Source organism: Natrix helvetica (genome assembly GCF_964273705.1).
Source record: "Natrix helvetica genome assembly, chromosome: 6".
Classification (NCBI taxonomy): Eukaryota; Metazoa; Chordata; class Lepidosauria; order Squamata; family Natricidae; genus Natrix; species Natrix helvetica.
The window spans coordinates 30,401,656-30,542,653 of record NC_138553.1 but is presented as its reverse complement, the minus strand read 5'-3'; the positions used below and the strand labels follow the sequence as shown (position 1 = coordinate 30,542,653).

At 39.4% G+C, this 140,998-nt stretch overlaps 3 protein-coding genes and 1 long non-coding RNA gene across 5 annotated transcripts; 2 read left to right on the top strand and 2 right to left on the bottom strand.

Annotated features, from left to right (window-relative positions):
- Nucleotides 1–38,374: 38,374 nt before the first annotated feature.
- Nucleotides 38,375–52,261, bottom strand: TAB1 (TGF-beta activated kinase 1 (MAP3K7) binding protein 1). The gene is made up of 11 exons (XM_081957902.1): nt 52,214–52,261; nt 50,151–50,287; nt 49,491–49,644; nt 47,756–47,842; nt 46,796–46,934; nt 46,432–46,545; nt 43,702–43,813; nt 43,446–43,590; nt 40,613–40,835; nt 39,703–39,859; nt 38,375–39,006 (listed from the first exon to the last, which is right to left on the bottom strand). The coding sequence occupies exons 1-11, from the start codon at nt 52,244–52,246 to the stop codon at nt 38,802–38,804; spliced, it is 1,506 nt and encodes a 501-aa protein (XP_081814028.1). The 5' UTR covers nt 52,247–52,261; the 3' UTR covers nt 38,375–38,801.
- An 8,516-nt stretch (nt 52,262–60,777) lies between these two features.
- SYNGR1 (synaptogyrin 1) lies at nt 60,778–84,668 on the bottom strand. 2 transcript variants are annotated; one of them, XM_081957075.1, is made up of 4 exons: nt 84,178–84,668; nt 71,453–71,690; nt 66,507–66,652; nt 60,778–61,442 (listed from the first exon to the last, which is right to left on the bottom strand). In XM_081957075.1, the coding sequence occupies exons 1-4, from the start codon at nt 84,274–84,276 to the stop codon at nt 61,227–61,229; spliced, it is 699 nt and encodes a 232-aa protein (XP_081813201.1). In that variant the 5' UTR covers nt 84,277–84,668; the 3' UTR covers nt 60,778–61,226. The 2 variants fall into 2 exon arrangements, with proteins under 2 accessions (XP_081813201.1, XP_081813202.1); XM_081957076.1 differs by having other exon boundaries at nt 61,300–62,713.
- A 10,663-nt stretch (nt 84,669–95,331) lies between these two features.
- RPL3 (ribosomal protein L3) lies at nt 95,332–102,671 on the top strand. Its single transcript, XM_081956663.1, has 10 exons — nt 95,332–95,477; nt 96,579–96,771; nt 97,227–97,395; nt 98,071–98,206; nt 98,826–99,012; nt 99,371–99,531; nt 100,504–100,605; nt 100,901–100,996; nt 101,500–101,619; nt 102,555–102,671. Exons 1-10 carry the CDS (start codon nt 95,475–95,477, stop codon nt 102,597–102,599), a joined length of 1,212 nt encoding a protein of 403 aa, XP_081812789.1. The 5' UTR covers nt 95,332–95,474; the 3' UTR covers nt 102,600–102,671.
- Nucleotides 102,672–121,672: 19,001 nt separating this feature from the next.
- Nucleotides 121,673–125,114, top strand: LOC309394885. Its single transcript, XR_014175813.1, has 3 exons — nt 121,673–121,701; nt 123,030–123,197; nt 123,837–125,114. It is a non-coding gene; the product is annotated as an uncharacterized lncRNA (long non-coding RNA).
- Nucleotides 125,115–140,998: the final 15,884 nt, after the last annotated feature.

The following is a 140,998-nucleotide window of genomic DNA, read 5'->3' as shown; positions in this document are numbered from 1 at the left end:
AAACCAGCCCTCTTCCCCTGCTCTACCTCCGCAATGGAAAGGAATACAAAGGAACGCCTTGTGGTCAGACGCCGGCGGGGGGCGGGGGGCGAGGTAGAAGGAGGAGACTGGTGGGCTCTGAAAGTGTCTGAAGTGGGCGACCACTTTGGAAGAATTTTTTTTAAAAAAAAATAGCCCCGAGGAAGCAAAAGGAAGGAGGTCAAGATTTTGCCTTCCCCAAACACCTGAAAGGTGCAATGCAGGAGAGGCTTCCGGGCACCAAAATCAGAAATGGGTAGATCTGCATTCCTGTTGATTTCAATACACACGTGTACTATACTCATCTGAATGCAAAGTCAGGCCATGGTTCCCCTCTGCAGTTGGGATTCCCGGCATTACCAACTGTGAAGGGTATTTGAGGGATTTTCCCAATAGGCCATTCCTATTTCTCAGGGTGATAAACCTGCATCTTTTGCCTTTCTAAGCTGGAAATCCAAACGTTTTCCCTACAAAATAGATTTTTAAAATTTTTTTTAGGAATGTAATGTAAACACTGCGCCCTCCATACGCACACACACACTGTTCTCAAACTGCATAACTTTACATCACTACGAAAATAACCCTCTGACCCAGTTATTGTGGGCGATCCCACAACCACATAAGAATGCTGTGTGGAAAGGCATGGGAAAGTCTTAGGGTAGGACCTTTAGGGCAATGCTTGTGACATCCCCCGAGAGCAAACAGCTACTTTCCCACAGTGCTTCTGTTTTCGATGCAGATTTCCTTTGAGAAGCATCTCTGCTCTATCTTCAACTGTCCTTTGAAACCCATGGACAGAGAGTCCCTGAACTACAGGTGGATCCTTCCTGCCATTTCCTCCTATCCCTAGGAATCAGGAAATGTCAGCGTTCAGTCAGCAGAAGTTAAGAAGTGCAAATAACAGGATGACTGCAGATGATGTTTATTTGTCACCCCGCTCGTTCTTTTAAAATCAATGACAATGACAAATGAGCTCTAACCTCAGCAACTGCTGCAAATGAGTGACAGTGCTGGCAATGAATCCAGTTTGATCCTCATGGTTGGCAGCACCCAGAAACAGCCAGAATGCAGTAGACAAAATGCTTCCCCCATCCACTGGCATGTAATAAAAACAGTGATAACTACAGCCACATACAACCACGTGTCAGCAAAAGCAGTGGAAAACTTTTGAAGCGCACAACAGTGACAGTACCAACAACACACAGCTGGCAGAGTGCAGTTCTCTTTCCAAGTTTAAATCAACCATCTGTGAAGCACAGAGTTGTTTTTTAAACACAAATCTCATGGTCTTCCAAAAGAAACTAAGCCTCAGCGATACAATGCTTTTTCAAAAAAAAAAGCTATACCTCTGTTGGTAAGGAACCTACGAAGATATACAGATTAGTGGCTCTACACTTATCAAATGCCCAGTTTTCAGATGTGGCTCAGTAAAATAAAGACAAAGTCCTGGTGTTTGCCTTGATAAGTTATCTAGGATCTTAAGCTAGCTAAGCTATTTTAAATGCCTTTATTCAGCTGAATAAAGGCATTTAAGCAAATGGGAACCCTGAACAGAATATGAGACATACTGTATAGTTATACATTTTCTTTGCTATCACTTTGTCACATAAGATAAGTGGGTACCCAGTAGGTAAGATAAAGAAGTGTAGAAATAGCCAAGTATGCCCTTCGTGGCTTTGGGCGTTTCCTCTGGGATTTTCCAGGGCCCCAAAGGACTCCTGAGGTAATGTAATTGCACCATCTGAATATATGTTCCCCCAAGGCAATTATTAGGTTCCTCATCAATGCAATCTTTCCAGCATCCCACACCACACTGGTCATAGAGGTAAAATCCTAGCAAAGAGAAGGGAGAGGTGTACCCACAATTGCCTAAAGTGGCCAATGGGAGCTGGCCACTTTATTCCCAAGCAATTAGGCCATCCATGAAGGATTCTAGCTTGTACCCATGGTAAAAAAAGAAGAAGAAGAAGAAGACGTATCTGACTGGGGAATCCTGGGAATTAAAGTCCAGATACCTTAAAGTTGCCAAGGTTTAGAATTACTGTTTTAGAGGTATTTGCTACAAGAAAGGATAGATGTCAAGGCAGAATGTTTTCTTAACAGGGCTGAATGCTGCCAGTGTGAAGAAATAGCTCAATCTCAGCTTCCTTTTGTATTCAGAAAGTGTAAAAAGTTGCAAAACATACCAACATAAATGAACATAGGGTGTGGGTAGGGAAATTAACTCTATGACTTGATAAGTCTGCCAAAATATGAAAAGCATTACATAACTTGATACAGAAGCTAATAAAATAATGATTTCAAAATCTGCCTACAGATTCTGCTTCCTCTCCGATGTATCCCTTGCAATAAATGCCAGTAAGGGGGAATATTTGTAGCTCAAGGTTGAAATGAAGGGTGCTCTCTGAGCTTGTTAGTTTTCTTGCAGAGGTTTCATTACCCAGCTAGATAACATAATCAGTGCTAGTATTAGTAAATCTTTACATTCTTTAGAGCCCTTTATAACTTGGAACAATAAAGAAGATTAAATACTTGCATACATGCATACATACATATACACACACTAATTGGTCAGGTAAATACACTCCTGGGCTAAGAAGCATATGCTACAATGCACCTAGCTCTCACAAAGAAATGGGAGTTTTAAAGAAAAAATCCTCCTGAACACTTTAAAGAAGGAAGCATTTCATATTCAGTGCTTCTGTTTCACCAGTAAATGCAAAGTTAAAGGAGATGATCCAGTGACTCCCACATAAAATATGTGCAATGTTTATTGTATTGTCTTTGTGAAAAACAACCCCACAATCCACAAGCCAACGAGGAAGAGGTACATCCATGCTGAGCTATATATGTTCTAGAGCAATTCCTATCCTTGCCAATAAATAACTTACAGTTTCAGCCTTGGAAACTTGTACTCTCACTGGACAGGTCTATGGAGATTCTCAGTCATCCAAGTCATGGTTTTCCCACAGGTGCTTTTCAAAAGGCAACTGAAAAGAAAGAAAGTCCAGTTGCCTTTTGAAAAGCACCTTTGGGTCTCACTGGCATGTTTTCAGGGAAATTTACCTTGATTGCAAAAGCAGCATATAAATTGCACTTTCATAATCATCATGGAGTCCTTGTCTTTCTAACATTGCATTGCGGTATATTATTTATATTAGGTGTTAAGAAACAATAGTCGGGACCAAGAATGGTGCAGAAGTATTAAATGTCCTGGTTTAAAATGATCAAAACCACAAGGGTTCAAGCAAAGAGAGCATAACATGCTTGTGGTGAGTTTCAGGAATTTCTTGGAAATCACAGTTCACAGGAACATCTAGCAACAGGGCCAAGTGAGATAAGCTTGCCAACAAACCAAAATTATGGGACTGAGGTACAACAAAAGGATAGCAGCATTTAGCCACTACTGTTCGGCTTGATGTTCAGAAAGCAGAATGATCTGAAAGCTTCCGCCTTAGTTTGTGTAAGTAGAAAAGGCAACGATTTGTTCAAGCAAAATAACCCCCAGGTCACAAAGAATAATTAATCACACCCCAACCCCACCCCAGATGCTCTGCGGGGAGCTTATTGTGTACTCGGTATTTCAAAAATAGAAAATTGACAATTCAATGTTTTCTTTGTATTCGGGGATTATGTGTAGTTTATGACATGAAGAGAAAAGCAGTGAAATGTAATCATAATAAATAGGAGACGGGGGCTCCATGCCTTTTATAGCAACAGAAAGAATAGAGGCAGATGGTAGTTGAGGAATAAGCTCTTCTGAAAAAAAGCATAAAGGATGCATACTTATATACTTATCATTCTAAATAAATCATTTTTGTTATTGTCTAACTGAAAGGCCATTTTATAAAAATCTGAGGACTGCACTCAGGATTTCCAGCAGCTACACACAGTCCTGAGACTTACAATTGTGATCTGTTCAACCCTTTGTTCAATGGACAATCTGCCATTCCAAACTGAATATACAACCTCCTCAACAAGAAATATTATCTTCTGGTTATTTATTTATGTATTACTGTAAGAAAAGAGAGCTAATCGTTTTCCACAGCATTCTATTCTACTGTACTCATACTTTGGCAAAACCTGAATTGTTTGACATTTCCCCCCAATGTTTTTAACAGCAATGATTTGAACGGATATCATTTGTTTTTGGTTTAGGGGGATTGGTACTTTTGGTTAACATTTTATAACATTTTTTTCAAATGAAGGGAATATTGCTTGTTTGTTGTTGATGTTTTGGTGTGCTGCTGAATTAAGGGTGCTCTAAGACAGCTCATGCTTAAAGATTTTTAAAATGATATTAAAAGAATCTTATTTAGAATTTGCTTCCTTGTACCAATAATGTAATTATTAGAGATTTGTAGATAATATAATAATGTTGTTACTAATTGCCAGGTTTCGATTACCCTTCCAATTCACCCATAATGACCAACTGACAGAGAAGTGTGTATACATGCACAGAATCTACCAAACAATGCAAAGTTCTTTTTATTATCATTTGCTCTCTAACAGTTCACATATGGCAAGAGTGACATCTTTTATATAGGATTGCTCGTAATAAGGACCTTGTCAAAAGGTCTCCCTCTTTGGCTTTTACTGACAGCACCAGTTCACCAACAGTATCAATGTGTTGTGCTAAATAGCCTTTGAAGTAGAAGTCAAGAAGGTTCTTTAATCAAAGATTGATACATGTATTACATGCTAGTTGAGCATGTGTCCTACCAGAGCTGATCAACACTTCAAACATTCCTTGACAGCCACAATCGATGAAATAGCAAAATCTTTTGTAGGATTTGTAGGATTTTTGTCAGAACAATATGACATTTACCTTGATTACATTAGAGCAGGGGTATCAAACTCAGGCTCGGGGGTGGCTCCAGCCCACAGGGTGCTTAGATCTGGCCCCAGGGCTACCCTGGAAACAGCGAAGGACCAGCCTGCAGCGCCTCTGCCAGCAAAAATGGAGCTCGGGAGGGCCATGTGCTCCATTTTTGTTGGCAGAGGGTTGCAGGAGGCTGCCCTAGCCGAAAACAGAACTCATGAGGGCTACACACAGATGGGGGGGGTGAGCTCTGTTTTCACTGGCAGGGGGTTGCAGGAGGCCATCACAGCCAAAAACAGAGCTCGGGAGCCCATTTTCACTGACAGAGTGCTCGAGCTACCATAGGCGCCCACCCTGACGAGTGACGTCAAGTTGGCCATGCCCACCCTGGCCATGCCCACCCTGGCCCCCAAGGTCAAACACAACCCTGATGCGGCCCTCAGTGAAATCGAGTTTGACACCCCTGCATTAGAGGAAAGGTAGAATAAACTTTCATATTGTTAGCGAAGATATGTTGTCAAACTGGCAGCTCCTTTACAGGAAAAATGAAATTATCAAAAAAGCTAAAGAGGGAGTATGTTATGCAGAACATACAAAAACCCTTTGCTGAACAGTTTAGTTTAAAGGACATCATAAGTACAATTCAATAAGGATTAGACATCTAAGTAGCTACAAAAGGCTGACAAAGTATTGGAAAAACAAGGTTGAATAGAGTTTCCTAGAAAAAATAAATTCCAAGGCCAGAGTAAGGTATTTGGGAGCACAATACAATTCACAAAATCTCAAATTAACATTGCAGATAAATTCCTGCAAAATGAGACAAAGTAATTATTCAAAATGGAATAGTTGCAGAACCAGTACTAAAGAACATAGCTCTACCTACAATAAATAAATAGGGTGTAAAATATACATACTTTCTTCCTTTATTTCAAAAACGTCAACTCTTTTTATTTAGAGAGAGGGAGAGGAAGATTGTCCTTGGCAGACAAAGAGAAACTGCTTTTGTTTCTGAAATGATACTTCCTTTTCTACCTGCTCTATGATGAGTTATCAGATCCAGTATTAGGTAATAAGACCTGTGGGCTAAGAGTGCAATGTCACAGCTATCATGCCCTTCCAGAGATACAATGCCTTTCTCAAAAATCAATGGAGAAGGCACTTCTTTTGCCTTTGCAAAAAGTATATTCAAAGCTCTGTGCTGTTTTCTTCGTGTTATGTTGTTTCTTCCTCTTTTACCTTTTCTGAATGAGCATCAAATAAATATTTCCTGCCTATAGTCTTACACAGTTCTACAAAAGAGATGTAGCAATTGCTTCCCTTTCAATCACACAAAGAAAAGGGAACAGCAAAATATCAAGGCCCCACTACAGAACTGTCTTACTTGTGTATTCCCTGTTTTAAACTGCAACCAATAAAAAGGTAAAGGTTCCCCTCGCACATATGTGCTCGTCGTTCCCGACTCTAGGGGACAGTGCTCATCTCCATTTCAAAGCCAAGGAGCCAGTGCTATCAGAAGACATCTCTGTGGTCATGTGGCTGGCATAATTAAATGCCGAAGGCACATGGAACACTGTTACCTTCCCACCAAAGGTGGTCCCTTTTTTCTACTTGCATTTTTACGTGCTTTTGAACTGCTAGGTTGGCAGAGGCTGGGACAAGTAATGGAAGCTCACTCCGTTACGCGGTGCTATGGATTTGAACCGCCGAACTGCCTGCCTTTCTGATTGACAAGCTCAACGTCTTAGCCACTGAGCCACTGTGTCCCTTTAAACCATTAAACTTACTCAAAAGCCTTTGGGGAGGAGCTTTGCTAAAAGCTTTTGAAAGTCCAAACATACCAATATTTGTGGATCTGGGTTGCGTCTTTAAATACCTGTTCCACTCTTCAAATAACACACCTTTCTCTTTCTCTATCTCCCTCCTCAGGCGTTTTAGGCACTAAATGGGATGAGAGGAGAGGAACATCTCAACTGCACCTGCTGGACTCATGAGAGTGCCATTCCTCAGTCCCAAGCAAGTGGGGGGGGGCAGCTGGGGGAGCAGAGTAGCATGTCTCTCTCAGTCCATTCTCCCAGGTCCCCTTCAATCTTGACAGTAAGAAGGGGTGCCTGGCCTGGACAGCGGGGTGGTATTGTACCGGTTTAGACCGGATTGCCCGAACTGGTAGCGGAAGTTGTGGGTGGCTCTGCCCACTCGCCCCCTGTTCTACGGCATCCCATTTAGGCCCTTTTTTCACCAAAGTGCATGCACAGAGAGCTGTGCGCATTCACAGAGGCTGTGTGCATGCACGCACGCTCACATTTGCGAACCGGTAGGGAAGGTAAGTGAATTCCACCCCTGGTGGCAGGCTTAATTATGGACATCCAGTCCATCCAGCAAGAAGACAGCATTCCTGCTCATTGTGCCTTGGTGATGGATGCCAGAGTAGGCTGTTTGTTTGTGTCATGTTTCAGACTACAGCGACCTTCACTAAAACTCACAACCTACTGCCTGACTGCTCTTCTGATGCCTACCTCATGCATTCAAATTGTACAGGAACAGAAGTAACATTGTGCGTAATTGCTGGTGGAACCTGGAATCAAGCAAGCACAACAGTTCAACATCAGCAACAGGCCGAGGGAGGGTCAAGTTTTTACAGGTTCAGTTCACCCATGAACCCTACCATGAACTTCCACTTTGGTACAGAGGGGAAACAATGAGGGGAAAAAGTTCAGTCATTAAACAGGAATCGTTGACCACTCTTCTGAAACTGCAGGTTAAAGGAGGCCGATTTAGGTATTAATGTCTTAGCAGTTGCCATTATTCAAACATGAGTTCCATTAGGCAATGAGCAAAGTCTACTAGTTGATTTCACACAGGCCAGTGAACAACCATCAGATGGCAGCTTCCATGTCACTCTCAAGTAGTTCGGCCCTATTTATTATTAACAGAGATTCTGAGTTTAAGAAGTGTAAAATGTGCATAACAAATTCATAATTTATTTTCTCCTAGTATGAAGATATAGAGACCACGGGAAAAAAATCAGAACTTTTAAAAATCTATGCATATTATATGTATATATAATATATATATATTCCATCCTGTGGTGGGATTCAATTTTTTTTACTACAGGTTCTGTGATTGTGGCTTGGTGGGTGTGGCATGGCTTGGTGGGCGTGGCTTGGTGGGCATGGCAGGGGAAGGATACTGTAAAATCTCCATTCCCTCCCCACACCAAGGGAAAGCTACTGCAAAATCCCCATTTCCTCCCGATCAGCTGGGACTCGGGAGGTAGAGAATAGATGGGGGCAGGGCCAGTCAGAGGTGGTATTTGCCAGTTCTCTGGACTACTCAAATTTTCCGCTACCGGTTCTCCAGAACTGGTCAGAACCTGCTGAATACCACCTCTGCTTCCATACCTCTATCAAAGTTGTCTTCTCTATAGACATAGAACATAATTATTTTCTATATTAGTGCAAGTGTGCATGCGTGTTATTTTTGCCAACTTCTTTAAATTGATTTTTGCCAGGCTATGTGAAAATTGATTAAAACAAATAGTGGCAATCTAGCAACCAATATGTTCTCAGTAAAAGATGTCAAACTTATTTGTTTGATTAAAACTTGCATCAAAACATAAATCTGATCTTCTCTAGCAATGTTTGCAAAGAAAGAAATGTCCCAGTTTCAATAAGACCTTTAAAATTCATGTAGTCACATCAATGAACAGATTTTATGAGAGTTCTTATTTGGATTTTAAAATGTTAAGGCTACATAAATTACTTTGATGATAAAATAACAATGTCCACACAGCCATGTATAGAAATGCAATGGAATTCTGTTTATGTAAAATTCGGTTGTGCCTCTTAGCTACATGGTTTTGGTTAAAAAAAATGGAATGAGCAATTGTATGGCTAAGATGTTAGAATATTGTATTTATTCATAATTATTAGACTGCACTCTTTGAAAAATAAATATTAATATGGATAATTTCTGTAGTGCTCCAATGTGTAACATGCCTTAAGATCACCAAGAGTAGTGATATAGTAGATTAAACTGTACAAATTAAGAATAATTCACAAGTGTCTGAATTCTAATTAGCCTTCTGAAGTAAGAAGGAAAATATTTTTAGCATTTGTCAACTTGATTTTAATGACATCTATATTCTAAACTGGATGAGAAGACTGCATTGTTTATACGTCTCTTTTTAAAGAAAAAAATTACCTTGTTACATTAAGAATAAAAATGTATTTCAAAAAATGAGGAAAAAGAGGAAATATCAACTGATGGTGGAAAAGAAAATAGCTCTGCAATTAGGACCCAAAGAATCTCAGAGATATTTGATGTCTGAATGTGTGAATCAGAACCATTGTCAGTTATTTATTTCAGTGGGTTCTGGAATGCTCTCAAGTTCCTTGCCAACAGCTGCCAATCTGCCAAAAGCTTCTATTGAAAACAAAATCCAGCATGGGATAAGGAGAATTTTATAGACACCCATCATACAGTAACAGTTCTGCGGACAAAGGGATGAGCAAATGAAACCCAAATGTTTTGCCTAAACCCCCCCCCCCCCAAAGATACTGAAAGAAAGTTCAACAAGAATTGAAGAAAGAAATATACCAAACTATTCATGATGGGCTGGATAAACAGATAATGGGAAAAACTTGCAGTGGCTGTTTATATAATTATCTCCTGAATCTTTATCCATCTGGGAACTAGCCATTATCCAGTTTCACTAAGCTCATAGAAACATCACAATGGAATAAATTTGAAGGTCTGTTTACCCTGGCATTTCTTTCTAAGAGAACACAACCAGATGTGTTGCAAGATAGGTATTAAATGTCCTATATATAATGTTTTATAGTTTTTAAATTTTAATTTTTTTAATTTTAATTTTGTTTTAAGCTGGCTTGAATGTCTATATAAGCAGAAAGGGTGGGGGTTTAAATTATATAACAAATTTCTAAATGTATACATTACTTTGCTCCAGTGGTGAAATTCAATTTTTTTTACTACCAGTTCTGTGGGCGTGGCTTGGTGGGCGTGGCAAGGAAAGGATATTGCAAAATCTCCATTCCCACCCAACTCTGGGGCCAAACAGAGGTGGTATTTGCCGGTTCTCCGAACCATTTAAAATGTCCGCTACCGGTTCTCCAGAACCTGTCAGAACCTGCTGAATTTCACCCCTGCTTTGCCCCCAAAGCAGTGCTTCATTTGGCCTGCATGGTGTTTTATTTTGTTTTTTCTCATTCCCTTGCTACCCCTTTCCTCTTTCTTTTATTATATACCTTGAGAAAACACTTGATAATAACTTCAGTTTCTTACCCCTGATATGAGAGATCAGCTGCTCAGACAAGAAACTTAGCAGTCAGAAATTTGCTGTTTCTAAGCCTTGAGACGCATTTTCCTCTCCTTGCAGATTAAGGACTGCCTAACTCAGTGCTGTGGAGAGCAAAGGTTATCATTCTCTCTCTCTAATGGAAATGCTCAGAAATGGATCCAGAGACTTCAGTTTCTGCTTCTGGAAAATTCACTATAGCCATGTTTTTCAACCTTGGCCATTTGAAGATGTGTGGACTTCAACTTCTAGAATTCCCCAGCCAGCAAAGAATTCTGGAAGCTGAAGTCTCCCTCCCACCCAATCTTCAAGCTGCCAAGGTTGAGAAACGCTACACTATATAGCATTGTAAGTATCATGATTGTACAACACACCATTCTACTCATTCTAACCTGGAAACTAGCAGCTCCATCTCCATTGGAAGATTTCCATCAGGATTGCTCTGGTCCAAGAAAGAAAAATCCCAGCAATGTTTTTTTTTTTCTCAATTATGAAAAGTTCAGAACAGATATCCCATATGGATTCAGGCATGTAGTTAAAAGAAGATTGCAAGCTACATATTAACCTCCTCCACCAACTGTTGCCCACTAGAACACAGTTCTCATCATTTTCAGCAAGCACTGACATCTTGGTTCGCAATAATAGCAGTCATAGCTTAAATGATTTTCATTTCTTAGCTGAAGCAAAAGCATATTTGAGCAATTTAGTCACGTGCCCATGGTTCAGTCTGAAAAGAAGTTCCCAGCTGTTTTAATTTGTTATACTTTTATGTTATCAAGAAGTGTCCGAAGGAAGAATCAATTTCTTAAGAGTTCCATCATTTCCTCTCTTATCCTGAACATTGAATTGCCCTATTTGTTTTAAAATTTATATTAAAAGCATATGTCAATGTGTGCAAACATGGACATCTGGAGACTGAGAATACTCCTTGTGTAGCAAGGGGTCTGTGGATGTATGTGATTCTGATGATTCTCCATTTTGTGGATGTAATTCTTCTATTTCTACAGAATATATCCAGTGCCTCTCCCAATTCTGGGATATTACTTTGATACACACAACATTCATAAGTGCCCAGTAGTCATCCCCCTCCATTACATTTTAGGCTTCTGTGGCATGATGTTTGACAGCAAGAAGCAGGGATGAAATTCAGCAGGTTCTGACCAGTTTTGGAGAACCGGTAGCGGAAATTTTGAGTAGTTTGGAGAACTGGCAAATACCACCTTTGGCTGGCCCCAGAGTGGGGAGGGAATGGAGACTTTGCAATATCCTTCCCCTGCCACGCCTACCAAGCCACAGCCAGAGAACCAGGAGTAAAAAAAAATGAATTTCACCATGGGCAAGAAGCCATTTTAGAGCCACTCATATATTTGCTTGGCTTTCTACCTTTTTTCTCCCTCACAAATTCCCTTTCCATTTCTTTCTTTTTATCTTTTACTCAGTGCACTTACTTTTCCCATTTTTTTGCTCTCCACCCTAACCCCTTAATGGGTAGCAGTACTGTATCTTGGTTATTTTCTGTTTATTTTTTATACACAACTATACACAATTTATATACAACCATTTCAACATCCTCATGGTTATGTGATCAAAAAATCAGACACTTGGCAACTGACTCATATTTACGATGTTTGCAGTGTCCCGGGATCACATAATCGCCTTTTGTGACCTCCTGACAAGCAAAGTCAATTGGAAAAACAGATTCACTTAACAACCGTGTTACTAATTCAACAACTACAGTAAGTCACTTAACAACTGTGGCGAGAAAGGTTGTAAAATGGGGCAAAATTCACTTAACAACTGTCTAGCTTACCAACAGAAATGTTGGGCTCAGTTGTAGTTGTAAGTTGAGGACTACTTGTACTACAAAATAAAGTTATGCTCCCCAAATTTGCTTTTCCAGAGAACATCTAGGGAAGGAGAATGAGAAAGGCATAGAATAGGATTTCGGATATTACTGTTTTAAAAAGTGTATTTCTGAATTTGATGACACTCCAGGTGTGCGATCTAGGATATTTGTTCATAGACCAGCTGTATCAGAACATAACTGTTTACTAACTTTAGTATTAGGACTTCTGTATCTGACTTTCATCTCCATAATCAAAACCTCAAGCTTCAAAAGAGATAGCCAGCTGACTCTGAAGTTCCTCTTCCATAGAAATTGAAATAAGTGCTCTTCTGCAAACCAAGGAATTGTCTTTTTTATTCAGATTCTTCAAGAAAGTGTGACTTGGAGAAGAAAGAGGGAATGGAGGCCCATATAGGGTCTGATCCAGCTATAGACAGAGCAAGTTGTTCATTTGGAGTTGTCCATGGTGCTGTCTGTTAGGCATGGATCAGAACACTTTGTTCCACTTTAATGTAACTATGAATGGGCTTCTTGTTTGATGTATAATTGGAGGGAGGGTGGCCAGAAAAAGAAAGAAGAAGAAATACTTTCCAGTGCGACATTGGAAAAAAGTATTTGGCTATTTAATCTTGACAGAACAAAACAAACTCCTTGGAAATTGGGACAGCCCACAGAGACTCTTGAATAGTGGCTTTATTGGCATGCTTGGAATTACTGCTGAAATTTCACAGAAAAAGCATGAATGTTATGCTAAGTAAAGCGGTGTATTTAAAGGTTATGAATGTGACATTATAGAAAAGGACATTCATATGGTAGAGCAGTATTACTGGAAATCCAAACCCCCAACATATTCAAGTTTATTAACATTTCCTAAAAGCCCATGTCCATAACATTATAGTAGAGAAGTGGCATGATTCCATGCATATTGATATTAAAATCAACCTCATTTCTTGTTTTATAGGTTATTTTATCCAGTATGCTTATTGCTGAAAATGTACAGATCTTAGACATCCTGTGGCTGATGATAGCTTTCATTAGTTCATCTGGGTGTGTATGATTTTTGACTTTCGAGTACAAGCAATCCAGTATAATTTTTGGAGACCTAAGCATTCATATTTTCCAAGCATCTTTTTAAAGAATCAAGCTATATAATTTCTCTCTTCTCAGAATGCATTAATTTTGTCTTTGAATTTAGATGATGCACTAAAAAAAAACATTTACGTAGCTCCAAAATGACTTTTTTTAATGCCATACTGGCTGCAATGTATTGATTTGCTAACTCACACGTATTTTGTAATTTCTTAGGAATAAAGTCTTGGATATTTCATGGCATTATTGCCTATATAATAACATTATTTCCTTATCTAATTTCTCATGAAAAGACTCCCACAGGTTCTAGAAATGATTTCTTTCAACAATGAACATTTGTGAACATTTTTTCAAGTTTGCATATCACAAATTTGGGACATATTGTTCTTGTTTACCTGTCTTCTGTATCACCAACTTGTTCTAACTTTTAATGATGGATGGGTTTTTAAAGACCTCTTTCTTCAGCCTGTGTCTATGATAAGGGTCAGTAGAATAAAAAGGACAGTCATCTTCATACATCCAAAAGTCTCACAATTCAATGAGTGAATGAAGTACTTGCATATTACACAGTTCAGTGGACTCAAGCAAGCATTGTTTATATTGTTATAATATAAACAATATATAAGTCACCAATCCCTGTATCATCCTAGAAATTTGCTAAGCTGTAGTTCCAGAATCTCGTATCATTGACCAAGATGGGTGAGTCTTCTGGAAGTGGTAATTGAATAACATCTGAAATGTTACAGATTGCCCATATCATGTGACTCACTTGTTTTAAACTTTACATGATGTATAAACATACTCATGATCATTTAGCAATATAAATGAAACATTTTATTGTGAGGTAAAATTATAGCATTATTTGTGAATCTCTGCTATTCTTTCAGCTTCTATTAACCTACTGCTGCATGTTGCCAAATAGATTATTTCTTCTTTTATGTCACTCCTTTTCTATATGTATCTATATTGACAACTTTATCCAAACACTTATGGAGTATTTCTTTTCTCTACTCTTGTTGATCATTCTTTTAGCATCTCTTTTTTATGGATTCAGGCAAAACATTAAGTTTCATTTGCTCATCCCTTTGTCCGTAGAACTGTTACTGTATGATGGGTGTCTCTAAATTCTCCTTATCCCATGCTCGATTTTGTTTTCATCAGAAGATTTTGGCAGATTGGCAGCTGTTGGCAAGGAACTTGAGAACATTCCAGAGCCCACTGAAATAAATAACTGACAATGGCTCTGATTCACACATTCACGCATCAAATATCTCTGAGATTCTTTGGGTCCTAATTGCAGAGCTATTTTCTTTTCCACCATCAGCTGATATTTCCTCTTTTTTAGAAATACCTTTTTTGTGTGCTTAATGTGGTATAGAAGCCTCTTTCAGGTGCAATAAGAAGAACTTAATAAGGCACATTTTGGAAGTAATAGTGCTTTTTTTCCCTTTAAAAAAGAAGTATACATGACGCAGTCTTACATTTCTTGTAGCACATCTGGCTGTTTTCTATCAGAGAAAAATGCTACTCTAAATAGACCTTGAATTTGATTTAACAGTGATGTTTCTCCAACCTTATGGAAACTGAGTAATGGTTAGTTCACCAACTGATAAAGATCCAGGAGACAATTATGTAAACAGCCATTGTTATTTTTTTTCCATTTTCAGTGGAAAAAAACCCTGCCTCCTCACCACATCCCAGGGAGACATATTGAAGAAAGAAATGTAAAGGTAAAGGTTCCCTTTGCACATATGTGCTAGCCATCCTGCCTTTTGGGAGCAGTGCTCATCTCCGTTTCAAAGCCCAAGAGCCAGTAATATCTGAAGACGTCTCCATAGTCATGTGACTGTCATGACTAAGCAATTAAAGCTCACAGAATGCTATTACCTTCCCATCAAAGGTGGTTCCTATTTTTCTAGTTGCATTTGTACATGCTTTCGAACTGCTAGAAGCTGGGACAAGTACGTAACAGAAGTGTCAGGGTTCCAAATAGCAACCAAAAGTATATCAGAGTCCAAGGCAAAATATTGCTCAAAGTTCCAATTTATTAAGAGAGCCATGTTGGCACATCTGGGAAAACCCGAATCTGAAAGCTTCCCGGTTTTCCCCAGCTAGTCGAAAGTTCAAGATCTTGCTGCCACACCCACAACTCCATCACATGGTCCAATCTCCCACTGCCATGCTGGCAGTTCCACCCATCCAGTTCCAGTCAGGTGCAGAGATGCAAAGGCAAAGGATGACCTTGGCTTTCTAGAAGAATTTTGTTATGGCTACATAGCATCTCATTCCTTACAATTGCCCCTCTCATTTTCCCACAATAGAAAATGCATAGTAGAATAATAGAAAGTGTGGCAAGCCAAAGATCCAAAAGAAAAGATGGCTGCAGGTCTGACAGGGAATTTACTCCGTTATGCAGCGCTAGGGATTCAAACTGCCGAACTGCCAACATTTCTGATCAACAAGCTCAGCATCTTCGCCATTGAGCCACTGTGTCCCTGTAGACAGATATATATTGGTTCTAAGTGGGGACAAATTCGAATGCTGAAATTTATCCTCATCTCTTTCATCATAAACACTATGAACATCTTTCTTGAAAATTATTACTTTTGGTTACTGATAGGATGCCAAGGACCCTGCCAGAATAGTTACAAAACTACATTTCTAAATATAAGATGCTAAGAATAAAATATTCTTGAGTTTTATCATGCATAAGGGATGACGGGAATCTTTCAGGGCAATTGAAACTGCTTGTTTTCTATTTACTTTTAACTAACGCAGTACACATTAAATGTATTAAAACATCCATAGGAACAAAAAATGCATTAAAACATATAAAGGAACAGAAACAACAGCTGCATAAAAGAAAAAAATAGGATTGAAAGTCATAAGGTGGATAAGACTAAAATAGAATCGCCTGACAGATCAGTAGCATATAAATTTAACAAATACAACAGGAGTAAGGAAACAATTACAATAAAATTTAAAATTCATTATTTCATTAATTGATTAATTAAAATAATTGATGCAAATGTATTTAAATATTAATTAAATCATTATGTCATCTTAAGAAATATCCAGAAATCTCTATACATGTAATTATTAATATTGATACACCATTGTTTGTCATTGTTCAAAAGATAAATGCACATGTAAAAGGGGGAAAGAGAAAAAGGGAAATAATTTTTAAAAATTATTGAAAAGAAAGAAGAAAAATAATTTTAAAAGCTTTTAGAAAACTATAGAATAAATTGTGCCCCAATGTATCAGACTGAGAGTTACATCAATTTATTTTAAAACACTAAGATTACTTCTAATTACACTTTTTATGTCAATTATTTTCCTCTTAAAAACCCCACAAGAGTCTGCCTTTACCTGGCTGTGGGATATTTGATATACGGGGACCTGTTCTTACTTTCATCAAACTGCTGTTCTAAATATATACTGTGAATTTTGTCATTGAACCATATGTCCTGAGTTTCTTTTTCCAATTTGATATTGGCAAAGTGACACTTGTTCAATGTTGAGCTAAATTTATCCTCACAGTCATCAGTATTAATTGGAATAAATTATAGTACTTTCATTTACTTATTTTGAAGAAATTCCTGGTAGCAAAAAAATGAAGTTTTTTTTTCATTTTTAAAAAAAACAATTCTCTGCATTTCTTTTGAATAATCTTGAAGTTTTTATGTCCACTATTTATGAACGTATTCCTTCTGCATCACATTTCTAGCATATGATTTTTCTGTTTTTGCAGAAAATAATTTCCAATTCGTTCTAAAGTTATATACCATTTACAAATACACTTTGTATCAATTTTCTCTTACATTATAAGAAAAAAATAATAGATAAATTTTATTCAGTCTCCTCCCTCCTCCCATTGTACTGAAATTGTACAGGAGAAGAGCAAGTAGAACTGGGGGGTAGAATTAAGCATGGCATCAGTTTAGAGTCATTTTATTCTGGAAAAACCCAACAGATGAATAGGGTCAGGGAGAGGAGCAAGGAAGTGTAGGGAGGACCGGGAGGGAAAATTAGACCCTAATTAGATCCTGCTGGATCATTTCCTTGCAACTCTCAGGCAATTCCAATTGAAGGATATGATTGAGATGGCATTTTGGCACACTGCAACTCTGGTGCTGTTTGCCACCTCGCAAGGCAAGTGATAGGGCAGAGATGGGAGGGGAAATAGGTGGAGGGGAAATTGGAAATAAACCCTTACCTTACTGAGCCACAGGGCTAGAAGGCACCAAGCCCAATATGACTTAGATTCAGATAAGTACTTGATTAATGACCTACAATTCTTGGTTAATGATAGCCAAGATTGCCATCACTACACAATACAGTCAAATGACATCTCACTTTATGACTGCATAAATTTGGGTTTTGTTTGCTTATTACATATTACTCATTTTCTATGCTTTATTTAATCTTACCCTGAAAAGTAATAGCATGATGACCAATATGTTCACATACATACCCCATTGATTCCCATTCCACCCCCCAAGCCCTCATACCTGGGTTCTATATAAATTGTTATCAAATCAATCACAGAGGGATGTGTGCAGATGCTAGGTTTGGCGGGGGGGGGGGGGATAAAATGGGAACCAATAGTTTCCAGGCCAAAGAAGGCTGTTGTATAAACATACAATTGTTCAGTTTCAATGCCATCAATAATTCTGCCAATTTATTTATTAATTGGAAGAACAAGAAGAAGAAATATTGAGTTTAAACCTTTGGACAGGAAAGACTTTTACATTTTTACAACAGCAATAAGCAATGAATGACTGTACTTTGTATGTCTTTGTCCTTTATTGTTTTCTGTTCTTTATTGCAATAAGGCCGTGATGGCAAATCTATGGCCCACGTGCCAGAGGTGGCACACAGAGCCCTCGCTGTGGGCACGCATTGCCAGCTGCTCTTCTGGCTTTCAGCGCGCATATGGCCAGCTGGTCTTTGTGGGCGCCGGAGAACCAGAAAGTGGCCTGAAAAACTGGCCCCCGTGAAGATCATTACAAAAATGGCCCCCCAAAACAGCTTGAAAATGGCCTGAAAAACAGCTCAAAAACAGCCCTCCAAAGAAGCCAAAAAACAGGCATATGTGTGGCGGGCAGCTGGTCTTCAGGTTTCCAGTTGCTCCAGCGCGCACACATGCGCACATGTTCTAGTGTGGGCCGAAAAGGTTTGTCATCACTGCAATAAGGGCTCTAATCTAACCATACCAAGTCTGAAAAATTTAAGGCAAGGCAACCAACAAAGTTTTGTTATTCTATGAAACGTCAGAAATTCTGTGATGTGAATCTGCACAATTGGAACATTATCCACTGATTTCTCATTTCCTTTTCTATTTTTTTAGCTAGTTACCAATGCATAAGAGCACTTGTATTTTTATGTTATGACTGATGAAATCATGAACACTGATTTGAAAATTTAAAAATGAACAGAAAACTGTGCCTCCTTCTAACTGAAGGATCAAAGATTCCTGATTTATCTCTTTTGATCACATGAAGACTGCAAGGATTTTTATCATGGCTTTGTGCAGATCATAGTTCTCTACAAATGATCTTTGAATAGCCAGCGAGTACAGAATGAAACACCCCCAAATCCCTTGTTTGTGTGCAGGAGAGTTATACTTCATTATAAATCAGATCTGAACCTTAGTTATATAAGCAAGTGTTTAATATTTGTGAACTTCGGTTGAAGAAATATACATATTACGTGTTTTGTTGTATTTTTAAACTTACATAATCTTTCTTGGTTTCTGGTTTCTACATCAAGGGAGGCAGGTGTTATTTCCATATAAACCCTATGGCAAAATTCCTGTGGTTTCCAGTAGGAGCAAAAACATGTCCTTTTTCTCCCCCCCCCCCCCCCAAAAAAAACACACAAAAAAAATATCCAACCCTCCATCAAATCAACAAAAAGAGCTGCTGGAATTAGCAGCTAAACAGTTCAAAGGCAAATATGAAAGAACTTTAGACTTGTGGGAAATATGCCCGCCACCCCACTCTCACAAGAATTACATGCTTGTGAACAGTTCAAACATCAAGAGAATGGAAAGAAAAAAGCAAACAGGGGATGGAGCCTCTGTAAAAAGTTTCATTCCCTTGCCCCGGGGAAATTATAATTCTGCTGGGAGTGGAATGTAGAAATGCAGAATGGTGTTTAGCTCTCCCACCCATCTGCCAAACTTAACATTTTCAGCTTTTTTGCAGCAGACATTTAAACATATATCAATCATACAATTAATAATATGAATGTGTCAATGCAAATGCTACGTATGTAAGCCCAATAGGCATAGCTAGCATATTACTATGATAATCTAAGTTTTGTACATCAGCCATTGTAGATCAATCATCTGCATAGGTGGGGGCTACAAAAATACCCAGACAGTCTCAACCCATCTGGAAGGCACCAAATACAGATGACTACTTAGATTGAACAAAATTTAGGAAGATGTTCTGACCTAGGCTTCCCAAGAGCATGAAGCAAGCTCCTTGTCCCGACAAAAAAAAACCTTTTATTAATTTACTGTGAATTCTTTTCAGTCACCATCCACCAAAGTCTTTCAAAGGAGGATTTACATTCACAGACCTTATCCGGCTTGGAGAACTGACAGGCCAATATCTACAAAACTCGGCAAGGAGTCTCAAAGAGTCACGAATCAATTAAGCAAACTAATTGTCTCCTGCAAACTCAACTCCCCTTCCACTCCTTTTTTATTTCCTCTGGGAGGGCCATTCTTTGTCCACCTGTGGCCTTACTCCCAAGTTGACCACTGTTCTTTATCTGTTCCCTTCATCTGGCAACTCTGCGCATGGACACACTGGGAACAAGCTCCACTGTTTGTCTACCTCACTGATGTCTGACTCTGCAGGCAGCTGATAACTGTCAGACAGCCCTGGCCCCCTCTCTGCCTCTGACCCAGAGCCCTCATCAGAGCCTTCCCCAGATTCCAGGACTGGCCCATGTTCCTCCCCAACCTCCTCACTGTCTGAATCTTCTGCCAGCTCTGCTGGCTACTGGCAGGCCACAACAGAAGAGAGAGATGCACATTTTTCTTTGATATTGGCTTTGAGAGAGATTTCACCAATAGGAACAGGTATGGCCTTTTCTTTTGATCCTCAAGAGATCTTAGGTCAATTTCAAATTGAAATGCCTCTTCTTTTTCATCTGAAAAATAGTCCTTTTTCTTTTCTTTTTGAAACTTTTAATACAGTGTTGTAAGGCAAAAAGGAATCCCCATGGAGTGATGACTTCCATTTCAAGAATATTCAACAATCTCTTCAACAAGCAGTGTTTGTATGCTATTAATTGATCATAATGTTTATGACCAGAGGGAGAAAAGATAGGGGTGATGTAGAAATGTAACAATTGTGGAATGTAGAAATGTGACAATTGTAATATTACCTCTATATAAATATTTTTTTTCTAAGGAGTATGAGAGAGAGCATGCCATATTGAGAGAGAGAAAGAGATCATTATCTCTAGGGAGATTATGATCCTTTCAATCCATCTATGCTACCTAAGCAGGAGGTTGGACCAGAGGACCTCCAAGGTCCCTTCCAACTCTGTTATTCTATTCTATCTGAATTTACCACACTGCTTAAATAATCTTTACCATGTTATTTGTATGTTGTTGTTCCATCTTGTTGTCCTTCTGCTACAAAGCTGATGAAAATAGCCCTGTGTTAAGTGTGTAAAGAATGATTCCAGATGAGATTATTTCTCCTTCTCTCTCATGTAGCGACATTCATTTTGTAAGTCTAGTTGCAGCTACAACTAGATTATGGTTTATTCAGAAGTAATGAAACATTTTGCAAGACATGCATTCCCTGGCATTACAACCAAAACCAAAAATGTAAGAACGTAAAGCTGCTGAAGGTCAAAGCAAAAGCAGCATCCAGTTTATAAGGAAATAAGAGAATATTGAATTGCAGGAACTGGGTATGTTTAGCTTAAGAGAAAGAAGGACTAGGGGAGACATGATAGCAGTGTTCCAATATCTCAGGGGTTGCCACAAAGAAGAGGGAGTCAAACTATTCTCCAAGGTACCTGAGGGAAGAACAAGAAGCAATGGGTGGAAACTAATCAAGGAGAGAAGCAACTGAGGAGAAATTTTCTGACAGTTAGAACAATTAATCAGTGGAACAGCTTGCCTCCAGAAGTTGTGAATGCCCCAACACTGGAAGTCTTTAAGAAGATGTTGGATAGCCATTTGTCTGAAACGGTATAGGGTTTCCTGCCTAGGCAGGGGGTTGGACTAGAAGACCTCCAAGGTCCCTTCCAACTCTGCTATTGTATTGCATTGCATTGCATTGCATTGCATTGCATTGCATTGCATTGCATTGCATTGCATTGCATTGCATTGCATTGCATTGCATTGCATTGTATTGTATTGTATTGTATTGTATTGCACCTTTTCAACTGACAGCACAGGAACTTTGAATACTGACAGAGAGATATGGTGAGGCATTCCTCCAGACAGAATGAAAAGACACTGTAGGAACTTTTTCGAAAGTTCAACCTGTCATCTGTAGAAATATGAAAAAGGGAATATTATTCATTTTTTTCAACAACTTATAAGGATTTTTTTTTCTTTCTTTACCAGCCTCTAACAAAACAGCCCTGGCCATTTTTTTTCTTGTTTTATTCCCCTGAGGTTTTTCTTGTTTCATCGCCAGGTAAATGGCTTAAGAGGAAATGTAATGGCAAAGATATGTTTTCCTTGGAGAATAAAGCCGATCTAATGTCAAGAAGCTTATAACTGTAACCTAATATTGTATAATACATAAGATTAGATTTTCATTAGAAGTTTCTTGACATTAAGAAAACTTGGAGTTATCTGCATCAGAGATAGATCATCCGAAACGGATCCCCATATCGAGCCCTTGTACCCCCACTTAGAGTTGGTGAGATTAAATATTTTGGACTGGAGGGAGGGGGATGAAGGTTTTAAAAAGCAAAATGGCAGCTTTAAGGCCCCATTTCAATCGTTAAACTGACAAAGTCCAAAACAATTGGAAGTGCAGGGGGAAGGAACAGGTCTCAAATTGTTGGGTGTACCTAATCCAGTGATATTATAACAGCATACTGCTGTTCCCTGACAAGCATGATAAAAAGGGCAGCTCCTCTAAAAACCAAAACAAATTGACCACTGCCTGAATTTTTCCATCAGAGAGGACTTCAGACAGAGGATCGACATTTATTTGAGGGCACTATTTCAGAATTCAGGTAACAAGAAAAGGATTGAGTTAGAAGGCTCTGTCTTGGAATAACCCCAATTTAGAAATGTGATGACATTTCTGTTTGTTGGGTCTATCGTGATAAAGACAAACACACACCCAGGGAAGGGGAAAAGGTGAAAACTCTCATTTTAACTCCTACTAGAAAGCCACTAGTTATCCACTCCAAAATCCCTGTAATGGGTCAAGTAGCAGAATCCGAAAACCAAACTAAGAGCAGCTAAGCCCACAGGCTGAACTCTTGAGAAGAAGGTTATTTTCATTTCTCCATTGTACAAATAGATAGATTCACCGTTGGTAGCTGTGAGTTATGAGAGCTACAAATGGAGCTTCTATTTTTGAAGGCACTATAACTCTGTCATTTACTGGGAGACAATGATCAGGGATAGTTGAACTGACAACAACTTCTCCTATTTCGGGGACTTCCTTTTATATTTTTCAGTGTATCGGGCAAACTGTTAGACTTTGCCTCTTCTTGAATATCCATGTACAATGTTCTTCTATTTTTATGTGGCAATTAACAATAGCTGTAATAATTGCTGGCCTATTTGTTGAAAATGATATGACCGCCAAGCCTTTATTTGCAATAATTGTGAACATCTCTGAAAGGAACATCTCTTCTACACATTGTTAATAAACGGTTTATAATTACTGTCATTTTGGCCCCTGAGCAAAACGTGCAGACCTTAGACCTTAGCCCATCCAAAGGGAAGCATTCCAATTTGTTGATTTCAGTAGAAGAGTATCCAGTGTGTTTGTAATTTACGCACTGATGTAAATGAAGCTTGAATGTTGTTCACTCTAATTCCGACTTCTCCAACAGATGTTCTTCATACACAGTGGAATATTAAGTTCCAAGCTGACATTTTCAAGAGCCATCACTTTGGCCATATTGGCTGGTATTCTGGCAGGCATCTCCAAACATAGTGGACTCTCATGATAAGGTTAAAGAGGGTGTTTGGTTGGTAACAGATTCTCTGGATGGTTTATGCCTGTACCTTTTATGGAACTAATCTTTATGAATTCATGGCCAACAAAATAGGGCAGCTAATATGTTCACAAAGTTTTCAGTGGCACTGCAATGTTGGTCACTTAAAACATTTAGCAGTGTTTTTCTTTCTTATTACCTTCTCAAGCTTGTATTTATTCTGGTTACTCGTTCCAGTAATCTGCTTCTTGCAGCAAATATTTTGGCAAGACGTCAAACCACAAAAATGTATTCTTAACAGGATGAAATGTACTGTCAGGATAGGTCAAATCCATCATAACTTTCTCTCTTGTATGGATGAATACATAGTCAGACTTGGCAAGGAATTATTAAAAAGAAATTGTTCAAAATATTGTTTTATCAAAATAACTATGAAGCTATTAATATTATTTATTTATAGCCTACCTTTTTTTAAAAAGGCAGATGGCAACTTATATTTGGAAAGCAATGTAATGCACAAAAATGAGAGAGAAAACACAAAACATCCAGTACAAAATGAAAAAATAAATAAATTAAAGCTGCAGTTGATAGCAACATTAACTCAATAATGAGTCCAACCAGTTTCCTCATTCTAAGAAGACAGAGAGCACATATCTTGCAGTGATCCCCAGCTTTGGCTTTAAGGCAAGACATACCTTGAAATATTGAAGATACAATATTGGTTCCTGTTCTTTGGAATATGAAGGTTGTGGGTAGAACTGAACGCTCCCATCTTTGCCAACAGAGCAGTAGGGATATCATATTAAGGCCATACATAACAGGAGGGCGTTACCTTGACACAACACATTCATTTCAGCACATGAAAATATCAGGATTGTCTAGAAATTACGAAATCCAGGATGGGCATGTTATTACAAGGTATCTGGCTGATCTTTGAAGATAAGCAAGGCTGGTCTAAGTCAGAAAAACACCCCAGAAGAAAGCAGTGGCAAATCTTTTTCAATAATATTTGCACCGCCCCCTAGAGTCGGAAATGACTAGCACATAGGTGCAAGGGGAACTTTGCCTTTGCTTTCCTAATTGCCAACTGCAAGAAATCCATATTTTGAAACTTACACTTCAAACTTTTACTTGATCTGGATGCAGGCAGGTGCTCCAGAGATGAAGTCCCTGCAGCAAGTGACATGCTCTCACAGACACTATCTGCAGCATCATTTTCCCCCAGGAACTTAGCATGGCTGCTGGTCTCATAAGTAATCCATCTTCATATCTTTTATTCCCATAATTGTTTTCCCCCTTTGGGCTCATTACTCTTTTGACCTCCTGTTCCAAAGTGGGGGCCAGAAACAATGGCTTTTCTTGATTTATACCATCATCCCCTCAAGGTGTTCAGAGCTTGCATTTATTGCTGTGTTGATGCTCTTTTCTCAGCATCTGGTTTAAATTACAGACATTTAGATCCTCCATCTCTGAACTTTATATCCATCTGTAATTTCCTCTCGTGGCCTTATTCTACTGAGCAGGATTATACTTGCCTTTCTCCCACCTCCTCTCTTCTCTCTCACCCTCACCATTCTGAGATTCCAGATAGGTCTGCCTTTGATTTGTCTGAAACAGAGAGGAAAGAATTCCATTGGTCTGTCTCTGTCAGCTTGGTTGCATTGTGTGCCTCCATTACTCTTGAAAGGAACTTTCTCCTGTCTGACCAGTTTGAATTCGACTCTTGAAGTCCACCACTTCCAGCCAGCAAGGGGATAGTGGGTGTTGAAGTCCAAAACATATTGATATCATCCAATTAGAGAAGAGTATCTTTAGGTTCAAGGTGTCGTCCTTCTTGAAGTTGTGCCTTGTTTCTTTTACTCCTATAGGCATGATTACCAATAAATCAGTAATTGGACTTTCATACGTGGATCTGATCTTTCACACCTAACAACTCTTTTTCCCATTCATGAACATCAATGAGCAATCAGAAGATATGATATTTTTTTTTAATTTTAACAGCATATAAACAGATTTAACCATAGTTTCAACTGGGAAACTGTGACAATCATAGACAAAGCCAAGTCTAAAAATGCTAGAGAATTTCTGGAAGCCTGGCACGCTGATAAACTGGCTATTAATAGACATATAGACATAAACAACATCTACATACAGTGCAAAAGAGATAATCAACAAGCCAAAAAGGGAACAAAAAGACCAAAACACCTCCATACCAGTAATCAACACCCAAATGAACAGAGATTAATACCAAGATTAACGTCAGAGCAACAATGAAGAAATAAACAAATACCCCAATCAAGGAACTACCAAACAAGCTAGTAGTAAACAGCCCAACCAAAGAATCTGCAAGGCCACTCCCACCAACACTGACAAGGCAAATCATTAGTATATAAATGAAGAGCAAATCCCAGTCCTTACTAGAACTGATGATGTTGGCTAGTTTGGGTAATGAAACATCTGCAAGAAAAGGACCAAGGTCATAGAGGACCAAGGATCACTCAACTCCCTTTCTACAGTATGCCATCTTTTAGTGGGATTTAACTCCATCCTCATGTATGTTGGGCCTATGGATTGCATGGGTCTTCAAATGATCATATTGTTAAGATCCCCTCTGTCATGTGCATAATGCTTATTAGAATTCTACTTGGAAATGCGATAACCTTTTAAATAAAAAGTATTACATCATACATCTCATCTGAAATTCCATTTACTGCAGTTCTTTCATCCCCCTTCTTTGGTACCATTATTTAGATTTCTGTATAGCTTTTAAGTGCTATTTTTCATATGGTGAAAATGAACAAATCTTCCCTTAAAGCCGTTCTGTGGTTATTGTAGCCATGTGAACCTCTATAGTTACCAAACAGGTAATCATGCCAAAAAAGCAAAGGTAGCTCTGCCTATATTTATTCTGTGCCTTAGCAGCTCTTATGCTTGTCTTGATTCACCAGGTGCAGTAAAATGAAAACATGTTTTAAAAAAGGTTTTAGTAAGACATCGAAAGGACCGGTAATGTGGGGTTAAACTGTACTTTGCATGAAAAGTGTATGCATTTTTCCTGTGTGAGCATCCCTCTGCATCTAAAGTAGAAAACTAAAGGGAATCATCCGGGACAAGATGTGTGTGTGTCTCTGTGTCTCTGTGTGTGTCTGTATATATATGTGTATGTATGTATATGTATATATGTATGTATGTGTGTGTGTCTGTGTGTGTGTCTGTGTGTGTGTGTGTGTATGTATATATATATATATATATATATATATATATATATATATATATATATATATATATATATATATACACACACACACATATACACACTGTGTGTATATATATATGTGTGTGTGTGTGTGTGTGTGTGTATGTATTTGTGTTACAACCCCTGGTATGCCCAAATATGGGAGGGAGCTCACTACTCTCCCTTTCTGTCCTTCGGCTCATTACAGAAGACCATCCAGGCAGAAAACCATATTTTTATTTTTAATGTTTCTTTTGCTATGTTTGTGTTGTATTTGTGCTGATAAATAAATAAATAAATAAAATAAATAAATATACATACATCAATACATCATACATACATACATACATACATACATACATACATACATACATACATACATACATATATATATATATATATATATATATATATATATATATATATATATATATAAAATCAAATCTGCACTCAAAACAAATTGTGCTAAGCTTTTGGTCTGAATAAAGTAGTTGCAAAATTTATGGTTCTCAAAAATTTCAAAGAATGTTTGGCAAATTTAGCATGTGTCAGATAAAGACACAGGAATGCTGAGAAATTAAGATGTATATTTTTGCCTGAATTCTTTTTTATTAGAATAGGAAGGGAAAGCTTGCCATTTCCTGTATGCCTTCCCACAAACTCTGCTTGGTCTCTGTTCTGTTGTGCTTTCTATCTTTGACAACATGCAGCTATTTTTGTACACTCATACTCCCTGTGTTAAATGCAATCATAGATTTTATGTTATAGCCTCTGGGAATTTCATGCTTGCTTTTGTATATGTGAGACCTATTACCTGGGAATGCATGGAGTCAACAAAAGTCATGCTGTCCTGTGATTTATCACTGTGAATTAAACATGCATCTGTAAAAACATCTGGAGCCTATATAACGCCAATGTTAAGAAGTTTCACAGTGAAAAATAATTTTCCAGAATTCAGCAAAAGCCACATGGATATCATTTTCCCCATGGTGAAAAGCTATCTTTTGATAGCGCAGCAGACACAATTCAACTAATCAGATTACAGTCACTTTGGACAAAGGTCTGTGGCACATTACCTAGGAAAGGAGAAATTACAATATTGCAGCTTTTGCCAAAGTAGTGCCTTCCAGAAGTGTCGGGACTACCAAAAAGAGAACGCATAAACACATATAGATTTTTTTAAAAGAAAAATTCATGCATTGATATTAGGCAGGTATCACGTTTTTTTAAAAACAATCACTTTGGCTACCCATACTCTTAGATTAATCAGTGACATTGTTATAATTAAAACCAAGAGTCTGTTTTTTAAAAAATGCTAAATTGTTCTTGGTATTCCCAGTCATGAATGTTTGTATTCAGTGGTGGAACATGAAACTTTCAATTGTCACCATTGAGAAATAACATTGGAAGCCCGGGTCCCCTTCGTTCAGCATGGTGTAGCATGTAATTGTGATGATTGGTAAGTTATCCGTCTACACAAGTGGTAGCTAGCTGGGCAATGAGTATTTAGTACCTGAAGGACATTGAGATTTCTCTTTCTCCACCACTTCAATTCTCCTCCTTTCATTGCCCCCTATTAAGAGCTCAGTGGTTTTATTAGAAAGCCACTGTATTGAGATGGGTATTTCCACAATTGCATACAACTAGTGATTGATTGAAAGCTCAACTACTTCAACAATATCTGTCTATGAAGAGTATTCGTGATCTCAAAATTGTTGAAATTAGCTTAGCACTAAACATTTAAGTGACATTGATAGCTAAAAAAGAATTTAATGATAGTACCTGCTTATCAAACTTCCAGCATACATTCATCAATAGATTACTTGTCTGCCAAAGTTCTTCAATGACCTAATAGCCACACCTAATCTCTCAAACTAGCAACTGCAAAAGTGGCAGCCTAGATACATTATTTGGTTTACTCATTAGTTAATCATTGACTCAATTACATTAGCTTTCAAATCATAGAACACCACCAATCAGGAAGCCCTGTGATTTCATTTAAGTTTCTGATGGTCTTGAACATGAGTGTCAAACTCCCTGCATGACGTTGCCATCACGTAATGTTTCGTGATGTTTTTTCCATTGACGGAACTGGGGGGGGGGTCATGGCCTGTGCATGAATGCATCCAGCCCACAGGACACCAGATTGACTACCCTGGTCTTGGAGGTGTTTTCAGTACACTGGTCAGAGGAAGAAGAGAGTTCACTAAGATGGCTCAGCTTGATGACAGATTAATCAGCCCTCTTTTTGGTTGTTCACATGTGCAAAGATGTCCTTACATCACTGCATTCCTCATTGTCCTTATCAGGATCCAAAGTATTAGTGAAGGCAGCCATGCTTGATTCCCCGTAGCTGCCCCAACTTATTCAGGAGAAGCCTTGGGTGAAGTTTGTTAGTAATAAAGGCAAAGGCAATCAGAGGCTACAAGTCATAGCACTGAAAGCAATCCAAGTTTAAATAACTGTAACCAATTGCATTTATGTTTGACACTCACAAGACCCATAATCTGCATAGCAGGAAGAACACAAGGGAAATGCAGTGTTACTTGTTATGCTAAATCCAGCCCACTTATCTGTGTTGTGGACTCTCAAACACACGTTATATATCTCTGTATTTCTGATCCTTGCACAAGAACACTCACTCACAAGTGTTTTAGGCAACTGTTCTTAAAGGAACATCTGACCTACTGCAATTAATATAAAAAACAAACCTAACACATTTTACTCATGTCATCTTCTAGCCCTTTAACTCAGGGGTTCCCAAACCCCAGTCTGTGGACCGGCACCAGGCCGCAGCATGTCAGAAACTGGACCGCACAGACAAGCGAAGCCCCATCCATGGTATGCAGGCAGCATCTGAAACTACGCCTCCTCTGATCCGTGGAAAAACCTCTCTCCCTGGAACCGGTCCCTGGTGCCCAAGTTTGAGGGCCTCTGCTTTAGCTTGTTATTCAAACCTTTCTAGGAGGTTTCCATTAAAAAAAATCAAACAAGTGAAATACTATTTAATAGTTTTAGTAAGCACATGTATCAATTTTTGTGAGTGCTACATGAAAGAAACAAGTATTATTAAAAACATTTGTTTAATTATTTCCTGTATTCTTTCTTGGTGATACAATTTATCTGCTGGTGCTTTACAAAGAATCATAGAATTAAGAGTTGGGAGGGACTTTGGAGGTCAAAGTTCCTCCGTATTTTTCCTATATTGTGGCAACCAGAACGGGACACAGTATTCTGGGGTTGTCTTCAGCAACAAGCAGGGTTACCATTTTCTGTGACCTTGACACTATACCTCTGTTAATGCAGCCCAAAAATGCATTGGCTCTTTTGGTGGCAGCTGCACATTGCTGGCTCATGATCAATCTCTGGTCCACCAGGGCACTCAAATCCTTCTCATAAGTACTATAGTACTGCTAAGCCAGGTTCTACCTATATGGTATCTATGCACCAATTTTTCCCTGCCTAAGTGCAGAACCTTACATCTCTCAGCATTGAACGACATTTTGTTGGATAGAGCCCAATGTATCAAGATCCTTTTGAATCTTAAGTCTGTCTTCCTGACATGCTCTCCCCGCTCCGGGTTTCAGACAGCTGTTACAAGAGATAAGCAGCAGTATTACAACAACACCTGTAAAGGCTTTGAAGATGGAAATAGAATGGAAAAACAAGGAAGTCTTACAAAAAAAACTTTGAACTCAGAAGATGTTCCAACCTTGAATTGTTATGCTAAAGGAGGTCAATAGATAATAATTTAAAGATAAAATAAAGATGGAAGGATCTCTATATTTAAAAATACTGTACAGTAGGATTCACTTATTACCTTGTTCAATGACCAAAGTTACAACAGTGCTGAAAAGAAAATGCTACCAATGAAGATATATATTACCTTTACAGTATCCCTCATCACACAATAACAACTACAATCAGTATGTGTTTCCCATCACCACCACCCATAGAGTGGAGAGATTGGAGAAGAAGGGACTACAGGAGGAACTTCCAGTGAATACGGCCAACTGTTCTTTCCAGACCAAAGCTGTTTCGATTTTACAAAATAAGGAATTGAGTTCCTTAAGCTTATATGAATCTCCTGGGTTAGGGAGAGTTCTACACTCATCCCATAAGATCCTCCATACAGTGGTAGTCTTCAATGAGACACTGGAGCAGCACTCCAAAGTAGCCGAGTCACCCGTCAACTATAGCTGGAGCTCAGAGATGCAATCATTTCATTATTGAAAAAGCAGCCATCCTGGAATTTATTTTTGAAATAGACAATAAGTCATGTCTTTCACTTCTTAAACATTTTATTTGATTATTACCTTTATTAAAGGAGGCCCCACGATAGCTCAGCAATTAAAGAAGCTGAGTTTGTCAGTGGAAAGCTGACAACCCAGGTTTGAGAACCAAGTGCTGGGCTACAGGGCATCCCCAGGTGCTGCCCATAGCAGTCCGAAAGCATGCAAATGCGAATAGATAAATAGGTACTACTTCAGTGGTAAGACAACAGCATTCAGTGCACCTTGGCATGTGCTGGCCAGATGACCATGGAAAGTGCTGGCTCCTTTGACTAAAAAACAGAGATGAGCACTGCCTGATAGAGGATAGGGTAAACCTTTACCTTTATTAAGCTAAGAGACTCTTTTCTTTAACAACCTGTTATTCCTTTTTAAAGATTTGTTCCATTTTAAGGACACTGTTATTGCTTAAGATATGGAGGGTTGCTAGAGATAAGCTAAAATAAGGAAGTGGGGAGTATTTTTCTTTCTTTCTAACTTTGATGGAGAAATACAAGGATTTTAAAAAGGTCTTTTGATTTTGCCTTTTTCAAGAATTTGCCACCTTTTTTTGACATTGGGGGTTATAATTTGAAGTTTTGATTGCTTGTTGTGGGATGCTGAAATCTTCTGATTTTAATGAATTATGATTAGCCAGGAGACTTTGCAGAAGTCTTTCTGTACTTTCTACACTACTTTACAGAACCCACTTTTTAAAAAGAGATTATTCTTCGACCACAATAGGAAGCTAAAGAAATATCGAAGGCATTTAAGCCAGTCAGAGATTGAAATGTTCCAAAGATGTGAAAGAGGAGCAAGAGGAACAAACTACTCAAGTACCATATTTTTCGGAGTATAAGACACACCGGAGTATAAGACGCACCAAGGTTTTGAAGAGGCAATTTTTTTTAAAAAAAGTAGGTAGGTAGGTTAGGGTTAGGTAGGGGGAGAGAGAGTGTGTGTATGTAGGTAGGTAGGTAGGTAGGTAGGTAGGTAGGTAGGTAGGTAGAGGGAGAGAGAGAGAGAAATAGAGAGAGAGAAATACAGTAGATAGGTAGGGAGAGAGGGAGAGTAGGTAGGTTGGTAGGTAGAGGGATAGAGAAAGAGAAAGAGAGAGAGAAAGAAATAAGGTAGATAGGTAGGGAAAGAGAGAGAGAGTAGGTAGGTTGGTAGGTAGAGGGATATTATATATATATATATATATATATATATATATATATATATATATATATATATGTGTGTGTGTGTGTGTGTGTGTGTGTGTGTGTGTGTGTGTGTGTGTGTGTGTGTGTGTGTGTGTGCGTACGTACGCATGCATGCATACATGCATACATACAGTAGGTAGATGGGAGAGAGAGAGAAATAGAGATAGAAATACAGTAGGTAGGAAGAGAGAGATAGTAGGTAGGTTGGTAGGTAGAGGGATATATATAGAGAGAGCGAAATACAGTAGATAGGTAGGGGGAGAGAGAGTAGGTACGTAGGTAGATAGAGGGAGGGAGAGAGAGAGAGAGAAAGAGAGAGAGAGAGAGAGAGAGAAATACAGTAGGTAGGTAGGGAGTGAGAGAGGGTAGGTGGGTAGGTAGATGTTTCCAGGTGTATTTATCCATGTGCTGGAGAAGGAAATTGCTGACAATCTGCAACACCTAAGACTTTGTTTCTGCTGGCACAGTACTTGATCAATATAATTCTCATCAATCAGTTAAAGAGCTTTCCAAAAGGAAAAAACAAGTTTTTGCAGTCTGCAAACCTCTCAAAATTTTCCATTTTTTTCCCCAAAAAGGCTTGAATAGCCTTGGGGGGCTTCAGAGTGCTTGGAGGGGGGGAAACAAGCAGAAAATGGCTCGTTTTTCGTGAAAATGGGGCCATTTTTTGGTCAAAAAATTAGCATGCATAGCCTTATGGAGGCTTATAGAGTGCTACTGGGGGCTGGGGGGGCAAAAAACGAGCCTTTTTTGCTCATTTCTGCCCTCCCCAGCCCCCATGAACTCTCTGAAAGCCTCCATAAAGGTATGCACGGCCATTTTGGTGAAGGGGGCAGGACTTCGGGAGGCAAAAAATGCTGTATTCAATGTATAAGACGCACCCAGATTTTCAGCCTCTTTTTTGAGGAAAAAAGGTGCATCTTATACTGCGAAAATTATGGTAATTGGAAGAAAGATGAGTAATCCAGAGTTGCAATTAAGTGCAGATAGTTATCAAACCACAGAGGCTACTGCACAGTATTTGACAATACAAAGGACATAACTATAATTATGGGATCTCAAATTGACACCAACAGTGCTTATTATGAAGATGATTTAATTACAAGTTCCCAGTGCAATTGAAAGAAGAGAATATGCAGTCCTCAAGAAAACAACCCAAAGATGCTTTTTCAAAAGGCAGGGGAACTTTGTTTCTTTGAAGACTGAGAATCTGACTAGACAGCCAAGAGAAAAAGTTTTGAATCTCTTCAAAATTAATTTGGAAATGGACAATATTGACATATTAGTTTTAAGTCATATTAGAGAATCTCGTGAGAAAAAAAAGTTTAGATTTGCTTAATAGACATTTTATTTTATTAAGACAAGCTGGAGGGAATGACTTAAATTTAGCAAATTAATTGGCATTATTAAATTAATGTAGTAAATTTAAGTTAGATTTTAAATTAGTAAATTAATTCAGTAAATTAATTGGCATATGTCAAACTATCTTCTATTGGTTTGAAATATGTAATTAAAATATGGTTCCAATGGATTGTTTTCTCATAAAAGTGGGTTTGAAAATGATTAGTGAAATTAAATTTGGGAAGTATTTATGTTCAAGAGGAAGAGGGAAAGAAAAAAAGTAGTCTTTTCTTTTTTATATACTGTATATAGCGCTTGAGTAATTCTTAAAATTTGCAAAATATTATTAAAAGTGAATTTGAAAGTATGAATGTTAAAAGGAAGTTTTAAAAGATGCATTAATTGATTTTAGTCATAAATATGAATTTTCTTAGGAAATATTTAGTCTCAAAATGAATGAGTTTTCCTTTTAAGGTTAAAGAATTTGAAAAGACCGAGTGATTTTCATTAATAAAAACGATAGTTTAGAAAAATTAATGTATACATAGAAATACATTATTATTTCCCACAATATGGAAAAATAGATTTGGTTAAGAAGATGGTGATGTTTTTAACTATTTTAAACAAAGATATTTTATTTCTTGTTTCTATTAGGATATTGCTTGAAATGGAAAAAGAATGGAATTTGGAATTTCGTTTGAAGATGTAATAATTGTGAACTTACAGAACTGGCTTGCTATAATTATAGGTAATGTAAAAATTTGAGGTTGTAGATATATTAGTATTTTACTGTGTTGGGAAGAGTCAGAAGTCAACACCTTTTTCTTTTCTTTTCTTATCCTGTATTTCCCCCTTCCTTTTTTTTAAACCTTTCATTGAAATTTATGCTATAATAAATTTAGTAAAACTAAAACTTTAATAAAAGTAAAAAAAGAAAGGGATTACAAAAGTGAGCATACATACACAGCAAAAGGAATGTAGTGGCACCAGCAACCCCTAGTGCCACAGGAGTGCTACGTAAATAGCCAGCATTCCTCATTGTATATCTATTCTCTTGTAATCCCTTTTTCTCTAACCTCTCCACTTTGTGAGGTGGGGTTACCACATTTCACTAATGTCCATATAACCTCTTAAGCAAGATGTGCCTCTGGTTATCATACGGAATGAAATGTTTGGCCTCATTAGTCTTGCTTTATTGACACAAGGATTGACTATTATTATTGCCACATACTATATATTATGATGCCCTTGAAGAAATGTCATCAGAAAATTTTTTGGTAGCTATTCCAATAATCCTGAATTATTTTTTTTATGGCAGTTGCTAATTTGGGAAAGTAAATTATGTAAAGCTAAGATGCTTAGCTTCCTATATCTCAACGAAACATTTAAATTGACTAGTGACTTTTGTTTAAAGGAACTAAAAAAATTTAAAAATGTAGATATTGTTTATTACCTCTGTAACATTATTGCAATGCCATTTAGAAGGCTCTGTTCCTTGTTAACAATGTTCTTACAGTATATTTTAGATATTAATTCCTTACGAGAAATGCAAAGGAATCTCCCAGATATGTATGGGGAGCTCAGTGATATCCAGATCTCTTCTTATTCTTCTACTCTGACTGCTCTAAATTTAAATGCAAAGAAATCATTTACATATTCCTTGGTTTATGATGGTAATTTGGACAGAAATTGCCATTGCATAGTGATGTGATTTTAAGTGTGACATCACATGACCACATTGCTGAGCTCTGGCAATTCCAGCAATCTGGGTTACTGTCATTAGCAAGGGCTCCATAAGTCATGAAGCAAGGACTTCATGTGACAACTAACTTCCTTCCAGCTTCCCCATGGACTTTGCTTATGGGAGCTGGCAGGGAATGTTGGAAATTGTGATCATGTGACTGTGGGAATGCTGCAACAGTCAGAATTATGATAACCCATCATTAAGTACCATTTGTCCAGCACTATCATAACTGAACAGTTACTGAATGCACGGTCATAACCCAAGGATTACTTATAAGATATAAGAAAATCTTGCCACTTTCCTGTGTACACAATGGCACACTTTAAAATGAAATCAGTGCTTAATTCTCCATCATTTGATTGAAAAATATGTATCAAATAGATCTGTATCATTATAGGCCACTTTTGTAGATTTCAAGGCAGCTTTTGATATGGTTACCAGGACTAAGCTGTGGGAGAAGCTGGAAGCCACTTCAATTGATATAGGCTTCTCTATTTGTTACATGCCTTACATACTAAAACATCCCTCAAGATTAGATGTTCCAAACAAGGGCCCCTCTTGAGGTCGGTCAAAACTCAAAAGGGGGTTAAACAGGGGTGTATTTCCCCCCCTTGCTTTTCAACTTTTATATAAATGACATGGTTAAATGGTAAATAAACCAAGTTACCATCTCCCCAAAATAGTTGATCAAAGTATCACCCTGCTGCTCAATGCAGATGCTGGACACCTTGTTGTTGTTAGTTGCAAAGTCGTGCCTGACCCATTGCGACCCCATGGACGTTCCTCCAGGCCTTCCTGTCCACTACCATCCTTTGGAGTCCATTTAAACTCACACCTACTGCTTCGGTGACTCCATCCAGCGACCTCATTCTCTGCCACCCTTCTTCTTTTGCCCTCAATCTTTCCCAGCATTAGTCTCGTCTCCAGTGAATCCTTCCTTCTCATTAGGTGGCCAAGGTATTTGAATTTCACCTTCAGGGCACCTATAGGCTTTAAAAAGCCTTGAGAGCCCTCGTCTAGTATTGTATTTGCAATAAACTGGACATAAATGATCAGAAAACTAAGATTATGGCCTTTGCAAAAAGGCTAAAACTCTGCTCATGTAATCTTAATGATTATAATATAGAGCAAATAACCACCTTTAAGTACCTAGAGATGTCATCCAAGCCACTGGCTCAAGAAAAGCACATAGAGAATATGCGGCTGCCTTTGACCAAAGATCAGCAAAGGCCATTTTCAAATGTTTCTGCACAAAGGGAAGATACTATGTTCCTGCTGCAATTAAGCTTTTTGGCCAAATCGCTAGCACAAGGTTCTTTACGGGATTGTCAGACTCTCAACCTCATGCTTCACACCATTGGAAAGAATTCAATCCAAATTCAGTAGAACAATCCTCCAGATGCCGCCTTGTGTCTCAAAAGCACTTCTGCGCCCGGAGACAGGATTGACAAAAGTCAAAGCAAGAATCTATATAGCTTCTTTAAACCTTTGGCTAAAGCTTAATTTCTTCCCACAAGGCTCCATTCATCCTCCAAGACAAATTCTCCTCTTCATGGATCAAGGCCGTCGAATCCAACCTTGCCAAACTAGGCTCCTCTCCAGCCCCAATACTCAAGTTGGACCACGACCAAGCAAAACAAACCTTGCGACAAAGGATGGAGGACATCGAGAGGCAAGCAGACTTAGGGAAAGCTCCGTTGTTTGTGGCTCCAGAGTTCTATTAGATATGTTGTTACTCCCGCCAGTTATCTCAACCTGTTGGAGATGACGAACCACTGCAAAGCATTGTCACTTGCACGGTGCCATGCGCTTCCACTGGCTGTCTCGTGCGGCAAGTATAAAAAGATACCATTGATTGAAAGACTCTGCTCCAGTGGCTCAGGAAAAGTGGGGACCATTGGACACATACTCCCTTGATGCTCTTTCTATAGAAATATTAGGGGAAAAAACATATCCTCCCAATAATCAATAGGTATCCTGGCCGTTCCAACATGGATTATCTCCAATGGCTGCTTAAGGACGAACAGACTGTGACTGCAGCGCAGATGGCTAGATTCTGCACAGCAGCACTCAGGATTCGGCGGAAACGTGATTAATCCACCATAGCTATTTTACACAACTAATGCAGCAACCTCTTTTGCATTACCGTTCTTTTGCATTTTAGTACTTAATGACTATTAAATTTAAGGGTTGATTTTATAGTAGAATTAAGCCATGTGTATCGGGCAGATTGGATGCCAAATTGTGATTTTAATATAGATTTTATCTGTTATTTATTATTTTATTCTAGCATTTTTAACTGGATATTCCTTGAGTGTTTTTATTTGTTTTTGTCTCTGGTCTTTGACTGCAATAAACTTGATTTGATTTGAACTGTGTCGTCCTTGGCACCAGGGTGCCAAAAGGTTAGTCTTTTCTGAACCATTGCCTGAACCAGACTATAATGATTCTTAGGCCAGCTACTGATGAGTCAGTGGCTTGGTTCATATATATCTTCACAATATCCTATGATTTGCTCATATTTAAATTGTCACAATGCGCAAAACCAAATCCGCTGCCCCATTTTTTTTTTTTTTTTACAATGGATCACAAATTGAAATGGCAGGTTCTTTCTTTTCCATTACACTTCAGCAAAATTAGTGGATCAGTATTTGAGATTATGTACGTGAATGTCGTCTATTCTTTTGAAAGGTATCTGTTTTTGAAGCTCTAAAATGATTAAAACCTAGATGGTATTCGTTCCTTAGGAGCTCTACAGCTGGAGCTGAGGATATATGCTTCATAGGAGCATCCATTAAAAGGCCTGGCCTTTCCCTGCCAGGCCCAGCCACCGGCCGGCACCTTCTTGTCCCAGATCTGCAGAGGCTTGCTCCTGATGCTGTAGAGGATGGACAGGAAGCTGCTCTGGAACATTCTTGGACATTCCATTCAGCGGGGCTGCTCCGCCAGGGCACCTCAGGACCAGCTGCCTGTCAGCTGCCTCGCGCACATGCGTCCCTCACACCAAGGCCCCGGCATGGAGGGAGACAAGCGTCGCCTGCAGCCAAACCGCTCCGCCGGTGCCTTCATGTAGTGCCACTTAGCCAGGAGATTGACTACTTTAAAACGGGACTTGTTTTTCCTCCCGCCCTGTGTTGTCGGAAACCTCGTCGCTGTGACAACCAGGGGTGGGGCAAGGGCTCAGAAGCCCTGCCCTCAAAATTCAGAAAGGGGAAGGGATCCCTGGAGCCAAAAGGTGAGGCTGCCAGGCCTCTAAAGTGATTCCCCAACCCAGAACCCTCCAGATGGGATTCACAGCAGGAGGAAACATAGTAGTAACTATAAATTAGCATTTATTTTGCAAATCAGAGGTATCTTTGATATCGTACATATTCCCAGATTTATGCCTTCAACAAGATGCGCACACATACATACATATATACATACACACACACTCTTGACAGATACTTGCTGTGGACCTATCCATAAGAGAAGTCTGGCTGCTGACTATACTTCTTCTTCTACAGCCATGCAGTAAAAGGGTTTGCAACCCTCTCTAATGCCACAAGATTTCCCAGTGGAAGAGACCATTAGAAAAGAATTCAATAGGAGTAAATATGCTCAACAGCTTGATGAGAATAATCACATTAGCAATTTGTCCCGAAGTCTCCAAAAGATCATGCTTTGTAGAAAAATGTTGTCAGCCAAGAGATGAATTGCAACCTACTGTCTGGTGGGACTTCACAGGGGTTACTCTCCATGCATTGTTACACAGTGAGTGTCCCCTGTTCACAGTGGTCCATATTCCAAAGGCGGTAAAACTCTGCAAAGTCTACATAGGATTCAACACGCCCATCTTCATCCGGCCTGAGAGAATGAGAAGGACGAGAACGGAAAAGGCCTCCATCTGAGCTTGAGCTGCTACTCTGGGTATGAGTGTTAGTAGACTGAAGAGTCACAGTAGGACTTTGACTGTAGGTAAAGCCATGGAGGGGGGGGGGGGGAGAAAGAAAAGCAATCATTCATTCAATCTTCACAAATGACATAGCAAAGGTAATTTACAGTGGGGCCTCTCAAAGTTTCCCCCATCCCCAAGACCCCTCTGCACAATCACTTAACAACCATAATAGGGAGAACTGGGATTGTGATAATTGAGCAAGATGTCCCACTTAATTTGTTTGGAGACCCTAGGAAAGAAGTTCTAGACTCTGAAAGGCTTTTTGGAATTAACATTGTCACTGTCCTTGCTGACACAAGGTTATGTATCAATTTTTATCAGTTTTTAGCTGATGAAACACTCTGGACTCTTTTCATGTGTGTCACAACAAGGCAGGTTTTCCCTAATCCCATGCCTGTGACCTTCATCCCTTCCCCCCAAGCAGGATTAATTTCACCCTTGTTCGTTTTGGCCACTTGTTCAAGCTTGTCTAAGCTTGTCTTTGGAATCTTCTCCTTTTTCTTTTGTGTTAGCCATTTCTAGTTTTGTGTCACTGGAAAATTATGTAGTATTCTCTCAATTCTTTGAGAGGTCAATTTGAGGTCATTAACAAAAATGTTGAACAGCACAGGGCTTGGAAGTTTACATTAAGCAGCATCTAGAAGAAAAAAAATGTAACATGTCCAATATTCCATGGATATCAGGAATAAAACTTAACAGGGAACATTTACTTGGTAAGTGTGGGTGTGACTTCATCCAGCGTAGAGCTACTATGGGCACCATTGACCATCTGACCTTGAGAAGGCATCACAAGTGATAAAGTCACGCTGGTCTTGCTTGTGCTCTGACTACTAGAGTATGGCACTGACACAGGATAGACACGACCACCTAGAGGTACAGAAATACATCATGAAAAGAATGGGTAAATTGGGAAATGCCAGTATCTTTTGTTCTAAAATCCCCCCACACACACACACATTAAAAGCATGGCCCTTTAATTCAATGATGAATAGCTTATATTGTTAATTTTAAAAATAGCATTATGGCTGCTTCCTAAGCCAAATCAAAATCTCACAAGTGTCAGGCCTGCAGCCATCTTTTCTTTTGGATCTTTGGCCTGCCACATTATTCTATTATTCTACTATGCATTTTCTATTGTGGGAAAATAGGAGGGGGGGGTTGTATGGGGTTAGATGATATGTAGCCATAACAAAATTCTTTCTCGAAAGCCAAGGTCATCCTTTGTCTTTGCACCTCTGCACCGGACCGAAACTGGATGGGTGGAGGCTGCCAACCTGGCAGTGGAAGATTGGACTATGTGATGGACTTGTGGATGTGGGGGCAAGATCTTGAACTTTCAACTGGATGGGAAAACTGGGAAGCCTTCAGATTTGGGTTTTCCCAGATATGCCAACATGGCTCTCTTAATAAATTGGAACTTTGAGGAAATCTTTGCCTCAGACTCTGATTTACTTCCGGATGCTATTTGGAACCCTGACAAGATGATGTTTATAATGTTGTATGTGCGCCTCTTTCCTTATATGCTTCTCTTTCACGTAACCAATGGGGTGGGAGTACAGGTTTAAATCTGCTGCTGTCTTTTTACAATTTCTGTCATAGAAATATTTAATTTTCCCATACCTTGTGTTGGAGTCAGTGTGGGCTGGCTCATCTCCCCTAGCGGGTATCCAAAATTTCTTACTAGGACTGTCATGTCTTCATGCCGAGAGCAGAATTTGGACCGTTCACCACCACTGGCATAGGTATCACAGTGAATACGCTTAACTCGATCTACAACTGCTTGAGCCACAGAATCCAATGAAGTTTGTTTGGCAAACTCTGTGGCAATCATGGCTGCAATTTCCTGGAAAAGGAAGTAGTAGTTTACAAAAAAAATAGGTTGGCATTAAATGTGATTCATGGAAAGCCCCGAGGATGTTGCTCCCATCACTTAGGAGTTACTAATTTGTGAGCAGCCCCAATGCAGCTGCAGCTTAGACAACTGCGGGGGATCCTGCCCCAAAATAGGCACCAACCAGAACAAGTATCCTATGATCAAAACTCTGAGAATCAGATCATGGCTGGGCTCTTAAAGCAACGTTGCAGGAAAGCTGTTCATGGCTAAACAGTTTCCAAAGATCTGGATAAACACTAGGAGGACATCTCAGTAATCCATCTGAAGTGGAAAGGTATAAAACCTAATAAGCTTTTTGTCAGATTACTTGAAAGGACTGCACATTCTTCCTGCAAGTACGTGCGTACATACAGGAAACCTTCCATCAGTGGTGATATGGACATGGTTTTCTTGTATCTTGTCCCATATATTTTCTCTTCCAATATAACCCTTTCATTTTTAAATATAATCTTATTGTAAATTTTAAAAACAAGGAATAAAAATTAATATAAACTAAAACATGATACATAAAACATAATCAGAAAGAAAAAAGAAATAAAAGAAAACGGAAGTGCAAAAAGAAAAAAATGGCAGAAGAAAAATATTAAAAGTGCTTCCAATCTTAGAGCAGAGCTGTAGGTTCGATTGTAAATTTACTTCTTAAGCTACATTAACAACTCTTTTCTTTCTATAATCTTTCCTATTTGATTGTCAAAACCATGCGTCATACTTTTTTGGTTTGTTTTACACAAAAGGGTCAGTAGGGAGTTTTCAGTCAACAATAAATGTAGATATTGTCTTCTCTAATCTCAATGTAGACCTTACAAGGTACCTACAAGGAGAGATTATTTTTTTACTCTTCCTTCCCAAGTACTGAAAATGGATGGAAGGAAGGAAAGGAAATTGCTATAGGTCTTTGGGACAGATCTGAATGTCAAGTTATCTAAGTGGTCAAAAATTACTGCTTGTGTCTCCCTGGTGGAGAGAATGTGACGCTTTTCTTGGGGATATAGGTCTGTATTCCTAAAAATACTCTTATTAATTATTTAACTGGGGCTCAATTACACCATCATTTATAAAAACATTTATTCAGGTTTGCATGATGTCATATGCTTTACATAAAAGCAAGCATTTTTAAAGGGAAAAAATAAATTATTGTTATTGTTCTACGTGCCTCAGACCAATATAAATATTTTATTTCTACAAAAGGGGAACTCAGTGAGATTTATACTTTTCAAATAGTTATTATTAAACTACAGAAGGCGGTGTAATATTGGAGAAGAAGATACACCTCTTGTAAGTTATTGACTTTTTAAAGAAATTAAGTAAAAACATATTACAATCTATTTAGGATATCAAAAAGAATATATACGTATATATGTATATATTTTTTCTTAATCAAGCATTTTTTAAAAACTGTGCAGCAATAATCCTTTAAACATGATTTAAACAAAACAGAGATGAAGAATTATCACATCTACCGTAAGATCAGTCCATTTTTCCTTTACATCTTTGACTTCGGGAAATTATCATTAAGTTATGTAATTCCTGGACATGATAGTTTCCCAGAAGAACATTAGAACAAATATTCATTGTATCTAATTTAAAGGGGCTTTCCATATTTATTCAACTACAGTAAGTGACTATATAGGATGTGGAATACTTTTCTCTGGCAAGGACATTCAGTGAAATGTTGACCATATAATTTATAACTATTTGATGAAATAGGAATTTTTAATTTCATACTTTCAGGGTTGTCATTGGCATTTTTCCTAATTTTATTTCCTATTTGGAATAAGGATCTTTAGCATTCAGCTCCTCTTTGGGCTATCTGACAAGTACTATTTGTGTAGTTTTGTTTTACTAATTATTTAAAGTTGCAGGACATATATGGAAAATAACGGGGCAATTTTGAGCTATTAATCAATGAAAAGCCTGTATGGTGAAATAACTTCAGTTTAAAACTAGCATCTAATCCTGTTTTCTGGGTGATCATGGTCTCTCATTACTGCTTCAAATCAATTCTGAAGAAATATTTTTAAAATGCAGATTCAAAAAAATGAATTTGATTTTTCTCAGAATGCTTACAAGCAATTTGATAAAATTAAAACTATTATTTAATTCTAATGCAAATCACAACTTCTGATATTCTATGATGGTTAAAAGGTTCTGGAATTACTATAGCATCTTAGCATGTAAGCCAGTAACCCTTCTTTCCCTGAAGAAATTTGATAGGGTTGTTAGGATTATTATGTTACCCCTGGAATAAGCAGCTTATCATGTCCCAAGATAAACCAATAAACCAATGGTGGTTGCACTTTAGAGTATGAAATCTGTTTCCTACATTCTAAATATAACATTAATAAAACACCGGATTTTGCTCTGTATATACTGCATATCTTAGAGAGAATGTTCAGTTCTCTCTAAATTATTGGCCACGCACCTACAAGAATGGCTCGTCTATAAAGCTGTACTGTTATCCATGTATTATAAGCACTCAGAATTGAAACTTTTCAGTTTAGATCTGAAGACAATAATGTGGTGCAAAAGAACAGTTTTTAATTGCTGTGGAGTCACTACCTGATTGGCTTGTCCAGGTCCATGAGCAGCTTCTAGAGCTTTGTAGAGTCCTTCTGACATGAGAACAAGAAAGCCTGTGACGCCATCTAATGGGTGCCCACCATGGATTTCAGGCTCTGCTATGATTGGCTTAGATTTCGCAGCACTTGAAAGAGAAACCCCAATTAGTACTATATAATGCAATGAAAAAGAATTTTTCAATACAACAAAATCAAATAGAGAAATAAGAGTAAGATACAAACAAGCTTTACCTTACCTAAGAAATTCAATATCACTGTAGCCATATTTGACCTTATAATCTCCAATACGGCGAGTACTTTCTTGCCCACCTATGGTTCCTACTTGCTTTATTTTTGCGGCATCTAAACCTACCGGGATATAAAATAAAAGCCTCATTGATTTAGGTACATGTGCTAAAAGTTTACATTTGCATTCCAAATCAGGGGACAGCAATGTCAGCTGGAAAACTGACTAACCAATGAGGGAAGAGATCATGAACTTAAGAAGGAGAGACAGCGAACTGACTTTCATCTTTAGTTATTTATTGGAAAGAAAGTGCAGACTCATATTCTAGACAGGGCTGTCAAAGTCCCGGCTTGCGGGCTGGATGTGTCCACTTGCTGGCCACGCCCACGCCCGGTTTAACGAAGGGGGGGAAAGGCCAGATACATCACATGATGCCGCCGTGATGACCTGAGTTAGACACCCCTGTTCTAGACGCTGCTTCTTATCCAGGATGTTCTTACACCATCTAGTATCACTGCATTTACAAACTGATTAGTCAACCATTTTTTTCTGAAAATGTAACATATAAATCAGCTTTCATTGCCTTCATAAATTAAAACAACTACAAATCAGAGAACTCAGGAAAAGTTTCATATACTCCAAAACACTTTAATCATATCTCAATTCATTTCATACAGCAATGTAACCTAAATCAAAATATTTATAGATTAATTTTCTTCAGATTTATCATTTTTCTACCCCATTGTAAGAACTGTGCACTGACTTGATTACTCCAAAGGAAAAATTGAGAGCTATCTAAGAAATCTTAGTTTGAGATGTAAATAAAATTTAGAATAATGTACAATCAAGTCAGTTTTGAGGGGAACAGAACATTGAAATTTCCCAATATAATTTATGAGATTTGTTTCCAACACCTAACTTTTCAGCCACCACACTGTTCTGTTAAATAATGCCAACAGCTTCTTTGTGAATTTTTAAAATCTGAATTACTAATTCTGAAATTAGACTAGCTGAACCTAAAATCTAGGTGTACCAGCAGGCTGCCAAGGTTGTGAATAGCAGAGCAATACAGCACAACATAAAAGCCCATATGCTTCCTAACAAGCAGAAGAAGATGGGATAATATTCTCTAATCTTGGTCTAATCATCATTCTGAATTAATTTTCTTACTTAGAAAGCAAACATAGATGAAAAAAAAACAACATTTGGGAGAGCTCAAAGCATGTTTTGTACATAGCAAGCCATAATAAACCCTCCTGAATACAATATAAAGCCATTTAATTAACCTGGGTTTGACTCCTAGTGGCTGCATAGATAACAGCTCACCTATTGAAGGCAACTAGATTCTTTGGTGAATGTTTTTCTGTGCCACGTATAACACATATTGGAACAAATTTAAATGTTTGGCTTATGTATTTGGTTTAACTATCCATTCTCTGTAACTGGGAATACTGCAGCGGAGACTAAATGAAATATTAGTTTTGCAACCTGATATTCAGATATTCAATTATGTATTTCCTATAGTGGGAAGGAGAGAGATTACTACCTTCACCTGTTCAATTGGGTATGCTTTAGCTTGACACTGCTAACCAGAGAACCCATCAATAAACAGTGGTACTCTGTAGGGAAACAAAACAAAAAAGAAAAACCTCAGCAAAAAAAATCTTATTTTGGAATCTCTTCCCCCTACTGCAGGGAAGTAATCTGGGATCTACCGTATTTTTCGGAGTATAAAATGCACCGGAGTATAAAATGCACCAAGGTTTTGAAGAGGCAAATAAAAAAAAGTTTTTGCACTCTGCAAATGTCCCCAAAACGACCCGTTTTTCACGAAAACGACCCCGTTTTTTTCTCAAAAAAGGCATGAATAGCCTTTAGGAGGCTTGAAGAGTGCTCCTGGGGAGGCGGGGGGTGGCCAAAAATGAGCAAAAACAGGCCTGTTTTTCGTTTTTAAAAAAGGGCATGGATAGCCTTTAGGAAGCTTAGCCAGTCCTCGGGGCGGGGTGGGGGTGGGGGTTAGAATTGAGTAAAAAACAGACCGTTTTTTGCTCATTTCTGCCCTCCCCATCCCCCCGGAGCTCTCTAAAAGCTTCCTAGAGGCTATGCACGGCCATTTTGGTGAAGGGGAGGGGTTTTGGGAGGCAAAAAATGCTGTATTCAGTGTATAAGACGCATCCAGATTTTCAGCCTCCTTTTTGAGGGAAAAAGGTGCATCTTACACTCCGAAAAATACGGTACTTACAAAATTCACAATACTTTTTTGATAGTATGAACACTGATATTAAACTACTCCATAAGAACCCTGATATATTTTGTTTTATCCAAGCTTGCTTCAAATTAAAATGCTAATTCTTGAGGGTGGTGGGGGCTTTTAAAGCATTCTAGATTTTTTTTTCCTCCATGGTTTTGCCTACTTCTGCATCATAGCTTCAGCTAACTGCTTGTGTGGTTATTTTTAATTAGTTAAGAATCAAAGACTTGCATATGACTCTGGGTTGCTAGGCATTTAAAGGCTCACCTACTAATGTTCCCAATGATAACTCATAGTTTTCAAAAGAGTTCCAGTAATCCAATGTACCATATCCATGGTTTATTTCTTCCCACTTTGTTAAGCATACTAATTTTAACTAGTTCATCATATATTCACCTCACATTGCCAAATTATATGAAGTCAGCCTTTATTTGATCCAAGACTGGTTGACTTGATTTTGTTGTGGTGTTCCAGGGAAACATTTCTTACCCAGTTGTGAAAAGCGGAATAATTCATCTTCATTCTCGGTAGTGTGATCCATATTGAGTTGTGTCACTTGCAATCCATCCATGGTAGATTTGCACAAAAGTGCACGATTTGTTCCTGTAGAGAGAGAATGTACAATGCAAAGCCAGAAAGTGTAACTGACCACTACTGCCCTATGACCAAAAATCTTTTTGTTTCGTGCTACAATTCCAAGCTGTTTCACAGAGCTATTTTTTTTGTGGTCATTTGAGAAGTCAGAGAAGCATTTTCCTTGGAGAAATATATTGTCATCCAACCAACCAACTCTCAGCACTTAATGCTGGACTCAGAAAGTGCCAAGTCGAAAGAGTGCAGAAGAGGAACACACCTACATTAGCAATATAAAGTTTGTTGTTAAGAATCACTGCCACAATGGCCATGGCTCCTCCAGAGATTTCCTTTTCTACAGACTTCAACCTCTCCAAAATTTTCTGGTACTGAGAAGGCAGCTGGTGATGAGGAACTCCCTAGAAGACAAAGCCATAACTAAGCTTATCAGCAATAAACTTTGGGAATCTTCTATGTAACAAAAGAATTGCTCTGTTTATATTTTACTTTACCTACGTACATATATATCTGTCAAGTAAGGAAAACACATCCTGCATTTGACAAAAATGACTCCAATCCACAAAGTTTATGTCATAACAAATGTGCTAGTCTTCTAAAATGAATAATCACATAACAGCATTTGACAGGATCAAAACAAGCTACCAAACAACAAAGGCATTCAATTGTATTTAGCCTAACCATCTCTATACTAGGTCAGGATTGTTAAAACATTTCCCTTTCCAAATACTTGCGCTATGCACGAAACAGAATTTCCAATTAATGTAGTAGTTATAAACATAGGACATTAAAAGACTTTGTGTGTGTATGTCTTTGAGTAAGTGTTGACTCCTGGTGACTCCCAGGCAAGTCCTTGCAGTTGTCTTAACAAGATTTTACAAGTAATTTGCCACTGCTTCCTTTTTAGGGTTGGGAGATAATTGATTCAAGATCACCCAGTTTGCTTCATGTCTAAGGCAGTATTAAAACTCACAATCTTCTAGCCTGGCGCTTTAATCACTACACCGAAGTACCTCTCAAAGGACTGCATTATTTCTTAATTATTTAACAGACTACACGGGCCCAGTTTTGTGCATACAGTATTTATATTCTATTATTGCAGCTTCTACTCATATAGCAATCATCTACCCACGTTCTAAAATAACACATAAGCAATTAGGGTTTCAAAAAATAAAATGTGAAGTCAACATTTCTGGAATTGCCTAGTAAGATATGGAGTTACCTCTGGTAACTGGGATTGGAGGCTGGCCTTTTCTGCCAATGCATCATCAATGGACTCCAAGAAACTTCGTTCTACCACATCAAAAGCCTGAGAAAGTACCAGGAATAGATAAATAGAAATAGCCTATTAGATCCCTAAATATTTATAGTCAGCTATATAGAAATGATCAGATGATTCTTTCTGCCAAATATTAATATCATTTTCTAGGAATTCCCTAAATGTGCCCATGCTGGTATGTTCATACCAATACCTGTGGGAATATATGTAACATCTTTGTTTGTGCCAAAACTCCCCACTACTTTTATCAGGACAGTTTCATACCACACTTATTTTCTCTTCCACTGGACAAACAGGCTGAAATGTCTAATTGACCGTATAAATGAATAAAATAAGCAGATAAAGAAAATAGGAGTAGGGAAAAATAACCACAAGGTTTGAGGGTTGGCTTCAGGGATTCAAAGCCAGTCACTTTCCTCCATAAATAAATGAACATGTGCAATGTTTTCCACTCATTTAATTTGTTTCTCTTTATCTGGTTTTAGGAGTTATATGAAAAACAGATTACATTTGAAGTTATATCTTTGCAGAGATATTGAAAATTCAAAAAGATTCGCAAACGTTTAAGCACCACTGTAGCATTTCGGTTAATTGTTCAAGCTGCAGTCTTTAGTTTAAACTTTTTAATTTAAAGATGCACTCTAGAAAAGAAGAGCATGATTTTTCTAGAGAGAGACAGCCACCAAAGGATTTCATTGGCTAATTTGAGATTATTTCCTGAAGGTTTTAATTTATCAGTATTTCCACAATTGGCATTTATTTGATCATTTATGAAATGAGAACCGAGTATAAACCCCTAACAATTGTGTTGGAAAGTGACTTATGTATCTCTGTTAAGAACCCAGCAATTACTTTTATATTCATTCATTCATTCATTCATTTATTCACTCACGCTCTCTCGCTCTCTCTCTCACACACACACATATAATATTATGTATCTTATATATTATATTCGTATAGCAAAAACATTCTTTTCTTTCCTGACTTACGTGAAACTGAAAACATTTGGGCTTCATTGAAGCTATATTGGACTTTGAAGCTAAGTCTCATGAATATATAAATTTGTGGAATAATTAAAAAACATTTGAGATGTTCTATTAGAAAACATGGAAAGATCCTGGAATAATTATTTAAATCAAGGATTTTTAATAATTACAGATAACATTTTTCTTTGCTAACACACATCAGTAGCAAGATATTCAACTTAACATGTTTTGATTTTTCAGTATGGATCAGACGGCTGCTTCAGAGAAATCTCAGTCTCATTTTTATACTGTCTGTTATTGGAATTAAACCAGGTCCACATCAGAAATTGAAAAACTGAAGTTGAATTTACTGATATTTCTAAGTTATATGGAATAAAGAGTTGCATACTTAGTAATGGATTATCAATGAGTCTAAAAGTTTAAATATTATTTCTTTAAATTTGAAATTGAAATCAAACCTTCAAAAAAACTTATTCCAAGCACACTGAAGTCCTCAGAGTACGTATCAAAAAGCATAGAAAATAGATTGATAGTATTACAGAAAAATTGAGTGTATATTGATTCAAATGATTTATATCTGGTTTTGGAAGAATACAATTTCATAATTTGTTGGATATTATTTTCTTCCTAGTCTTCTATTTTTCATTTACAAATTCTAATACAACTATACATAAAGAGGAAGGTTCTATTACCTGTAACAGGATTCTGCGCACCTCTGCCTCATCCTGCTCTGCATTCAGCTGGCCCAACAGGAGTTCTGCAGAAAGCCTCTCTCCCACAAAGTTTGTGATTCGGTTACCGTCATAACCATTAAAGACTCCATAGAGGTAGCAATTATTCTCACTTCTGTCAAAATGAGTGAGGATAGGTAAGCAGTGCTGTTTCTTATGTAATCAGAGTAACAGCCAGAGAAAACCAAATGAAAGGATGAGAAAATTGTACCCTTGTTCCAGGGGTGTCAAACTCAAGGCCCACGGGCCGGATCCAGCCCATGGGGTACTTGGATCTGGCCCATAGGGCCGCCCTGGAAACAGCAAATGACAGGCCTGCAGTGCCTCTGCCAGCAAAAACGGAGCTCGGGAGGGCCGCCTGCAGCCTTCCCAAGCTCCGTTTTTGCTGGCAGAGGGCTGCAGGAGGCCATTGCAGCCAAAAACGGAGCTCAGGAGCCCGTTTTCATTGGCAGAGTGGTCGGGCCATCTCAGGGGCCCTCGATACAAGTGATATTGAGCTGGCCATGCCCACCCCAGCCCCTGGGGGTCAAACACAACCCTGATGCAGCTCTCAATGAAATCAAGTTTGACACATCTGCCTTGCTCAATTGAACAGTTCCATTCAAATCTGTGGCTACTTACCTGAATTTCAACCAGTTATCCTCTAAGGGATGAATTTCAGTGCCCTTTCCATCAGTAGTGTAGGAACGATTAGAAGCTGAACCGACACCAGAGAGCTGACATACGGGCAAGTCATCTGTCCAGCTTGAAAGCTGCTCCTAAATATTTACAAGAAAAAAGCTCCATTTCTCAATAAAAGCAAATGGAATAAATGACATATTAATATTAGAATGCCTTATCAGAGTGCTAGCACTTAAAACACTTAAGATCCTTTTCGTACTTACATAGATCTTGCCACCTGAACCATATTTTCTCTGCTATTACATCACTCTTACTTACTGCCTGCTTCTTGAAACCTAACTCCAGATATTAAATGCCCATATATGCATACTCTATACTACCGTCTGAATATACATAACTTGTCCTGTAAAACTAGTAAGAGGCGTACATTTTAATTGCCATCATTTAATTATTTTTCCATGCATAGTTCAGACAATAATACTCCTCTTGCACTTCTAAAAGTTATCCTCCAGAAAGCCACAGCTCTTCTCCCTCAGAATATACATGGATTGCAGAAGTGATCTTTGTCTATCCACAACAGAACTGTAAGACGTTCATTTAGAATAATCTTCCCTAGAAACGCGGCCTAAGTATTTATAAAGTAGTTCCTTTTTTAAATATGGATCTAAGGGCAAGAGTGCAAATAGTGCAGGTTGGAAGCTGCAAGCTAACTGAAATCTGCAAAATAGATCCTGATAGGCGCTACTCATGATTAATGCTGAATTGAGCTTGACTATATTGTATACAGATGCCAGAGCCAGAAATATAATTATCTTGCTATATTACTATCATAAGAGTACCAGAGGCGGTTTTATTATCAGTGTTTTTCCTTTACTCTTTATACTGAGAAAATTATCTCAACAAAGCTGATACAAAATAGGATTGTAGGATAATATATTAATGCACAAAGTACATGACTAGTGCAAGTGGAGTATCTTACTGATATATTGCATCTTATAAGAGCAGCCATGTTTTGATTTCACTTAATTTCTTTCCCTGGTAAATGCAATATGTATATATTCCTGGGGATAGTTGGAGTGGAAAACAGTTTTTCATTTTCATGCGTATTTTGTGAAAATTATGAGCAGGAAGTTACTCCAATTTGGTTACTTTCAAATTTACAGTTTATTGTCAACTGTACCCGGAAGAAAAAAAAAAGGGCGGGGAGACACAGCACTTTCTCATCCAATAACTGCAAGTAATAAAGGATGTCTGCTTTCATTCAAAAGTTTGGGAGACAAGTTAGGATCTAGCCCCAAAGGTACTTTCCGATTTTTCTTTGAAGATGTTTCGCTTCTCATCCAAGAAGCTTCTTCAGTGGGAATGGAAGGAATTACAGTCCTACAGACAGCTGGCCATTTGCATTATTTTGGTCATTAAGGAGATTTATCTGTGGTGCAAATGGGTGTGGAACTGTTGAAAGGCCTCTGTTGTAGAGATGTGTATCCCCTTCCCCCTCTGTTGAGAGAAGGCTGTTCAATTTTGATTTTGTCCAGTTGTCTCTTGAAAAAAAAGCACCTTTGGGACAACCATGACCTGGATGACTGAGAATCTCCGCAGACCTTTAGGATAGACCCTATTTGCACGCCCCACATTTTGCAGCTTACGGGAATGGGGCGCACCCGCCTTTGGCAACTCTTCTGGCTGTGTTGGCTGCAACGCCTATACTTCCAAATCATCCCCAGCCAAGGAGGTTATCTTGGCGCATAGAAAACTACGCATCCCAAAATGCTGCTTGGACTACGGCGTCATTAAAGGGGAACCTCTCTATGCCTTTGTCTCCGATTACTTCCAGGGCTGGAAGGGAGCAGCCCGTGCACCTCTGCCTGCACGCCCACCCCTTCCGTTATCGTTGCAGGAAAGCATCCCTCCGTGCGGTGGGCAAGGCAGGGGGAGAAGATGCCCGCGAGCCACCCGACTCTTCCCTTAAATCCGGGAGTGGTACTTTCTTCCGTCCGTACTCTCCCCCACCCCCGCCCGCCGCGCCCCTCCCGTGACCCCACAGAAAAAGCGGAGCTGCTCACATTCTGCAAATGACTCCTCCTCACTGCCGCCATCTTTACGCAGAAGCAATACCCTCCTGGCCTCCTCCCACCCATCGGCGGGCAAGAGAGGTAGGATCGGGCTGCAGGATGGCCCTCGGATGTACTGGTTTCCCTCGGTCGACAGCGCCCTCGAGGGGACGGGAGGAAGTATTGAGGCTCGTTGCTTTGCTCTTCTGCAAAGGAGCGACGCGGACGTCAGCACCGACTGGCAGGTCATATATTTCTAAACCTCGTACTGAAGCGGAGTATTTGATCAGCAACGGCTGTCTATTGTACATTTTCACAGAATTGGGGGCTTTCAAGTCTGCGAATCCACACCTTAGATCATCTGAGAAATTTCAGTAGCCTGCAAAATATTTTCTTGCGATAATTGCATGTTCCCTTTGGTGCCGCCTTCTCTTACCGCAGTTTTGCTTAAGTTTTAAGTTTACCACTCATTCTCAAAGGGCCACCAATTTGTAACGTAGTGTTTTAAGGTCCTGGCTTTAGTATGGAGATTGATTCTACGAGCCTTTCACAGAGCCCCCTAGCTTGGTTTAAGGCAGGGGTGTCCAAACTTGGGAACTTTAAGACTTGTGGCTGGGGAATTCTGGGAGTTGAAGTCCACAAGTCTTAAAGTTCCCAAGTTTGGACACCCCTGGTTTAAGGGCAGTCACTTTCAGCCTGACCTACCTGCCAAAGTTGTTGTAAGGATAAAAGGATGAAATGAGGGGATTTCCCCATGAGCTCCTGGAGAAGTGGGGGATGAATGAATGAGTTTGCAACAGGCCTTAGAGCAGCCAAGCCAAGTTTTACATGCAAGATGGCCTCTCTTCTACGGTTGTTCCCAAAAGACCCCAATGTGAAACTTGCAGAACTGTAATTTAAATGGATTATTTCTTGAATGGCTTGGAAAGGGTTAGTACAGGGGTGTCCAAACTTGGGAACTTTAAGACTTGTGGACTTCAACTCCCAGAATTCCCCAGCCAGCTATGGGAGTTGAAGTCCACAAGTCTTAAAGTTCCCAAGTTTGGACACCCCTGGGTTAGTAGATCGGCTGGCTGGCTGTGAACCTGAGATTTTTATTGAAATGCTTTGGAAATTGGTAAGAGAAGGCTTCTTGCCATTACATTACTCTAGCTATTCAGTGTCATACAGTACAGGTAATCCTCAACTTACAACAGTTTGTTTAGTGACTATTCGAAATGACAAAGGCACTGAAAAAAGTGATTGTGACTGTTTTTCACCCTTAGGACCATTGCAGTATCCCCATGGTCACATGTTCAAAATCCAAATGCCTGGCAATTGACTCATAGTTATGATGGTTGTAGTGTCCCAGGGTCATGTGATCACTTTTTGCAACCCTTTTGACAAGTCCACGGGAAAGCTAGATTCACCTAACAACCACATTACTAACACTTACCAACTGTGTTACTAACACTTACCAACCGTGTTACTAACTTAACAATTTCAGTGATTCACTAAACTGTAGCAAGAAAGGTCATAAAATGGAGCAAAACTCACTTAACAAATGGTCTTATTTACCTACAGAAAAGTTGGGCTTAATTTTGGTTGTAGATCGAGAACTAGCCACTTCCTAATAGAAATCTATTAATGTCCCAGCAAGAATGTGTTTCAGAAATCTTAGCCATTGGAAAAACCATATGATGAAATGAATCCAGTGGTTTGTCTTCTTTTCCCCCTGGGTTGTGCCCAATGGGTGCCTGGCACCCAAATGCCTCTGTACACAATGGGCTGATGATAAGGTTTGATGGTTTAGGTATAAAGTATTAGCTCACCATGCTAATGACTGGAAGCCACTGCCTTGTGAAGACAAGCAGCCAGATCTTTGAATGGAGGAACCCCCATTTTAGGTTACCTTCAGAAGTCCTCAGCCACATAAAAAAACAGGACCTGCGGACCAGCTTTGGTTCTTTCCCCATTTTCTCAGAAAACAAAGGACATTTTAGTATTGTGTGAACTGCCCTGAAAAGCTTGCAGGTTGGAAAATGAGATTTTACAAATCACATACAGTAAGATTATGCATCTTTTCTCACAGGAAGAGCCGTACTTTCCTTGGGGCCTGCTTCAAAAATCAGACAAGGTTGGGGAAAACAGACAGTAGAGCCAGTTAGGTGAAGAGATGAAGGCGTTGAGCTGAGATATGGGAGATCTGGATTCAAGCCAACGGTGGACTGGAACTGGCTTGTACCAGCTTGCAAGAACCACTGGTTAAATTTTCAGAAACGGTGAGAGCAGAGCTGAGCTGTGACACCTAGTATGCTGATTTGGCACACTACTGATTCAAGCCCACTTTCCCACCAGATACTCACTGGGTGACTTTGACCAGCCATTACTTTCAGCCCAATTTACTCTACAGAAAAAATAAAATAAAAAGGAAGCATGCCAGCTTCAGCTCCTGGAGGAAGGATGGGATATACATATAACAATTATGATTAAAACTTGATTTGATTTTTGGTGCCAAAATGATTGCCTGTTACTTTAAAGATTACAATTCTGTAACTGTTTTTGAAAGGTTTCTGGGGATGGTTTCAAAAGTTTTCAGGGGCTGCATGTAGCCTTGAGGCCACAAATTATGCACAGTCATTTGAATTAATGCAGGGGTGGGATTCAATTTTTTTTTTACTACGGTTCTGTGAGCATGGCTTGGTGGGTGTGGCTTGGCTTGGTGGGCGTGGCACTGGAAGGATACTGCAAAATCCCCATCCCCTCCCCACCCTTGGGGGAAGAATACTGTAAAATCTCCATTTCCACCTCACTCTAGGGCAAGGATATTGTAAAATCCCCATTCCCTCCGCACCCCACTAACCTGCTTTCCAGCTCCGTTCTCCTGTGCAGGGCAACAGAAGAAAACCCAGCCAATCAGCTGGGACTCCAATCAGCTGGGACTCAGGAGGCAACGGATAGATGGGGGCGGAGCCAGCCAGAGGTGATATTTGCCGGTTCTCCAAACTACTCAAAATTTCCACTACCAGTTCTCTAGAACCGGTCAGAACTGGCTGAATACCACCTCTGAACTAATGTAATAATTTAAATTTGAGAGAATGAAAATCTCAGAACACTCCTGTTACAATTTTCAATGTAACAATTTTATTGATAAGATATCAGTAATTATCACCTTCACTTTTTTTAAAATAACCACAAACATATAGGACATCATAAACAGAGGTTCCAAGAGGTCAGGGTTTCTTCTATTACTTGGTAGGAGGAGATACACTGAAGAGGATAAAATGAGTAGGGGATCCTGTATGGAGCAAGCCACTCTTTTCATTGCCACATGTGTGTATATGTGTGTATATAGAGTTCTATATTATACATCTTTATATTATATATATATATATATATATATATATATATATATATATATATATATATATATATATATATATATATATATATATATATACACACACACACACACACACACACACACACACACACACACACACACACTATACACGGGCAGTAATGCAATAGATTAAGGATATACTCCTGAGTCAATGATTCTGGGGCAAAGAGATTGTCAGAACTGTATGTATTGCATGACGTAAAATGAACTGGCCTATGATTTCTTACTCTCTTCCAGCTTAATTTCATAAGATCACCAAAAGTAGTCTTCCTTTGCATCTGAAATCATGCTTGACAATGTACAGAGATCTAGCAGCATCAAATACCAAGAACCATTGTCCACTATTATTGAAAAACTAGGGAAAATACAAAGGTTAAAGAAACATTAGTTTGATTTCAGTATTCAATAATAAATAATTGGACTGGCTATCCATTCTTCCTTAGTTGCACATTAAAATGATAATGGTCTTCAGGTGGGATATGTGTGCAAGTACTTCCCTATTTGCTGGCCACAAAAAAATTAAAGCCAACCTTTAGCCTACATACAGCTCTATAGCAATATAAGACAACTCACCTCAGTAAACAACCTACACTGTTGCCTAGCGATCTTCTTCATCTGGATGATGGATATTTACTTTGGGGGCTTTCAACCTCATCAGATAGATCAGATTAGGAAATCAATTTCACAGGAAGTCTAAAATTACTTTTATTGTGGTTGGCTATAATAACAGAATCTTGCAAGTCTGATCGTACTGCATACCTCCTCCTTACACTCCAGTGAATTAGGGAGGTGTCTATCTGAGCCAAATACTATTTACTGTACTTTTAAGATACGCTTCACCTCTCATTGCTTTGGTAATGGAGCTTGCACATCTCTGTCAAGGTCATCTTTCTTTCTCTCTGCAGTGGTTCAGAAGTTGTGCAGATATAAACAAAGATATCATTAAACAAGGAGATCCCTATATGCTGATCAATCTCTCAACATTTATGTGGCTTATATTCCCTCTGAACAATTAAAATCTGAGGAAGATAACAACTGATACTTCAGAAATATAATGCAATGTTTCGGGCCAACATTATATTTCCAAGCTGTTTCACATTAGGTCAAGCAGCCAAATTATACTAGAATTGCCCTACACGGAACACATTAGCGTAAAGGGCATATGTATGGTTCTAAAGAAGCAGAGCCATCTGCCAGGAAGCTAAATTAAGTGACAACTCATTAAGGATGACCTCTATGCATAAGTGTTATCCATTCCTCACGCTTTATATGCAAACTAAGCTAAACACTGAGGTAATTCAGTTGCTTTATAATTCAGTATGAAATGGCTGCAATCTTGTATCAGAAATTAATGCAAAGATTCCAGTGGTGTATCAAAGAGCAATCATCACAATTCTGAGTTCAGTGAGATAACAGTGAACTCTTCCTGGAGGGAGGAAGCATATGTTGTTATGCCCCAATTGTGTGAATTGTTCTTGTTACTGGTCTTTGTCAGGGAGGGTTATGATTTATTTTATAGTTATTGGTTGCCCGGAGTCGCATTTTTGCAAATTGGGCAGCCATGTAAATATTTAAATAAATAATATAGCTTCTGAGTAGCCAAAATTGATGGTGGACTTTTTCTACAGAAAAGCCTTTTATTGTTCAAATAAAAGGCTTGTATTATGTAGTAGCCAGTGTTACTGTTTGGGTATGTTCAATTAAATGGAATTAAAATTGGAAGTAAGCCAAACTGACATCTGATCCTCTTTGAATGAAACAGGAAATGTTTCAAAAAAGAACACAAAGAGAATCATTGTTGAACTTTTTGTAAGAAAGAAGATTTAAGACAGACTTTGCCCAGGCCCAGATCTAAGAGTATAATGTTTATTTTAAAGTGAAAGATTCAATACCCTTAACTGCAATCCTGGTTTGCAGGATGACAGAAATGAACTAACATTTTTCACCATTGTCAGGTGTGCCACTTTTCTAGACTTTGTAATAGATACTGAATGACTCAGGTAAGCTCCTATTTGGATTTAAAATTATGGGAAAGGAAAAGTGACATGAATTAATGTCCATTACTACAAGAATTTGGAGTTCAGTTTGTAAATAGAGAATTTAACATAGCTTGGCCTATCCTACAAGCCAAAACCCAGTTGTGGTTTTTGCTAGGTGAACTTGACATGAATGCATGCAAGTGACATTCACAAAGCTTCGTAATTCTATACCACTAGATTTTCTAGCCTCCCACCCAATTCTATAATCAAGCATCCCCGGCCTGATTTAGTAAGAACCCCCTCCTCCCCTTTCCCATATGCCTAAATATAAGGCTACTTCAGTAACAGAGGCTTTGAAAGATAAACCCACCCCCCTCTCAAGCCTATACAATATTTCTTTCACCTGGAACCAGCCATAAGAGGACCAAGTTCTTTGTGCTTCAGTGTACAGATCAGGATACTCCAACCTTGGCAACTTAAGACTTGTGGGTTCAACTCCCAGAGTTGCTTCGCTGGCTGAGGAACTCTGGGAGTTGAAGTTCACAAGTCTTAAAGTTGCCAAGGTTGGAGACCCCTGCTATGATCACATCCTCTTAATGCTGCCTAGTAGCCTTGCCCACTTCACAGTGTATTTCCAGAGAAAAATAGACAATAGAAAATATATTGAAGTCACTCTACATACAAAAACCATCATACAAGCCACACACAAGGGGAAGACCAAACACTACAGTGTGTGTTTCTTTTCATTTCATTGCTCTCTGCTTTCAAAGCCTGAACTAATTATATAGAGATTGTTTTCCCTCTTTGTGCAAGAACTGCCTATTTATACCAACTTGATTTAATAAAAGAAGAAGGTCAAAAGCCGCAATATCCACTGGGGAAAGAGGTCAATATCCGCAAGAAGGCAGGTGTAATGTTGGGATCCAGGTCCTATGCTTTTGTATGCCCACTGGCGTTCCATATATAAAAAAATTTCAATACTGTGTCTGCCATCTTGCAAATTTTGACACGTTCCCTTGTGGATGCCCATAGTCAAATGGCATTTGAAATGCTACATTGCCTTATTTTATACAATGGCCCTGATGATGTACTGCTGTGATATTTAGAAGGTTATCTGTAGATATATCAGAATAAGGGCAATGTGGAGCATAATCTGAACTACAGCTCCTATCATTCACAGCCATCATGACAAAGATCCATCTTTGGCTCCCTGACATACAATTAATAAAATATGATTTGGGAAATTAGCTAAGTATTGAGACTGAATACTGCACCTTCACTTTTGGCTTAGTGTTTTATATTGCTTAGCAACAGGCTTATACCACTAAATGTTGTGATCTCTGTACACTTAAGGCAAACCTCTTAAATGAAAATAATTATATGGTTTCCTTTAGAGGAGAAATGGCCAGCAAAAGCTTGCTGAATGAAGAGATGGTTAAGGAAAAACGGGCAGATATTTCTACTAGCAACTTGCAAATCGATAACTTTTGGAGTTACTTTGGGTAACATACCACTAAGAGTAGATGAGCTTTTATACAAATGTTCTTGGTATACAATTCAATGGTATTTTCTTAGCTCTGACCACCGTACACAAGTTTAAAAGACAGAAGAATTCTGTTTTGTTACACTCTATACAAAATGTTCATGTTTTCTTGTAAGACATTATCATTTAATACAATGAATGTGGTTTCCAGACATTTGGTCCGAGCACTTTTTTTTAGAAATTCATGAATAAATATTTTTAAACTTCTAGACACAATTCGTGGGAGCAAGTCCCGTTGAACGAGATGGAGTTTACTTCTGAACAATCCTTTATCTGATTAAACTTGCATCACTTGTTCCTTATTTATCCTATTATTTGCTTGAATCATGAATATATGAATAGTATACATATATTATGCATCCATTACACTATTCCCTTTTGGGTTAATCAACATAATGAACAGTGCAGTAAAGAAGCAAGAAATAGTAATATTCAATCCACATTCATTTTCTATCTATTCATTCTTGACCATGCTTTACCTCATACACTTCTTAAGTAATTCATTTTCATTGCATTGAAGTTACTTTTATGTCCTGACATCCCTAACACTGTGTTCCATATAACATACTGGGCAGAAGTATTGTCTTATTCAGAGCTATTTTTGCTTATTTTTATATCCATTCCTCATGAGAGTTCCTCTACTCACTATAATTTTATCAAGCATTGGCATTTCTCCAATTGGAAATCAGCTTTATTTTTTAAAAAAAACCTGGAAAAGAGGATTGTCCATTGATACAGGTAATTTTGTTCAATGGTACTTGAATTACATCTCAATCTGGTTGTGTTGTCACAGGATTTTCCAGACCATTATTGGCACTCATTTTTCAAACTGAATTGTGATTTGCACAATATAATCCTGATGACAATCTATTAACTATGAATTTGAAGGAGATTTCATGGTCATTATCCTGGGTTTAGAATGCTATATCATTCCCTGACAACTCATAATTTGCACACTTGTCTTCATAAACCACTTTTGGAGAAAACAAATAATTGCATGAAATTATCAGTCATTTGGTTGGTTTAAATTTTGTGAATTGTGACTGGGTCTCTTCTCATGTGCTGTTTTGTCAACTAAACAAAGCCAGTTCATCAGATTTGGTTTAGCCTACAGTATAATGAACAGATGTGATTCTGTTGTAAACAGCTGCCTCATATTCAGAAACAATGTAACCACTCTGTGTCTCATTTTTCAGCCTGTATTTAACATTTTGCTTTTTGAACTTGATCACAGAATCATGTAATATGTCTCAGTTCTCCAAAAAACCAATCGCAAGTGATCAAACATTGGAACAGTTTATGGAGGAAACCATGTCTTATCAACCTGAAGCAGATAAAATGAAAATAAATAATAATAGAGTGCACAAAACAAAACATTTTAGTATTTCATGAAAATCCAGGATATTTTTAAAGCTCCCTATTATCAAATCCAATTTGGCTTGTTGTAGATTCCACATCCAACACTTTATGATTCCATTCTCACCTACCTGATATCCTTTTCTGCTTTCCATCTCTATATTTTTCCTTGCTGCTATGTACATCAGGGGTGTCCAAACTTGGGAACTTTAAGACTTGTGGACTTCACCTCCCAGAATTCCCCAGCCAGCTGGCTGGGGAATTCTGGGAGTTGAAGTCCACAAGTCTTAAAGTTCCCAAGTTTGGACACCCCCGATGTACAGCATTCACCTTTGCTTGCCCACTTTCACTACCCATTTATAGGATGCTCTACTCCTCTGTCCAATTCTTATTCTCATTTCTCAGCACTTACATTTACACACTGGCATCTTAACTAGTATTCATCCACATCCCAGTGCTTATGCTTTCCACCAACAACATCTTGAGATTCTTTCCCTCTTTAAGACAGCTTGAGCTTCCCATACAAAGAATCTATCACGGCAACGCAAACAATAAAATGTTTTGCAATGAGCAATCTAGTTATGATGGAGAATTCCGGGGGAGGAGGCATTTTCTGTAAAGAAGAAATTAAAAAAAAAAGAGAGAACCTAGAAGGCCAGAACTGGCCAAGAGTCACCTGTTGCTCTGGTCTGCTTTGCACGCTGATTTCTCAGTGGCAGAAGAGAGTGGGTAGAGGGAAGGGAAATAGGAGGTCTCCAACAGCTTTCAGTAGTCTTGCGTTTGGTACCCTTGTGTCCCAGCATCAAAAGCATCTGCAGAAGGGGGCTGCTGGTAGGCTGCCATGGTATCTGTGGTATCCTCATTTGTATAGGGTGCATAAGGCATGCCGGCCTCCTGGCTTGGATCTGTGTAGTCCTGGGAGAAGAGTGCTGAATCCGCTCCAAGTTGATATCGCTGGAATGCCAGAAAAGCCTGGACCACCTTTAAGGGAGGATATGGCACCATGGGGGAGATTTTGGAAAATGGGATGGAAAAACAAAACAAAAGAGAGAAACATACCAGGAAGAAACAAATAGAAGCTGTGTTAATAATGGTTAGTGCACAAGACATAAATTAGGGAAAAAGACATGTTGCAATTACTTAATTAAATGCAAATACATTCTAAAGACCAGATGATCTGGTACAGCTCACCAAGACAAGCGAGTTCAAGAAAGAAACTGCAGAGTAAGCAAGGGAAGAATAAACTTTTAGGAGAGATCCTATGGCTTATTTACTTGGATAAAAGACTGGTGAAAATAAAGCTACAGTAGAAGATATGGTTCTGGATTGCTTTTTTAAAACATATCCAAACCCAATAAGGCCAGATCAAGTATGTGGAAGGCATTAGTCGGACCTCTTTCATATTCAATATTTCATATTTATATACCTGAGACAGGTAACAGAAGGATCATACAAGGCTATGCAGCCAAGCTTTCCAATGCTGACTGGGCTACGGAGGTAGAGTTTGAAACAATATTAGCTTTCCAGGGACATCTCATATCCATGTAACTCCCCCTTTATTAGTTCTGGAGATCTATGGAAGTTGTCAGGTAGAAATAAAGGCGAACCATGTTTTCAAGATTAATCAAAGTAGTGGTTATAAGAGGTCCAGCCCCATCATAATACCTTGTTTGTGAAATAGTTTTTAGTAAACAATGCTGAAGAAAGAGTGTGGGAAGCTGTTGCAGTTTCTAAACTGCCTTCTGATACCATCAACATGAAGGTTATACAACAGAAGAGCAAGTTGTGGCAATATGACGGTGAGCAGAAATAGAAAACACATTTTGTCAATAGTGTTAAAATTGTTAACCAAGTGAACCAAAGAGGCACAATGGTGTTATCTAGAACTAAGCGTAGAAAAAGAAGCAAAATAAAAGAAATTGAATAGGACATATTCTACTTTCAACTATTTGAGGCTTCAAAAGAAGACAACCTCAAATATTTCCTTAAGTATCTCAATGTTTCTAGAATTTTCTTTCTTCCCCAAAACATGCTGTTTTATTTGCGGGACCTGCCCTATTTTATCCTGTTTTCTTCTTTCCTTGCGCTTTAAGCATCAGAAATATTTGCTCTAAACATTTTCTCTCCGATATGTCAATTTTATGCACCCAGGCTTAGGGGAGAACTGGTGAAGAATTAGGAAACAGTGTGCTGTATTCTTCCTGAAAAGTAATTTCTCCAAGTCTGCGAAAGGCCAGAAAAGTCAGGAAGCTCTGTAGGAAAAGAATAGGATGGACAAAGGGCATCAGACAAGATGTGAATCCTTATTGAAATTAAAGATAACATGGGGAAAACAGCTGGATGTCTTAACTTCCATTTAGCAGAAGAGAAATCTGCTAAGTGGTGTTATTTATAATAAAGGACTTCCTTTGACAGCAAATGTCTCCTGTAGATAGGTTTTTTTCCCCCTGTTTGGACCAGAAAAGGACTCAACCATCCCAAGATTAAAAGCTGTCAATGACGGGGGTCCTTGGTGCCCTGTGAGGTTGGTGGTACTCTGAGCCACTAAGCTCAGAGAGCATCAAGGACTCCATAATTCAACCCTTGAGCACAAATATTCTTTTCTATCAGTGCTGGCAATGACTTGCGGGATCGCATCCTGCCCCATACATCCCTACGACCTACGACCAATCCGCTCACACAGAGAGGGACTTCTCCGGGTGCCGTCCGCTAAACAGTGTCGGGGGGCGACACCCAGGAGCAGGGCCTTCTCTGTGATGGGCCCAGCCCTGTGGAATGACCTCCCCCTTGACATCAGGATTACTTCCGATCTCCGCTCCTTCCGTGTAAAGCTCAAGACCCACCTCTTTCAATTATCTGGCCTGGCTCAACCGTAGTTTATTCTATTCCTCCTGACAGTCCTTATTAAATTGCATTATTATCATGGGATATTTTAATGGCTAATTTTTATTGTTATTGATGTGATGTATATTTGATTATTACCTCCTCCATGTATGTATATGTATGTATATGTGTGTACCCGTATGTTTATATGTATGTATGTATGTTTTTTATTGTACGCCGCCCCGAGTCCCTTGCGGAGAGGGAGCGGCTAACAAATTAAATAATAATAATAATAATAATAATAATAATAATTATTATTATTATTATTATTATTATTATTATTATTATTATTATTATTATTATTATTAAAGCAATAAGTAGCCCTGGGTGGGGTAGCCTCATCATCCCCAGATAAAACCATTGAGATTTTCCAATAAAGTGGCCAGATTTAAATGGCAGAATTTCAGAATGCTTGGGAAGATTAGCGAGGGGGAAGGGAGCAGTTTGCTTCTCCCAGTCTTTCCATTCCCACCCTAATCCCCACAAAAATGTTTTGATGGAAATTATATGACAGAATCAATGTGCAACCTCCAACATCCCTCCAAAAGGCTGGGAAGAAAAGACATGGCCCCTCATTTAGGAGGGGCAGTGTAACATTGAAATAGCATCTGGAAGAAAACAAATACCAAAACCCAGGGGGAAAGAGAAAGGATTTTGTAAAATTCCAAAAAACTAAAATAAAAATTGACTACATCAACAAATATAGGAATTTCTTTTAGATAAAATCATATTTTGTACTATTCTGGGTTGTCCCTCCGCCTTTTTTTTTTTTTTGAGTTCTCTTCCAAAGGAGCACTTAAAATTTGGTTATATTTATATATACAGGTGAAACTCGAAAAATTAGAATATCGTGCAAAAGTTCATTTATTTCAGTAATGCAACTTAAAAGGTGAAACTAATATATGAGATAAGACTCATTACATGCAAAGCAAGATAGTTCAAGCCGTGATTTGTCATAATTGTGATGATTATGGCTTACAGCTCATGAAAACCCCAAATCCACCATCTCAGAAAATTAGAATATTACATGCAATCAATAAAACAAGGATTGTACGTAGAACAATATCGGACCTCTGAAAAGTATAAGCATGCATATGTACTCAGTACTTGGTTTGGGCCCCTTTTGCAGCAATTACTGCCTCAATGAGTCGTGGCATGGAAGCTATCAGCCTGTGACACTGCTGAGGTGTTATGGAAGACCAGGATGCTTCAATAGCGGCCTTCAGCTCTTCTGCATTGTTCGGTCTCGTCTCTCATCTTTCTCTTGGCAATGCCCCATGAGAGCAACTTTTGCATCTTATTTGGAAACCAAGGACCCAGAGTATGGAAGAAGAATGAAGAGGCCAATCAAGCACAGTAATCCCACGGTCATTCGTGCTTTGGCAAAAGGTTTTGGTGCTTTTGGTTCTTTTGGCAAAAGTTGCTCTCATCAGAAAAGAGGACTTTGGACCACTGAACAACAGGACTTTGGACCACTGTGCTTCATTAAGACCAGGGCCAACAAAGCCGTCTACCAGGAGATTTTGGAGCACTTAATGCTTCCTTCCGCAGACAAGCTTTATGGGGATGCTGACTTCATTTTCCAGCTGCCCACACTGCCAAAAGCACCAAAACCTGGTTCAATGACTGTGGGATTACTGTGCTTGATTGGCCAGTAAACTCACCTGACCTGAACCCCATAGAGAATCTATGGGGCATTGCAAGAGAAAAATGAGAGACATGAGACCGAACAATGGAGAAGAGCTGAAGGCCGCTATTGAAGCATCCTGGTCTTCCATAACACCTCAGCAGTGTCACAGGCTGATAGTTTCTATGCCACGCCGCACTGAGGCAGTAATTGCTGCAAAAGAGGCTCAAACCAAGTACTGAGTACATATGCATGCTTATACTTTTCAGGGGTCCGATATTGTTCTATGTACAATCCTTGTTTTATTGATTACATGTAATACTCTAATTTTCTGAGATGGTGGATTTGGGGTTTTCATGAGCTGTACGCCATAATCATCACAATTATGACAAATCACGGCTTGAACTATCTTGCTTTGCATGTAATGAGTCTTATCTCATATATTAGTTTCACCTTTTAAATTGCATTACTGAAATAAATGAACTTTTGCACAGTATTCTAATTTTTCGAGTTTTACCTGTAGATAAAAATAAATAGTAGAGAATTCTCTTCTTCTCTATGAAAAGCAATAATCTTGTATGGTAATAATTCTCTTGCAGTTCTTCCAAATTCTCACCATGTGACAATATATAAGGCAAATACGCCATATGATAATATATCTCCAAAATGTAATATGTATTAGGCCAGTAATCAGTGTCAATTGTAATCCACTCTGCACTTTTTGTTCCTTCCATTATCAGAGGCAGAATATTCTTTTTTGTAATCCACCAGTCAAACTGCGGGTAATTTTAAATTTAAAGACATTAAATGAATATTTAAAGATGGACAAAATATAACGTTCACACTGTAGAAATGGCAAGTCTAGTTTGCTTTAGTTATTACATCTAACTATTCCAGCAATGATTTTATTTATCTAAAAATTTCCACATTGCTTCTCATATTTATAGACGGGAAAAAATGTAGTGCTAAGTCAATGAATTAGTTACTGTCTCATCAAATTTGGTGGTTTTCTTTTTAAAAAGATGCTAGTATCAAATGAAATAAGCATTCCTTTCTTAAGTAGCCAATGAGAACCTTTAAAATGTTTTGAAAATGGCAATTAAAGCCATGAAAGGAAGTCCAACTTATGTGGAGAGCATCAGGTTGGAGAAAACTGACATGGAACCATTTTGCCTTACAAAGCTTAATTTGAAAAACAAGTTGGATTAGATGCCTCAAAGGCCTCCTCTAGTTCATTGAGATGCAGAGCTGTAAAAGTCAGATTAAACTGGTTTTCTTTGCTGCAACTTCATCTCCAGTAGGGAAGTAATGGACAGAAAACAGGTACAGTATGTAAATAACAATGTTTTTGACCAACTAACTTTTCCCCTCCTCTAGAATCAAGCCACTGATTATTCAGATCATATAAACAGATTTCCTAAGGTTAAAGACTGCCAAGGAGGAGCTCTCCCTTATACAAATGGAAATGGGGGCAATAAGATGCTTATAAATAACATTCCTCACTACTAGACAAAGTCCAAGCCTGCATAACTTACCCAGGTGAAGATGGAGAAAAAAGAGAAGGCAATGGCTGCTCGGGCTGCATCTGATCCTTCATTCAATGGACTATTCTCTTCCTTCGAAACACGCCATTGGTCAGCCAAGAAACAAAAACCAACAAACCAGAGAAACGCCCAAAAGCCTGTAAGAAATCACCACCGAAACAAGAGGGAAGGATGAAAGAATACACACCCAAGAATTTTAATTCTCACACGTGTTCAGAAATTTTTCCCTATAACATCTCAAAGTGATTTGCAGATTGGGATAAATTCCAGTTCTTTACAGCATGGAATTGCAAGTTAAATCCAAACATATTATTCCCAAGCCTTACAACTCCCAAATTTGAGGGATTGAAAGAATTTTAAGAAGAGAACTAGTGGCTAACTAGTGGTCCCTCTCTGCTATCTATCCCTGACAAATATGGGATCGGTCCAGAGGTGGATTCCTACCAGTTCAGCTGAACCGGTAGTGGTTTGCTGGCCTGGGTTGCCAGAACCGGCAGCGCCCCAGGTCTCCCACGCCTCCAAACTAGTTCCCCGGTTGGCGCACCATGTTTTTTCCCCATATTTTAATGTTCTGCACATGCGCAGACCTATTTATGGGAAAGTGGGCAACTGTGCAAATGCGCAGAACAAAATTGTGCACACACCAAACCGGCAATAATGCTGGCAGCAACCCACCCCTGGATCGGTCATTTTAGCATCTTTCATTTGGCAAGGATCTGCACTCAGATGCAATTCTAGCTGTGAAAATATTGTAGTAGTTCTTGATTTACTACCATTCATGTAGCAACCATATGAAGTTACAATGGCATTGGAAAAAGTGACTTATGATCAATCCTTGAACTTACAACCATTGCAGCATTCCTGTAATCACAGGATCAAAATTTGGATGCTTGGCAATTACCATACATTTATGACAATTGCAGCATCCCAGAGTCATGTGGTTGCCAATTGCATTCTTCCTGGCTGGCTTCCAACAAGCAAAGTCAATAGGGAAGTTGGATTCACTTAATGGTGTGATTCGCTTAACAATCATGGCAAAAAGATTGTAACATTGGGTGTGACTCGTTCAACAACGATCTTGGTTAGCAAAGAAAATTGTGGTCACAATTGTTGAGTTCTACACACACACACACACACCAATTTCCTATCCTGGTACTCTTTTTCCTCTTTCATGCTTTGCAAGCCAGCAGCAATAGCAACTTTTTTCTTTTCAACTGGTAAGGAACGTAGCTGTATTGCAGAGGACTTTTAGGAAAAGGAGGAAGAAGGGAGAGGATACCTATTCATTTACCTAGCAAATCAAGTTTGTTGGGTTAACACTCAGTTCTGCCCTAAGTAAGGAACATGCTGTGGAATGGCAAGGCTTAGTCATCAAGAGTAAATTCATTTCCATTGCACAAATGGCCTCACAACAGTGGAATCACTTGCTCACTTATTCTTGAATTGTAGCAATTCTGAAAAACTACTAAACCATATAACGGACCATAGGCTCAGCTGAGAAGGAAGACTGATGTAGAAAGAGCCCTATCTTGAAGCAAGTGCTGGATTGTTGAAGGTCTCAGTAGTCTAAATAATCAAAGGGAAACTTTGTAAATAGTTCTGAATGGCAGACAGAGTTATTATTCCTGCAGTTTTAGATAGGGTGGGGGTGGGTGAGAACCATGTGATTTTGGCCTCATTCCGAGTCAAAGCAGAACTAAGAGTTAAACTGACTCTGACTGCCTTGAAACACAGTTTTTTTAATTACTAAGTTTTGCTTTTAAGTAATCATAGCTAAGAAAACTGGAGTAATAACTCCAAAATGTATTTCCTTTATTCCATTATTTATGTAGCATTTCTATGCCAGTAAGCTAGCTAGCTCTGCTATAGAATTCACTAAAATAGACAAAGCAAAGCAAAACAAAACAAAAAATGAGCAGGTATTAAGCAAATATCTCCCTGGCTGTTCTTTTCTATCTTGACATCATTAACAGATGCATCTAAATATTATACTGTACCTTAATGGATTTATAATCAAATCGTACCATCTTACAAAGCCATTTGGTGTAGTGGTTAAAACATCAGTCTAGAAAGTAGGAGATTGTGAGTTCTAATCTGGATTTAGGCACAAAGCTACCTCGGTGACCTTGAATTAGTCACTTTCTCTCAGCCCTACGAAGGAGGCAATGACAAATCGCTTCTGAAAAATTCTGTCAATAAAACTGCAGGGACTTGCAAATCTCTAATAAGAATGGATGGATGGATGAAAACTACAGGGACTTGTGCAGGCAATTTCCATGATTGAATAGGAGGGAGAAAAAGCCACCTCTAAGGATGGCAACAGAAACAATCTGCCCATCAGTGGAAGAGAATGGATGCCTGATGCTCTAGTACAGCAATGTGCTTTGTTTTCTCTGAAAACACAAGTGCATTTTTTTTCTTTCAAACGTGCAAGGCAGAGATGGGTTGCTGACAGTTTGGCCTGGTTAAGCCGAACTGGTAGTGGAATTTGGACCTGGGTCGCAGAACCAGCAACAACCCAGACCTGACATGCCCCTGAGCCTGTTCTCCAGTGTCTTGTGCAATTTTTAGTCAAATGTCCATGTGCAAGCAATGCGCGGCCGGACCGGTACTAACCGGTTCAGGAACCCACCCCTGGTGCAAGGGTGCTGGTTTCCAAGATTCTCAGTCAAATCAGCCTCCACATTACTTGAAGAGTTGCGGATGGAGAAGGCCATACTAAAGTAGAATAAAATATGGATTAAAATATAAGAATGAAGACGTGGCATAAAAGGGACAGTTAGAAGCTTGCTTAAAGGGACAGGGAAATGTCATCAGCCTTCAACCACAACATGTTCCAGTAAATGCCCCTATGTCAAAAGTCCAAAACCACAAGGTTCAATTAAAGTTCGTTAATGGCAGGTAGTCCATACCTGTAACAAAAGGAGAAGTAAGACCCCCATCTCCTTATAAGGCTTTTTCCTCAAGGTAACCAATAAGAAATGAGTTAAGTGTTTCCGTGTTACACTGTCTTTGAGAATGTATAAGAATGCGTGCTTCGATAATGAAGGTCTTTCAGAAATTCGCAACGTTAGCCATGGGCTAACATTTCTGAACCTGGCTGCCAAATAAACTCCTCCTGTATCCTGAGAAGTCTAATGCCTGTCATTTTCTGCAACAATACAACATTAGGCTAGACTGCGTTAGCTTATGTTTGAACATTGTCAGAGAAGGCTTCATTGAAGGAAGAATTAGTATGGAATCACTTCTCAACTATAAAAATAATATTTAAACCCCACATTTGTGAAAAATAATTCACTGAATACTGTCCACTGGACAGCTGTTGCCTTGTCAGATTTATTGGATTCTAGACTCTCTGAGTCCAAAAAAAATCTAGGTAACTTTAAGATTTAAAAATGAATGAAAGGTTAATATTTCATTAAGTTGCCCACACAAAACCGCATAAATAACACTCCTAAAAAAACTGTTGGGGCTCCACAAACATCCTAACTTCAGGCCTGGGAAAAGGGCCAGGTCTTAAGAGGCTTCCAGGTGGCTTGAAGCATTGGGGCTTATGTGTGTCTGGAGGAATGTTGTTCCACACCCCTTTGGTCCCACAAGATAACAACATTTAATTAAGCAGATCCCTAGTGTGCCCACTATGCCCAAGCATACCAGAAAGGCAGAAACAATTGGAGACAATTACTAGCAGTAGCAAATTATGATGCTTGGAAGAACTATAGAAACAAATCAGCAACTCAGGAAAAAATATGTTTTTAAGAAAGATGTGTAATTCAGATGTAAAAATTCACTGAAATATAAGTGATTTAGGGTAAATAAGTTGTGATTGCTTTAAGGTTTATATATCAATTTAATATATTGTAACTATATTAATAATTTGGAACCAGACTTGAAATAGCTGAGTAGAACAATGAAACCAATTAAAGGGAAGCTTAAATCAAGAGAGTTTTTAAAAATAGTTCAGAACAGCAGCATCTCCATGTTGGGTCTTAGATTCTGTGTTCACCATCTTGCACATTTTACAACCCACCCACCCACCCATGGATGCTGCTGGTTCAAAGCTCCTGGCCAGTGCTCTTGCAGAATATTCTCTGTACGGATAGATCACTCTCTTAAGCCGATTACAGGCTGCATAAGCCAACCCCAATTCCTTTTAATTTGGTCTTCAGTTTCATAAGAAGTAGAGAAGATTTTGAGTCGTACCGTATCCTTTAGAGCCAAAACAAATGGCAGTGGCATCTTTTTAGTTTAATTTAGAATTAGCTTGCTTTAGCATGAATATTTATTTGGTGGAAAGTTAATAATGTAAAAGACTGACTAGCTGTAAAGCTAGCATATCACAATATTATAGATAATATCTGAAAATGGGTGTTGTTCCCTTTCTCCATTACATCCAACAGCTCTCTCTTCAACAGGGTACTTCTAGGAATATTTTTTTTCTTTTTTACAAAGTGGTGCCAAGAATCCTTCTGGTTATTTTTATTTGTGCATTTCTGAATGATGTTAAGAAAAAGCAGCCACATGACTCTATCAATAGAGGCCCCTCTTTTTCTACAGGCCTCATTTGCAGTGAGATTCTCCATAGACAGAGGACACCTTGCATGACAGTCGTCCTCCATTACAGTAAAGGCAACACCTTCTATTCACAGTTAATTAATTAAAATGTGTTAATTTATAAAATAAAAAGAGTAAAACTGGTGAAATTAAGAATAGGAGAAAAGGTGAGCAAGATAATGCAAGAGAACAAAAAAAATGCTTTTAATTTGAATCAGTGATCAGTTTACTTAATAAAGCAGATTCCAAAGCAATACAACTCCATCTCTGATTAATAAAAAGCCATTTAAATCATGTACACAGATGTAAGGCTAGATACATATTCACCAACAGGCATACACACTGCCCCTATAGAAACCCATATACATTCACCAGAAACTCACCAGATACTCCAATGTCTGAAAGCACAGCTTTCTTGCGATCCTTGACACTGCTAATCTGCGGGAAGTAGACATCTAGCGCTAAGTAAAGAAGGCAGGTGAGGAATGCAAGGACTCCCACGGTGATACCATAGTTGCAGGCATTCTGGTTGCGATTGTAGATGCAGAACTGTTCTGATGTATCGGGTTGGTTGATATAGCCTTCATTCACAATGCAGCCAAACACAACAATGGAAAAAAGCTGGGATACAGAAAAGTGAGAAAAGAGTTAAAAGAATTCATTATACAAATATAAAATTCACATGAGGCAGGCTGGTTATGGATCATCAGGTTAGTGTTGACACTTAGCAACTAGATCAGGGGTCAGCAACCCGCAGCTCTGGAGCCACATGTGGCTCTTTCATCCCTCTGCTGCAGCTCCCTGTTGCCGGTCAGCTCCACAATTAATAGGGCTTTCAGTTAGGACAGGTAGAAGAAAAAGGAGGAGACTCTATTTGGGGGGGGGATTGGATTTCTGGTCAGCAGAGGAAAAAAGGATGCCGCATTAGGAGGAGACTCTATAGTGGGGGAACTGGACTTCCAGTTGGCTCCAGAATTGAACCGGGGGGAGGGGGCTTCTGTTTAGGACCTTTGTGGCTCTTTGAGTGTTTAAGGTTGCCAACCCCTGAACTAGATCAACCGAGCAGCCATAAGAACTCTAGATCTAGTAATTTATGTCATCGCAACCCATCCATCCACTTAAGCTTTCATATAACAGAATAACAGAGTTGGAAGGGACCTTGGAGGTCTTCTAGTCCAGTCCCCTGCTCAAACAGGAGACCCTATACCATTTCAGACAAGTGGCTTTCCAGTCTCTTTTTGAAAGCTTCCAGTGATGAAGCATTCTCAACTTCTGAAGACAAGCTGGAAGTTTCTCCTTAGTTCTAGGTTGCTTCTCTCCTTCATTAGTTCCCATCCATTACTTCTTGTCTTGCCTTCTGGCTCTTTGGAAGATAGGTTCACTTCCTCTTCTTTGTGGCAGCCCCTCAAATATTAGAACACTGCTATCATGTCACCCCTAGTCCTTCTTTTCACTATACTAGACAAACCCAATTCCTACAACCGTTCTTCATATGTTTTAGCCACCAGCCCCCTAAATCAGCTTGGTTGCTCTTTTCTGCATTCTTTCCATAGTCTCAACATCTTTTTTATAATTTGGTGATCAAAATTGGGTGCAGTATTCTAAATGTGGTCTTACTAAGGTTACTAAGAGCACATTTAGAATACTGCATATGCATACCATTTTTTAAATTCCTTATTTTTTTCAAATCAAGAAAAAATACATGAATAACATTCAGAAATTATATTCCATCATTAGTATTCTTGACTTTTCATTTACTTGTTCAATTATACTTTTGTTTTATTGTTCATTCATTAATTCATTTCTTTAAACTTCTTTATCTTTTTCCTGTTTTTCTCAATGTATTTATTACAACTACATAATATTTACATAACACCAAGGTAGTCATAAAATAAGAACCAGCTGAAAGTAGAGTTCAAATCTATTCTTCAGAATGATTCAGATATTTGACCTATTAAGGACCTGAACCTAAGACTGAAAGGCAAAATGAACAAAAATAGATGGTCTGCAGACAATTTGGCCTATGCCACGTAATGTCTATGCTCTATTGTGTGACTACCTTGAATAATGGTTACCTCAGAAATGGTGCATGGCTGTTTACAGACCTGTTTACCATAACCAACAGTATTTATAATTCCTTTATTATTTTTATTTAAAATATTTTAAAATAAACTGCTATGGTATAAAAATACTGATACACATGTTTAAAGTGATATCAATATTTTAAAAAGATTTAAAACATGCTGAAAGTCACACATCTTAAACAGGCCAAGGTTGAAAAATACTTCATTAAACAACCTCTAACCATGGAGCAATCATTAAAAACACCAGTATACCTTTTCTTTTGAACCACTTCCATACTAACGTCTTACTAATAAAACTAAAAGAAATCTAACTCATGTTATAGTTTTGGGACAATAAAGAGCCTTATTAGCTGTGGAACAAAACAATCCCAATTAAGGTGTGATTAGGAAGCTTCTGAAAAATTTCATGTACTTATCAGCATGTGCCACAATTTAGGACTATTTCTTTAAACCCGGGACCTGATTACATTTCCTTCTGAAATAAATTGTATAGCACGTACATAGAGATTGATAGCAGAAAATCAGAATTAATGACTGTTTGATAAAGTTTCAGGTCACTTCTATTTATAGATATAGAGGATGGACAGACAAACATATGGCTGTAGGCAAAGCATTTCCAAGAAAATGAAGAAAGAATGAGAGAGAAGGCAAGGCACAGAGACCTGATAGACACTAGATTAAACACTAAAATATTTTCTCAGAACTCCTGCGTTTTTGAAGCTTCACTTGTAATTTTCACTGGATATTTTCTCCATAAAGTCAGTCAGTAATCAAAGACCGCATCTCCCTTATCCCTAATGTTGCAAAGTAAATTGAGCAGATAGCTTACACAATAGATCTCTTGACTGCCATGTGATGCCTGCAGCATGATACTCATTTCCAGTGGTCTATTAAGCTCTCTTAAGTATCATGTGATGTGCTGGCATCTCAGGCCCCAGATGCCTCTTGAGCACCAGGCAACGAAAGCTGCCATTCTCCTTGATCAGTGTATTATTTAATTTTTGAAACCACTCGTTCTTTTTATTTCTAGTACTTTCCTCATTATGAATCCTTCTCCTCCCGGAAGTGCTGCAGCTAAACCATCAAATTTCTCACAAGGTTTATAACAGAATATAAATCTGTAAATTTGCTTTGACAAAAAAGTCAGCATTTTATCAGCCATATTGCAGACTGCCGCCCTGACTCCTATTCATAAGGCAAATGTCTGACCTACGAGTTACCTCCCTCTGGGTCTGATGAGACGCTGCCCTTCTTCGCCCCCACCTCCAGTGGGGGTTCTGATCCAAAAAAAGGAACTTGGAGATGGTTTGTCAGACAGGGTTCATGTGAGGCTCTTAGGAGCCCACGTCTGTCCAGCTGAAGAACTTCCTGTCCGGAGCACAAATTATTCTGAGTCTTTTTCATATGAGACCTATTCATCAAACCTATTCTTAAAAATGCTTAGAATATCTTACACGGCTTCTGAATTTAATAAAACCAACCTTCTACATGCCCATTAATAAGCAAATCCTATTCACAATGGACTAAATCCTAGATAACTATAGACAGAACCACTGCCTAGGAAGGTCAGGATGAATCATGTTGTTGGCACTTTTCACTTTTAATATTGTTTGTAACTTGAAATAATAAGTGGTACCTTTGCTATCATATATTTATACTTTACATGCTGCCAGCTGCCAGTCTTTTTTGACATTTCAGTTTCATGAAACATGCAATTCTCATACTTTTCTACAGAAATGCTTTCTCTGCCATTCCTGAAAATGAATTCAGTGCATTCCTATTTGCTTGAAAATTGATGCCTCTGTATTACTACTGTATTCAGTTCTGCACAATTTAACATATAGCTTGGATATCTCACACATATCATGTTCCAATGGTTTTAAATAAGAGATAGATCTTTCTCCATGCTTTGCTTATATCGTGGCTTGAATATTGCATTTCACTTAACCTGGGACTGCCCTAAAAAGTGTCCAAAAATTGCAGTTGGTACAAAACATGACACCAGAAAATACAAGGTTCATACAATATTTGTACAAAAAGGTCTTTACTGGTTACCTTTTATCTACTAGGCACAATTTAAGGTGCTGCTGATTACAGTTTAAAGCCTAACTAAGGTATCAGCCTTACCTCACCATGCTTCTAGGTGCTCGCCTATTTCTTATATACGATCTTCTCCTTTATGATTCTCTACCTCTACATTTCACATTTTCATTTAATGATTTGGATGTCAGTCAACCGATCTATCAGACCTTTATTATGGTCACAGAGCAGCATAAATAACTTTGATACGAAGTGGATAGAATGCTTATCAAGTTTGCATATTATTCAAAATTGGATAGGATAATTTTTATTCCAGAAGATAAAACTCAAAGCAATCACTATACAGATATAGGGATACCTGTTTAGGTACTTAAGAAAAATATTTTAGAAGAGTAGCTTGCAAACTGATTCCGATCCACCAGTGTGAAGTGACTGTAAAACAAACAAATGCAATTTTAGCTTACATCAATAAAAGTATAATTTCCAAATTAGGAGTATTTGTTCTATTTTATTCTGCACTGATCAGATTCTATCTTGTCTGGTTCTTGGAACTACACTTTTAAAAGGATATATAGAGAAATTGGGAAAGATTCACGAAAGATCAATGTACATGATCAAAGGATTAGAAGCTGAAGTCCTTGAAGGGAAATTGAAGGGACTGAACTGTTTTAACTGTGAGAAAAGACAATGGAAGGGCATATGAAGGCATTCTTCAAATATCTGAAAGGATATAATTTAAGAGATTAGGCCTTGTTTTTTCTTATTCCAGAAGTCAGGACACAAAGTAAAAGTGTCAGGAATGTAGATTCAAACGGAATGTTGGAAAACTCTTCCTAACCAAAAACAAAAAGTCAGTTACCCAGAGAATTCATGAATTTACTTTACTGCGTGTTTTCATCGGTTCAGACTTTACTGTAATTTGGATTCTTGCAACTGAGCAGGGAGTTGAATTTAGCAGATTAAACAGCCCTTTCCTACTTTCCGCTTCTATGAAATCCTGTTCTGCAAATCTTTGAGAAACAGAACTTTCTTTTACATTTTTAATCATTGTATAATTACCCCGCATTTCCTCCCCCCCTTGCTACTCATTTTCCTACTTTCACATGCCCCAATTCCTGTCTAAGAGCTTTTAAATGGATGGTAGGAATAAGAATTCTCAAGGAAAGTGCTTTCATAAAATGTACAGTATATGCATGACAGAAGTATAATTTGCCTAGTCCTGAGGGGGAAAAAGACAAAAATTAAGGATGGTGGCATTGCCAACCTTCTCCCTCCCAATAATTGCTTTGTCTTAACAGCACCATGACAGGCATTCATTTGACATATAAACTGTTTTTTGGCAATAGGGAGAGAGAGAAAATTCTCATTGTGTAGCGTGCCAATAATCTGTTGAATTTCTTCATGCCTCAAGATGTGGAAGAGAAATTTCTACTGGAAGAAATGCTATCAAGCTTACCTTTTGGAACACACTCCCTTTCTTCCCACAAAATGGGCATCTTCTTTGATAAATACATATTGTTTTTAAATGTATAAATTAATATTGGATGTAGATGAATGCTGTGATATTGTTTTAATTATTTTTATTAGAAGTTTTGAAGGCATTTTTTTAAAAAAGAAACACAGCTGGTTTCTAATAGAAAACATATAGAGAAATACATGTGCACAGATGGGAACTTTTATCCACAGGAAGGCCAATTACAGTGAAGGCAACTCCACTCTCTTCCCAGTATCTTGCATTTAAATACTAATCTAAGGAGAAATATTTTGTATGGCTGTGAAACAGTTTGGAATTGATTCCTAAAAGGTACTTCCAAGTATGCGGTAGCATGAAGGTAGCCATCTGCCTGGGAAACAGTGACATCTTTTCCTGGGATCTCCTGGCATTTGCAGAGGACAAATATAAGAACTGGATGATAAAGGTGCTTTAAAAAGTTGCAGACTACGTTCACTTTCTAAATGGAAGATGAACAGCTCTCCAGGGAATCTAGGAAACTTGAACACACCACAGACATATCTTATTCCAGCAAACATTTAATATGCTTCTCTCAAAGAATCCAAGCAATACGCTGCATTCCACACTCACCTAAATGCTGTAGATTGACGGTCTGGAAAACAGGACTGTTATTTTCCAAAACTATAGCTGCTGCTATTCTATTTCAGGGGTTAAAAGTGAATGAAGTAGTGATTGTAAACAAAAATTGTTCAGATGATTCCAATTTTTAGTTGTGGTTCAGCCTAACTATAATTCCAATACTCAAATTGATTTGAAATAATAGAAAGCAGGCTTTGCTTTCCCCTAAAGATATGAACAGTGCTAGAGTTTTGTCTCTTATGGCATCTCTTTATAGATATACCACTAATTTAAAAATAAAAATTGAAGAATACTGTGTAGTAGCACAGGATTATTTATGCCCATAGGATGAAAGGTTGAAGTCTCCACTTCCTTCCCCGAAGTCCTCTGGAATGTCCCCCTTCCTCCCACTGCTGTGGGTACATTTTGTATATTGTGTTGCCATCACTAATCTGTCAGGGAGGGTCCTTTTACTTGATAGCCTTTCCCCCAACCCCAGTATGTGGGACAGAGAAAGATCTCACAACTGCTTTACAGTATTTACAGCAAAGTAATAAATTTTGTAGTTCCAATTCTTGGCCTTATATCTTTCAGAACACACGGCTGTTACTGCTCCATTAGGATACTAAAAACTATGCAAAGATAATTAAAAAGAACACCAACATTCTTTTGGTGCTTAAAGAGTGAAGCTTTAAAACATTCAGGGATAAAACTCATAGAACTATAGAACTGCTAAAGCAGCATCTTCAAGAAGCCCCCATCTCCTGGGGTGAAAAATGCACAGAAAAAGTTTAACATTTGACGATCCTGAACAAAATCTAAGAAAGCATTGAATTGCTAATAATCAAGAAAGCTTTATTACCCATAGAATCCAATGATAGAAAGCTCATACAAACACTGGGCTTTCAGAGATTAAAAATGCATATTATATCATAATCAGAATATTAGAGTCAATAAAGTAATACACAGCAATGCTTTCTTTAAACCTTAATGGAGACTTCTAGCAAAAAGTATTTATGAGTTTCTTAGAGAGACTGAATTCTTGGGAGCACCGGATCTATTTTGCCTCCTAACATTTTCTCAGTGTCTCATATATTTGCAACCATTTTACAGAGATTCTATTCATTGTCTTTAACAGATTAACAGATTTGGAAGGGACCTTGTAGGTCACCTAGTCCAACTGCCTGCCCAAGCAGGAGACCCTACACCATTTCTGACAAATGGCAGTCCAATCTCTTCTTGAAAGCCTCCAGTGATGAAGCTCCCATAACTTCTGAAGGCAAGCTATTCCATTGGTTGATTATTCTCAGTGTCAGAAAATTTCTCCTTATTTTTAGGTTGAATCTCCCCTTGATCTGTTTCCATCCATTATTCCTTGGTGGGCCTTCAGGTGCCTTGGAAAATAGCTTGACCCCTTCTCTCTGTGGCAACCCCTCAAATATTGGAACACTGCTATCATGTCTTTCCTGGTCCTAATATTCACTAGACTAGCCATGCCCAGTTCCTGTAACTATTCTTCGTATGTTTAGTCTCTAGTCCCATAATCATCCTGGTTGCTCTTCTCTGCACTTTTTCTAGAGTCTCAACATTTTTATAGTGCAGTGACCAAAACTCAATGCAGTATTCTAGGTGTGGTCTTATTAAGGCTTGGCCCCACCATTTTCCAAAGTACATTTAAAGTGAATGAGAAGGGGCCAAGGAGTTCTCCATGGTTTATATGCAGGTAAGTATTATTTTCTGCTCCATAACTAGAATGTAGCTATAACTTCATGAATAATGAATACCGGTAGTGAATGTAATCTCAACATATACTTGCTTGGAAGTGCCACTAATTTCAGCAGGGTTTCTAAATGTGGCTTTCGACTGGAATATAAATCACAAAGGAACTGTTATCAATCATACTTCTTCAGTGAAGCTTCCTAATAGCAACCTAACAGCATCTGATATTGCACCCGCAGAGACGAAAATTGCAAACCAACTATAACATTAGCCTGGCCAAATTCTATGTATAGCTTGAAGAGCAAAAATCAGCTTTTAAACTTTTTCACACCATGAATAAAGCTGGCAATGTTGCAGAGAATATCATTATATTATATATTTTGCTGCCTGTTCCTATTTATGTTTACTAAACACACCTAAAGTGATCTTATCTAAATCAATGATGTTTTTAGCTACTTAATTTAGCACAACAATGTTATTCCTATGGGACTAGTGTATGTTTCACGACAATAACTGGCAAAGTTCCAACATCACAGAAAAGCATTCTTGAATTTAAATTTGGTACATTAGTCTTCTAAAAAAGTCCTGCTATACAGCAAACATATTGCCAGTTTAGTACAGTTTAGTTGTCAGTTTAGTACATACAACCTCAAGGTCCAACATTTAATAGGCCACATCTAAGTTGTTTTTTAATCATCATCAGACTTAACATTTTTATCCTCTGTCTGCTTATTACTACAATAATTGCATTCAAGATAATGAACTGCTCTGGAAAACTGACTATGTTGTACTAACCAAGATTGTCTTCTTCTGCTTCCTGCATTTAGTCCAAATCCATCTGTTACTAATAGAATATTAGGATATATTTTTCTGAAAGATTAAAAAGATAATCACTCTCCAGCTCCACCACAACTACCACCAAGGCAAAAAGCAACCCAAGTATTTGGCTCCCCTCATTCTATTAGGTTTGACCTCATAAAAAGAATGCTAGTTGATTTCACGTGGTTTCAGGCAACATTTTTTGTACTCTGTTATAAATAAACTCATTCTCAGCACCCATTCGTTTTAAATTCTTTAATTCACAACACTAGAAATACAGCGAAATAAATAAAAGAATCAGCAAACTCTAGAAACAGTACACTATGTAGCCCATCACTATTATAAAGCCTATTAGAAAATATAATAGGATTAATATTTTGCACTTGATTTGTTCAACAATTCTGAATGGATAGCTGTTACCTGTTTTGACTATGTAATGTTTACGCCAGTATTTTTCCATAACATTGATATAATTCTAAAATAGGGCTGGAGAGGTATAAATATTTGCTTGGAAGCAAGTTGCATGAAGCTTATTGAGACTTATTATCAGTACATATGCTTAAATTTGCACTGATTATAAATTTGTGACAAAAAGCATGGTAGCTGAACTGGGTAGGGGAAGAATTCTATTGCCACAAAAGAGAAAAAAAAATCTAAACAAGAAGGGGAAAAAAGTTGTTTTTCTGTAGCCATTTATCTAATTTGCTCCTTTAAGCTTGTGCTCCAATTTATGAAACGTTTGTCCTACAAGCATGTAAATTGGATAAGCCCACAAACTCAGGAGGACTTCATCCCAAATAAACATACAGAAAATGATCTGGAAATGTTTCTACTCTTCTATGATTCACTTGTTTATCAAGTCAATGGTGTTATAACAAGAAACAGAGACCTATCAAAGTCACTTCCAAGGTCAAAGTATAATATGTAGTTAATGACTCTGGGGAAATGTGGAGACACTCAAGGGGAAAATTTTAAAAGGATGCTAAGCATCTTCCTGCAACTGAGAGTTCATTTCATGAAGAAGTGGCACTCAAAAAAGCAACATGCTGCAAAAACTCTTCTCCTTGATTTAGTGAAGCCCTGTAGAAATGAAGTCACAGCTTTAAATCAGAGATGTTCTGTCCTAAATTCTCAAGACCAGAAACAACATCCATCTCAGGACACATCCTGTCAATTCTGTTAACTGTAATTGACCACTGCTGTTTTGTCACCTGGACTGTCTATCACATGCAACACAAGGTTCTTCCTATCACTTCATGAATTCATGAATTTCAGCAGCAACTGGGAGCCAACTGCCTTCCCCCTTCTAATAAGAACAGTAAACATGCTGTACTGTAAAATCTATCCAGATAGACACATGCCTACTAGTCACATTAATTATCTATAGAAATTTGCTAAGATTTCTTAAGTTTTTCATTCATAAACCCCTTCCCCACCTTTCTTTCAGTACTTTCCATGACGTCTCTTCCATGGAAATGAATGGCAATCACTCACATTAAAATAAGTAATTTTTAAAAAAAAAAACTTCATTGAATGCATGAGTTGGGAAGTACTTTATTGGTCATCTAGTCCAATCCCATAGAAAGAGAAGGAATCGGGGCAAATGTTTGAAATCATTTCCCCAATGAAGACTTTAGTACTGGTTGGGCAAACTGTTTCATTACTTTTAACAGTTCTTATCATAAATTCCATATAATGTTCAGCATGAACTGTTTTTCTTTAAATATCCAATTATTGGTATTCAAGAGAGCAGAGTTGACTCACTCTTGCGTATGACAAGCTTTATTGTAGAACAGGGGTGTCAAACTCAATTTCATTGAGGGCCACATCACCGTTATGTTTGACCTTGGTGGGACCATGGTGGTCGTGGTGGGTATGGCCAGCTTGACGTCACTCGTGTTGGGGGTGCCTGTGGTGGCCCGAGTGCTCTGCCAATCAAAATGGGCTCCTGAGCTCCATTTCCGGCTGCGACTGCTTCCTGCAACCCTCTGCCAGAGAAAATGGAGCTCGGGAGGGCACTCCGGCAGAGGGTTGCAGGCCAGATCTAAGCATCCTGTGGGCTAGATCCGGCTTCCGGGCCTTGAGTTTGACATCCCTGTTGTACAACCATGTCATTTCTCCCCTAGTCATCTTATTTGGAGCTTAAATGCCCCTCAGTTCTCTGAACTTACTCCATGCAGCCCTTTTAAAATGCAGCACCCAGAAGTGGACACAACACTCCAAGTGCAATCTACTCATTGCAGAGGGCAGCCACTACTATCTCCTGCAATGTAGATGCAATGCTAACATGAAGGCAGCCCAAGATCGCACTGGCCTTTTTCGCTGCTGCATTCTTAAGCTATGGTTCATAATTAATATCAGAGGAGAGGTTTTGTAGACAAGAGGCCCCAGTCCTTGTTATTTCTAGGAAACATGGGAAAACTCCCATAAGGAATGGATTAGACGGGAAATACACATGATCCTACTGTTTTGGCTTCCTCCTGAAGATCTGAATGGATGACAAGTAAGGTTATGCTTAATATTTGTTTGTTTGTTTGTTTATATTCATTGGCTGTCCAACCCCAGTAGACTGTTGACATACAAAACTAGAAAAAACATTAAAAAAGGAAAAACATTAAACCAATGGAATGCTAACAAAATCTTCAAACAAAAGAGGGATGAAAAGCACCAATCATTCAGTTGAGATCAAAGCCAGGTTTTTTTAAGCTTTCTGGGTCTTAGAAGAGAAGATCTTCCTCTGGTGTGTGTGAGGGGGGGGGGCTGCAACAGGGAAATCATGCTTCCTAGATCCCACCACATGACAATGTTTAATGGGGGGGGGAGGCTGGAGCACATCCCCTGTGGTGGAACATATTGGGTAGGAAAAAAAACCATTGGAGATAAGTCGTCTCTCAGGTTTCCAGGCCCTAAGCTATATCTATGTCAGCCTCAGCTCAGTCTGCTTTCCTTGATCAGTTGGGGGGGGGGGGAGAAGGAAGCCATTCCATTTCTGCAATTTCTTCCTTGTCACTATATCCTCCTTTTCTCTCCTTGTGACACTCACAGGAGACAAAAGCTCTTTCTGTTTGCAATTTGCTCTCCTAATCTAAATGACCTTCTTGCAAACACGATAGGTGCACAGCAGCCATGGCAAAGTGTCACAAGATGGAATGACCTCTCCCTGATTCATCCCTTCCAAAAGGGGGGGAAAAAAGACACGTACAGGAAGGAATTCTTCTCTTTGGACTGGCTGGCTATATCTCCATCACTTTCCCCATTACATTTACAGGCGCCTACATAAAAATTGCGGTATATAGAGATACATAAATGGGATGTGGGGGGAGAAATATTAAAATTGGAGCTAAGGGAATTGAGGATTTAGAGGATTACACACATTTTCACCCCTCGTATATTTCCCCTCCTCGGTTCCTTACCCCTATCCTCCTTGCAAACGTTGAAAAACAAAACAGGAAACTAAAACATGGAGAGTGGGATTCATAGAGGACGGAAAATTCACCATTATTCTCTTAATTCCTTTTCCAACTTTCTTTGTCCATAAGACAGCTCCTTCTTACATAAAACTTCTGTTTTCCTTATTTTGATCAAAATTAACAGTGGTGTCAGCATGAAAGGTGAGGGAAACCAGTGGAAATCACCCCTTTAAAAAAAAGTTTTTGAGAAAGGCAAAGGACAGATCAAAGTTTTGCCATTTTCTTCCCCACATACCAAATCATTAAGGGCCTTTCTTCCAGGCGATGGGAAGAAGAGGGGGACTGAATCCTTGTGCTATTTTTCCTTCTCCTTACCACTTGCTGCATAACACACAGTATCCCTTTACATACATTGCAGGCAGCCAAAACAACCATTGCAAGGGGCTGCACCGCAGAAAAGACTGAAAGCAGAAGAGGCAGAGGCCTGAGCTGGAAGGTGATCCTGCCTCCCTGCCATCTTAAAGGTCATCAAGGGCCGTCTAATTCTGCTGCTCAGCCAGGCCAAACCCCAGATCTCCCCTTTGCCCTGCAGGCTCTTCCAGAGGAAGGCGATCGAGCCAGTCCGTGGCTTTTGCAATCCAAGCCAGCCCCGCCGGGTATCCCTAATCGCCTCCATAAAATGCTTCGCGCCGCCCGCATGAAAAAGGACACGGCTTTAAAAAAAAAAAAAAGCCCACCAAGTGCCAATGGCTCCTGCTCGAGCGGCTCCCTCTTAAACCTTAAGGTCAGGTTCGCGTACATTTGCACCCAGCCCGGCTCTTCGCAAACGAGCCACCTACGCCACATTTTGGAGGAGAATTTCCAAGCGTGCAGGTGGCTTTGAACGCGCCGGGCTAAGCCCCTCGATCAGGAAAGCTCGTCCCTTCCTTCAATAACCGGACGACCTTCCAGGAGCGCCTCCTTACCCAAGAAACTATCCGGAGCATCGTGTGAGGTTGCCGGATGAAGGTCTGGGGGTCAAAGGCGCCTCCGGCTTTGCCAGCTCCGTACGCGGCCGGTTCCATCCTCGGAGCAGCCCTCTGGCAAGACCTGCCGAGCTGCCTTTCCCTCCGAGCTTATTCCCTCAAAGTTTACCGCGCCAGGGACGGATGCTCACGGACAGAGGGCAGAGACCAGGCTGCGCCGTCCAGCATCCGAGAGCGGCAGCCCGCAGCGAGGAGGCAGCGGTGTCAGCGGAGGGGACGGTGAAGCCGCGCGTGCCGATGTCGGGAGGTTCTGGTTGGGAGTGAGTTCTGCCCGGCGGCCCCGCCCTCGCTTCTTGCTCCCGGCCTCACTTGCCGCGCTGAACGAAGAGAAACTCGCGGGCGACAATTAAGGCCGGGGTGGGAAAGCCGCCTGACAAGACGGTACGCAGGGTTGCCAAAGGCAGCCAGGCGCGCTCCCGATCCGCAGCAGTCGAAAGGGCGGCCGCGAGTCCTAGTGACGGCAGGCGCTTACGTGCACCCACCATCCTAGCAACTTGGAGGGCGGGGGGCGGGGAGGGTGGGAAGGGCGCTGCGGAGCTCCGCTTCCCTCGGCCGGGAAGGCCTTTCCAGGGAATGCGGTCTTCTTTAACGAGGCGGTTTCGGATCCGGAGCCCTATTTTAGGAGCGGACTGCAGGCCTCCGAAACACTACATAGTTTAGTAACCCAGTGAACGCAGCGGGCTTTTTTTCTTTCTGGATAGACGGGAATAGGTCTGTGCTGGTCTTCGTTAAAATGATAATTAAACATGCTCATATCTTACCAAAACAAGATGTAAAAGACACAAGACGTAGAGGCCTCCTGGGTTAAATGGAACTTTCTTACTTTTGGGTGCCATTTTTATAGCAATTGGCTTGTGGGAGAACTTGGGAGAACCTGAAAGGATGCCTTTTGTGTCACTTTAGATATTCCTAAGAAAGGTGTCCAGTTGGAGTCTTTGGAGATTCTCGGTCATCCAGGTCATGGTTGTCCCAAAGGTGCTTTTTCAAAAGGCAACTGGACTTTCTTTGTTTTTCCTTGAAGAGGTTTCACTTCTCATCCAAGAAACTTCTTCAGTTCAGAACTGAAGAAGTTTCTTGGATCAGAGGCGAAATGTCTTCATGGAAAAACAAAGTCCAGTTGCCTTTTGAAAAAAGTACCTTTGGGGATATCCAGTTGTAGGTTATATTTACTATGAGAATTTTGGGAAGAATTGCCTCTTCGTTTTTGTCATCTCTTTACCTGATAAAGTGCTCCAAAATAACTCCTGCAGAATTCAGCGGGACTTATTTCATGATAAGTACCAAAAATTGCAGCTTTAAAGATTTTTTAACTCTTTCTACTTGCAGAATTTTTAGATGGTGGGCCAGTCACTAAGCAGTTGTCAGGAAAAAAGCAGATACTTTTTATCAAACTTAAAATAACAATGAATGGCAACAAAATCATTTCTAGAAACATACCGCCACAATATATTTGTTTTTCAACATCAGTGATGGTAGAGACTGGCCAATATATAACTACATGTAACAGCAGAACAGGCTGAACTTGGCTCAGCAGTGTTTTGCATAATTTTGCTTTCTTCATTCAGTTTAGCAATTATTTGCTGAGGAATTAAAATGGCCCTGAAAAACCAGTTAGCCAATTGGTCATGCTGCATTAAACTGAAATGAGTTTATCTTTTGCAATTAGAGGTAAATAGTTCCTTTCCAACCTTCCAGGATCTTTAAAATAGTTTATATTAGCTAAAACTCTTTTGATACCTGGAATTTTAATAGCTCTGGGACAATAAAAAAATATATTTGTGCATGCTTTTGTTTTATAAAATAATCTAGATCCAATTTCTGGAAAATCTTAAGTATTAGGGAAAAGGAAAAGATAAGGTATTGCAGATGACAGTATATGTCCTGTTTGAACATGCTGAAGATATTCATCAGGATTGTTGGGAACAGCCATGAAAATGCAAATAAATACATGGTACAGCAAAGTCTCTGATGACTTTTGAGTAGCACATTATCTAGATGATTTTTCATTTTAAAAAAAGATAATTTTTCCAGATAAAATTGGTGAGAAAGTTGCAAAACTTGCCAAGTTGCAAAACTAAACAAAAGTCTGAGTTGTCATTCAGTCAGTTTGGTTTATAAAGCAATAGCAGTGTTAGAAAGTTGCAAGAAACAGTCTTTCACTCTTCCCTATTTCATTCTGAAAACTAATACACATATAGAACAATCTAAAATGTGATTAGCTTTTTAAGCATAGTTTCATTTGATTATGAACTGTTAAATGTATTATATAACTATAGGAAAGAAAGTTGCTGCCTGTCAAATAGGACTATTAATTTGTGTGTGCTTTGCCCCTCTATTTTCATTATAATTGCTTTTAACCACAACTACGCCAGGAAAAGCTTTATCCAAGCTAATAGAAAATGGCACACTTATTCTTGATATGTGCTCCAAGATCAGCCCATGCTGTAAGGCTGAGCCATACTCTGAAATATTTTCCTATTTAACAACTGGAGGCAATTATCCAAATCTTATTAATATCAAAGAGGTAAATAAGGAGTTAATTAAGATTTTTTTTTTCCAATATAGACCTGTGCTGTGAATGTAACATTTAATTACAGAATCATGACATTCGGGACTATGTTGCTAGGCTTACACAATAGAAATTAGCAATTGTGGATCAGCATACTCTTTTTTGAAATAATGCCCATTTATATAGGAAAATTTGTTCACATAAATCATTTTGTAACAGTCTCCACAAAATAATCTGAGATCACTCATATTGAAAAGCCATAATTTAATTCCCTGCTGTTTGTTCAGAAAGTACCAGTAGACTGGGTTCATAATACATTCAACACTACTGTGACTTTATGCAATATGTCCGTTTTGTTAAATCCATGATGCACATACTGACCCAAAAAGGTTGCTGACCTGCATTTGGCAAATAGGAATTATATCAAGTCTGTGAGTATTAATGAAAAGAGCACCATTAACCTTTGCCAGCAATAGATATCAAAATTTTGTTCATTATAAAGCAATTTTCCTCAACCTAATACCCTCCAAATGAATTGTACATCTTCCTGAATTTCCAGCCAACTTGTAGTACTATACTACAAAATATATAAATGTGCACTATAAAAATGTTGAGTAGTGAAATCGTGAACTTAGGCTGTAAAAAATGGGGTTTGTGAAACAGAAAATCCTAAGAGTCTTGAATTAATTAATCACTAATTCTGTTGTTAATACCTGTTCAAGTTTACACCGATCTACTTAGCCAGAATAATATGCAATGACTTATTTAAAAAAAAAGTCTGTTTAAATCAATGGGTGACATTTATACTGAATAACAATTAGGGATACTGCTGATAAATGGCACATCAGTTTTGTACACTGGATTTTATCTTAAGGAAGATAAATGTGATGATGTTGTAACAATTTTATTTTATAATGTAGGATGATACCTTGTTGCTCTGATTGCTTCACTCATGTTTCATTCTAAACTTGATTTTTCCCCTCCTTTGTCACATTCCTCTAAACCAGGGGTATCAAACTCGGGGCATCACACCCTGGCCATCCTCACCCCCATTTTAACAAAGGGTGGAGGGAAGTCACAATACATCACATGACGACAACATGACAATGCGAGTTTGACACCCTTGCTCTAAACTTAAAACATGTTAAATATCCAGTTACAATTTTAATCACGTAAGTAACCTTGGATTTGGAGAGGGGAAAAGCTGGAATTCACATAAGCTGCAAATAAGCTATGTTATAGGTTAGTGCAGTGCATAAATCCTGTCAAGATCTGTGCTTGTATGGCCAGGAAATTCACAAACCACATGGCTCACACTTCAGGCCAGCCAATACATCATACATATAAAAACTATCAAGCAATTCAAACAGTTTGAATATAGCAAACTGAAAGAAAAAAAATCCTACCTATTCATTTGTGTTTTGTGAGTTACTTTTGCATGTAAACAATTTTTAAAAATTTAATTACTCCATATTAATATACTATTAAGAATGGAAACATCTAGAAGTTTAATTCTTAAAGCACCATTTTTGCCCTCAGATCCCTCTTGAAAATTTTAAATTAAAAAGTCTAAAGTATAGTCATTTGTTCTTACCACGCTATATTAGCAAAATACATGAGGGATTTTTGCAGTTGTGTGATAAAAGCATGCATACATCCCCATGTAACTGGGAGCACCACAATGCAAATGCCAAGGCAAAAGTGTTTAAAAATGTCAGCATATAACAACCTTGACTTCTTTTATCTGATAATCTTTATAACACTGGAGAACATGGAAAGGTAGAATGCAATGAAAACCATGCAAGCCACCTTCATTCGCTTCACGGTTGTACCTGTTTTTTGCACTGAAGAAAACCCATTCTTCATTCTGTTGTTCTGGAACCTTTCATGCAGAGGAATATTGGTGGTATCTAAACCGTACTTGCCTGGTCCACTGACTATGTGCTCTGCGGCCACAACAAATTTTAGTACGTAAAAATGCTGGGGTATGTCTTTAAGAATAGAAGTAGCAGGGCCCTTAAAACGGGTGCACAAGGGAACATGGATACGTGGAAGGACACAGGTAACATCACCTAAAATGTCCTCGTTGTGGGCTGAATGCTGTATGGGCTTGATGTAGTTAAAAAGTTGGGTCAGTGCATATTTCAATATTCCGATTGACAAGTAGGCAGCTTCCTGAATTCCATCCAAGAATCCCAGGAAGAGAGAGGTCACAATTTGCTTCATGATTGGTCGTAACATTATCTGATAAAATTCACTGTTTTCCTTGGGACAATTGTGCACAGAATGGTAAAGTTGTTGTTGTGTAGATGAAGCACCTGGCAACATTCTTTGTTTCAGGAGTACGAAAAGCAGTCCTAGAGTCCATTTGGCAGCATAATATTGAAAAGTATCGGCCCAATAAAAGCATACATTTTTCATTATTGCCTGGAAACACCACAGGATCTGGATGGTTGGGGCTAGCACATCTTTCCAGAGCTTCCTAAGCAGAATGCAACGCACTGTGCTTGACATCTTTTGGCTGAAGTGACACAGAATGACAATCGCAGTCACGTGGACAGTGATCCAATAGAAGATCAGCCTCCCTATTGTGGCCAGAGGATGCAGAAGCATCTTGTACAGTTTTACAAAAAAAGAATATATCAAGAAGCAAAGCACCATCAGCTGGGCTTGGGGAAGCCGTAAAGTCTGTTCTGCTCTCTGAGTCCTAATTTGCTTTCCCAATGGCTGGTAAACTACACATCCTTTATTGCCCAACATGTTGTTAAGTTGGGCACCTGATATGTAAGGCCATCCTCACTCCAGCACAAATGTCTTTCCTTCCCTTTGCATCTTGTTTTAAGATTCCTTCTTTGTAACTAGATATCGCATCAACAAGCTATTACATCAGAAAGAGAGCCAAATATGGGCATACTGAAGTAGGCTTACCAGGCTGAACACCAGGCATTTTATGACATAAGTCTTAAAAATAACCATTGATTCAAATGCCTGATTTTTCTTAACCTCTATAAAGGGGGAAGACATGGGTGGCTAGGAAGATGAGAATGAAGAAGATATAGTTAGAAGGTACAATGGGGACTTTAGAAATTTTATTGTAGTAGAAAGTTAAAATGAACTGTAGGATATGTGATAAGGTAAAGGTAAAAGTTCCCCTCGCACATATGTGCTAGTTGTTACCGAGTCTAAGGGACGGTGCTCATCTCGTTTCAAAGCTGAAGAACCAGCACTGTCTGAAGATGTCTCCGTGGTCATGTGGCCGGCATGACTAAACACTGAAGATGCACGGAATGCTGTTATCTTCCCACCAAAGCGGTCCCTATTTTTCTACTTTCATTTTTACATGCTTTCCAACTGCTAGGTTGGCAGAAGCTGGGACAAGTAACAGGAGCTCACTCCGTTATGCGGTGCTAGAAATTTGAACCACTGAACTGCCGACCATTCTGATCGACAAACTCAGCATCTTAGCCACAGAGACACTGTGTCCCCTAGGATATGTGATAGTTGGACAGAATATTGACAGGAAGTATTTAATTTCGAATATTTAATTAATTTATTATTTCAATTTATGTGGCTACCCATTTCAAAATCATGATCCTGGAAAACTAATAATGTAAAATAAACTATAAAAGCATAAAAAACTGGGAGAAAAAAACGCCACACCTAAAAACAGCAGCTGGAATGAAAACAGACCCATTCATCCCAGGTCAACATAAGCCAATATAAAGTCTCAACCTCATCTCCTGACTCTACAGTCCTGATAACAAAGCCAAGTTGTTAAAGCCTTAGGAAAAACAGATGGGGTGAGGGCCAATCTAGATTCTGGGGAATGATATTCCAAAGTGTAGGTGTTAGATACTAGCAACTGTTATAATGGTTTCCACCAAGGTCCTCTGTTCCAGTGGGACGAAAGATCTGACAGCTCCCTATAAAAGGGCTGCTGTCAGACTGAACTTTCGCTGGATTGTACATACATACTTGTTCTGTTACAATAAAGAGCTGTTGTTGCCTTTAGCCTGAGTGTGCCTTTCCATTACCCGATCTAACACTGGCGACGAGGATGGGATTGGAAGACAACTAGGCGAACCAAAATGAGCGTAGCAATCCAGCAAGTAAATCCAGCCCGGAACTCAGCACGGCTTTGAGCAGCCCCTTGGTCGGGCCTCTGCTGATGGTTAGGTCGGCTTCTGGGCTGCCAGGTCATCATGGGATGCTTGCTTCTGCAAACCTTGGTGATGTGCCCCTTTCGTTTGCAGCCTTCCTTCTGATTATGAATATTAAATTTGTGCCGGCGGACATGCTTAGACGGCTTGGGAGCGTAGTGTGTCCTCAGCGTCTGTTGGCGCACTGACCAAGCAACCGATTGTAGCGGTGTTGGTTCAGATATGTGTTTGGCTGTTTCGAACATTTCCCGTCCATAGTAACCCAGGAACATGTTCTTCTTGTGGCCTTCAGAAAGGCCCATGTGGTCGTTGGCTTCGAGGAAGCAGTCGAACCTCAGCATATACGATTCCCAGTGTTCGGTGACTGAGTCGTATAGAGTCGGTGGGCGTGCATGGGCATTTTGTGTTCAGAGGGCGTTTTGAGTTTGCCACTCAAAAATGGCTGCTCAAAGCCACGCTGAGCTCCAGGCTGGATTTACTTGCTGGATTGCTACGCTCTTTTTGGTTCGCCTAGTTGCCTTCCAATCCCAGAAGGAAGGCGAACCTCCTCTGGTAAATTAATGTCCCACACACTGGTCTAGTATAAGTTCGCCTAGGCCTTGGAACTCGCAGTACATTGCGGCACTAAGGAAGGCCGTAGTGTACTGCAAGTTGCCTTGGCGCAGGCATACCAACAATTGCCTGTAGATGGCACTACGGCATTGTTACGCACAGGGGTGCATTCAAATGTAACCGCCTGCAATTAGGACTGTTCCAAAGCGTCATGGAATGGCTTTTGCAGGGGATTCCAGGAGTCGTCCCCTATTTTGACGGTATCTTGGTATTGGCTGCAAATGAGGCGCAACTTTTCAAACGTTTACGAACTGTTTTGACCAGAATTAGAGACAAAGGCCTCCGTCTCAAAAAAGAAAAATGCCAAATTAATGTGCCAAGGGTTGAATTCTTAGGGTACCTAATCGATGGCTCTGGGATTCATCCAACCACTAAAAAAATTAAAGCAATCCAGGACGCCCCTACACCTCGCAATCAAACCGAGTTGCAGGTGTTCCTCGGGTTCCTTAATTTCTACAGCGTCTTTCTTAAACAGAAAGCCACCGTTGCTAAGCCCTTACATCGTCTCCTGGCGAAGAACGAGAAGTGGTCCTGGGGCAGAGCCGAGGCAGCTGCATTTGCCACGGTAAAAAGACTTCTGTCAGTAGACACATTCCTGGTGCAGTACAGCCAGAACCTGCCACTGGTGTTGACTTGTGATGCTTCCCCGTTTGGCGTCGGAGCCGTCCTCAGCCACCGCATGCCCAATGGAACCGAGGCTCCCATAACCTATTACTCAAGGACCTTGTCCATTGCCAAGCGGAACTACAGCCAGCTGGACCGTGAGGCTTTGGCTGCAGTGGCTGGTGTAAAAAGGTTCCATGAGTACCTCTACGGCCATGATTTCAAACTAATTATGGACCACAAACCACTACTGGGCTTGCTGTCTACCGACTTACTCCTGTGTCATTATCGCCACAGATGACCAGATGGACTATTTTCCTAGCGGCCTAAACCTATCGTCTCGTCCACCGACCAGGCTCCACTTTGGGGCAAGCCGACGCCTTGAGTCGCTGCCCGCTGCCAGAACTTCTTGCAGACCCTACCCCTGAGATGCCAGTCCTTCTTATTGACTGCTTAGAGATTGGTCCTGTCTCGTCTAGTGACATTGCCCGCCACTCTGCAAAAGACTCCACCATCAAACAAATTTCGAACTGGGTGTGGAGGGGGTGGCCCAAGGGGCCTGTGGAGTCTGATTTAAAAATGTATTATTGTAAGAGAGATGAATTGTCTGTTATTAATGGCTGTTTGCTGTGGGGGCACCGCGTCATTGTTCCACCCAAACTGCGTGTTGCAGTATTAGAGGCTTTACACGTAGGGCATCCTGGAATTGTCAGGATGAAGTCTTTGGCCAGGAGTTACGTGTGGTGGCCTAACATAGACAGGGAGATAGATGAATGGGTGGTTACCTGCACACCGTGCTAGGATTCCAGACCAGCTTCCCCAGAGGCGCCCGATAAGGAGTGGGAGCGAACTCAAGCACTATGGTCTAGGGTGCACATTGATTTTGCTGGCCCAGTTCATGGCCAGGCATTCCTAGTACACCTGTGGACGCCTACTCAAAATGGCTAGAGGTAGTCCTCATGACCTCGAGAGGCAGTCATCAAGATACTACAGAGACTTTTCTCCACACACGGCCTGCCTGATGTCCTGGTCTCTGACAATGGACCCCAATTCACGGCCATGCAATTCGAGACCTTCTTAGCAGCACAGGGAATCAGACAAGCCCTGGTTGTGCCATTCCATCTGGCCTCCAATGGTCAGGCGGAGAGAATGGTGAGATCTGCAAAAGAGGCCCTCTCTAGGATGGGCCCGGGAGATTGGCAAACATGAGTTGACCACTATCTTCTAATTCAACACTTCACGCCAAGTGCCACTACAGGGAGAAGCCCTCTGAGCTTCTCATGGGTCGCTGGCTAAGGTCCCACTTAGACCGGCTACACCCAAACTATTCTGCCGCATTGCCCCCAGACTCCACAAGCAAAATTCGGAATTTTAGCATAGGGGATTCAGTTTACGCCCACAACTACACCGGGGGAACTCTGTGGATTCCTGCCACAGTGATAGGCATCACCAGCCCTCGCTCTTATCTCATAGAGTTTGAGGATGGTCGAAATTGGAGAAGGCACATTGACCAACTCCATGGCTGCCTCTCCCACTCTTAGGCAGTCAGAGGTAACTCCTGCTCGAGTTAGCCAAAGCCCTACCCAAAAGGAGCACAAATTCACTCCTTCCACAGCCAACTCAAACCCGAAGACACCGGAATATTTACCTACTTGTGTTGCAGGCCTGCAGCGAGCTCCAAGCGAACCGGCTCTAGAAACTCCAGCCGCGGCCTGTGAAAGGTTCCAGGAGCTTCCACAAAGCAAAGTTGCAGAGCAAATAGGTCCGTCCGACCTGTCCGAAGAACACCCTCCGACTGAACTGCGTAGGTCTGTCAGAGCTACCCAAAAGCCCGCCTGCCAACATGACTATATTACCAGCAGGATGTTTCCATCTAAGAGGGGAGGGGTGTTAGATACTAGCAACTGTTATAATGGTTTCCACCAAGGTCCTCTGTTCCGGCGGGAACACAGGTTTAATCTCATTGATTGAAGGATCTGACAGCTCCCTATAAAAGGGCTGCTGTCAGACTGAACCTTCGCTGGATTGTACATACTTGTTCTGTTACAATAAAGAGCTGTTGTTGCCTTTAGCCTGAGTGTGCCTTTCCATTACCTGATCTAACAGCAGGCACCACAACAGAAACAGTTATCTTCCTAGGTTGTGCCAGATGACATTGCTTATACCCGGAGATTCCTCTTTTGCAGACCCAGTGGGACAGGTAAATAAAATCTGGAAGTGGTGATTCCTGATTTTTTCTCATTCAGCCTTCTTCACCTCAACAGTATTTTCATTCTCCCGTCTTGTTCTCTGTGAATATTTGTGCCCTGTTCTTCAGGAAATCTTGGATTGTTTCCAATTTTTAAAATTTACTAGCTTAAAAAATGAGGATATGACAAATTCCATTCATCATGTTCCTGTGTGTGTGCGCAGACATGTGATTGTGTATACATACGGAACTGCTTTAAATAAACTTGACCTCTAGTTTGTTATTCTATTCTATTCTATTCTAGTTATGGAAGTTCCCAAGAGAAGTTAATGCTAATTTTCATTGACATTCTTTTTTTAACATGACAGACAACATACAATCCTATGCATTACAAATACTATATCTCTATGGAACATCCTGCTATAAAACTGACATTTTGTTTTTAAAAAAGCATGCTTCACAGAGATTTTGGTGACTGCGCTTCAGAATAAGAGTAAGACTTCAAAATAATCAAGAGTTTATACAAGCTTAGATGTTTACATTTCTAAGATTGTTTTAAGTTTAGAGGGTTGTGTACTCTGCTTCTGGCCTGCTAATGCATGCAAGTCCAGAAGTTGTGTATCTTCCAATACTAAAATGCTAGTAACGTAGAAGGCTATCAAAGAGAACCTTCCAAATAAGTCTGAAGTTACAAGTTTGGGCTGGATTTTGGAACTTTTTGTTGAGCTACATGAGGAGTTGACATTTCCCCAAGGAACCACATGAAAAACTGGAACTGTCTTGGAGGGCCACTGCTGCCACCGCCCCCACCACACGATTAAGACCAAGATATAATTTTCTAAGAGCTTGATTTCGAAGGTACGTTATTTCACAAGCAATTCCACGTCAGCTTTAATACGAATGACATTCCTAATTGGACCTTCGCTATGCAAACCCCTCTTCTGCATTATTGAAGCTCTATCAGCACCCGTAGTCCCGCCCCACCAGCAATGGTATCACTTCCTTCTACCCTCCTCGCGACATTTCCCTATGCTGACGTACGAAGGACTTGAAAGGCGCATGCGCAAAAGCCCAGAAAGGCGTTTCGCCGTACCTCCCCGCGAAAAGGAGATAAATAGCGCATGCGCGGCCTTTGTCTTCCCTTCTGCGTCGGCTCGGAGAGAAAATGGTAGGTGGTTGTACGGGGGCCTGCGATATGTAATCTGCTGCCATCGTTTCGAGGGTGTCTCTCACGTGTAAAAAGCCAGGTTTTTCTTACTCATATTTAATTAAAGGTACCCAGATAAGTATTTTGGGAGTAATTATGTCCTCGTTAGATGAGAGACCCGGGCCTATTAAGGGTCTAAGAATTGGCCTAGTGTCAAATCATTAGTTCTTTCTCCCTTTAAACGCACAGAATTAAGGATTTAAATTAAGACCGTTCCTTTATGGAGGCTGGCTGGATTATTTGAAGAACTTTTGCCTAGTTATTCAGGATATTAATGCAACAGCAGCTATTCAAATTGGGGCCTAGCTTATTTGTCAAGACCACAAAGTGACTTTATAAAGCTTTGAATAGGGTGATTTGTGTGTTTACTGAATCCGTCCATTAATGGATGGGATTAGTGGCTATAGTATTAAGATTTCTTTCCAGTTGTGTGGACATTATTTGCAATGCTGTGCCGTGATGTATCATTTGCATGGCCAACGTACTTGCCCCCCAAGTGTTATTGCCCTTTAGAATGATTAAATATGTGAAACCCCTGTAGGATTACCTGTTTTTCCTCCAATAGAATTGTAGCACATGGGAGGAAAGTCTCAATTTTGAATGTGATTATGATTCTTTTAAAAAGTTATCCACATACTCTGTTCATAGGGATGAGAAAAACAGACGATCAGAGAAGCATTTATATGTCTGTGCAATTCTTGTCCACCAAAAATAAAACTTTCCACAGTCCCCTAATGCTATTTAAAAGGGCGTCGTTGCTATAGGGGAAAAAATAGTGCAGACAACTTGGCGTTTTTCTCAAGACATATACCTAATAAGGACAATTGATAAGAGAAGTGAGCCTTTTGAAGTAAAATGTATAAACTTTCTTTATGGGCTAGTAACAGTAATGCTTACGTTGCTTTATGCCTCAAATCTTAAAATTATTGTAGAGGAAGGATTCTAAAATAAGTGGAATGCAACCTACTTTCTTATTAAGTGGAGGTTTGTTTTCTGCTTAAAAGGGGTCCATGATTTGAAATAATTAGTTCAACATGAGGAAATTGGTTTTTTTTTCCCTAGTCGCACCGCAAATTTTCAGCTCCCAGGCATGGCTCTTTGGGCTTCCTGCCCCGTAAACGCAGTTCTCGCCATCGAGGAAAAGTGAAGAGTTTTCCTAAAGATGATGTTAGCCAGCCTATCCATCTCACTGCCTTTCTTGGATACAAGGCAGGCATGACCCACATTGTCCGAGAAGTTGATAGAGTTGGGTCCAGTAAGTATTCCTTTACTCCGTGAATTTGGGGTGGGTGGGTGGGAGTGAAACGGGTGTTTGCCACCAGTGCTTAAGATGTATACGATTAAGATGTAGCATCAAGATATCTTTCTGATGGAGATTAGTTAGACTACAATTGCTTAGCCAGTCAGCCTGCAGTTGGAGTACAGTTGGGAAGTCTTACTTATGTTCTGATTGTCTTTCTGATTGTGTAGTGGTTTAACTTTTGTATAGGTATAAGAAAACATCTTTTCATCCTTTTTGAGTTTCCCATGGTAGTTTTCGCTAAGGTGTTTAAATTAAGATGGGCATCTATAAACTTTATAAATGAAATAATTTAACTTGCAGAACTCGAGGATTGGATTATTTCTGTGTGTAGCCTTTTGCATTTCCCATTAATTATATAAAAAAAACTTGGTGCTTTAAGGATAACTTCTGTAACATTTGATTCACAGAGGTGAACAAGAAAGAAGTTGTAGAAGCAGTTACTGTGGTGGAAACCCCGCCTATGGTCATCGTTGGGATTGTTGGCTATGTGCAAACTCCCCGTGGCCTTCGCACCTTCAAGACTGTGTTTGCGGAACACATCAGTGATGAGTGCAAGCGTCGTTTCTACAAGAACTGGTATGTTAATTGCATTTTCCTACGTGGGAAAGTACAAAGTTTATAAGATTTGGCTGTATGATACTTCTGCCAGGGATTACACTATCTTCTGGAACTAGACCACTGAAAACTATACTGAAGGGTCTGCTCCTGTTAGAAATGAAACACCTGCACTACACATGATGATTTTCTCGACGGGCGGACATAAGGAATCGCCTTTGGCGTTTGTTGCTGATTGTCGAGTGTACTGAGTGTAGTTTCTATCATCCGAGTGATTTCAGGGTGATATAGTTTAAGAATTTCTGATGTATTCTTTGATTTCTGCCATATATAATTGGCAAATGAGTGATGATTCAGGAAGTTATTTTCACCAGCACATTTGGAGTCTTTCATATGAAGTGCAACTCTCACCTATACATGTAAGGTAGTTAAAGTTAAAGTGAACCTGACATGTAATGTAAGACAAGATTATTTCCGTACATATTAATGTTCTTTGGTGTTTGTGGCAGCTCCGCTCAGCATTGGCAGGTTGGCCATTGTCTGATGAGCTCCAGGCTCCGCTTGCCGGTGGAAAAGACTCCTTAGAAGCTGGCAATGAGCCTATTCAATCCCCTGGCGGTTTCTTCCACTCAGCCACCTCCCTGGGTGGGCTGATGAAGGACTGTGCCAATCCCCTCTGTGCTCTGCTCCTTGAAGGCATAAGTCCAAGAAGAAGGCCTTTACCAAGTACTGCAAGAAGTGGCAGGATGAGGAAGGCAAGAAACAGCTGGAGAAAGACTTCAACAGCATGAAGAAGTATTGCCAGGTCATCAGGGTTATTGCCCACACTCAGGTGAGTACTTACCTGTTTTCCCTCCATACACGGGTTTAGAGACACTGAAGTCTTATCCATGGAATTGCTGCTGTTATTGCTATTATTAAATTGATAGCTGCTTAAGCATTTAAAAAACACTTTGTACAGCACACTTGCCGTGTGTTCTATAGGAACTAGATTGTCCAATTGGACATTTATTGGTATAGGGTTTCCTGCCTAGGCATGGAGTTGGACTAGAAGACCTCCAAGGTCCCTTCCAACTCTACTATTGTATTGTATTGTATTTCATGGTAAAATATTATTTAACTTCCCTGAAGGATTTCAATTTTGTTGAGTATTTCACACTATCTATTTTGTTACTTATTCTTCTGCCTCTTATTCATCTGGGTCTTGCTTATAAACAAACCGTTCATCGATTTTGGCAAGAGAAAATAGTTGGGAATAATGCTGGTGCTTTTTTATTTTTGCTTTTTTAGCACACAGGGCTTTGAGTGTGGCCTATTCTGAGAACAAACACTCATTCTTCATCTGGATGATTTCATTGAAGATGTTAATCTGATGGCAGGAAAAATTCACAGATGAATAAAAAATGAAGCCTCTTGCACAAACTATAATATTGCTTCTGTTGGTCCATCAGATGCGCATGCTTCCACTCCGGCAGAAGAAATCTCACCTGATGGAAATCCAGGTGAATGGTGGCACCATAGCTGAGAAGGTGGAATGGGCCCGAGGAAAGCTGGAACAGCAGGTGCCCGTCTCCACTGTCTTTGGCCAGGATGAAATGATAGATGTCATTGGAGTCACTAAGGGCAAGGGATATAAAGGTAACTTGCTTTTAGGTAAAACTATAGTGAAGCTGGTTTTTCAAAGCTATGTAGGTTCTGGGGTAACTTGACTTATGTTGAATTGTGACAAGGAGAGCAAACTGATCTGCACTAAAGTACTGCTCAGTGATGAGGACATGGAATATGCACTGGGCACAGTGCCTGAGACCCATGAGGAGTTTATTCCATGCTGCCTTCCTTCTGAGAGCAGCATCATAATGAAAGGAGGGAAGGGAACAGGGTGGTCATTAAAGAACTACAGAGGCTTCCTGGGTAGTTTAGTTTTGTTTTCAGTACTTTCTCCTCAAAGAACTAGTAATTAACAGTAACTTGACAAGTTCTGTGCTCTTATTCTTAGGTGTCACTAGCCGATGGCATACAAAAAAATTGCCCCGTAAAACTCATAGGGGCCTACGTAAAGTAGCTTGCATTGGTGCATGGCATCCTGCTCGTGTGGCCTTCTCTGTGGCTCGTGCTGGTCAGAAGGGGTACCATCACCGTACAGAAATCAATAAAAAGGTAAGTGGGTGTGCTTTAACATTTTGCAGCCTTGAGTTGGTGCCCACCCAGGTTGAATCATTATTGCCACAGTCCCTTGGCATTGGCTGTACTCATTACAGTTAGTATGAGTTGAAGTACTATTACTTCTACTTTAAAAGCTTCTGTTTGGTTTGGGAGAATTCCAGCATATTGAGTGAGTTTGGATTTATAATTTTGAAAGGCATAGGCAATTGACGTACATTATTAATTGAAGAGTTGCAGTGCACTGTCATTTGTTGGTATTACAAAAGACGAATATAGTTAAATTGCTGTAGAAGAAATGTTATTCTACAGAGCGTACCATATTTTTGGGATTATAAAACGCACCTGACTATAAGACACATCTAAATTTAGAAGAGTAAAACAGCAACCCCAAAAAAGTGTTTTGGCCTACATGTGCCCCATTTTCAGCCTTTTTTCGATGCTTATTGGACCCATTTTGGGGGCTTTTTTGGCCCCTTTTTAGGCTTTTGGGGGGGGCAGTTGAGGCTTTTTTTGGCCTGTTTTTTTTTTTTTAAAGCCTTGAAAATGGACTGAAAAAATCCCTGAAAAAGGCAGAAAATAGGCCCAAAAACAGGTCGTGCAGAAGCCAAAAAATGGTCAACTGGTGGGCAGGGCTTCGGCAATATTTGGTCTATAAGACGCACAGACATTTTCACCCCCTTTTGAGAGACAAAAAAGTGTCTTACAGTCCGAAAAATACGGTAACTATATGTGTGTAAAATGTTTAGCTAATATCAAATCTTTGATGGCAGTTGACAGAAAAATCCAGTGGATGCTAATCAGAAGTCCACAAATGATCATACAACTTTCAGATGCATTTTAGTTTGCAGTTTTCACTCCATATTTGCTGATGGGCTTTTACCTACATGGGTAACAATGAGTATGGATTGTTCTTCAGAAAGTATTTCTGTATTGGTGAACCTTCTTTGCTGTGTATTAATTTTTTAGATCTACAAGATTGGACAAGGTTACCAGATCAAAGATGGCAAGCTAATCAAAAATAATGCTTCAACAGAATATGATCAATCTGACAAGAGCATTAACCCTCTGGTGAGTTGTATTTAAAAGTTGGAAATTAAGCAAACTTTTGAGTAGTAAAGATAAGGTAACTGTTTTAATGGAACAGAATGGTGATTAGTACTGTTAGATCTGCACTATAATAGTTTTTATTATCCCTTTTCCTTAGAATGTGTTTTGGTAGTTTTTATTTGATCATTAGATGCTCTGGATTCTTTGCCTTGAAAAAAACCTAATTGAGTTTTTGGTAGAATCTCACTGGGAATAAGGGAAACTGGCTTAAATGGTTTTAAAAACAATTTTTTTAAAAAAAATCCTTACCACACAGGGTGGATTTGTCCATTATGGTGAAGTTACCAATGATTTCATTATGCTGAAAGGATGTGTTGTCGGGACCAAGAAGAGAGTTCTCACTCTGCGCAAGGTGAGTGTTTCAAAGTGAAGTTCCTCTGTTTCCTTCACCGGAAAGTAGTCAGACTTCCAACAAGCATTTACCATCTGCAGAAATACCCCCTAGACAGACAGTAACTGACTTAGTTACATAGTCTAATTCTAATCATGTATGTAAGGAAAAGAATGATTTAAGCATGGAAGCACTCCTAGGCTGCTCACTTATTTTATGTCTGAATTCATCCCTCTTGCACTAGGATTGGGTGGAGCGCTCAAATAGCATCAAGCAGTTACTGTAGAGTTTGCATGTGTACTCCAGCCCTTTCTAATGTGGACTCCTGCATATCTAGTAATGTACAGCTAGGAGCTATGCTACCTAGAATTCCAGGAATTGTAGCCAAGAAATTGGAGAGCTCTTAAGATATGTGCAGTGGAAGCTGTAGGTTTGCTGTAACATTAACTGATTTGAATAGGGGCTAATGAGATTTCCAAATTGACTCTTAATCAGGTTTTTTTTCTAATCCTTTCCCTGTGTAGTCCTTGCTTGTGCAGACCAAACGTCGGGCCCTGGAGAAGATTGCCCTGAAGTTTATTGATACCACTTCCAAATTTGGCCATGGACGTTTCCAGACAGCAGAAGAGAAGAAAGCTTTCATGGTAAGAGTTATTTCCTTTCAATTTGTTACCTCAGATAATGGTTTTGCTTTGTCTTTTTGTGTGTGTCTTCTGTTACTTTCTGTATCTACAGCATAATTCATTCCACAGTGTAGAGAGTAACTGTTGGGGGTCTGGGTAATAATCAAGGCTTGTATAAATTTTACTACCTAGATGAGTTGTGACTTCAGAATTCTGCTTTCATTATTGATAAAGATTTAATATAAATTGGAAGCTATACTGTTATTCTAGTGAAGATTATCTGGAATGGATGCCCATATGGCTTTCTTACCATTTCTGTAGTGCATAACTTAAATTGTGACAAGTGGAAGGAAGTGATTACATACCTGAAAATTCAACTCTACAGTTGAATTGCTTTATACTTTAGTATAAGAATTGAGAGCTGTACATACACTTTGCATGCCCATTCTCAAATTAAGATTCTCTCTGCTACGTAGAAAATTAAAAATGAGTTGCATGTTTTTTGCCTTTAAAACTGACAGATTTATTATAGAGGAACCTACCCGAGTTTGAGATCTTAATTGGGAGTTGATTTGGTCCAATTCCTAAAGCAAATTTATTCTCTTTGCCTTCCTTGGCAAGTTTAACAAATTTACACTTTCGGTATTTTAACTATTGGAGGTGTAAAGGTGTGAAACTTGCTATGTAAATATAGCTGCTGAAGTTGTTTTTATAGGTCTCCATCTAGCATGTTTAAAAATTTCCAAAACCAACATACATTAGATGTAGTTCACTAACCACATGACTAAACTTCAGACAGTGCTACATCAGGTGTCCAGTAGGTGGCAACATACTCTCACTAATTGCTGTTCAATGGAGTATTTTTGTCTCTTCAAAAAGGAAAAACCCCACCTAAAGCATCCTTACTGGTATCTAATATGTAAATTGAGATTTTTTTTCTCTCTCTCTCTTTTCAGGGACCACTCAAGAAAGACCGTATTGCCAAAGAGGAGACTGCTTAATATCTGGTGTATTGTGATTTTCATCTGTAGTTTATAATAAAACTACAAATAAAGTCTTCGTTTTGCCTTGTTCTTATAGAATTGTTACTGTTTATCAAGTGTTAAATTAGGCTTTAATAGCAGATTGCTTAATACCAGCAAGTATTGATCTATATGCAAAGTAGTTGTAATGTCAAGGAAAAAATAAAAGAGTAAGTTGATACCTGATTCTGGAAGCCATTGAGCTATATTAATTGAAATTTATTTGGCTTTCCAGTGTTTAGGAAAGACTGTCTACTGAGGAAATATTTGCAATTGATTTTGACAGCTTTTGTACCTGAAACAATATATTGGATTTCATTAAGGAAAATATTTGAAGCAGACATTTAATGTGTGATATTGTAAAGAAAGTTCTGCAGAAAGAATCAGTGGAGGCAAAGTCAATCCCCCTGGCATGTTTTGTTCTTAATGTGATTGCAGAAGCTGAGACTCATTGAACCAAGACATTTTCATGATGACGTGTTATGCTTCAGCAGTGCCCAAATTAGAGTGAGGCATGCTGATCTCTATTTTGTGTTCCAAAATATTGATGATTCTTTGAAAAGATGTCAAAACATGAAGTGTCTTATTTTTGCACTTGGCAACTTCCTTACATTTTAAAAACAATTCAGCAACTATAAAGATTGGTATGAATGTGTAGCCAGAGTTGCTAACTTAGAAATCGCTTTGCAGCCTTGTTCTCTCAAAGCATCTGACGCTTTGAAGGGAGATAGCCAGGAAATCCAAATGTTGTAGGATGGATAGTAATAGCATTTCAGGAAAAGATAAAAAATAAAAGGACAAATAATTATTGCATTGTTGCCAAATAAAACATGGACGTAGGCACTCTGTCTGTTGGAGGCTTTTCCCTTCCAATTTAAAGGTTCTGTTAACTGGAAATATGTGAAATTTTCCACATATAAACTAGTTGTAAATGAAACAATTCCAATCAGGTGGATTGGAATATGTTTGAAATAAAATATGTGTGTTATGGTCAGACATGTTTTGGAGTGGGTGGCAGTTCAAAAAGGAAGAAAATAGTATTGGGAAGATCTGGGAGAGAAGGAAGGGATAGGTGACCAATTGAGAAGAACCAGTTTGGGCAAATGGTTAAGGTACCAGGCTAGAAAGCAGGCAACTTGAGTTCAAATCCTGCCTTAGTCATGAAAGTCAACAGGGTGACTTCGAGCCAGTCACTCTCAGCCTGGGATGGTTGTGGGAAAACAGGAGGAGGAAAGTGTGTGGGGACATGTTTGCTGCCTTGAGCTATTTGTAAAAATAAAGGCCAGGTGCAAAGGAACAAATAAATAGGCTGCACTTGGAAGGTAAAACTGGGGGCACATTAGGAAAAAGGGGGCTGCTGGGAGTACAGTTGGAAAAAAGATGGTGGACCACTTTATGCTAGATAACTACGATACCCTTCTACATTTTCTTCAAGCCAAAGTTCAGAAAAACCTGATTTCGTGTTTTTGATGAATTTCTGAAGCACATCTTTTGTACTTGAATCCAAATATTTTCCATTCAGCACATCCCTAGCATGGTATAGATGTAGAACAGGGGTGTCCAAACTTGGCAACTTTAAGACTTGTGGACTTCAACTCCCAGAATTCCCCAGCTGGCTGGGGAATTCTGGGAGTTGAAGTCCACGAGTCTTAAAGTTGCCAAGTTTGGACACCCCTGATGTAGAAAATAGGCATTTTACAGAAAACAACCAGCCTACCGTTTATCTTGATTTATTTACCTGTATGCGCCCATCAAGTCACTTGACTCTTAGCAACTAGATAGATGCTCCTAACATAGTATTTCAGGTCTTTCAAGGGTGCATTTACCCCCTGCTGTAATGATGGAGTTCCACCCCTTTAATAATGGTCATACCTGTCTTTCCTAGCATCGCAGCCTTCTCTAGAGAGCTACAAGTCTCTGCGTAATGTGTCCAAAGTAGGATAATTGGAGCTTGCCTTATTGATACCATGCTAATTATTAATTTTTACATAAAACATGCCTTGTCCTGTCTTTGTTGAGCTCAATAAATCAACATCTTTTGGAAAAAAAAAAAAACTAAAACCATTGGATAAGCAGCTCTCTTTAAGCGGGTTGGGTGTTTCATATCAATGAGGACATGACCTCTTATTTGCCAAGCCTGCCCTTAACAGGAATAATTATTTGGCAATAGGTTTTTTGAGGATCTCAGAAAAGCTCAATGTGAGGTTAGGAAGAGATAAAAAACAATTACTAAAAATGATCAGTCACATTCTTCCCCAGGAATGGCGGTCCAACAAAAATACAAGAATAAAAAATGGGATGTTACAAACCATTCCAGAATAACAGCAAAGAATCTGCAAGGCATATTTGCATTTTCTAAGAAGAATGAGCAAGAATGACAGCGGGACGAATAAGGGGGAGGGCAAAAAACATACTTGTCATTAGCGGTGCCTGTCTTATGTTTGCTAATGACCATTTTAATGGTCCAGTAGGCTTTCAAGATAGCATTCTGTGGACAATTTATAAAACAATTATAAATTCCACCCACAAAATTCTACTGGAGAATGTCAAAATGTCTTGTGAGTTAAAGCTAAAACAAGTTGTGCAATCCAGTAATCCACAAATGTGCTCTAGAGTGATTGATTAAATTAAAGCCTTGACTTCATACCAACTTAATCTTTGTGGTATGTCTGAATCAAGATGTTTATGCAAGATAGTAAAACAATATCAACAAGGTGAAATAGTTTTATAAAGAAGAATAAGTCAAAATACCTTCAAGCCAATATAGAGCAGTGGTCGCCAACTGGTGGTCCGCGAGAACATTTTGGTGGTCCACAGAAAAATTGTTTGCATTTTTTTATATTGCATTAAATACTATTCGTCTTTTTAAAAAATCTATATTAGTGGTCTGCGGGATTTAAAATTATGAATTTAGTGGTCCCTGAGATCTGAAAGGTTGGTGACCCCTGATAAAAGAGGATTGATTAACAAGTACAGGTATAGGATACGTTTTGGGTCATTTACTGCTAAAGGAGATGCCATCAATTAGTAAATCAAAAGCATCAGATAATTTTTCCAGCAAAGACAGTGAATCTTGGCTCATGTTCTGTATAGATAGGAGGCTATACGCTTTAATCAGAATCTTTGTGTCTATTATTCTGTTAATAGGACTTTGATGTTGCTCAGATGACACTATACTGCGTCTATACTCTGTAGGATCATGGATATTTCACAAACTTTCACCACTGTATGATGATTACTATACTCATTGTGATTGGAAAGACTGATGCTGAAGGGCTGGAATAATGGAATTATACAGTGGATGGGAAATATGAATAAACCACAGGAATTTCCACCAGCATGATGCAGTGATTCTGGAAACCGTGTGATATAAACATCCCTTTCTATAGAAGGGATGCAGAAGAACAAGTTGGTTGAATATGCAAGTGAATGCATAAATGGCAAAACAGCATTTGCTCACATTTCAATAGTTTTATTGCAAATTATTGACCATATCTGAATAATACTATCACCCTCAGTTTACAGAGATATAGGAGGAATTGAGGTGGATAAAAATATTTGTTATACTATTTTACAATTGAGATAAGATAATCACTGAAAAACCATTCATCACATTGTTTTTATATGGTACAAGTGAATGGAAAACTCAAGAGTGGCATCAATAATCTTGAACCACGTACTGCATTACTGTGTGGTACATTCAGGCATCACCTCCAATCTCTACAATACAACACAACACAACACAACACAATACAATACAATAGCAGAGTTGGAAGGGACCTTGGAGGTCTTCTAGTTCAACCCCCTGCCTAGGCAGGAAACCCTATACCGTTTCAGACAGATGGCTATCCAACATCTTCTTAAAGACTTCCAGTGTTGGGGCATTCACAACTTCTGGAGGCAAGCTGTTCCACTGATTAATTGTTCTAACTGTCAGGAAGTTTCTCCTCAGTTCTAAGTTGCTTCTCTCCTTGATTAGTTTCCACCCATTGCTTCTTGTTCTACCCTCAGGTGCTTTGGAGAATAGCTTGACTCCATCTTCTTTGTGGCAGCCCCTGAGATATTGGAACACTGCTATCATGTCTCCCCTAGTCCTTCTTTCTATTAAACTAGACATACCCAGTTCCTGCAACTGTTCTTCATATGTTTTAGTCTCCACTCCCCTAATCATCTTTGTTGCTCTTCTCTGCACTCTTTCTAGAGTCTCCACATCTTTTCTACATCGTGGCGACCAGAACTGAATGCAGTATTCCAAGTGTGGCCTTACCAAGGCATTATAAAGTGGTATTAACACTTCACGTGATCTTGATTCTATCCCTCTATTTATGCAGCCCAGAATTGTGTTGGCTTTTTTGGCAGCTGCTGCACACTGCTGGCTCATATTTAAATGGTTGTCCACTAGGACTCCAAGATCCCTTTCACAGTTACTACTACTGAGCAAGGTATCATCTATACTGTACCTGTGCATTCCGTTTTGTTGCCTAAATGTAGAACCTTACTCTTTTCACCATTGAATTTCATTTTGTTAGATAGTGCCCAATGTTCAAGTTTGTCAAGATCCTTCTGTATCTTAAGCCTGTCTTCTGGAGTGTTGGCTATTCCTGCCAGCTTGGTGTTAATCAGACTGTAGTATCTTCCTCTTTGCACTGTCTCTGTTTCCCCAGCAATTGGCACCTGAATAAACCGACTCACTGTACCAAATAACAGAGAGCCATGTAATTTATTAGATATATATATATATATATATATATATATATATATATTCTGTATTTCCTTCAGAAGTTGAAGTTGGCATACATCATACTCTTTCCTCTCATTTTACTCCATATCAACATCTTGGGAGTATGACTGGTTCAGAATCACCCAATGAATTTCCATGACTATGGTGGACTTGAACTTGGATCTCTGCTGCCCAGCTCCTCAACCACTATAGCCACTGCTTCTGTTTATGTGGCACCCTGAGCCTAATTTTATAGCCTAATGTGTTATGCAGTTAATTTACTTAGGTCTATGGCATCAGTTCAAAAATGAGATTGCGCAAACATCATAAGCTTTCTTCTCACCTCAAGAGGGAAATTTGTTTATTAAATATACAGTATATCTAGGCCAAGGGACACGGTGGCTCAGTGGCTAAGATGCTGAGATTGTCGATCAGAAGGTTGGCAGTTCAGCAGTTTGAATCCTTAGCACTGCGTAAGCGGATGAGCTCCCGTTACTTGTCCCAGCTTCTGCCAATCTAGCAGTTTGAAAGCATGTAAAAAAAATACAAGTAGAAAAATAGGGACCATTTGGTGGGAAGCTAACAGCGCTCTGTGCGCCTTCAGCATTGAGTCATGCTGGCCACATGACCACAGAGACATCTTCAGACAGCGCTGGCTCTTCCTAGCATGGAAGTGTGGGGGAACCTTTACCTTTATATCTAGGCCAATATGTCAATCTAGCCACAGGATGGGTTGGAGGGTTGACCTTCAGGCAAACAATTTCTTGAAATTTTTGACAGAAGGATATGAATATCTGAAATGTATACAGTGCATAACTAACCAGCTTAAGATCTGAACTGCCACTGAACACATTAAATTTGTCCTTGCACATTCAATGGGCTTCTGGTCTTAGCTTTGCTGCAGAATTTGCAACACAGAATCCCAAAGTCAAAAGTGGCTAATTTAAGAGAAACAGCACATCTGGCAGGATCAATTGGCCGAGAAAGTTGACTTAGCAGTGTACCTATAGAAGATGTCCTTGAAGACACCCGTACTGTTGCTGAGTGAGTGGACCAGTAGGTGGTGGTCTCTCTTTGCTCGCTCAGATCCATGGAATAATATCTCTACCTTTCTATTCCTGCAGAAATGAAGGCTGCATCCTGTGTTTAGGACACCATCTCCAAAGCAACCAGTAACAATTGAGTGATGTCACAGGGCTGGCCTTTGCCACGGGTTCAGTCTGGAAAAGGCTTGGCTGTCAGCAAAAATAACTTCTTTCGAAGTATCTGAGATCAGAATTTTAGACAAAGGAAACAGAAGGCACATTTTAAAATATATAATAGTACTTGTAGACCTTACCTTTATATAGAATTCTTTTCTTTGTATGCTTCTATGGTATGAATGCTTTTGAGTAAGAAAAAAAGGATAGCATCCGAAGGTCAAATTGCATGATTGGTGGTTTTGCCTACATTACATATTTATTCAGAAACTTCATCTGTTCTTTCTTTACACAGTGTCTGGAGCCAGTTTTCCTCAAATAAATCTTGAGGGGATCAGGGTCTCTTCATTTTTCTTACCACAGCCTTCCAAAGTTGGTTGAGGGATGCAGCTCCACCCTAGGATGCTTCATACATGACAGAGTATCAATCTTTTCTACCCGACCTTTGAAATTGTGGAAGGTGCAGTCCCAGGTCATCTGGAGCAGAATTTTTCAAAACTGACAACTTGAAGATGTGTGGACTTCAACTCTCTCTCATAATTCTCCAGAGAACATGCTGAAATCCATACATCTTAAAGTTGCCAAATCACTGAACTGGAGGTTATCAGATTGGGAATACAACTATTTGCAGCAGGAGGCAGCATCTAACTATCCTAGACTGATCTCAGAAACCTGGTTAGTGAGAGAACACAAGAAAATTTCAGACTATAAGCCTAGAGAGTTTTCTAAAAAGCCTGGAATACACAGACTAAATCCCTTTTGTAATTTTCCAGAATGTATTGATGTGTCCAGAGTTGATCTTGTCCTTTTAACAACTGCCTCCAGCTTTCTTCTACATTGGTATTGACCAATAAAGGTGCTGGCTTGCTTTAGCAGGGGTGACCTTCATACTGGAGGTGATCCTGCTGGGATTACATATTCTTGGCATATACTTCTGGTGTTCTTCATTCATCTGTCCAGGGACTCCAATCCCCACCCTATCCTCCATCTTGATGACACAGCATAGCAGCCTCTTCTCTTTTCACGATAATGAAACACGAAGAAAAACGAAAGATTGACTCCTAGAGAGTTATATACATTATTATGTAGTTTTAGAGCAGTGATGGCTAACCTTTTCGTCATTGCGTGCTGAAAGTGCACCTGCCTGCACCCATAATGCAATGTGCGCACAACACTCTGCCCTCCCCCCTGCGCATGCGTGCATGACCTCCCTCCCTGCACCCCATTTTTGGCCTAGAATGCCTCCCTGCAGCCTCCTGGGACAAAAAATGGACCATGCGGGGCTCGCTGCACCACAGGAGTTGTACCACACTTCCCACAATGCCCCCTGCAAATGCTTGTGTGACCCCTCCATCCCCTGCACATGTACGCGTGACCCAAAAAATCAGCTGGCTGGCGGGAGGCACGCACACATGCACGGTGGAGCTGAGCTGGGGGTGACAGTTTGCATCCCCGCATAGAGGGCTCTGCGTGCCACAGGTTCGCCATCACAGCTCTAGAGAGTTATATGCAGCATTTTTAAAAATTCAGAGAACAGGCAAAACTTTCTAGTCTGCTTCACCTGCAGAGCTATTAGGTAAATTTAGGCTCCAAAATTAATTAACGTAGACATAGAAATGGTTTATTTTCAGCTGATGTACATGATTTCACTTTAAAATGCAGTATTTCTCATCCTGTTGTGCTGGATGCCTTCCTGATCATTCTGCTGAGTAGGATCCTGGCCCTAAAATTCTGTTGTAATGGTATTTTCCCAGTAATAGATCTTCCTAAGAAACCGTGAGTTTCCAATTTGCTTATTGTTAACTTTCAGATTTGAGCTGGAAAGCAGTTATGTTCAGAGCTGCCGGAGGCATTGAGGGAGGTTGGGTTTTGACATTCTCTATGCACACAATTAGCTTCACAAGTGACCCACCTGACACTTTTACACAGAACTGGGCCTCTCCCTTTGATCAGGCTGACAAGGGGGGGGGGGCACTTCAAGTATGCTTAACATGAGAAAGTAGTTTATTAATATGCCCAGTACGGGTGAAGGTGTAGTCTTTATCTTGCAGGTCCATGAGTCAGTGCTTCAACTTCATATTCTCCTAAAATGCATTTTGTTATTCCTGCCTCCCTTCTGTACTTTTTGCTATTTTAGTGCTAGAGATTGAACCTGAAAGTGTACATTTCAAATTGCTTCTTTTTCTTTCTTTTCTTTTTTTAAATGGTAGCATGGTTTGATTTGTGATTCAGGCAAGTTTCAAATTGCTGTATCTCAGTCAGTTTAACTATTATTTATTGGTTTATGACAGCAGCAGTTGGAGGCCTCAAGATGAGTCACCGTAAAATTGTAATAATGTGATATTTTTTTTAAAAAACCCTGAATAGTAGAGATGAAAGAGGCATTATGACCCTATTTTATATCATAACATACTTGAATGATTTGTTCAAGGTTTGCACGTTCTCTCTTTCACAACCACTTTGCAGCAAAGTTTTTTTTAAAATCCCCATGCTGCTTCTCCTGTCCCCTCTGCACAGGACAGAGGCTTCTCCTTATCTTTCTTGCTCATTACCTTCATTTTAAAGTTCTTTATTGTTTTTGTCTGTTTTCCCATTAAAATGAAAATTGAGAGAGATTCATCAGGCCTGTTGCTGCTAAACAGTATTGAAAAAGCGCTGAGAAGGAGAGAAAAACTTGAGAAGTGAAAGTGACGTACTCCTCTACTCCTCTACTTCTCTTTCTCTTTTTATTTTAAATGAATTACTTGTATGCACATATACGAAAATGGAGCTGTTGACTCCATTTAGATCTGTTGACTCCAATGTAGATCCTAAGCAACAGCAATTCAGGAACATATAATCTGGGGTGGCAAAGGAATGGCAAAGAAATAATCCAGGGAGTAATAAAATACACATTATTATTATTATTATTATTATTATTATTATTATTATTATTATTATTATTATTATTATTATTTATTCACATTTCTAAACCGCCCCCTCTCCCAAAAAGGGACTCGGGGCGGTGTACAGTCCACAATAAATCACAGATAAAATACAAATATAAATAGGGCTATAAATATATGTATGTATGTGGAGGAGGTTAAAATTAAGAGTCCTGTACAGAAGAATAAATATGAGGCTAAAAGCCCTAAAAACAATTAAAACTAAAACATTACCCTTAAAATAACCAGATGAGAATATACTACCAGGAGTTCATAGATGTAACATTTATAATCATGCCAGGCCAGCTAGTCGGAACAGGTGAGTTTGTATATATTACATTGTATACATGTTTGTATGTATATATTTATAGGCATATATGTACTATCTTTATATCTTCTACTGTATCTATTCTATCTATCTATCTATCTATCTATCTATCTATCTATCTATCTATCTATCTATCTATCATCTATATTAAACCTGTATAAATTGGTGAAAAGAGCAAATTTCTTGGGAAAGAGTCTCATACTGTATATCCAACGTTCAGCTCACACTCTTGCCTGGGGCTGCTTCTTCCATTGAGGCTCACAAAACCCATTTCTTGGCTTGGGTGAGGTTGGTTGGGGAGCACAGAATGCCTGGTATTGCCTACCCATTTGGAAGTTGACACATTTGGGAGGGTGGTTCTATAATATTTTAACATCAAAATATTTCATTCAAAAAAACGATAAAGTATTTTGAATTGGAATAAGGTTGCAAAATTACATTATGGCAAAAATAATTTCCCCATAACAAGTACTGATTTAAGATGGATTAAGTTAAGCTCTCTGGCAGTATCCTTTGGACTGAAATGATATATTCTCTAGGCCAGGGGTGTCCAAACTTGGGAACTTTAAGACTTGTGGACTTCAACTCCCAGAATTCCCCAGCCAGCTATGCTGGTTGGGGAATTCTGGGAGTTGAAGTCCACAAGTCTTAAAGTTCCCAAGTTTGGACACCCCTGCTCTAGGCAGACTATATCATTTGCTCAACATACCAGTAAAAGGCTCACTTTTCTGGGGAAGGTGGCTAGAAAGAAAATAGGATTATTGTCTAGAGATCCAGTGAGAACAATTAATCAGTGGAATGGTTTGCCTCCAGAAGCTGTGGATGTTCCATAGCTGGGGTTTCTAAGAAGAGATTGGACACTCATTTGTCTGGAATGTTTATAGGGCCATGATGGCAAACCTATAGCACGCCTGCCAGAAGTGGCATGTAGAGCCATCTCTCCGGGCACGGCAACTGTTGCCTATTTCTTTTTCGGGTTCCGGCATGCATATGCGTACTGGCGCGCTGGAAGCTGGAAGAGCAGCTCTCTGGTGTGTATGAATGTGCCGGGAAACTGAGCTTCCAGTTTCTAGCACATGCACGCATGCCGGCCAACTGGTCTTCACGAGCATACACACCAGAAACCAGATGACCAGGTGACCGGCATGCATGCACACGCCAGAAACTGGAAGTCCAACTATTCTGGTTTCTGGTACTGCAGTGTATGTACGCTGGGAAGCTGCTTTTTTGGTTTCCAGCCCTCCCCCACGCATGTGCACTACCGTTTCAGCACTCGGTGCCGAAAAGGTTTGCCTTGTTATAGGATGTCCTTCTTGAGCAGGGATTTGGACTAGAAGACCTCCAAAGTCCTTCAAACTCTGTTATTCTGTTTTCTGTCTTCTGACTCTCCAGTCACATTGATGAGTTATGATTTTAAGTGCCAAATTTCATCCTAGTTACAAGACTTTCTGGGATTTGGAGAATTTCCACTGAAACAAATCCTCATATTTACTTACTGCAGAGATAGGAGAAATCAAAATTGTCAAGATGGTTTGAGGTGAGTTACAAGGTGGAATAAAGTCCAATGATTTCTCTAGATTTCTATCTCTACTCAGATCAACTGCAAAATGTTACATCCAAACCAGTAGACAGTTTTGGTTATATATCGGCAATGCTTGTACCACCTAAACCAAGCCATTGTAAGAAATGCAAAGCTGCTCTTGCTATGCTTTTTAAATAGTAACCTTTCACAAAATTTATTATTAAATCTTTATACTGCTGTTTACATATTCTTCTTTTTTTCTCTTAATTCCCTGTCATTGACTGGGTTCACAAATAACACCAAGCCACAGCTTAACCTTTGATTAATTGAATAAAGTACAATTCAGAGGTGGGTTGCTACCAGTTCAGCCCAGATCAGCCGAACCGGTAGTAGTGACGGCGGGAGGCTCCGCCCACCCGCCCGGATGCTTCTGCGCATGAGTGCGCCTGAACCGGTAGTAACAAAATTGGCAACCCACCACTGTACAATTGCTGAATTTGTATAATATGCTAAGTTTTAATCCATAGTTGGTAATGTTTAGTGACTGGGTGTACACAACCTGATAATAAAAACAAATCAAAATACTTTATGGTTAGGCACAACATAAGAATTCAATTACAGGGTCAAATTTTAGGCTGCAAGCTTCTTGATGTTCCCTTCCTCATGAGGGATGTTTTATTGGGCAACCCTTTACATCAAGATAATAACTAAATAATTATTTTTAATTTCAGGATTTTTTTAAAAAATCAGCAGGTTAGAATTTTTGTTTAATATTGCCATTGTCGACTGTCTGATTCCCATGTGTAGGCTGGTTGGCAATGAAACCATCATAAGAAACTTCTTTCTGAATTTCAACCCCTTTCTCTGCATTAGTCATGGTGTGACAGGAGGGACTATCCATGGTCCCAATTGGTGCATTTCCCTACATTTTGCCCTTCCCATACAAGCTGAGAAAGCAAGCACCAATTGCTTTCCTTCCTGTGGGCAGGCAGATCCTTGAGGATGTGTGGTTTCCATTGATATAATTTGTGTATGAACCCCCCTGTGGTGTCATCCCCTTGCACTAGACATCTGATGTGTCTAACAGTGGACCGGTTTAAAAACAAACAGACCACAGTTTTATTATTATTCCAGTCATTTGAACTACAAGGGGAAACTGACAGAATACCTGTTAATTTCACTTGATTGAAAAGAGGTTCTCCCATTCATCCTTCCACTGGTGAACTGGTAAGCAAACAAAATAAAATCCTCTAGTGGTCCATCAATAAAATGGAGGGAAAATGTTTAAAGGTTCAGCAGTGAGCTGAGGTCCATTCGGAAGCGGACAGGCAGCCCAGCACAAAAGGTTTATAGAGGGCATCTATCTGCGATCATAGGAGATCAAATTCACATAGGAACTCATTGTAACAGACATGTTTCCCAACAATGGAATGTAGTAGAGTGGTCAAAGCAGAGAATATTTTCCCCCGTGGTGGCAACAATCCAAAAATGCTGTTTTTAATGTATGGGCAGGTGGAGTCTACAGTCAAGGTGACTATTATAATTTTATGTATTTATTTTGCCCTAAAATAAACTGTAACAAAGGAGTAAAGACTGTAACAGAAGAATAAGAGATGTTACAAAGAGGTTAGGAATCAAAGCCAGGTACATTCTACCCTGTTTCCCTGAAAATAAGACCTCTCTGGACAATAAGCCCAATCAGGCTTTTGAGTGCATGCGCTAAAATAAGCCTTGCCCCCAAAATAAGCCATGCCCAAAAATATTGCAACACAGCAGCAGCCATGAGGTGACCACGCTCACCACCTTCTGCACCTCAAAAATAATAAGACCTCCCCAAAAATAAGGCCAAGTGCTTATTTTGGGGGGTTAAAAGAAAATAAGACCCCATCTCATTTTCAGAGAAACACGTTACATCATCTGAAGTTCCTGTATCTTTTAACAGAAGTGACCATGGGATCATGCATTGGGCTCTGTCAGCAGAACTGTTGAACTATGAGTTCATTGAGCTTCCTAGAAAAAGTATCTGTTTCTTGTGATCTTTTACGGGAAGTGGTTCTTCTCCTCCCAGTGAAGAACAGTCACGAGCTTCATTGCCAACATTGACAGATTTTAAGGTACACTAAATATAGTCTCCCTGTCTTGAAAGCTTAACTTCCCTCAAAATAATGTCAAGATGCAGCATACTTACGTTTTGGAGATGGAAGGGGATTTTCTGGAAGGGCTATGAGATAATACATTCCATGACTTCAAAACTACTGAGAAGAAGACTTCCAGCAGAAGACCAATTTACTACCATATCATTCATTAGTTAATGAAGAGTTGCAGTTTCTTCCCAGAAAGAACATTTCACTCCAGTTTCTTTTTAGTTTTGGGGTTCAGATGCTAAGTATATTCATCGAAGGAAGGCCCAGCTGCTAAGATCAAACAATATTCTTGAGATAATAGAGTAGAAGTGCACACTATAAGGTCCCAGAGCGGACCATATAGCTGGTGGATCCTTATAGTCTCCGCTCACACAGAGAGGGACTTCTCCGGGTGCCGTCTGCTAAACAGTGTCGGGGAGCGACACCCAGGAGCAGGGCCTTCTCTGTGATGGGCCCAGCCCTGTGGAATGACCTCCCCCTTGACATCAGGATTACTTCTGATCTCTGCTCCTTCCGTGTAAAGCTCAAGACCCACCTTTTTCAATTATCTGGCCTGGCTCAACCGTGGTTTATCCTTTCCTCCTGACAGTCCTTTTAAATTTGTAATTTTATTATGGGGTATTTTTAATGGTTAATTTTATTATTATTATTGTCATATATGTTATTGTTACCTCCTCCGTGTCCGTGTCCGTGTATGTATATGTATGTGTATGTATGTATGTATGTGTATGCTTATATGTATTTATGTATGTTTTTATTGTACGCCGCCCCGAGTCCCTTGTGGAGAGGGAGCGGCTAACAAATTAAATTATTATTATTATTATTATTATTATTATTATTATTATTATTATTATTATTATTATTATTATTATTATTAATATTATTATTATTATTAATATTATTAGTTTTGAGAGTAGCCCAGATCCTACTAAAAATAACACTAAACCATAAATGGAAATTATTAAACACATGCGAATTAAGCAATTTAGCATTTAAATAAAAAAACTTTCTTAGAGTTGACAGAATAACAGAATTGGAAGGGACCTTGGAGGTCTTCTAGTCCAACTCCCTGCTCAAGCAGTAAACCCTATACTATTTCAGACAAGTGGTTGTCCAATTTCTTCTTTAAAAAAACTCCAGTGTTGAAGCACACACAACTTCTGGAGGCAAGTCATTCCACTGATTAATTGTTCTAACTGTCAGCAAATTTCTCCTTAGTTCTAGGTTGGTTCGCTCCCTGACTAGTTTCCATCCATTGCTTTTATTCCTGCCTGCAAGTGCTTTGGAAAATAGGTAGACCCCCTCTTCTTTGTAGCAGCCCCTGAGATATTGGAACACTGCTATCATGTCACCTCTAACCTTCTCTTCGTTAGACTAGCCATACCCAATTCTATACTTGTGCATTTGGTTTTCTTGCCTAAATGTAAAACCTTACTTTTCTCTACATTGAATTTCATTTTCTTTCCCTTGGTCTTTATTATTCCCGTACCTCCTTGTTTCTCAACATTGGCAGCTTGAAGATGGGTGGACTTCAACTCCCAGAATTCCCGAGCCACGTGGCTCGGGAATTCTGGGAGTTGAGGTCCACTCATCTTCAAGCTGCCAAGGTTGAGAAACAATGCCTTACCTGGTTCAAAGTACAATCCCAGAAAAGCAGAAATTATTGCTCAGACTGAAAAAAATTATATAGCTCCTTACATTGCATCAGATGTTGGCACTTGGTTTCCTTTTTTTCTCTTCTCCCCTTGTTCTTTTTCCCAATGGCTATATTGTTTGGAGCTGATAAGAATTGTGGTTTTAATGCATCCACAAATGGCAGATTGTGGAAGGCCATCCAGGGCTGAATAGGTATAATGTAGTAGGTATACAGGTAGTGCTTGCCTTGCAACAGTTCATTTAGTGACTGCTCAAAGTTACAATGGCACTGAAAAAAGTGACCAATGGCCGTTTTTCACACTTATGACTGTTGCAGCATCCCTATGGTCACTTGATTGAAATTCAGATACTTGGCAACTGGATCATACTTATGACGGTTGCAGTGTCCCAGAGTCACGTGATCTCCTTTTGCAACCTTCTGACAAGCAAAGTCAACGGGGATGCCAGATTCATTTAACAACCATGTTACTAACTTAACAGCTGCAGTGATTCACTTAACAACTGTGGCAAGAAAGGTCATAAAATGGGGAAAAGTTTACTTTACAACTGCCTCACTTAGCAACTTAAATGTTGGGCTCAATTGTGGACGTAAGTGGAAGACTACCTGTTACTATACAATGTATAATTTAACACTTGGATGGGATTTTTTTCCCTTAACAATTATTACCTGGCCTCTTGCCTATCTTACATAAACAGAGACTTCTATCCTGTTTGCATTTCATTCTTCCTCCCCAAAAGAAGTTCTGGGTGGCATGGTTGGCATTCTCCCATATTCTTCTTATAACTTTAGTGCAAAATTGTTGAAATAGACTGTGGCTTGCCCAAGGCTGCAGTGGAGCATCATGTTTGAACAAGGATTTCAGCCTAGATCTCATGGATTGTTTAATCATCAATTGCATATACTCTGGGTATGGAGAAAGGTTCATGTAAACTCATCCCCTAATTTGTTTATGTAGTCCAACGTTACCTATTCTAATTGACAGCACCTCTGGAAGTCCTGGGAAAAGAATGACCTTTTCCATCTCCTGTTACCCAATATTTTTAACTGCAGATAATCAGAGATTGAATCAAGGACTTTCACAGGACAAAGAATGTATTCTTCTTTCATCCAATTGGTCCCATAAGTTAACAATCTAAATTGCTTTCTAAAATTCTTGAAAAGGGAAGGCATTCTTATTGATTCCTAGCCATAATGGGAATTTCTCAAATGTAACAATGCCATCCCCTTTTCCATTTTTTTAAGGGAAGGGGAGGGATGTTTACATTGTATTCAGTTCCCCTGAGATAAGTTGCACATAGATGGAGAAGACATTTATTATCCTCCCTTACCCTTTCAATGAGCTAAAAGAGAACAATTAATTCTGTGTAACAGCTCTCATCTGGTTGGAGAAAGCAACAAACACAACAATGAAGACCCAATATAGTACAAGAAGTTGTTCATTTCCTCATAGTTGCAACACCTGGATCCAGTTTCTCTTCTTCTTTGAATTATGTTTGATTTTTTTCCATGACTTAGAGACATGTAAAATTCTATAAGCACCTGAAAAAGCCAGTTAGACAATGCCTGAAATGCCCTGGGATTTTTTTTCCTCCAAGGGAATAAGGTTTGAATGGTTTGTTACCATCTGGAATTGGAGGCCAAGAATAATTAATAAATATAGTATAGCTAATACTACTTTTCTGACCCAACCTTTCCACCTTCATCTGCTTTCTCCAATTCTTAATGACCTTCAGATGTGTTGGACTACTGCTGTAGTTATCCCCAGACAGCAGAGATATTAGGTTCAGGAAAGTTCAGCTACAATAATGGATTATAGACAGTGCTATGTTCTCCATTCTTTTAATGCTTGTACCACAGTAGAGCTTTAGAGTGTGATCTCAAAACATCTTTCCATGTACTGTTTGGCCTTTTTATATTAAGTGTTTATATTGTAATTGTCAGCATTTTAGTGATGGATACTGGCCAATTGCATCAGCTTTGATGGCCAAGGTAAGACCTGCTATCAAAAGCCACTGCATTCTACTGATCTGCAACTCATATTCATGCCAGTAGCTGTTAGAAGATCAGCAGGATAATGATTCTCCCTAAAAATCATGCTGAAATAGAGAAAATAGAGGTTGGCCACAAATTGATTTTCATATGGAAAGTTTTGGTTACTTTGGATAACTAATCTAATTCTTCAGTTCGGAATTCTCTTAGTGCCTTTTATATCAGCGTTTGCACTGTGGAGCAGATCAATAGAGTCTGAATTCTGTCCAGTTCTGTCATGGAATCCCCAAGTCTATTCTTTACATCCCCAATTAAATTATTTTATTGACAGGAATAAGAAAAACATTCAGAAATGGCAGCTTAACTGGCTGCTGCTTCTAGTTCAGGTAAAGAAATGAGACTAAAATTTTCCCATGGATTATAGCATCAGCATGAACCGGATAAATATTATTGAGACTGAGTTCTATCATTTTAATCATCTGCCAATTGACACATATACAGGGACGGAACATAAGGAATTCATTTATCTTATGCAAACCTTGTTGACTATGATGTCTTCATTTCACACCTGGCTTTGCCATCTGGATGCACTGAAGACCCCCTCCTAGGCATGTATCTATTTCTCTGCCTTCATTCCCCATCTTTGTAATTCAACTCCTGCCTGCTCTCTACAATAAATTGTTCTATGCTTTATTCCCAGTCTTTCCCATGGCTTCTTCTTGAACCTCATTTGCTGAAAGTCTGGGGCTCTGTGTGGACATTGAAGAAATTGGGGGAGGTGGTCTGGTGCTTCCCCCTCCAGCTGACAAGTCCCTTTTGGCTCTGCTCCCATTTCTGCCTCTTGGAAGTGGAATTCAGAGCAGCCCCAACGTGTACTCCTGACTGCTGTTGCCTGAACAGGCTTCTTCTCTGAAGCTGGGCCAGGAATTTTTCACACCCATTCTCCCTGGGCCCAAAGAGGGAGTGAAGATGGAAGGTGGGGAAGCAGCAGCAGCAGCAGCAGCAGCAGCAGCAAGAGATTTGACCTGGGACAAAAGCCTAATGATCTGCAAGAAGCCAGGAAAATGATGCATAGTCGAAACTCATCACGGAAAGGCTTCCTGCCATCTTAGAGGCAGAAGTAAAACGAAAAATCTGAAGAACCTTAGAGCAAGAAAGAGATTGAAAGAATTGGACATTTTAGGCTCTCCTGTGTTCCAAACAAATGGTTGTCTGCTCTGATAGACTGACAGAGCCGAGAGCAGGCTAAGTAATATAGACTGCAGGATGCCATAGGCAGAGAGTTGGTACATGGTCAGAGACTCCACAAGGAGCAGGAGGACCTGTTTACCAATAAAGGAGAATATTTGTAGCTCGGGTCCTTTGTGAAATGGCGGATTCTTGGTGCTAGTCTGAGCTTGGGTATTTTCTTGCAGAAGTTTCATTACGCAAACTAGATAACATCATTCTAGCACTGATGATATTACCTAGTTTGGGTAATGAAATATCTGCAAGAAAACAACCAAGCTCATAGAGCACCCTCTTAGGACCTGTTTAGCACCCATTTCCTCTTGTGAGGAGTTACGTGAGTCTATGAACCCAACTCATTGAGCCTTTAGACATGTTTATTAACCTCAGCACTCTGGGTTTGCAAACCATCCCTACAAACAGCAGTTTCATGCTACTGGGGCTGTGCATTGCTCATGCAATTTGCAGTGCACCAGCTGCTGAGTCTTTCTCTCCAATGGAAAATGAAGGTTGAAGGACAGATGTGCTTACCACCATGTTTGCTACAGCTCTATAACATCAGAGGTGATATTTCAGAAAGATGTGGGAGATTATTAATTGCACTTATCTTTTTCCTTTGCTGAAAATTGGATTTCAGCAGGAGCTCTTGTTATTGGATGGGCAGCTGGGCATATCCAGAGTACAAACAATACTGAGTCGCTTATGTTGATATATCACCATAATAATGATTTGATTGGTTGATACTGAATAATTAAATTTTAGAACACCCTGTTCAAAAAAAAAATGCCCATACTATAATTGCCTTGAGTGAGGGCCGCATCCAGCTACTAATGAATGTTATCCATTATATTTGAAGCAGTTAAATTTATTAAGCAATACATAGGACAGTAAAACCTTGTTACATCTTGAATTGAGAGAAAAATAGGAAGTTCTCTTTTGTCTCTTAAACCCAAAAATTCATTAAACTAACAATAAGCCAGAGAAGAAATAGATACAAGGACGGTGTGTGAAAATCCCTTCCCTTCCTGTATCTACTTATGTTGTTTCCCTAGTGATTAAAATAGCTCATGGGAGAAAAAAGATGATGCAATCTCCTCTATACTTCTGAGAACTTAAGGTGCAGGATATCTTCATTATGAGAGATGGAGATTAGCTACCTAATGAATACTGTATATGAGTAGGTGTTGGGAGTATACTCCTAGTGTTGGGTAGGCAACATATATCTATATACAACAACAAATGGTCGTTGTTGCTTTAAATGGGTGGAATGTACTTATCAGCTGTAATTAACTTTACAATAAGAGGGAGTCAGGAGAGCTCACTCTCTCTCTGCTTGTCCTATGCTTGATGACTGGAACGTGAACTGCGACTGTAAGCAATTGTTTGATCTTTGAATTGTGTTTGGACATATATCTACTATCACTGCTTGTGAAGCAATTATTAGTAGTAAAGCTACTTGTTTTTTACTAGCAGTGTCTGAAACTCTATTCGTGTGTATTTTTCTACTAGCAACATTCTTTCTCTCTAGCTGAACATTCTGCTGCGCTACTTTCTGTCTCCCAACAGAGATACCCCTAACAGTAGGGATTTGCCCTGGAGTTTCCCCTATTCTAAGGCAGTGCACTATTATACCGTTATACTACTTACCACTCTCCTGGCATACAGCTGAACAAGAAAAAATGTGATGCTGCATTATGTATTAATTTTACAAATTATTCCTTTTTCCCTATATTCCTTTTTGTTTATGTCTCTCTTCTTCCAAAGGAATCTTAGGAATTGTAATGTTACCAAAGACCAGACATCCCCCAGTTATTATAATACTGGCTCTTCACCAAACGAAGATTGCTAGGATTCTTTGATGGTTAGGGAGACCAAGCTGTTGACAGGTATAAATTCAAAATAGAACTGAAATGTAGAGTTACACACCTGTATAATAAGCCCCCCAATTTTGTCGCACAATTCACACATGTTTCAGAACCCATCTTTTCTTGGGATCACGTTTGCTGACAATGAAACAGGATTTTGAATAATATGATGCATATGATTTAGAATCTACATTGAAAACGTTGCCTAAAGGACAGCTGTAGAGAAATAACAATTAGGAAAGATTATAGGACCAAAAAGGGAACATTGGGCATTCTCGTTGGTATTAGGAGCCTTTGTAAGAAAGTTTGCATTAGAAATGAAGTAGTAGGAGAGGGACCCTCCTCTTCTGAACATGTTGTGACAAACCACATTGGCTCTGCTCCTGCTTTGCAGATTTGTCTCTTTCTACAAAGAAGTGTATGTGAAGTGCTGAAAGATGATTTTCCCAGGTGACCGTGTTGCCATAGAACCCTCTTATTTTGGATAAAGTTTGGTGGAAACAGGGCCTGTGCAAGAAGTAGGTGCTACTTTTCACACTTCCCTCATTTCTGCATTCATATTCAACCATTTCCCCCTTTAACCACAGGCTGAGTCTATAGCAGTGGAAAATGATAGATCCCCCTCAGTGAGTTGAAAGAGGCCTCTTGATCATGGGGGGGGGAAGGTCTTAGCTAGGATGTGAACATAAAAAGGCAAGACTTGATCAAACATTTTGCCTGTGAGAAAATTTATTTTTTGATAAGGGACCATAATGGACTTTCAGGGAATGGTCTGGAATGAATGTGGTGGCTTTAAATGATCATGTCTGTGATAAAATTTATTTTTTTGATTAGGGACCATAATGGACTTGCGAGGAGCGGTCTGGAATGAATGATGTGGCCAACAACTCAATGAGTATGGCATCTACTTACATGGAACTCCAAACTGAGTTGCAAATGCATTTTTGGGTTGGAGGCAAAGAACAGCTTGAGAAAAATTTGATCTGGACCTATCTAGTCTAGGTGAGCAGTTTCTTCTTTTAAGAAAAGTTTGCTTAACTTAATATGCAGTGTGTGTGTGTGTGTGTGTTTCCCCTTCTTCTTCTGTTTTTTTTTTACTTCAATTTCCAGTAGCCCCAGGAAACATAACTTATAATGAGAAGGAGTCTGGCAGCATCTTCCCAATTGCCAGATTTTATGAAAAAGCTGAAGCATTCATCAGCTGCAGCTTTCTTCATACTTAGAGTTTCTAGATTGATATAAGATTTAAACTGGTTTCAGGCTGATTATGGGGGTTTGAAGAAAAAAAAACAGATTGATCTATGCATCAGATGAAAGTTTATACCTTTAATAAAATTTGTTAGTTGTAAAAAGTGCTATCAGGTGACTCCTGATATTTTGCCACCCTAGACTAACCCATTCCTCCTCCCCCAATTTCTATAACTAAAAAGGATGCTGAGAGCTAAAGGGTTAGATTTAAAAAATAAATAACTATATATAGTATCTCCACTATACCCTAATGTATAGTGTAGTTTTGTCAGTAAGTCAATATATGGTTTTGTTTTGGTTTAATGGGCTGTGTAAACCTAACTATTGTGATTTGTAAATCATGGTTTATGCCATTGTATGACGTGTTAACTGAGTTATTACGATTTATTCAAGCTTCAAAGAAAATATGACTGAGCACAATATGAAACCTGTTTATTCAACTGTCCCCTGGTGCATCAGCCTTCACCAGACAGTGCCTTCAGAGGTGTTGAAAACTTGTTGCAGGGAAAGCTGACCGATATTTCAGTTTATGTAATAGACTTGCTAAAAGTTTTAAAAACAAAATGCCACTCAACACAAATGCAAATCTCAAAAAAATAAAAAACCCTCCAGCATCCAATTAAAAGCTGACAGATTTTTTTCCAAGTCCTCCTAAATGTACCATGTACTTAGACCAGATTGCCATTTCTTTGGCTTGAACAATCGTTGTTGAAGGGAAAATTGCAATACAATCAAGGACAGCCTTTGGCATCGGTCCCAATGTCAGATGAAATTGCTTTACTATTTTTCATGCTCTCCTGGGACCAAAGAAGTCGTATATATTTTGTTAAAATACATTTTTGGACAGAAAGAAACTGGCATTCAGGCCTACAAATGTCAACCAAAGTTCCTTTCCTCTTGTGGACTGATGGAGAACTGCAGAGAGGCACCTTGGCATTTCTGAATGGCTGGAAACAACCTCACCTAATCTTAGAAATGCCCACAACATGAGGATAAAGCAACTAGCCAAGAGGAAGGAAGGAAAGAAGAGATATATCAGAAGGAGTGAAGTCACATTCCCAGACAGCTGTGTACATTTTTCCAGATCGGTGACATAAGGTATAATGTGCAATAGAAAGGAAATACCCTTCTACTAAAGGTTGACTAGCTGTCTAGCTAGCCAGGCAGCAGATTTACCCTCTTTCAAGCAATTCCCTTAATAGTGTAAAATAGAATATGTAATATTCCTTTTCACCATGCAGGTAGATTGATTTATGGTTTCAGAATATCAGAATTTCCCTTGCCTCTGAGCACAGATGGTGAGGTTGTCATGACTCAGCCTTTATAATGTCTGCTTCAGTCATTGCTCTGCTTCCTGAGCACCTCTTGCAGGTAGAGAACAGCCGAGTCTGTTTCATTACTCATTAAGTAAATGTCTGCTGCAAAGATTAAGATCCAAGCGCTGTACGATTCTCCTTGGCTACAATTCTGAGGGGTTCCCCCGCCCCCCCTTGTTTCTTTTTTTAAGCCAAGGAAATGACGCATTATATTTTTTTCCAATTCATGTCATCTTTCTGCTTTTCATATTGGAACACATCTCTTTAGTAAACCTATGAGTTTATTCATCTTTGGAACAAAGGTTAGAAGGTTAGCTGTAAGGCACTTTTTATTTCAAATTCCCTGTTAATTTAAGACAACATATAAACATCTGGCCCTACAACTGTTTGAAATTAAACCACTTGATGATTTTATATTTTCTTGGACTTGGTCATGTTTACTTATTAACTGTTCACTAAAGATTGAAGGCCACTGGTCTTACCTCTGTCTTTTTGCTTACAACCTAGAATGCAACAGAGGAAAGGAAAAGAAATGGTTTTCAATGTCTCGGTAGTATATGCTTAGTCTTAGTATCAAACCGGTCAGTCCTAGAGGAGATCAACACTGACTGCTCTTTAGAAAGCCAGATCCTGAAGATGAAACTCAAATACTTTGGCCACCTAATGAGAAGGAAGAACTCACTGAAGAAAAGCCTAATGCTGGGAAAGATTGAGGGCAAAAAAAGAAGGGGACGACAGAGAATGAGGTGGCTGGATGGAGTCACCGAAGCAGTAGGCGTGAGCTTAAATGGACTCCAGAGGATGGTAGAGGACAGGAAGGCCTGGAGGAACATTGTACATGAGGTCAGGATGGGTCGGACATGACTTCACAACTAACAACAAGTCTTAGTATACACTTAGTTGAATTATAATAGGAGATTGGTACATAACATAAGACCCTTCAGATATTACTATGCCGCAACCCATATAGTACACATTGCAATCAGCTTCTTGAATAGGACAGAACACAGGAAACGTAATTCTGATACATATCTGGAAGGACATGTTATGAGAGTAGAACATGTGAACTTAGAAGTTTTCCCTGTAGCTTTACTGGAAAGTCTAATAACTCCACTTTATACCAGCTATCTGAGAATAATTCTGACCTAAGTAGGGTTCTAAACAAAGTTATGGATTCACTGAATGTGATGACTTCTGGAAATGATTTGTTATTGTCTTAGATTCTCCCTGTTTTGTCAATATTATTGTCTTTGCTCTCTCTCACCCGCTCCCATGACAACATAAGATGGGACTTGCCTAGGTGACACCATAGCTATGGCCCATCCTCTTTTAATAACTGCAGCTGTTCCACACAGCAGACAAGTTTGGGCCCAATCCCACTTCACTAAAAATATACTTCTATCCCTTTCCATTATTCCCTCCAGGGATAGAACAACTTGGCTTTTGGCCTACACTGCTAAATTTTTCATGCATAGTTTCCACAACTTCAGCCCCATGTGCATCAAAAGCAAATATCAAATTATCCTGAAATCTGGCCAGGACTTAGGGAGCGGTGACACAGCAGCCAATGCTTGGTGGAAAGGACTATAGATTATCAAATCACAATATTTAACTTTTAAAGCTTATTACAGCAAGCTGAAGACACATCTGTCAGATAGAAGAATGCTTCAACTCCAACTATTTCATTAGACTTATGAATGTCCAAACCCAGCATTAGATAAACCAACTTTCTCCAACTTGGTGCCAAGTTTTTGCCTTCAAAATGTCTGGAAATAATGGGAGTTGTAATTCATTCTGGAGGGTATCCATTTTGGAATGGGTTGAAATAAGCTTTAAATTCCTAAGGGCAGGTTCAGAGGGGCCCGTACAAGTGGTGAAATTGCTATTGGTATGCTATGAATGCTTGCAAACTGGATTTTATGACAGTTGTTTCTCTTTCACTATAATTTATCTGTTATATCACAATAGATGTTTAAAGCTGTATAATATATGGCAGGAGAGAAAACATTTGAAAAGTAGCACAGAATTAATTTGTTCTTGAGTGGCAAACAATAGACTCAGCTACTCACAATATCACTCTATATGTCCAATCTGTACCTCCATTAAAATTTTAAAGAGTAGAGTAATCCTTATGCCGTTTTAAATAGTATCAAGCAAACTATCCTTTTCTCTTGGAGCTTTCTTCTAACATAGTCCCTGTAGAAGTATCTCAAGGGCTAAACAAGTTTAACAAAGTCCAAAAAGGAAACCAAAGAGACAATTTCATGGCCTCGGGAGAAGTTGCGCCTGAAAGAGCCTTGCCTCACTCTGCTATCCAGGTGTTAGTCAGGACAGCAAGGCAGGCCTGACTCATACAATGGAAGGTGCAGTTTTTCCATCAGACAATATCGTCTAGAGTCTCACATGCAGATAGGGACTTCACCACAATGCAGCTTTTGATTGCACAGTCGCCTCAGTTTTGCCTTCAAAATGTCATCTGCATGGCCTGCCAAGACGAAATTATCTATCTGCAGTCTCCGCCCTGCCACGTTTATAAATTTGGATTTCAGACAAAGACTTGTCAAGAGATATGAGGAAGAAACATGTGCAAAGGTAGGGACAAGATTGCTTTTTGTCAGAGCAATTCCAACTGAATCCCTTTGTTTATTGTAGCTTGTCCTAATGAGAGCCGTAAAACCTATTCATTGTGGTTATTGGTGTGGGTTCACATTGTCTACTAAGGATTGTTTTAATCAGGATTTGTGGAACAAGCCACAACTAATACCAGCAACTAAATTATGACATATAAACCATAATGCTGCCAAAATCCAAAACCAAACAAACCCCTTTAGATGTTAGCACCTTCATTCCACATATGTGGAAAGAAAGTAGTTTGGCTTTCTTGCTTCCAAAAAGCTCCAGATGAAAATGTGAAGCTGCCAATACTACGTGAATTCTCCTATACTAATCTGAAAAGAGATATGTAAGGGGGCATTAAAAACTGATTCACAAGCCACATCAGTCTGTGACATACTACTTGATAATAATAATTGAACTTGCAGATATTAGGTTGAAGTGATCTCAGAAGATTTGTAAGCTCTGTTTAGTGACCATTACATGACAGCTGATTTACATTTGTAAGTCTTCACTTAGTAGCACAGTACATTCTTTCTACTAAAACAAGGAGATATTTAGAATTTCAGAGACCAGCATTTCAGCTTTTGCATGCAACAAGTTTAATCAGTAATAAATCACTCAACTTTCAAACTTAAATTAGGTGGTCTACCATATAAGTGGAAATTGATCTTAGTAATTCTTTAAAGTGAGCTGGACTGGATTAAAAAAGCAGCACTTTAGCCCTATAATTATATGGGGCATGGAAGGAAGTAGTAAACAGTGGTCTTTTTGCAGATGTATGTTTTGGCCAAAGGTGGCTCCCAGGTCAGAAAAAAAAAAGATCTATCCAACTGCAACAAAAACCATTGCTACTGATTCTATGTCCCCTCCCCAAGCTTTTACAATCCTAGTAAACCTTTCAAAGAATTTCATAGAGAAACTATTAGTGACCAAAAGTAGCAAAAGGACACTGCTAATATGAGCCAAAAAAAAGTAGGAGAAGGACTAGTGATTGCCTTGCCCTTCTGACTAACTCTGTGCGCTCTTCTAAACTAGATTTTCTTTGCAGAAGCTTGTATTCTCACTATTCTACCACTCCTAATCAGAACCTCTAAGATGGCTTTTTATTTCAAGAGAAACACTAAAGCAATGGGAGACTTTTCTTGAGGAACATAAACTTTGGTCTTAACTGCAACTCGTTTATGAAGCTATTGAACCAAATAAAAAGGCACGGCCTGAATCACGCAATATGCTGTGCTATAGGGTGATTTTGGCTCTCTGTGTTAGATAAACACAGCTGCTGTAAACCTCAGTATATAGCTGTGTATTATGTACATCTAGACAATGATGGCATAGAACTCCACATCAGAGTCAAAGTGGTCATAGAATATATATTTATTTAATCAGATTTGGACACTGCCCAGCCAAGTTAGCATCTGTTATTATCTTAATAATCATTATTTTATTATCTTAATATGACTTTAAGGATGGATTTCCATTTTTCTTTTCTTTTATTCTACACAGTGTTAAGCACCTTATCAGATTCATTACTGTTGACACATTCCTGGAGTTAATATATAACAGATTTATAACAGGACACTTGGTCATCCCCGTTGCTAATTGCATACCCTGGTATCTATAGTGGGATCATGTCATTAACTTCACCGACCTGATTTATTTGTCACCATTATTTGCCTCCTCCTTTGAGCTGTTAATGGCTTAGTTTGGGGGAGGCTAGGCTGCCAAGGATGAAAATTGTAGAGAAAGTGTTGGTAGATGAGCAACAAAGAGCTTTTTAAGGATGGAGTTTGGAAGTATTGTAAAACTAGGTTTTCCCAGGAGGAGGCACTCTTGGGAAGTGGGCTTGTCCAGATACCTCATTTTTCCAGGATGCTATTCCATCAAGAGTACTGCACACAAGAGAAAATCTCATAATTTTGCAAGCGTCTTAAGAGTTTTTTATATGTACGCTAAACATGCATCTACATTTAGCAATGTATCTTTGATATACATGGTTGTGTTTCACTGAGCTAAGCACTAGCCAACTATCTTTCACTTTTTTCATATGTTTATTTTTTATGAGAAATAAAAAAATATCCTGATTTCTACCAGAATTGTTCATCACACTCTCCCAGTTGATATGAAATTGGGGCAGTTGCAGTGGTGGTATTCAGCCTCTTCGGACTGGTCCAGGCAAACCGGTAGTGGCGACCTGTGAATGGGCCGGCCAACCTGCCCCGGCCATCCTATGCCATCCTATGCCATCCTATTTAGCCACATTTTCTAAGCAGTGTGCATGCATGCAAGCTGTGGGTGTGAGCAAAGCACATATGTGGAAATCCCATTCACTCACAAAGTGAGCAGTTTCAGTGTACGGCGAACCGGTGGTAAAATTATGTGAAACTCACCCCTGGGCAGTTGGTTAATTAAGTATGTGATTTGCTTTCTAGATACTTATGACCTATTGCTTTATTGTTCCTAGTTTTAAAATTATGAGCTGCCCAGAGTAATTTGGAATCAGGAGGCTTCTGAACTGCACTATTTTTTCTTAAAGGGGGAAAATATTTATCTAAAATATTAAGGTCACACAGATATAATTAATATAAAGAACATGCATAGTAAAACTCTGGGAGAAATAGCATATGTTACAAAAATAATATGTTTTGGATGACAACAGCCCTGCAGGGCAGACTTTAATCACTGCTCTATTTACCGTATTTGTTTGTGTCTCATTTCTGAGATACTGTACTTCTTTTGCTGCTGCACATTGGATACAGATCTTCAAAGACAATAGTGTGTTCCTACTTAGTACTCTCTTGGAATAAACAATGAAATGCTGTCACATTATTTTGTGATGCTTTGGCCATTCTCTAGTTGTTTCATTCCTCCCCAAGAGAACCAGAAATAGTTTCATCATTCTCTAATCAATTCTGGAATTCTGATAGAAAAAGCCCCACTCTGCTTATATAAAAACTGTCTATATCTATTCCTAATAGCCTTTCATAAACAACACTGGTAACATCATTAATCTGAAACATATTCTATAGTATTTAACAGAAAATAGAACCTCTGATTGCCTAAAAAAAAAATACCACAAAACCACTCAGGAAATAGGACCAAGACCATAGTTTGGAACAAGCCCGGTGTGAGTCACATGTCACATAGGATGGGATCAGGGGTAGGTTCCTGCCAGTTGTAACCTCTTCTATAGAAGAGGTTCCACAAATCTACAGTGCCGTTTAGAACCAGTTCCAGCTTCCTCCCCCTGCCCCTCCGCACATCATCAAGATGAAGAGCGAGAGGAGGAATTTTGGGAGTTGAAGTCCACAAGTCTTAAAGCTGTCATGTTTGAACACCCCTGAGGTGTTTTTTTTTCTAAAGGGTTAGGGATGCAAGGGTCTTGTAACTTGACAGCTTTAAGACTTGCGTGCTTCAAATGCCAGAGTTTCTGAGCCAACATTTTGGTTGCTAAGCAAGAGCATTGTTAAGTGAGTTTCACCACATTTTACAAGTTGGCCACGCCCACCCACTCACATGACTGCCAAGCCATTCCCTCGGTCACATGGCTGGCAAGCCACTCCCACTCAGTCACATGGCCAGCAAGCCACTCCTACAAAGCAGGCCACACCTACAGAAGAGGTTGTAAAAAATTTTGAAACCCACCACTGGATGGGATGTAAGCCCTGTGTAAATCTGCAGTAAATTAATAGCAACTCACATGAAGGAAGGAGCAAAGTGGTTGCATATTTTACTTTCAATTCCATTTCATTTTGGTTTGTTGTTAGCTATATTAAATTCATCCAAGATAGTTCAAGGAAGCATTATCTGATACAATAAAAACGAAAAGATAGCTGCATGAAAGAGGGAATGGAAAGGAGTTTTAAAATATCATGTTGCACTTCATTTATTGTGGCAATGGCTGCAAACTGTCCAGCCCTTGTCCTGAGCTCACTGAACTTTGCTTTCAAGTGCAGTGGTAAAGCACGAGAGAGGGGCAGCCTGAATCTGAGGTATATATTTACTTCCAGTAAAAGATAAATTTAGCCTTCTCAGCACGAGCAAGGTGTTATCAACAGCTGTGCCAATGCTGAACAAGCAGATACAGAAGAGACAGAATGCAGATATCATGCCATTTCATGTTTTGGGATATTTTACTTTTTGGGTACTGCTTATGTTTAAATTGTAAGGTGCCCAGAGTGACAAAAGAGAAATGGGAGGCTATATATTTTGAGCAAATGAATGAACAAATACATACATACCAGAGGAAGGTTCTGGCTTCTATTGCTGGTTTGCTCAGGGATGTGCTTCGGGCACACGCACACTTGATGTGTGCTAAGTGCGCATGCACAGTTCTAAAAAATGCTTCTGTGTATGCGCAGAAGCAAAAACCAAGAGAACTGGTTCAGGGGAGTGGCAGGCCGAGTTACTACCTATTCGGTCAAACCAGTCCGAACCAGTAGGAACCCACCTCTGATACATGCATATACAGCTATCTTAGAGTGCAATGTAAAAAAAAAATCAGCCACCCCTAGAGATTGATTTGCATAAACTTATATGCATTCATTTATACATACTGCCATTCATTTAAAAGTAATTTTTGAAATGTGAACAAAATATAGCCTGTTTAATAAAGGAAAAGACTGCAACCGGGTAGCGTTTTTGCCAACTCAAGCTGTAGCCTCTGTGCTTAGGATTGATGGGTAAAGTAAGGACTAAGTATGTATCTCGCCCTCCTTTTATGGAGCTTTATTCAAATAGAGATGATGGGCCTTTGCTAAGTAGGACAAACGACTAGCCTATTTTTCATTTCAAAGGACTGAAACATGTTTTTTCACCTTTATTAGCTGACTCATAAGTCACACATCTAATCTAGTGAGAGACAATCTGTGCATAAAAATGAGACGTCCAAGTTTCTTCCACACAGTGTGTATGTTTTGCTATTTTGCTTTTGAAGGGCAAGGAGTGGGATATGCTCATATCCAGGTTTTGGATTGCAATGTGCACGACCCCTTTGCCTTTTGTCAAAAAATAAGTAATTGTCACTGCAATGGATCAGTTCAAGCAGCGGCTCTTCTGTGTAATTTCATGCATCCAGTATCAGGTAACAGACTATTTTTAAGATGTGCGGTTGAATAATATTTTAATGAGCTTATTTGAGGCATTAAAACAACCTAATGCACTACACATAACACTGAAGTCTCAGAAGACTGATATGAACTTGTGATATGAAGTTGTGAATGCTCCAACACTGGACATTTTTAAGAAGAGATTGGACAACTATTTGTCTGAAATAGTATAAGGTTTCCTGCCTGTACAGAGGGTTGGACTAGAAGACCTCCAAGGTCTCTTCCAACTCTGTTATTCTATTCTAATTATAACTCGCTGCTGTATTCTTGGAGATCATTTTATTCCCCAAATAGTGACTAGTGTCATCAGGGAGTGATAGCAGAGGGCATGTATTCAGAGAGGGAGCAGGGCCTTTTTGCTGTAGTATCTGTGGTACCTGTAGTATCAAGATATTATAATGCATTTTTGTTTCTTTAAGGCAGTGTAGTAGTTTATTGAGGAACTGGACAGGGAATATTAAGAACAGTTTATCAGCTATAAAGAGTGACAACGTAATCTTTTAAATAGGTGCTTATTAGAATATAAGGTAGCCAGATCCAAAAGAGTGAACATACTGAGTCCTATTAGGGGGAGCTAATAGGATTTTACTTAGAGCAGGGGTGTCCAAACTTGGCAACTTTAAGACTTGTGGACTTCAACTCCCAGAATTCCCCAGCCAGCCATGCTGGCTGGGGAATTCTGGGAGTTGAAGTCCACAAGTCTTAAAGTTGCCAAGTTTGGACACCCCTGACTTAGAGAGTCCTTAATACATTCTCTCTCTAATCAGAAGTTTGTATTCAGTTCATCTTGTCAAATCAAATAAAAGCAATGTTGCCACTGAATCTGAGTCAGAAACCATTGGCTCATGAAGTGTGTTATCTTCCAAAAGCAAGGATTGGAAATGTAACACAACAACTTTTAGGATGTCTATGGAGATTCTCAGTCATCCAGGTCATGGTTGGCCCAAAAGTACTTTTCAAGAGACAACTGGACTTTCTGGTTTTTCTTTGAAGTCATTTTGCTTCTCATCCAAGAAGCTTCTTGATAGCTGAAGAAGCTTCTTGGATGAGAAGTGAAATGTCTTCAAAGAAAACCCAGAAAATCCAGATGCCTCTTGAAAAAGCACCTTTGGGACAACTTTTAGGACTTAAGTCAACTGACAATTATCCCTTCTTTACTGTTCATACTGTAGTTTACAATGTCAGCATATTGCCCCCAACAATCTGGTTCCTCACTTTACTGACCTCGGAAGGTTGGAAGACTGAGTCAACCTTGAGCCCCATCAGGATAGAATTCCGAGCTGTGGGCAGAGTTTGACTGCAATATTGGATTCTACCCGCTATGCTACTAGGGCTCCTTAATAAATAAATGAACAAACAAATAAAAATATATTATGTTCCATTAATTATTGACCATCTGGTCAACTTGTAAATAATGCTTTCTGAAAACAAAATGAAGTTTGTTTAAAAGAGGCTAGGGGTCTTTAATAATCAAACCATGTTGGGAGGCAACATTTTCAAGAAATTTCTGACTTGTCTTACTGACAGCTTTCAAAGATGGGGAAAAACATAAAAGGCTCAGCCATCCTTGACTTCACATGAATTAATGGGGAAGGTTTACATTGTTGAGGAAGTAGAGGTGGCAGAAGCATTGGAGAAAAGTGATGATTGCTGAAGTTCTTGATTTTTAAAGGAAAATCAAGCCATCATGTCTGTATCTTGAACTTTGAAGGAAAAAAAAAAGTTTTGATAGGTTCAAAACAGTCATACGTTGCACTGTATGGAAAAGAAATTATTGGGAGCAGGAGCTCAACACAGGGACAGAAGGTAATATACCAATTTTGTTGTATTTATTTTGTACAATGACAATAAGGACTATACTAAAAAATATTAAAATGACAACAGCAAACAAGGAGAATAGGAGGCGAGCCAGTGGTGGGTTGCAGGCAGTACGCCCGGTACAGGCGTACCGGAGCCTGCCCGGAGCACTAAGTACCGTTCCGGTACGGTGCTCCGTAGGGCCCACCAGCCCGCCTGAGCTCCTTACCTGTCCTTTAAAGCCTTCGGTGCTTCCGCACATACGCATGGCGAATATAGCACCTGCGCAACGCTCCGCCAAGTAGCTGGAGCATCGCAGAGGCTTTCAGAAGTGTCGCTGGCAGCTACAACGCACGCGTGCACTGCGTGTGTGTGCGCACATGCCATGCGCATCCATGTGGGTGACACCATATGGAATGGGATCCGGAACCCACCATTGAGGAGAGCAGATACCAATATGGCTACAGTAGAACCTTAATGAAGTTTCCCAAAGAAAAGATGACCTAAATAGGAGATAGAAAGATGGATGAGTCACTAAAGAAGAGCTACATAGAGATGTGGGCTTCAAAAATTTCAGCAACGGGTTCTCTGCTCAGTTGCTGTGTGGGGTGGCCATGGTGGTGTGGCTTAGTCAGCTCCTGCACCACGGGGGGGGGGGTATTTTCACCTTTCCCAGGCGCTCCGGAGGCTCTCCTTGAGCCTCTGGGAGGCTGAAAACTGCCTCCCTGGGCTCCAGAGGCCTTCTGGGAGGCCCCTTTTTCCCCCAACCCGAGCCTCCGTGTGGGCTCTGCATTTACCTAGCATCCAAAATGGGCCACATGGGGACTTCCGTGAGGGATGTGGTAGAAGCGCCGGGGCGTGGTGGGCAGGGCCAGCCAGGAGTGAGATTTGGAGGTTTTCCGAACCAGCCATAACATTAGCTACGGGTTCTCCTGAACCTGGGCAAACCCTTAGCAGCCCACTCCTGTGTGGATCTATCAAGTTTATGTCAGCAAAACTGAAGCTCAGAATAAGGTAAGATGAGTGGAGGATGCTAAGAACAATTTAGGCATGTTAAAAACAAGTCCATGTTTAATATTTTAGTGGAAAATGAACACTAGGCATTATTCTTAATATTCATCATACCAGGGAAACAAAATTTCCACGTTTGTTCCCTTCAGGCTCTATTTTTAGGGCAAACCTCCCTCTCTATGTAAAGTTCCAATCCTAAAACACCAATGCCAAAGATTATTTGTCTCTAAGATTATTTTTTCCCGTATTTTTATGGGAACAGAATTGTGCTTCACATCAACTTCTATTATTCAGAGAAGAGAGTTGCCTAATGTATTGTCATGCCTGGACAATGGATTTTCCTGCAGTTTTAGTATTCCCATAAGGTTGAGCTACGAAGAAGAGTCAAGCATTATGCACTTCGTAGTTGCTGCTCTACTGCTTCCAGTACTCTTGAGAGGAAAATCCTCTCCAGGCAAAGCTCTGTCCATTTATTGTATTGCTAAGTGAAAGAGTATTTGGACATTTACTCTTTAGAATCCAGCCATCTTTTCCTCCTTCGAAAAATTACTGAGTGCGCCCGTGTGGATCTGCACACATCTGGCATCCACTGAGATGGCTGTGATATCATTGATATTCATGACCTTGAGGCAGTAGTTTAGCAGCAGGAGACTTCTCAAAAAGCTCAGATCCTGTTTTTATGCTACTGTTTTGCCTGTGTACTGAAGGAGATGGGGAGAATCGGAAATACAGGAAGTTACAGGACAGAAGTTGAATTGTTGCTCAAAGATGCCAACAAGAAACAATGTGATTCAGAAAGATCTAAACTAGGCAGGTTTGAATCATGTTCACCATGTTTGACAAAATGTTCAGGGCTCTCTTTCCTTTTTAGGGCATAATAATATGGGGATTCCCCCACCCCTACAAATTATTTCTAGTTGGATACTAACAGCAGAAATATTATCTGCTTAAATGAAGGTTAAATTATATGCTTAAAATCATACATACATACATACATACATACATACATACATACATACATACATACATATTTCTGCTTTAAAAATAAAAAAGGAAGAAATGGAAGGCAAGAAGGTAGTACTTCATGGTTGACCAACCCAGTTTAAGGCGCCAAGACCATGTGGTATAACTGCTGATATTTGCAAGAATCTGCAAATCAAATATCTGTATCTTTTGGGTGGTATCCAAAAATGCATCTGTAAATATTTGAATGCATTATTTCTCTGCCTACCATGACATTTTTGCAGCAGGTCCATTTTTTTAGGCCAAGTCAATATTGAAGAGTGATATGGATTGATCACAGACGATTCCTGCCTAGGACACTGTTCTACGTTTGCCTGATTTGACAGGAGGATGGGTGAGACAGAAGGAAGAATAGAGGTCTAGATTAGAGCAGCTGTCCAGGAAAAAAAAAAACATCACAGGCTCCATTTGACCAGCCTCTTCCAGCCTCTTCAGGCCTCATGCCAGGCATTTCAACGCATCAGAAATTGAACCCGCTTTCAGTAAACAATTAACAGCAGAAGTCTCACAAATCAATACCTTATTGTAGACAAGAAAGATGTCCTATATATTCAGAAGTTCTGCAAAGAACATGGGAATCAATCCCTATATATCTCCTTGTATCTAATCAAATAGATACAATTACTGGATCAGCATTCATTTTCCAGTGTTGGACTTCCCTAATTTTACTGGAGGCCCAGTTGCAAAATTGGACTGGCAACAGGAGACCCCAAGAGTTTCTAGCTTGTATGCAGCTGTTACCACAGACACCCCCCCCCCCAAAACCACAGACTGGCTGGTCACAGCTGGAATGGAGATGGGAATAATAACTCGTAGCCCTTCTTCAGGGTGTGGGCGAAGGTCTCTCTGCCATTTCAAAGGGCTCTGCTTTCCACTTCACTGTGCCAAAACAGCTATCTTGTTCATAAGCCGGAGGCATACAACAAGTTCTCTGTCCAGTGTGCACAAAGGAAAACTTTGAGGCAGAAACGCTGCAAAAAAAAAAGTCTATTTTTTCTCACAAAACATTTAGGAAAACAGTCTCAATTCCTCCGAGTTGTTAATGAGTGTCCTCTTCTGCTGGTCACTGAGTGGGCATACAATGACACCACATCCTTCTTCTAATATTTCTTTCATGCTTACTTTTTCAGATGGAAATAACATTTTTTAAAACAATAATTGATCACTGCTCATTGGAATGGCTATGCCATTCGTCAGACTAGCCAGAGAAAATGCAGGGGAGGTGACAGCAAATTTTCATGGGGGACTTAGGTTTGTGGGAAGAAGAATCCCAGGTGACTGGACAGTCAATGCATTTCCACTAAATGCTTGTCCCATAGCTGGAGAGGAACTGTTGCAAAGCAATATTTTCAGAGTTTATTCTGGTGCAGAAACTGAGCCAGGAGTAAAATCAGCTTCAATTTCCAGTGCAGCCTTTGCTTATGGAAGGAACCAGTGGCTCTGCTAACTGCAGGCCTCTTTCTTTCTTTCTTTCTTTCTTTCTTTCTTTCTTTCTTTCTTTCTTTCTTTCTTTCTTTCTCCCTCTCTCTCTCTCTCTCTCCCTCCCTCCCTCTTTCTTTCTTTCTCCCAACATTCAGTTAGTAGCATCTTACATCTCCCAGAAACAATTCTATGTATAGAAAATTGATAATAAAGCATCTTCTTCACTTATCCATTTACACTGACTGATTGCAATTAAGCAAGGCTTGAGAAAGGGAAAGCATGTGCTGTATCACTAGTCTCTAAAGCTTCTCCAAAAGTTCAACTGAGGGATTAGCTAAAGTATCATGTAGTGTAGACTTGACCTTGAGCTTCACAAAGTTCTTATCTTTAGCAGCTTCTGTAACAACTCCGGCTATATTGGCTGCCAATGAAACAACTGAACAATTCATCCTATGCCTGGTCCTATCGATTTCCCGCTCGTTCTTTGGTGGTGGCCTGCAACTGAAATCTCAATGTTTCAGAAAAGATGGACAACATAGGAAAGATTTTGCCCTTTCTTGTGCAATTTCAAGGAAGCCAGAAATTACCATATGGGGAATTTGGCAGCTTCAAGAATTGTTCCGGTTGTCTCCCTTGACCTCATCTTGGCTGCAACTCAATTAGACGGACTTCCGTTAGCTGCTGGGTTGCATCACTTCCTTCAAGAGAGTCCTTTCTACCTCCTGCTTGGGATAAATAACAGCTGCAGCTGGTTTCCTGGGGCCTAAAGAACCCTTTCTGGCTCTTCCCACTTTCTTGCCAGTCTCAGAATTTAAGCTTGCCAAGAATTTGTTCTGAGTGCAAATTACATGTTTCACCAAAGTGTGATCTTTTCTGTTCCCCCCCCCCCCCCTGCACACATGCAAACATTTCTAAACAAACTATTTTAATAGCTCATAAAAAGGCCTAAACTAGAGGAAAAAAATCTGGGTGAAAAAGTTAAGTCCTGTTCCAATGTCCTACATTATCCAGCTTTTTTTTATCCTCATGCTTATAGCTGAATGATAGGCAAAGTTGCTATGTGAGTTTGACTGAATGTAACTAGACCCACAGTGGCCCAACCAGAGGTAGACCATAACTGCAGTAAAAAATATTGGGATAACCACTAAGATGACTACAAAAATCACTGAACACAAAGTAACTTCAATGTAGGTAGACCTCACGTAACCCCTACAACTGGGACAAGCATTTTCATTGGAAAACAGTTGTTAAGCAAGTCATGATGTCACTGCAGTTTATGATTTATGACTGCCATCTTTTCCATTGACTTTGTCCATTGTTAGAAGCCAACAACAAAACATAAAAATGGTGATCTTGTGACTGCAGAGATGCTGCAATGGTTTTAAGTCTGTGGTCTGGCTGTAAAGACCCCCAAGGTCCCTTCCAACTCTACTATTGTATTATTATTGTATAAAGTTGTTATTATTTTTTAGTGTCCTTGCAATTTTACTATATACAATAGCAGAGTTGGAAGGGACCTTGGAAGTCTTCTAGTCCAACTCACTGCCTAGGCAGGAAACCCTATACCATTTCAAACAAATGGCTATCCAACATCTTCTTAAAGACTTCCAGTGTTGGGGCATTCACAACTTCTGGAGACAAGCTGTTCTACTGATTAACTGTTCTAACTGTCAGGAAATTTCTCCTCAGTTCTAAGTTACTTCTCTCCTTGATTAGTTTCCACCCATTGATTCTTGTTCTACACTCAGGTGCCTTGGAGAATAGTTTGACTATTGAATGGTTGCTAAATAGGCCAGTTGTTAAATGAGCACTTTTTGTTGTTGTTCAGTCCCTAAATTGTGTCTGACTCTTTGCAATCATGGACCATAGCCCTCCCCCCTCCTCTATAATGACCATAGCCCTCCCCCTCCTCTATAATGACACTATCTAAGCATCTCATTCTCTGTCCTCTCCTTCTCCTTTTGCCTTCAATCTTTCCCAACATCAGGGTCTTTTCCAAAGAGTCCTCTCTGGCCAAAACATGAGCACCACCTATATGATAAATTTCTTTTTCTGCATTGAAGCTGCTAGATATCTCCCTCATGAAACTGATGGTTCATAAGGATCCCCATTAAAGAAAATAAATGTATTATTAGGATGTTTCTATGTACAATGAAAAATTGACAGGAAGGCGAAGAAAACAGAAATGAACTGTTCTAATGCAGCATGAAGAGCCGTGGCACTTGGTAATAACTCATTTCATGTCTTTATGACAAAGAAAGATTTATGGATTTGCTTGTGTTGAAATTTATAGTCAGGCCCACCCAGAAGGCTTTAGTTAGGGAGCCATTTACATACGTAAAAATCTCACAAAGTTAGGCAAATTAGAAAGTCCTGCTCTTTCTGATTGACAGCGTAATACTAGGCAAGTCCATTGAGCAATAAATGAAGTAGCTTTGTTGGCACCAGGGAGTCCATTTACTGCACAGTACGTCCCTCCTGACTTCAAGAGAGGGAAAGAACTGTAGTGGGAAAGGGAAAGGAACAGCCATAAGAGCTTCCACTGTTTTACATATAGACACCCAGCATCTGCACCCCGAGGCAGCCACCTCACCCTGCCTAATAATAGGGTTGGCCTTGCCAGGTTAGAGATGCTTCTTCATTTCAGCAAACATAATTGAGGAGAAGAAGATGCCATTTCATTGTGGGTGTCTAGTTATTAAAGTCAAAACAAGCATGAGTGACCGTATTTGAAATGCTAACAAAGGATGAGATCTACACTACCAGGATAATAATTATAATGCAAATATGATGGCTAAATTAAACACAAAACACTTAAATATATATAATCACATATGGAGCAGGAAATGTAATATGGAAATATATAACACAAGGAAAAATATCCAAATTACTTAACAATCCTCTTCCTCGACCCTCTTTGACCCCATTCAAACTGTTGCGAGCAAGGTATATCTCTATAAAGCATTCATAGCATTTAGTGCTATATTATATTCATGAATATTCATGAAGAGAATATTCATACTAGAATCCAGAAGAGCAAATGCATGTTTGACAAACTGCAACCATCCAATTGGTAGTTCCATGGATTTCCATGATCTGATCACTGAAGAACACAGCTAAACAAAATGAGCTACTAGTGACATTACAAATCAAAAATTGAGATCTACAAACAGCCCCAAATCTACCTCCTTCTTTACTAACCTTGATATAAAGCACTACATAGTTCCATACTAAGTCTGTAAAACTGTTTTTGCTTTTACTAGAG

Bases quoted from the DNA above. Each gene is read 5' to 3' on its own strand.
- TAB1 (XM_081957902.1), bottom strand. From the start codon at position 52,246: ATGGCGGCAGTGAGGAGGAGTCATTTGCAGAAT. The intron at 46,935-47,755 runs GTAACTCCATAT...TTTGTCTTCTAG, and splicing joins TCCAATCCCAGTTACCAGAG to GGAGTTCCTCATCACCAGCT. The intron at 39,007-39,702 runs GTAAATGTTCCC...CTTTACCTACAG, and splicing joins GTCACACCCACACTTACCAA to TCAAAGTCCTACTGTGACTC.
- SYNGR1 (XM_081957075.1), bottom strand. From the start codon at position 84,276: ATGGAACCGGCCGCGTACGGAGCTGGCAAAGCCGGAGGCGCCTTTGAC. The intron at 71,691-84,177 runs GTAAGGAGGCGC...TCTGTATCCCAG, and splicing joins TGCTCCGGATAGTTTCTTGG to CTTTTTTCCATTGTTGTGTT. The intron at 61,443-66,506 runs GTAAGTTATGCA...CCTCCCTTAAAG, and splicing joins TTTTCTCCATCTTCACCTGG to GTGGTCCAGGCTTTTCTGGC.
- RPL3 (XM_081956663.1), top strand. The intron at 97,396-98,070 runs GTATGTTAATTG...TGCTCCTTGAAG, and splicing joins CGTCGTTTCTACAAGAACTG to GCATAAGTCCAAGAAGAAGG. The intron at 101,620-102,554 runs GTAAGAGTTATT...CTCTCTTTTCAG, and splicing joins AAGAGAAGAAAGCTTTCATG to GGACCACTCAAGAAAGACCG.